Source organism: Mastacembelus armatus, chromosome 5, assembly GCF_900324485.2.
Source record: "Mastacembelus armatus chromosome 5, fMasArm1.2, whole genome shotgun sequence".
Classification (NCBI taxonomy): domain Eukaryota; kingdom Metazoa; phylum Chordata; class Actinopteri; order Synbranchiformes; family Mastacembelidae; genus Mastacembelus; species Mastacembelus armatus.
The window spans coordinates 27,009,956-27,134,046 of NC_046637.1; the positions used below are offsets into that span (position 1 = coordinate 27,009,956).

Genomic DNA, 124,091 nt, shown 5'->3' on the forward strand with positions numbered 1-124,091 from the left:
ATTTAAAAAAAATCCTGTATTTGGGTAACCCCTTTTCTTTGTCAGGCATCCACACTCACAAAAATCACATTACAACAATGTCCAATTTGAGAGTTAATTAATTTACAACTGCTGTAAATGTAAAATCGGAGAGAGAGAGGAAGGAAAGACCAGGAGCAGGCGGAGGAAGAGGGGGGTTGTCAACAGCAATACATCTTTCATCCCTAATGAGGTCTGAAAGCTACAGAAACACAGACGCAGACAACAAACCCTGCAAACACCACTGTTCTCCTTTCACTTCATCCTTTTCACTTCACCATCCTGCTGATGTGTGTCAGTCACATCTGTAGCTCACACTTCAGCCCCTTCACACCTGCTGCTCTACCTGTGTCTTACTCAAAGCTTAAACCTGCATGGGGGGAGGGGGGTGGGTGGTGATCCCAGTATCACTAGATCTGACAGGTGTCATGCCAAATCAGGACGAACTATGAATATTATCACAGGAAGTTTTTGGGCTTTGATTTGTGCAAATAATAATCTTTGGTGATTGATCGAAAAACGACACACTGATTAAACTATTAAACAGATGTGGTCACTTGATTTAGTGAAAAGGTCACATGCAGGATGGGATGGATCCGTTTGTGTGTGTGTGAGTGTGTGTGTGTGTGTGAGGGTGTGAGTGTGTGTGTGTGTGTGTGTGTGTTGCGGAGGGAGGGCGGGGGAGCTGTAGTAGGCAGATGCTGAGCAGACAGGAGCAGGACGGAAAATACAACAAGTGAACGAACTGTTGCTCTGCTCGGTGAAAACTCTGTGAAAGTAACTGGTCAGAATATGTCATTTGGTTTTCAGGAGCGCTCCCACATCTGAGTCGTCTTATTGTTTGCTGAACATTTTGCCCTCCGTGCCAGCTCGGGCTGCTTGGAGCATTTCGGACAGTGCTGCGCGGCCACCATGCAGGAGTCCTGGATGAGATGAGAGATTTAGTGCGACTTTGAGTTTGCACCGCAGCGCAACTTCACCCGATGCGACAGTGGGAGCGCTCGGCCAGTCTTTGGAGGATTTCATTCGGGTCCTGAACCACTTTCCCTGCGGCGTTTCCATCTGAACCCGCAGGATGAAAAGACACTGAACACCGGGTGCAAAAGACAGAGAGAAGAAAAAAAGGGGACGAATCGTGGTAAGCATATCTGTTTTGTGCAGGAGTGGCTCAAAAGTTTGCTTGTGAAATGATGATATTTTATTGTTTTGATGAAACCCAGTGTTTGACATGTAAGTTCTAATTTTATTGCTCGGGATACCGTTTTATTTTTGTTTTTGAAAACTGGCTTCAGAACATAGGCCTATGACAATAAGAGCATAGTTAGTTTGATTATTTTTATTATTATTTTAAACATTAAAATTATTTAAATAAACCTAAGACAAAGTCCCTGCTGTGTCTTTCCCCCTGTATTTTAAACTACAGAATACAAATTATATCGTTAATTAATAAGAAATTTAAGTGCTTTGGTAAATGTCTTATACATTTTCATTTAAACATTTTTGGTTTTATAGTTCATGACTGTTTATTTTATTGTATGTGTTTCCTCCTAGACTGCAAGATATTCAGTGATTTTTTTGTGGAAAAAAAAATGTTTTCTGCTTCAGCCAAGTTGCATTTAAAGCAAGAGTTTCCATATCCAGTGCAATTTGGCCTGCTCTTTCTACTGAATTTGCCTTTTTATGACCTGTAACAAATCTGTGCTTTAAATGGAGGAGTAGATTGCTGAGATAAATCTAAGCCAGTCTCCTAAAACAATATATAAAGAGAGAGAGAGGTGTGAGCCCATCAAGGAAAACAGAAGAAAAGAGCAGATATTTATCGTCTCTTCTCTTCTCGTTCTTGGACAGACAAGTAAAGCGTCCTTCCCCATATGTGGTGGGTGAGATGAACTCCAGTGGGAATACTGTAGACCCCACCTGACATCTCTCTGCCTGAGCAACAGAAAGCTTTTCACTGGAGCTTCCACATCCTCAGAGCTGCGTTAAAAAAAATAAAACAAATGTCCAGCATCTCAACGGTGACGCTCGTGTTTGACAAAAACATTTAAATTCTTTGTTATTTTGGTTTGCAAAGTGATGTGCTATCTTTAGGGAGGTTAACAGCCCCCAGACGCCCCAGTGAACCACAGAAAACTGAAAAATAATAGGATACCAAACCCATGCTGAAAGACTGTTTTTATTCTAACTCCCTCTTTTGATTTTCTCCATATTTGCCTGCCCGCTGCTTAGAATTGCCACCAAGTATTTTTTCTCTGTCCCGAGCAATCACACATTTTCTTCCTCCACCTTCTCCATCCAATAGTTACTGTCTACCCAGACTTCAGCCTGGCTGGCACAACCATTCCAGCGAAGGGGGAGGAGGACTTCCTCACGCTGGCCGCCTCCCGGCTCAGCCGCAAGAAACGTGTCATCGGGGCTGGAGTTGGCGTGGCCATGGTACTGGTCCTGCTGGTGGCCATTCCCCTATTGGTCCACACTACCAAAGGGGGAGGGTCCGGAGGAGGGGGCACGCATTACGAGATGCTTGGGAGCTGCAAGATGGTATGTGACACATTTACCCCCCCACAGGGAGAGCTGACAGCCGTCTCCCCACAGCCCCCAGACTTCCCAAACCGCAGGGGCAAACAGGGGTTTAGAGGGAGCCCCGGACTTCCTGGTCCTCCAGGCCCTAAAGGGCCTCCTGGGCCACCTGGAGAACCCGGAAAGCCAGGCCCACCTGGTCCACCGGGGCCTGGGCCTGGTGGCTATGGCTCATCCTTCTACAGTCCTAAAATCGCCTTCTACGCCGGCCTCAGAAAACAACACGAAGGGAGTGAAATACTGAAGTTTGATGATGTGGTGACCAACGTAGGGAACTACTACGAACCGACCACGGGCAAATTCACCTGCCCTCTGCCTGGTATCTACTACTTCACCTACCATGTCCTGATGAGAGGAGGTGATGGGACCAGCATGTGGGCTGACCTAAAGAAGAACGGACAGGTGAGTGTGGGTGTAGATGGGTGTGTTTGTGCGTCTGAAGTGTCTCTTCGAACTTATGAACTGAGTGTTTGGCCTTTTCACATAAACCCCCAGTCTGCAACTACCAACACAACAACGTACGTTTTCTGTGCTTCCACTGTCGCTTTTAAAATAAAACCAAAATAAACCATTTGTCATGTAACGCCACTGTGGTTTAGGTTTGCTTGGGAAGGATTTAGGTAAAAATAACTACTTCGTTCAGCTCAAGGCACCTCTCTGTTGTAACTACAGTTCAGTTTTATTCACGAGGGTCTCCATCGTCCCTGGTTAAAATAATCCACGATAGGTTAAAGTTAAGGAATGACTGGCTAAAAGAAACTAACGCTGACAGTTTGGTGCAGGGAGCAAACACTGGCCTCCTGTGTTCAAAACATTACGATGTTTTTTCCCATATTCTTTTTATCTCTGCAACGTCACACACTTTCCTCCTTTACTCTTGTCGACCCCCCACAGCCGCTAGAGGGCTTTGCCATGTTTGGGTTTTTGCTTACATTACTGATGCTGCGGTTTTTTATAGAAAGGTCAGTGTCACATTAAATTCATTAAAACATGTAGATGTAACATCTCTATGACATAGGGTCAACAAAAGCGAATAATTTAAAGATCCATAAAGACCGGATTTATTTCAGGGCTATTGAAGTTTTATTTTTATTTCACTGCACAGGTGCAACAGTCTAACCACATAATGGATAATAGCATATTGAAAAGACAAAAATATACCAAAAAGAGTCCAAATGTTTTTTACTTTGAGGATTAAATGAAATTAAAATGACTCATGCTGTAGCTCAACTCTTGTATGCAGGAGAAGAACCATCAACCCTCTGTTCAATGCAGTGTAATCAGAAAATATGAGGACAAAGAAGAGGAAATGAAGGCAGGATGAATACAGAGGCAGAGGTGGGACTAAGAACTGCTTTACATGGAAAACCAAAACTGTAATTAATTGTACAACTCGCAAACAAAGGGAGGGCGAGCGAGCAAGAGAGAGAGAGGGAGAGAGAGAGGGAGAGAGAGTGACAGCCAAGCGATCAAGAGGATAACAATCCCCCATGTCTCAGTGGAGCAAAGACAAAATTCAACATCTGGCTACTGTCCTCTGAGGTACACTGACTTTAACACTAACAAATAAACAAGTACAAATGCCTGGAAAAAGCCTTTAACGCTTCCATCTGGAGATCCGTGACAAGCTTGAAGTACTAAGCGCTTACTCTGTGGAAAAGCTCTGATTCTGACATGCGTGCTGCACAACAGAAGAGTGACGTCCTGGGGATTAACGGAGATGAAGAAAAGAAAACATGCTTTGCAATTGTTACAAACCAAGCCACACTAGGCTGAGTGTTTTATGGTGAAGCAGTGGCTTCTCGACACAGATTTCACACGGTACATGAACCGACAGCAGCGTGCTCCTGAGCAGACCATCACCCTGCTGGGGTGCTGCTTTACTGAATCTCCATCCTGCTACACTTTAAATCCTACAAGTGGACCCATAAGAATACAGCAAGGGACCAGTTTGCATCACAGTCTTTTTCTAACTAATCCTCTGCTCCTTATGGAAAAATGCTAAATTATACTTCTAAAGGGGAATTTTTGTTTTTCTATGTCGGCAGTTCGGCACAGTCTCTGTCCCCTGACCTTGCTGACCTCACTGCTGCACCGTAGAGGCCTTTATAGGAAACATATACAACCACCAAGAATATGCAGCTGGCCTAACAGACCTCTTTTACCATTCACAGTAATACAGCAATGTACCACTACCTGTACACACATCACTGGGCTACTAGGACTCAAACCTTGGGACATTACAGTGGCTGAGTGGACCAGGACCCCTGCACCACCTATGCACACTGACTCCACGTGGTTGTTAGTTAGCGAGATATATCCAAAACAGATTCCAGTGAAATTTGGTGAAAAGTCAGCATCCTCTTTTTTTAAGTGTGTTCAGGCTGTTTTTGCAAAAACATTGCAAACCATTTTTTCCCGAACTTTCAACTGCTGACCCTCCTTGTATATATGAAACAATGTGGCTATGATTTGGATTTACAGAGCTGGCTCCAGGTACAACTAATGAATATTTTCATTATTGATTAATTTGCAGGTTATTTTCTTGATTTATCGATATATTTTTTATTCTGTGACAAACTGAAAACAGTTGAAAAATATTCATATAACTCAAGGTGACATCTTCTAATTGCTGTCTTGTCTTGACCAACACTTCACTTGACCAACACTTCAGGATACAAAGAAAAGGAATAAAAAGCTGCCTCAGAATACACAGATTTGACAGATTTTTACACAGAAAAAAGTGCAATAGTTCACAATGAAACTATTAAAATGATCATATCTTGATATGTTTTATGATCTTTAAAAAAAAACGCACCAAAAACATCTGTTTGATCATCTGTTTTTTTTTTTTTTCTGGCTTACAGTCTCAGTTTGTGTCACATTTCACAGGAATCTGTTTTAGTGATTTTGACGTAGACCGCTGTGCTCCAAATACACATCACTGCACAGCAGATCTTTCATGTGACTGATCGAGTCCATAAAAATAGCAATTCCTCATTTTATTGATTTGATGGGATGTGCATAAATGCCAGATATAATTGGGGCACTTGGTTTGGTTGCGTGTCTTCACAGATATTGTCATTCCTGTCTTCTCCTGCTGTTAAATCTTTCATAGCCTTTAGATGAGATCTTCTCTCCTCCACCTGTGCCCCTTCTGCATACACACACACACACACACACACACACACCCTTTACACTGGCTATTGACTCCATCTCCATTAATTATCTTTTCCATCAACTAAATTATTTAACCCAATTCAGTGCTGATATTGCCCTCACTGTTTCATTGCACCTGTTTTTTTCCCCCAGTGAGCAGACAAGTGCTCTGTAACAGTGAACCAGCTAAGTCGATGAGAAAAACCTTGACGATACTGAAAAAGTTTGTCAGTTTAGTGTAAAGTCATTCAGCAGCACGTTACTCCTCTACCAGTACGACGACTGTAACAGTCCTTCTGACTGGGTAACCTGTAAAGCATGACAAGACAAAATTTGTCTCCAGCTAATTAACAGAGATTCATTACATCTTATACACTGCAATTAAACTATTCAACAGCAGGTATAATTATGAGCTACTTGTTGATTACCTTTGTTGCCTAACAGGCTCTTTTAGAAACAACGCCAAAACATTTTTGACATGTTTAAGAGCAGCCAGCTCCTGACTGAAAAAATGACGAGGTTACTGTAAGATGTTTAGTACGGCACTGGTCAAAGCTGCAAATTAACATGTTACACTTGATGTGTTTAAAAAGCGTAAAGACAACAGTTCACTGTTTTGTGTTGGACTCTTATGCTAAGCTAATCTGGTGGCTCGGCCTACGAATTTATCATAAGAGAGGCATCACATATGAACTTTTCCCTAAAATGTCGACCTGTCCTTCTAAAGTCTGGCACGCCTGTCTCTAGTGTGTTTCGCAACATGTGTGGAAGTGTGTGTGTGTGTGTGTGTGTGTGTGTGTGTGTGTGTGTATAGGCTACAAGCATTGTCAGACTGATGCATGGTGTTGATCAATGTCTTGTCAAAGGGAGCTGAGAACAAGACACATCCTGGAGAGAGATCACTGCAGAAACAGGCAGGATGCAGACAAGTGGGCTGATAGTGAGAGAGATGGATGGATGTATATTCACAGGAGGATGAGATAAAGAAAGGAAAAATGTATCATCCTCTGTCCTTGTTGAAGGGAGATGTTGAGGACAAGAGATGCAAGCTAGTTAATCAGGCACATACCTGACATATGTCTATGGAAAAAACAGACGCTTTGCCGGATGATTGTCCCAACTGTTGGCTAATGAAACGTGTAGCTGATGTGCAAGTTTACACCGAGTTGGCTGAGCTGAATCACTCAATGAAAGGAATTCTCTTCAATTCTTATGTCCCATAACTCATCAAAAGATTGGTGTTGAGGTAGATGACCTTTTCATGGATATATAATTCACCACCAATATGTACTTTGCCCTTTACAGTGATGAGCATGGAGTGGGAGTATGAATATTTATAGCCAGTCCAACATGTATGAATCTGAGTTGGTCAGTCTGTAGTTGGTCACACACACACACACACACACACACACACACACACACACACACACACGCGCGCACACGCACACACACGCACACACACACACACACGCACACACAGACTTATGTTGCAGTCTAGTGGTGAGGACACTCGTAGACATAATGCATTCCCTAGACCCTAACTCTAAAACCAAGTCTCAAAAAACCATTTACCAGCCAAAAATGTCCTAACAAGTCCAAAATTTCCACACAAGAATGGTATCAGAGTAAAATGTGTCCACACGACCATAGAAAGTTGTAGTGTATTATTAAAGGTGTGTTATAAATAAAGGTTTGATTTCAGTAGAAAACATCTTTTAGGCTCGGCCTCAAACATAAAACAGCATAGACAGTGTTGTGCAAACTAAACACTTTCTTTGTGCAAATCATTGTGTTTTTACCGAGCTCTAACTGAAACACCAAGTTTATGCATTAACATCAAAAATAACTAAGCTAATTAGATAATTAAATACGCCAGTTAAAAATTGTGGTGATGACAAGCTTGAACTGGAGTATAAGAAATAAACCGCTCATCTCCAGTAGGTAGGTGTGATGTAGCTTCTGTGAGAGGTGTAAGGTGCTAATTACAGTATCTCAGACAAGGTGTCAATATGGGCCTCATGGGGCACTTCATTAAACAGTTCATACTTTATTTTATTTGCATGTGTTGCCAGAATAATTCATAAGCAAGAATAATTTTCTGTGTGTTGCATTGATTTGATATCAGACACAATTGACTAACATTATAATGGGGAGCATTTTGTGATGAAGGATGAAAAGCCTTCACTTCAGACAACGTTTCTTGTAGCACAAACAGAAAGAATCCTCCAGCTTAGCCTTGTTTTCTTTGCTTGTCTTTTTCTTAGAGGACACACACACACACACACACACACACACATCTTTGTGCATGGTTGTACACACAGTCATTATTTGACTATGTTCCTGTTATAATGGCTAAGGCCATTATATTCTGCCCACTGAAACAACTCAGCGCACCGTGTTTTACATTGCCTTTGTTGTGCTTTTCTTTTGCCTCCCTGTTATATCATTGTTTAAGTAAAATTGTGTCTTTTATCATCAGCAGGGCTTTACACTGCTATTTTAAGAACTTACATGAACAATGCCAAAATATACACGGGATAATTAATTTTTTTTAAGCGCTGGTATGTTCAGATTAGATGGTTAACTTCTGACCTGTGACACAGTTTTTATATGATGCATGAGTGTTAGATGATTAGTCACTTTGCTGTTTGTGTCCCTGCAGACTGTGCATCCACTGCAGGTCTACAGTGTGAGGCGTTCGACTATTTGTTATAAAGCAATAGTATAATTTAACTTGTTCTGCAGATAGACCATCCAGTGAACCCATTTATACCCAATTAAGGCATTTCCTCTACCCTCAAAGGTTTCAGTCTAGAGCCAATTAGAGACTTTCTAATCAACATCTTGACACCTTGGGCCTTGAGTGTCATGGCAAAATATTAGCATTTAGTATGCCAATTAGTGTGTTAGTCTGCAGCACGGGAGGAGGGTTACATGTCGACCTGCATAACAGGAACAGGATACCTCAGGCTGGTACACATGGATGGAAGCAGAGACAACACAGCAGGTTTTACAAAAAGGGCCATTTCAATTGCCCTTCTTCTCGCTCCCAGTTCACCTTTAGAGGTCCCTCAGGCAAGTTTAAGAGACCCCAGTCTCAATCGCCTCGCTCCGCTCTGAGAGGTCTGTACATCACACTGAATGAATCCTGTCAGTTTTATTACCAGAGGATCAAGGCACCACTGTGAAACAAAACAAAACTAAAAAAAAAAATAACACGCTACATACACAGCCCACATCCCCAACCTCATTTATACCCCTCCCTCATCTGAAACAGGCATGCCTGATCAGATTGTTATCCAACAGGCTCCCTCACCATCACTCAAAGTCCACCTCAACTTTAAAATCCCTTACTCGAATCCAGTGTTTAGATTGTTAAAGTGCCTGTGGCTGAAAGCCCATCTGTGTGTCCTTAGCCAAGTTTCTGCTTTCATACCCTTCTTTCCATGACATATTCTTCTTTTCTCCTTACCCCAAGCCTCTTTCCTGCTTTTCTTCTGTGAGACAAAGCTTACACAGACAGACATAAACATTATGAACACTCAGTTTAATATTGGATCGCTATAGATAAAAATGACAAAGATCTTTGCCTAAATAAATATGAAACAGAGAATGTCAGCTCTTAAATATGTCACACAAATCAGTGGTACACAGCTGAAAATGTAGATTTTATTGAGCATTTAACGCAGTCGGTGAATTATTTCTGTGCTGTCAATTTCCTCACTCTCTCTTTCTCGCTCGTCTTCCCTGTCTCTCTCCTCATTTAATGTTACCCCCCTAATGAAAAGCGGAGGCAGTGTAATCTTCCCTATTGTCCCAGGGGTCTTGCTTCTCCCCAACAGCAGCAGATCAAGTCGGAACCACATTGGACCAACAGACAGAAATTCACTCCCTTGTCGCTATCAATCTCCGCCGTTGTTGACAATAATCCTGATTTGCCTTCCCCTCTTGTTTTCCCTCCCAAAGTCCCTGCACCTCCTGCCCACTTTAGGAAAACAAGCTTTCACTGTGATTGTTACTGACAGCTGAACCTGCAGATTCATCTGTGCTGGTTTCAGTGTCAAAACACTGCAATGTTAACAGCTCGGCTTGGACCAAGAAATTACACGATTTTCTTCAGTGGTATGAAAAGAACCTTGAAATTAAGCAACTATATATATCTACTGTATATATATACAAAAATGGGTGTGACTATTTTCCATTATTAGGTGATTAATGCTGATGCATGAATTCATAAGAAGCTTTTGACTTTCTGATTGAGGTGGAGTTTATTATATTTCAACCTTTTTACTGTAAAATCTGAACCTGAAATGTTACTTTTAATGCGAAAATACAGTATTTCCTTTGAGTAGATACATAATATAGTACAAACTCAATTGCATAGAAGGCAAATACCTGAAATCTGTACTACAGTAGTTGAGTACATATAATTTTTTGCATAAATAGACTTTGATGTGAAGAAATATGTAATATCAACAAATAGGTGATTTATTCACTGCAGGTTATGTTCAGATCTTGCATTAATATTGATGATAACAATGATAATATTTTAAATGTCACCCTCTTAAAAATACATGCATAAACTATATAAAATAGTGGATCTTTCCACTGGGTTACTGTATATGTAGAGAGGAAATACAACTGAATTAATCATAAACATAACAAATTAAATGTCAGCACCTCCAGTGTCTGAGCTAAGGCTAAGTAAACCTACGCATCTCATAAGGAAGTCAACCATAAAGAGTCATAAATAACACTGTGTCCTTTGGGCTGGCAAATATAATTAGCTGATGTTCATGTTTAAAAGGCCATTTCAGTGAGTTGGTGTGAATATCACCGCTGCAACTTTTGTTATGACCCTTAAATACGGGCAATTCAGAAAGGCAGAAACCAGCGGTAGCTGTAATCACACTTTACAATGAAGGCTTGTAGTACTGTGGTCCACGCACATACAGAATGATAAACCAGTTTTAATTGCAGTTTTATGCTGTACTTGTAAGCGAGTTACAGCAGCCTGTGGGCTCTAACTCAGCTGAATATGCTGTCAGGTGAATCCTGCCGTTCAGCCGTGCAGACAGATGTTGGATGTACAAGATGTCAGAATCTCTCGGATGTTAGATTTTTTCTAAAACCTATTAGGTCTCCTCAGGGGAGCTGTTCAGTCCCTTCAGAGCAAAGCAGTCTAATAGTGTAAAATAACAAAATGTCTCACATGCTGTGTGGGTTTTCCTGGGTGTTCACTTGAGATTCATAAAAACAAAGAGGAAGAGGAGTTGCTCTTATCAAGATGTAGTGAGAGACAGGCTGTGTGTGTGTGTGTGTGTGTGTGGGTGTGTGTGTGTGTAGGATCTTATCCTGACCTCCTGTTAGTATTTCATGGGCCCATTTGACCACTCTAGCCTATCCTGTGCCCCCATTTATTGCAATTGTATTGAGGTATTGAGGAGTTGGACCTATTAGGCGGTGAGCTGCCATGGCTGTCCAACTACCAATTACCGTAGCCTGCAGCCCTGTATAGCCTGCCCTGACGCATCTGGGGTAGGGAGGGGTGAGGAATGCTGTGAGGAGGGGAGGGAGAGGAGGCAAGGGGGGTGAGAGTCCTCTGGAGACCTGCCAGAGCAGCATGCCGTTAATCAATCCGATTTAGACCGGACAGGGACACACTTAGTCGCTGCTCCCGCCAACACTGCCACGGTGGGGGAAAGAAAACGCGTGCGTGACCTGCATCTCACTGGAGTGTGAGGACACACAAAGATGGATAGATGAGTCCAGAATGAAGAGATGGAGATGGGGTGGCAAATGGGAGAAGAATGATGGAAGGGGCGTGAGGTGTGGAGGGAGAGACAACAATTAATGGAGTGATGTGAGATGCATAAAAACAAAGAAAATGTATTGATTCATTTCTGTGTTAAAGAGGGGAATAGAAATGTTCACCTCTACATGGAAGAAATACAGAGAAATATACTGAGTTAAATGGATGATATATGCAAAAAAAAAAAAAAAAAACCTCTACATTGGATGGAGAATGATGGGAATGGGTCGTCTTGATTTGTTTTAGTGATCACAAGGGAGTCAGGGAAGCTCGGTCATTGGTGGAGATGACAGAACATGTCCTTAGTCAGACCCAGACCCAGAGCGGGAGACAAGGATGGAGTGAGGGTATCATATTTGCATTCATTAATATGTATGCTCTTGTGTACTTTATTTTCCACGATTAAATTGATTGTCTGCTTAGTTGGTTACTCACCCAATGATAGTGCAATTTATTATAAGCAGATTTGCTCACTGGGCGCAAAAATAACTTTGAGGACTTTGAACTAAGCGTGGGAGCAGATGAAGTAGCCAAAACATTTAACAGCATAATGAATAAAGTTATGCTGCTCTCCATCCAATCAGCTGCTTTTCCACGTTGAAATGTGTTCGACTAAACCCTGGGATACTGGGCTGCTCATCTAGAAAAAAAAAGCCTCCAATTATAGGGGAGGAACATGACATTACACTTGGCTGCTGCAGGTTTCATTCTGCTCCTGATGACACCTCTTCTTAATTGCATGTATTCACACATACAAGCGCTTCACCATGCTGAAATATAGGGGCAGTGCTGGATCAGTGTTCAGGGGTATTGTATATTTTAGCAGGTATGTTAATATGTGCAGAAATCTCAAGTGGCTTTTCATACCATTAGAGGCCCAGTGTCATGTGGATAACATCTTTGTGATTTACTCATAAAAACTAACTACATTTTTTTTAAAAATGCTGATGAACCATATTAGTTAATAAACTTGTGCAAGGCTCCATGTTCTTCACTTCTGGTAGTGTGTCGACTGAGGATACATGTGACTGCTGCATAGCGGCCGTTAATCCCAGTTTTATGAAGCTCACAATGTCAGGGCCGTGTTTTAACTGTGGGTAGAACTGAGCTTCTGTAGTTTGATGAACATGTGGTGTTGTTCATCTGTGTCTTGTATAGTTTTCTGTGTATATTTTTTCTATTTTTCATCTATCACAGTTGGTTAAACTGATGCTCTGTTTCTTGTGAAGTGACGTGTGACTTTCAGCTGCAACACTGAGCTGCTCCCAGCCCAATAAAGAAGGTCTAAAATCCCACTGTACACGTTTCAAACAGCAGAAAAGGCTGAGAGTGTCTAGTGAACAACCCTGGGAGTTAGTTAAGACCAAAAGCAGAACAAAAGGAGAGTGAATATTGCACTTACACAAACATGACTCAGTGAAAGCAAATGTTACTCTGTCTGCTGCTGTTTGAAAGTGTAAAAACAACTGTATGATAACAATCTGTCACATTAGCTTAAAAGGTCTCTTTACATTTAATGCATATATACAATGGATGGATATTTATTTAAAGATGCAACATGTAAAATATTTAAGAGTTAGCGATATCTGGTGGTGAGAGTGCAGAATACAACCTTCTGTCCCGTCCCCTGTTTCCAGCCTTGATGGGGGGTAAGGTGGCCATCACAGTTAAAGCTAAATGTGATTCTCTGTCTGGAGCCAATGTTTGGTTTAATCATTCTGGGCTTAGTCAGACCCAGAGCGGGAGACAAGGATGGAGTGAGGGTATCATGGCGGCACAACATGGCAACCTCCGTAAAAGGAGACCCGCTCCCTATGTAGATTTAAAGGGCTCATTCTGAGGTTAAGAAAATACAACGGTTGGTATTTTCCAGTGATTACACACTAATGACAACATGGACTATAAGCACTATATTCGATTTCTGCTAATAGACGGCTCTAAATATTACACATTGTACCTAACATATAACTCCAACATACAAACAGCCAAAAATTACCTAAAAAAACAAAGAATAACCAAATATTGCCAGATATTGTGAGTACCTAATGAAGTGAAAGTATTAACAGTTAAGTTGCAACAATCAGTGTGTCTGTCGTTGTCCTTCGGTTTGCTGTAATTGCGTGACAAATGAACCGATGTCTTTCCTGATACCGTCTGTGCAGTTCCTATCAGACTCTGCAACAGGTGGATCAGGTCTGAGAGCAATAACCCTCTGGAAAAATTGATAGCGGCTAAGAAAGGTTGTGCTCTCAGATGGAGGTTTGAGGCCAAAGATCACTGCACATCTCATCTAGCTACCCAGTGGACAGGAAAGCATCCGTACTGATGACACCGAGATCACAGAAAGATACCAGTTACATCCAAATAAAATGAAGCAGCAGAGGTTGTGGGTACAGGACAATGACTTTAACAGATCTGGCCTGTTTTTATTAGGATTGTTCTGATTAATTGATCTTGAATGTTTATGTCAGTTTGTGTGTTGCATTAAACATCCCTGGTTTTCATAAGGCTTGCTTGCTGCATCACAAATTCATATTCGTGGCAGGTCAGTTGACTTGACTCTGATTACGACTGTTACCACTGGCAGAAGAGACACATTTTGCCCATACATGCCTGATTCTAGGACAGAATTAGCAAATCCTTGTCTAATATGGTACAAAGGTTCAACAAATATCAACACAACATATGGGGTGTCTCTGTGACTTGAAGGTTAAGCTGACGACCATGAGCCAAATCGCTCCTGAATCTTCAACAGGGGTTACAAAAACCTGAAAACCTTTTTCCCTGTGGCCTTTGCTACATAAATGTTTTTTTATTACTGCAGATTATGAACAAATCTCTTGTCTTTATCTCAGGTGAGGGCCAGTGCAATCGCTCAAGATGCAGATCAGAACTACGACTACGCCTCCAACAGTGTCATCCTGCACCTGGACGTAGGGGATGAAGTGTGTGTACAGTTGGACGGCGGCAAAGTTCACGGTGGAAACACTAACAAATACAGCACCTTCTCTGGCTTCCTGATCTACCCCGACTGACAGTATCCTCACCTTTCTCTCTGTAATCAAGCCAACGTTTTCCTTTCCTTTCTGCATCTAACATATCACGCTTCCACAGTGTAATTTATCATCTCACTGCTGTTCAGCACACCAGACATGTAATAACATGATCACAGTTAACAAATAGAGTTTAAAGAGAATCTGTGTAAAAATTAAAAGAGTATTTGTATATATTACCAGTTGACGTTTATTTGGGATACACACAGTTGTGTAATCATTATTCTGTGCCATGTACAGTACACTGTATGTAAGCATGGCTGCAAGAGTAACACGTGTTTCACCTGCACATTCGCTTGTACATGCGCACAGGCGTGCAGACATGAACTGAGCTTCTATCAGTTGTCGAAATAAGACAAGATGACCATTTCAGCCAGCAGTCTGAAATCGACTGAAATGATCTCTGAATGTAGACCGTAAATCGAAGTGTGTGTGTGTGTGTGTGTTTGGCCGCAGCCTCTCACTTTCACTGTGAGACGGATTTTCAATATAAGAAACGAGAAAAGTTCTGAATATATCGATGACAGCTGATAGATAATGCAGCCGACACCATGAACATAATTGAGTGTGTTGTGTGTTTGTGTTCATGCCCGTGTGTAAGCATATGTGTGTTTACTCTTCAGTTTGTGTTGAGGTGTAAAAGCATCATTTTGCTGTTAGTTTGATTTGCACAGTCTCTGACTTCTGTTAAGGGAGGGAGTGTCAAGTTGTCGGTAACAGTCCCTTAACACACACAGTATATCGATACTGAGGTTTAGCTTTGAGAGTTTCCTTGAGCCAGAGCTTATGACAGAGTCTCATCATGTCCTGCTAATGAGCTCAGGCTTCGTCTACAGCAGCTGTTCGGTCACACTCAGCCCAACATCCGTAGTTTGCTGTACGAATATGACTTTAAAAATTAGTTTGACAATTTAGGAGGCATGCTTGTACTGCGTACATGCCAAGAGTCAGGCAGGTAGATAGAGAAGAATCATACCCCTCTCACTGTTCAGTAAATATGAAGCTAAGACCAGCAGCATGTTTTAGTCTGCGATAAGGATAGAAGTAGTTTTTTAAGGCTGTGCTGTCCAATCACGTTAAGACACAGTGCTCACAGTTGGAAGGGGGAAGTGTTGCACTCAATGGTTCACTTCATTGGAAATGTAACTTCGCGAACTGTGAAACTTACCAGCAGTGAGCATTTAAACGTTAGTGCTGTAATTCTGTACGGTATTATTCATCAGTATTATTGCTAAAACAATACAGGCTATAAAATGATATTAAGGCAGCCATTTGCAATAAGAACAAAGTATAAAATATTAAACCTTTTTCAATAATTATCAAGAGCTAGTTCATTTTGAAGAGTGACTGAATCCAAAAACAGTTTAGTGAAACTTTTTTCATTCTAAATATTCTGTTACACCTGTGATGGACTGGGGACCTGTCCAGGGTGGACCCCTGCCTTTCACCCAAAGAGAGCTGGGATAGGCTCCAGCAAGTCCCTGGGACCCTGGTTAGGACTGAGGGGGTATAGATGATGAATGGATGAATATTGTGTTACAAATATGCATAGGAACTGCCCTCTACTGAAACCCAGCTACTGCAATTGAATTTTGCTATTGGCTGAGCTGGTGGCAGGTGACGTATATCGTTTTCGTCACCAACCGCCTCCTACAAAACTGCATCTCTCGCTGATAGACTGTTGCGAGACAGGAATAAGTCGAGTGATAAAGTAGTTAGGCTGTTAGCATAGGTTATTTTAGTATGAATTTATAGTGTTTAGTAGGTTTGTTAGGGATGTCATATAGTTAATAGGTTGGTAGATGTTTCCAGCCTTAGTAGTTGCAGTTTAGCATTAGGTCTTAGTTTAAATTTTCAGCTAATGCTAAGTCAGTTAAGAGACGTTAAGTCCATTGGTGTTAATCAGCTCCAGCTTCGGGCATTACTGGACTCTGGAGCCAACGTCTCGAATTGATGCAGTTTCAGACCACTGTCCTCCACCACACAGCCTTATTCCCCCAAGTCAAAAAAGTCTCTGTAGCATATGTGCTCCGTGACTGTGTCACTGTCAGCTCCTTCCTCACACGTCCACAGTCTCAGCCAGGGCTGGACTGGGACAAAAAAATCAGCCCTGGCATTTTGGCCCAGACCGGCCCACTACATAGGATCAAAATACTACCCATCTTTGCACGCCCTTGAAAACGTATACCAACTCCTATTCCATAAAAGCACTAAAGCCATATAATAATAGGGAGGGAAAGTGAGTTATTTCACAGCACTTTGCAGCGTCTGCTTGAAGAGCCTGTCTCTTTTTTCTCGCAATTTCTCTGCGCCTCCTTTCTGTTTCTTCTCCATCTCTCTGACTCTCTCTTGACTATTTTGACAGATACACACTGACGCTGCTCACACAGAGCCCAGAAGGGGAGTTGTTTAATGATATGATTGGGTCAAGCCCAGTGTCAATTTAGAGAAGAACCAATGGGCTGCTGATTAAATGTCTCATGGGCCGGTCTGTCTGGAAAAAAAAAAGACAAATACATTACACAGCCACAAAGACCACAGCGCCATCAACTAATTAGGCAGAAAAAACTATAGGCTGCTAAGAGTTTATGGGTCGCTCTGACAAATATCGTCTGAGAAGATTTATCAGCCCGGCCCAAAAAGTACATTGGCCCAGCAGGAAAATACCCGGTCTGCCAGATGGCCAGTCCGCCCCTGCTCTCAGCCCCAGGTCCTCTGCAGTAAGAAGTGAGGCTTTGCCCCTGGCAACATGGCGGTTGCGGCATGACGAGGTTAACACATACCTGTGAGCTTGCAGGTGTATTGTCTCCCCATACTATACCATCATTTGTAGGTCAACAAACACAAGTCACTGATTTATCAAGCTCATGTATGTTGTATTCAGTGTAGGTGATTAACATAGTTTCCACGTTTTGTCTATGGTATGCAGTCATAACAAACACATCGCAGCACGAATTAAAGGGATTGAGGAATTAACTGACCAATAATGCCCAGTGTTGCAGACACTGGTTCACACCCAGAGGCAAAGCAAACCAATCAGTAGCTTTTTACAACTTAAAATGACAAATCTATGGATGTGTCAAATAAAATGATCTATTACAGACATATTATTGGACAACAGTAGCTGTCAATATGTCAATAAAACCATGTTTGTGGTAGAAGTTTGGGGCTGTTTTGTTGAGATTTTGGATTATGCCATAGCCACACTGGAGTCACTCCTTCGTAATTTGGAGCTATGATGCCATGATTTGATGCAAACATTAAAGACATGCTGAAGGGCTGACAGGCATGAATTTCACTCTTAAATCTCAAGAAAAACAAGACAAACAAAAAACATAATAAAGTTTTTTCTGTGTTTAAAACTTCCTCAACTTGACTGTGGTAGAACAAGGAAAGAAAAAAAACAATGCAAAGTAAAACTCCAGTCTTTTCAATAAGACGATGAGCATGCATGATCTCCAAAGCATTTAGGAATAATGAACAGGTTACACTTTAAACATAACAAATACAGGTGGAAATGCAAAAAAAAAAAAAGTTAAGGGCTTGAGGTTGAAGAACTAGCTTTATCATTAAGTATTATTATCTTTCAAGCTGCTATTCTCACATTGATATGAATCTAAATCTACCTCTAACTTCAAAAATGAAGGATCTAAACTATGGAATGAACACACACACTGGTGGTCTCTCTGAATTCTGAGAAACATAAATGAATAATATGACACTGGCTTTGTTGAAATTAACAAAATTCATCTATCTGAACCTTTAAAGTGCAAAAAATAATGTTATTCCTTGTGTGTAATACAAACATACACCAACCACAAAGAAAACATGAAAAATCAAGAATTTATGGATTTGCTGGTGGGCATATTTCGTTACCTACGGCTGCTTCCCCCTATTGATTTCTTTATGCTAATCGAAGCTAACTGGCTGATGGTTTCAGCTTCATATTTACTATACAGACATGGAAGTGATACCAATCTTCTTAGTTAACTCTTCAAGACGCCTATTTCCAAAAATATCGAGTCATTTGTTACATTTTTATTGTGAATATTTCTATGTGGAAAATGCTTTTGAAATGTAGGTGAATGTTGTTGCTGTTTTACGACCATATGTGATATGTGTGTGTTATCTGTGCCTTACGTTATCTTTCTTTTTATTTATTTGATTTTTGTGGATGACACAGTTTCCCTGGTTTAATCTGAGCGAGCTACGTGAACATGTTGATCTGCGATACAAACAGCAATCTGATGAAAACCTCTCCAACACAGGAATCCATGCAAATCGTATTACTCACTTTCTGAAATGCAGACGGTCACTGAGGACAGCGACTATGAAGCTTTGTATGTAACCCGCTGTAACTCCTTGCTGTAAATAAAAGCCCCCAAAAATGGAGAATGAGGTTCATTCTGTTTGGAGAGAAACAGACAACAAAAGCATTTTAACGTGTTTGCATCTAGAAAAATTATAAACATGTTGCTGTAAACAAATTATCATATTTAACAAGTCTAATTTTTCATGCTTAGATGAGTAACATGTAAAACACATCTAGAAGAGAGGTTCATAATGCCCTAATGATACACCTAAAATAAAATGTGTTAAAATGCATAGCAGAGACTGTATTATCCAAACAACTGGCACAGACCGAACGTCGAAGCCTAATAGCATGACTGTAACCTGGATTTGGATGTCAGTTTTCTAATCAATTCGTCATTCTTGTGCTGTGATTTAAAAAAACACCCCGATGTCGCATATTAGACACAGACATCCCCCCTGTGCCATGCTGCATCTTACTGTGTGTGGTTTCTGGCGCTGTTACCTTTTGTTGATGAGCAGTGTGGAGTCATTGTTGTCACTGTACTTTGCAAGCTGAGTTCTGTGTATTTGTTGTGTATGAAATCAGCATAGATTTTTCTCTGCCCTTGAAGACCTCGAAACACAATAAAACAAAAGAAAAGTCAGGACCAGTTTCCTGTTCCTGATTCAGATTAAAACTCGAGCTTTCTGTTTTCTATTTGTTTTTTGGGGGGGGTTTTTTGTAATTCTCTCCTTTTACATTATAGGAAAATAATGTACTTCCTCACATCTGCTCAGTATTTTCATTACTATTATCATCAGGATTTTAGCAGCATTTACGTCTGATTCAATTTATCTTAGATCCAGTTTCAAGTATTTATTAAAATGCAGCTGGAAAAAAAAAAAAGCTGCATTGAGGAGCACGAATATGTCCAGATGTTACAAGAGACAAATTAACCTACGTCCTATAGCTCCACTGAATAATTAGCTATGTCAGTCTGAATTCCTTTCAAAACAGCTCTTACGCCAGTGCAGTGTTCAGTTTATATACATATAAACATTATGCTAGTGCAATCAAAAAATTAACATGAAGGGGATTTACAATAAACCGTCTGTCCCCAGATCTGGAAAATACTTCAGAAAATGAGTTAACGGTGGTTATACTATACTGAATATTCTGCTGTGTTAATTACTGCAAAACAGAAGACAAACATTAATTATTTTGCATGTATTTGACTGTAAACTACACATTAAAGGTTGAATGTACATATCTACGCCAAAAAGTCATGGAAATCTGTTCACAGCAATGGTCCAAATGACACCTGACCCCTACAGCGCCTGGACAGGCTGACACTGAACCACAAATCTTTTGGTGTTGTGAGAATTTGTAAAATGCATCAGATGCATTAAAAATATCAGTGTGAGTAAGATCTCTGACATAATTTCAGATTTCTTCTTTCTTTTCTCAGCACATCTTTTAGAGAAGTAGAACCTGTGTGTAAATTTAAATTGCATCAACCAATACCATGTTACTTTGTGGACATAGTCTCTTCAGACTTATTATAGGTTTTGTGAAATCCTCTGATTCCATAATTAAAGTTTTGGATGTCTGAAATCACCTCCAGGGGAGAGTTGAACACAGAGACTAAATGGACAAATGCACTTGATATAATAACTATTGAAATATCTGATTATAGCAACCTGTTTGAACGCAGCTATCCCCTTCAGAAGATGTGCTTCTGAACCTGCTCCTTCCACCCTCAGCGAAGGTGCCCTGTTAAAAATGAAACACTGGCTGAAGTTCTCATCTCACCAGAATAAAAACAAGGACATGGAGCTTTAATTAAAGGTGAGATGTAATACTATTCTCTGGATAAGGAGGTTCTTGCTGGATGTGGTGCAGACGGGAGGTTTGGGAGATGTTGGACTGAAGCGAGTTGGTGGGGTTGTATCTTAGCAGTGTGCCCCCCCCCCCCCCCCCCCCCCCCCCTCCTGAGTCCCAGTGCTCCCTCCTAGCAGATTCCAGCGTTAAGTTAATTGGACAGGGAGAGAGAGAGCTGAGGAGGGAGGCATTCGGCCCCATTAGCAATCCCCCTGTGGAAGGCTGAGCCGAGAGGATCACAGAATCACAAATAGCAGGATTAAAATAATCAATAGGCTTCACTCTCTCTCCTTCAGCACAGACGGGTGCACCACACACACTGTTACACACACACACACATTCATGAGCAAGCACAAAAAACACAGACAGTGAGGAATACTAGCTCAATGAGCGCTACTCTCTTCAGTGTTGTCTGTGGACTTTTACAAATTAGCCTGGGTCATGTAAGATTCACACACACACACACACACACACACACACACACACACACACACACTTCTTCTCTGTTAATGAAGGTTAATTTGAGCCTCTGACTAAATGGGGACCAGGAAAAAGGTCAGAGACGTGAAAACAGTCTGACATGTCTATATTTTGCTAAGTTATTTTTCTACTTTAATATCTGCTGCATTTACAGTTTTTATGACTTATGCAAAAGTCTGTGGTTACTTAAATTCTTATAGGGGCAAAATGCTGTATTTTTGTGATATTATAATTTATGGGATATAATTCCTAGAGACCGCCGACTGTTTGCTATTAGATCATGATTATCTTTCTGTAGAAGCCTATACTATTTTATTTATTTTTCTTTCTTGTGACATGTGGCACATATGACCTGTCCAGGGTGGGATAGGCTCCAGCAGATCTCTGGGACCCGGGTTAGGAATAAGGGGGTACAGATGATGGATGGATGGATGGATGGATGGATGGATGTTGCACATATCAATAAACTGTGTACCATTTTTAGAATTGATTTGATTAATTAATGACTAGTTGATCACAGAATAATAATAAACGAGGCTGATAATTAATTGCAATTTCATAATTTTCAAGGAAAAAAATGTGATAATGCCAAACATTCTCAGGTTTTCAGATGTGAAGTTTTACTCATATTTTTGTCAAAAATTATTGCAAACTGAATATTTGGGCTTTGGATTGTTGCTAGAAGACACCAAGAACGTTGAAAACATCTCACTTTACCCTGGAAGTTCTAATGGGTATTTTTGTTTTGTTTTGTTTACTTCTGTTTGACAATCCACAGACATCAACAATGAAATAAATAGATAAATAAACATATGACAATAACAAATAGTGAATAACATTTAAGACCAGTGGTTAAATAGGGATTAGTAAGGCCATCATTCTCTCACTGCTTCTCTGCTTTCACACCCTGACTCTTCTAAGTGAATCAAAGTACATATAATATATTAAGTGATACATAGTGGGTGTTCTGAGCAGTACTGTGAAATCTGTGAAATCTGTGAAATCAGTTTCCTGTAATTTGCCCTCATAGGTCAGGTTTTATGCAGTCAAGATAATTGATATTCGGCCCCATGAACAACTGATTCATCCATTATATCACTTGCCTTGTAGAGGGTTGTAAAGGGGCTGGGGCCAATCGCAGCTGATGCTGGGTGAAAGTTGGGGTATGGATCAGATCTAACCTGGATGTGTTTGGACTCTGGGAGCGAGCCGGAGTACCTGAAGAAAACCCTCCTACTTTGAAGGGACAGAGCCGAACACTGCACCACTGTGCTGCCCACAAATGATTGGTGAATAATTGGTTATCACATTCAGCCCCCCAGTGACCCTGGACAGCAGGATAAGCTGTAGATAATGGATGGATGGTTGGCAAATACATGTTTGTTTGTTGTTAAACCACTTTTTAGTAACTGCAATGTGTCACTGATTCTCAAAATGGATTTCTTTGAGCGTGTAAAGACATAGACAGATATTGACCACACCAAATGAAACAGACCTAATAATGCCCTGAAGACACAGATGAAGTGTGCAGAAAATCTTGCAGATGTCTTTGTAAACTAGTTACAAACAAGAAGTATTTTTAATGTTTAGCTCTTCACTGTAGACCACAAGCCCTGAATACTGCTGTGCACCCCTTTCAAAAAAAAAAAATTCACTGTGTTACAAAAAAATCTGTTTGCAAGAACACATGGGACAGTGGTAAATACTGATTCAATAACAAAAACTGTGGACAACTAAAACAAGTTTTAAAAAATAGTTAATATTTACTATTATTTACTTTTTACACCATTAAGTTTATCTGACTGCTTTAGTTAGTTGTTTTTATTTTCAAACAAGAATTATAATTTTATAAAATATGATACTTTGCCATAGATAAGACTCACAAACATTGTGACATGTCCAGGGTGTACCCCTGTCTTTCACCCAAAGAGAGCTCCAGCAGATCCCATCCATCCATCATCTATACCCACTTATCCCTAACCACAGGGATCTGCTGGAGCCTATCCCAGCTCTCTTTGGGTGAAAGGCAGGGGTCCACCCTGGACAGGTCCCCAGTCCATCACAGGGCCACATAGAGACAAACAACCTCACACACTCACACTCACTCCTATGGGCAATTTAGAGTCACCATTCAACCTGACATACATGTTTTTGGACTGTGGGAGGAAACCAGAGTACCTGGAGAAAACCCACGCTTATCCCCATGACCCTAGTTAGGAGTAAGCAGGTATAGATAATGGATGGGTGGATGGATGGAAGACTCACAAACAAGTGTAAAGTAGTTAAATTGGCCCCATCGCTGTCAGTTACAACATTAAAATGATATGTTCATGCGTACATTATAATAACAATCCTAAATATTTTCAATACTTTTTGATAAACATACTTTAGTATGCAAAGTTTTGATTTGAAATACATTATTTTGCTCTGTATTAACATCCCAGTACTTTTATCTTTTTATTAGACCTACCACTAAACAAAAGCTCTTGTGGACTTTTACTTTAAATACCCTAAACTCAAAATGTTTGTACAGGTACATCATCTGAATACTTCTTCCACCTTTGTTGTGAAATCTCTTTTATGATGTCAAAAACTTTCCCTGCACCACTCTGCCCCCTGCTGTCCAACCCGAGGCAGCGCAGCGGCTGCAGTACCAGGCTGCGGCCGCTGGGGGGCAGGCGACGTCGACTAGTTGTCTGCAGGCAAAGATGGCGGTGCGGAAGAAAGACGGCGGCCCGAATGTAAAATATTTCGAAGCGTCTGACACCGTTTCTCAGTTTGATAATGTCCGCGTCTGGCTGGGAAAGAATTACAAAAAGGTACCGTCCGCATGTTTCGTAGCCACACGCACGCAGCGTCCATTTTTCACCCTGAACTGTGGGCACTTACCCCTGGGCAGAGGCAGTGACAAAGAGCGGAGGGAGGGTGCTGATGAACGTCCAGCTGTTTGGTTCACCCGAGCCGGGATACAAAAGGATGCTGAGCCAACAGCTGCGCCAGATGCTGCCGCGAATGGGTTTATCCCGGCGCGGTATCGTAGCTAACCTGGTCCAAAACCACCACACGGCCTGACCCCGTGTGTTAGTACCGTTATTCTGCCAAAGGCTTGACTTAGCTTAGCTAGTTAGCTAATGGGCTAATGCAGCCGAGATCCAGATGTTGGCGCGACGATCTGACTGAAGCCATGCCCAGTCTGGAGTAACCCCGAGCCGTGCTGCCGTTTTAGACACGTTTATACACCAGAATCCATTAAGGATTTATGTTTATTTACGTTCCTATCCATTATAATGACGATTACATGTGTCACATTTATACATTCGTTCCCTCATCACATATTAGTTTATGCTTTTGTATCAGAGCCTCAATGATAAAACTGCAATTTCCATGACTGACACACAGCAGCTGGTGTATTATGATGTGTCTTGTCTCCTGAATATGTGTTGTTGTCCTCCCCAGTACATCCAGGCTGAGCCCCCCACCAACAAGTCTCTGTCCAGCCTGGTGGTCCAGCTGCTCCAGTTCCAGGAGGAGGTTTTTGGTCGACATGTCAGCAACCCTCCTCTCACCAAACTGCCAGTAGGTCTCACTTTATCTTCCTCAGTCACATCACTGATCTTCAGTGAGAAGCCCTGCAACACTTGTGTTTTGTGTCCGCAGATGAAATGTTTCTTGGACTTCAAGTCAGGCGGGGCCCTCTGCCACATTCTGGCTGCTGCCTACAAGTTCAAGAGCGACCAAGGATGGTAAGACTGTCTTTCTAGCTGGGTCCGTTGCTCGATAGACAAGAGAAACTGAAAATAAATGATTTCATCTAAATTTACAGGCTTCAGTTGGATTTTGGCTATGTTGCCGTTTCGTGTGTAACTCCAGTCTAATTTCCTGGTAGGCGCAGGTTTGACTTCCAGAATCCATCGAGGATGGACCGAAATGTGGAGATGTTCATGACGATTGAGAAGTCCTTAGTGCAGGTGAGTTTACCTCAGTGCTTCTATTTATACACCATTAATTCACATGTTAATCATGTCACTGCAGGTGCTGTTGTCACTTAGTGTAATTTCAGAGAAGCGATAACTGCTCATATTCATTTTCACTTGAGTGACATTGTCTCAGTCTGTAAACTGAAAACAATATTCATGCAGTTTCCAATATATAATCATTTTTAGGCAATAACAACGAGCTCCATCAGAGATCTTTTTTTTTTTGTTCTGCTGTTGGAGAGGGTTTCGTTTCCCCTCTGGTTTGGTGTCTGAGTCTTACAGATAGAAACAATGAAGGGCGCCCAGTCATGTGACTTGACTGGTAATCCTACTTAATCAGTCCCACAGTTACGCTGCAAGATCCTCTCACTCTCTTCACTTGAAGAGCCGAGCAGCACTGACGCAGTTGGTATTTTGAAACAGAATGTGTGTGTTTCTAAATATTTTCTTGTATAATTGAGTTTGCACTTGCGAAGGTCTTTGTTAAATGAGCTGAATTGTTTTTCAGAACAACTGCCTGACTAGACCCGTCATCTACCTGAGCCCGGACATAGAACCCAAACTGCTCGGCAAACTGAAAGACATCATCAAAAGGCATCAGGTGTGCTTTTTCTTTTACGTTGTTCAGAGTGATTGTCAGTATTATATTCAGATGTTTGAATCCTAACACACAATTTGCTTGTGTTGGAGACTCTTGTTTAAACTTAAAGGAGTGTTTTTACACTTTGTGCGAAGCTTTAATTGTCAGAACACACATCACTGAAATGGACTTTGTTTGGACTTGGTTGCAGGGCTCAGTGACTGAGGACAAGGCCTCCAGCTCCCATGTTGTTGTGCCTATTCCTGCCAGTTTGGAGGAAGGTGAGGCCACGACTTTGTATTTGTTGTCACTTCTGCTGGTCTGGCAACATCTGTGTTAATACGCTCTTTTTATTTTCGCCCCAGAGGAGTGGGTGCGTCCTGTGATGAAGAGAGATAAGCAAGTGCTGCTCCACTGGGGGTATTTCCCTGACAGGTCTGTCCTGAGTTGACGAGTTGTAGAAACACATCGACACCACTCGACATTTCACACTTAACTGAAAACTGTTACCTCGTTTTACTGTGGAAACGTAACACAATTCCCACCCAGAGTGTTTATGCTGTTTTTGTCTCCTTGTGGACGCTTCCTTGACTTCTTCAATGGGTTGACCTTTGACCTTCTCTCTCTCCCTGCATAGTTATGACACCTGGATCGCAGCCAGTGAGATTGAGGCTGCTGTGGAGGATCCTCCCAGCCCAGAGAAGCCCCGAAAGGTCTCTCATTTATTTTGCCTGTTATGTTCACTATGACGGTACAGTCCAGAACTTTTTTGTTGTTGCTTGTTGCTCCTGTGTCTTTTAGTCTCTTAATTCTAAGAACGAAAACATTTTTTTTTTAATATTCTGCTTGCAACATTTTCTGGGTGCGTGATACACTGTCATATCAGATGGAGCATTATAGATGCATCTCATCTGCAGGGCCCAAAGGTCTGTAACAACAGAAGTTAATTTTCTGCATCAGGGGACTGTGTAGACTGAGCTGATGGCTTCAGAGTTGAGAGCAGTTACTCACTTCATATTTTTCTCTCAGTGCAAAACATCCAAGAATGAAGTGCTGTAGTAAACTGGCACCAGGGAATCAGAGCCCGCTATAAATTCAAAGCACAGTCACAAGCTGTTCATGTGTATTCGGAGCGTCACCCAGTCAAGACATTCAACACTCACCAGGGAATGAGTGTAAGAGCAATAAAGCATTCAAATGTTTAGCACGTATTCACACGATAGTGAACATACTGAGTGTTTACAGTATGAATGTTTCTCCCTCAGACCCGAAACAAAAACTATTGTCTCGGCTCAGGAAAACACTCCCAATAATTTGCTTAGCAACATTATGTCAGCTGCGAGTCCATTTACAGAAGTAATGTGTTAAGTTCATGCTTACTGAATATCTTCCAATGTTCAGTATAAAATATGTGGTCTTCATTCACAGGTCCATGCCAAGTGGATTTTAGACCTGGACCAGTATAACGAGTGGATGAATGAGGAGGACTATGAAGTGGGAGAGAGCTGCCCGAAGAGAAAGAGGATCTCAGCCAAGACCCTGACAGATGAAGTGACCACGCCTGACGAGCGGAGGGACAAGAAGCCCGGCAGTGCCAAGAAGAGGAAGCGCTCGCCCTCGCCCTCCCCCACACCTCCACCTCAGGAGAGCAAGAAGAAGAACACCAAGAAAGGGTCTGTGACCAGTTTGATGCACCTGTCAATCTATCGTATTCATGAGCTGTTGAGGAATTGTTGCTTTAAGTGCTTAAAGACAGTTAAAATAGCGCCTATTGTGTGTGTGTGTGTGTGTGTGGACAGGCCAACAACCCCATACACCAAATCTAAACGCGGTCAGAGGGAGGAGGAACAGGAGGATCTTAGTAAGGACTTGGATGAAGCGTCACCACTTCCAGCATCTGAAGAGGGAACTCCTGCAAAGACAAGTACACAAGTCCATAAATAAGAAAATATCCCCAACAACCAGCTCCAATGTTGGATGCAAATTAAAATGAACCACAGTTGTGATGCTTTTAAGCTCCTTGTTGTCTGTCAGTGGCTGACATCTTTCCATCTTTTGCAGATAACACTAAGAAGGACTCTGATTCAACTCCAGTCAAGGGAGGAACAGATATGGGTGCGTAGAACGTTTTTGTGTCTCCTTCTACTTTCTCATGGACTTGGGATCTTTCCACAGAAGATCACATTGCATCTTGTTTTTCACATTGCTCTTGTTCCTGCCAACATGGAGATAAAGTATGAATTCAAAACTGTGAATAAGTCCTCTGGTGTGTCAGAGGAGTCATCTATTTTGTGGATTTTCCTACCTAAAACAAATTTCTGACTGTGTGTCTCTCTGCTCATCTGTTCTTTGTTCACTTACCGTTGTTGTGGGATTTTAACAGACGAGCAAGAAGATGAGTCTATGGAAACAACAGGAAAGGTAAGGTATCTTTTAAAAGTGCAAGAAAATAGAACAGCGAGGAAGTAAATCCATACATCATCTCGAGTTAATGAGTGTGTGTTTAAACAGGAAGAGGAGGAAGGCTCTCCGAGTGTGAAGGGTGAACCCGTGAAAGGCTCCGACCTCCACGAAGACAATGTGACCGAGCAAACCCACCACATCATAATACCGAGCTATGCTGCCTGGTTTGACTACAACAGGTAAGATAATGCACTGTTGGCGTTTTTATTTCCCAGTGCCCCAAAGTGAATTCAGTTGTTGGCCTTTTTTGACTGGAAAGAAAAAGCAACTGGAAATTTTTGAGGTGACTCAAAAAGTCCAAAATGAGTCATCCAGATGTTGTAGATCTGTGAGTCCTCACACTGTAATAACTGTTTTCTCTCCAGTGTTCATGCCATTGAACGCAGAGCCCTGCCAGAGTTTTTCAACGGGAAGAACAAATCCAAAACCCCTGAGATGTAAGTGATTGATCGATAGCGAACCAGTATCTGATGCTTTTGTTAGAGGTGTTCATGTGGAATATTGATCAGGCACAATTCACAAATGCACTCACCTCAGTCTGAGTTAAATATGCACCTGCTTCTTTCAGTTACCTGGCATACAGGAACTTCATGATTGACACCTACCGACTGAACCCCCAGGAGTATCTGACCTCCACCGCCTGCCGCAGGAACCTTGCAGGAGACGTGTGTGCAATCATGAGGTGGGTGGAGGCTGAATGTGAGCATCATAATGAGTCAACTGTCTGGACCTGTCTCCTCACTCGTTTTAGTAAGTGCTGTCACTGATGGACATGTTTTTCTTCTCCTGCAGAGTCCACGCCTTCCTGGAGCAGTGGGGTCTGATCAACTACCAGGTGGACTCTGAGAGCCGGCCCACACCCATGGGTCCCCCACCCACCTCTCACTTCCATGTCCTGGCAGACACTCCATCCAGTCTGGTGCCCCTGCAGCCCAAGACCTCTCAGGTCCATCTATACTCACACATACTGGTTACTGGAATGGGAACCTCCAGGTTACAGCTTGTTAAGTTCCTGTGGTGGAAAGACACCAAGCCCGTAGGGTATTTTACTTTTGTCCCTTTGTCACTGTTTACCCGTAGACCCCTGCTACCCAGCAGATGATCTCATTCCCAGATAAGGTGAAGGACAAACCTGCAGATCTGCAAAACTTTGGGCTGCGGACTGACATGTACAGCAAGAAGACTGGCTCTGTGAAGGTACGTCTAAGAGGACTGAATTAGTGTTACGACGACTTCTTATACTAAAGCTGTGGGGATGTTTTGGTTTGCAGAGCAAGAGTTCAGCAAGTTCCATGAGGGAGTGGACAGAGCAAGAAACACTACTACTGCTTGAGGTGCGAGTCCTTAAAATCACCACTGTGACAATAAAACAGCATGAACACAAAATCTTGTCAAAGAAATGCCTCAGTAAAAATAAAACAACATGGACCTCACTCTGCTCAGGGCCTGGAGATGTACAAGGACGACTGGAACAAGGTGTCAGAACATGTGGGCAGCCGTACACAGGATGAGTGTATCCTGCACTTCCTGCGGCTGCCCATTGAAGACCCATACTTGGAGGACAGCTCCTCGTCCTTGGGACCACTGGCCTACCAGCCGATACCTTTCAGCCAAGCAGGAAACCCCGTCATGAGCACGGTGGCCTTCCTTGCCTCTGTAGTTGACCCACGTGTGGCTTCAGCTGCAGCCAAATCTGCTCTGGGTGAGAAGTGACTTATTTTTAAATTTCCTTGCTGCACAGACAGAAATCTGTCTTATTATAATATCAATTACTGTACAGCCTCCTGAATAGCTGCCCCCGCAAAGGCACTGTAAGGAAATTAGCTCATAGTCAGTACTTTGTTTCAGAGAAACAGGCCCCAAGTTTAGGCAGTTTATTCTTTGCGATTGTTGGCAAATGAATCAATAATGGGCCAAAGCTCATGAAAATACAAAGGATACTGTTGATTCTACAGATCATTAGAGGACACAAACTGATTAGGGCAGGTTAAACTAACCATTGTTGCCACTCTGCTGCAACGAAAACAAGATATCGATGAAACTGATTTGTGCAAAGCTGCTCAGCTCTTCAGCATCTGAACTCCTGGAGTATCAATCGTTTTATCATTAACGCCCCAAAGATCTATTTGGCTTCTCTTTCCTGACTTCAATCCGTCTCTCCTTCTCAGAGGAGTTTTCTCGTATGAAAGAGGAGGTTCCTGCAGCTCTTGTTGAGGCTCATGTGCGGCGGGTGGAGGAGGCAGCGAGGGTCAGCGGGCGCCAGGACCCCCTGTATGGCCTGGAGGGGAGCGGCATTGCAGGCACTGGCCTGGAGGAGGGAGAAAGGCCTGGTAAGATGGACATCCACACATTCAGTCTCCATACAACATGGGAAATAAGAGGAAGACATTTAACAGCTGTAAAGGACAGAGAAAGAACTAATCTGACCTTCTTCCTGTCTAGATGAAAGTAGTGATGAAAGCAAGAGTGACAGCCAGTCAAGTGAAGAGAAGAGGGAGGCCAAGGTATGATGCATGTTCATTATAATGCCCGGTTTATTCGTCACAGTTTGGTGATGAGATGAGAAGCTCAGAGTGATGTCACTTCCCACACAGGACAACAAAGATGGAGCGACTGAGGAAGAGGAGAAGCAGGCAGAGAATGGGAAGAAGGAAGAAGAGAGAGGAAGAGAACCTGAAGGAGAGAGGGAAGCAGACAAAACCGAGTCAGAGATTGGTACGAAAGTATGAATGTGCCTACAAAACAGATCATAGAAAGGGGTTCCTCTCAGTAAACGCTCACATTTGTGTCTTCTGCTTTTGTAAGGTGACGGGGAGAAGGAGAAGGAGGGAAAAGAAGGAACGGAGGAAGGACAAAGAGAAGCAGAGAGTGAGGGAGAGAGGAAGGCTAAGATGGAGCGTGACGTTGGAGAGGGGAACCTGGCCACTGCTGCTGCATCGGCTCTCGCTGCTGCTGCTGTTAAAGCCAAGGTACAGATAATTATCACAACTGGCTGTCACCACCTGCATCTTTTTTTTTTTTTTTTTACATGAACTCTAACTTTGGCTTCTCCTTGCTGTGTTTCACAGCACCTGGCTGCAGTGGAAGAGAGGAAGATCAAATCTTTGGTGGCTTTGCTGGTGGAAACCCAAATGAAGAAGCTGGAAATTAAACTGCGACACTTTGAGGAACTGGAAACCATCATGGACAGAGAGAGGGAGGCTGTAAGTGATGGACTGCAGCTTAAGAGTTTATGTGTTGGGGTTTGTGTGTGGCTCCCCCAAAGCCTTTAACATTCCTCTTTGTGTGCATGTGTGTGTAGTTGGAGTACCAGCGGCAGCAGCTGCTGGCTGACCGTCAGTCTTTTCACATGGAGCAGCTGAAATACGCCGAGATGAGGGCTCGCCAGCAGCACTTCCAACAGATTCAACACCAGCAGCACAGCCAGGCCGGGGGCCCTCATTCCAACCAGGCCGCCTCAGGTCCGCAATCCCAGGGCGTGGTTGCAAGTCAGCAAGCTCCTAGCACACCAGCACCACAGCCGGCCCCCAGCCCAGCACCTCCAGCCTCTTATACTCCAGCTCCTGAGTCCCAGCCACCTCAGGGCACTCACACCTCACCCCCCTGCCCTCCAAGCCAGGCCCCGGCTGGCCACTCAAGCTCCAGCACTACACCCGTACTCCATGGTGAGTTAAAAAAAAAAGCTTGAAAATGATTGACTTAAGGATTTTCAGAATTTTTGATACATTTTCTGTTAATCAGCTGATCACTTAGCTAATAACTTTTAAATTGTTTTAAATTGTCATACATAAATCATTATTTGTCAGCTTTGACATCGACATAGGTACTATCAAATACTTAGATAAAAATAATTTGGGTGGGTGCAAATGTCCCAACAATAGTTTGGCAACTATTACTCTTTACTCCTGTGGAAGTTGATATTACCTTTAACAGTAATTGTACCCGAGCACATTGAGGATATTTTAGCGCATAAAGCCAAACAGCTTTTTCTTAACATTATTCACCTCTTGCCTGTTTCCGCCTCCTCACAGAGCCCAGCGCCCCTCTCCCCGGGGAAACACTCCACCCCTCAGCTCCAGTTCCTCCTCCACAGTGAGAGATCAGTCGTTGTCCAGGAACCCGAATTGACTCTGACCACTTTGATTCCTGTCCGTATCACCTGAAATGAAGAAGTCATAAACCGAAGGACGAGAACACGTTTTACATTTTCAATTTTTAGTTTTAGTTTTTGTTTTTCAACAGGACAAGTGATTGAGAAAGAAAAATGGTAAAATCCTAAATGAAACCACCTCAACCTGGACTATTTTGAAAAAAAAGTCCCTTTCAAATCAATTAGGCCAATGAAGAAAAGTGCTTTCTCATAGAGAAGCTGTTCATCCTGTTTGGTCGATTGGACTGTACCTGGTAAATTAAAGAGGGTCTAACCAATGTGCTGGCACTCAAGGAGAAGAAGACTCATCTTGTGTTTTCAGTGTTTTGGAAATTGTTGCATTTATTTTCCTGCAACACTTTATCACAGCTTGTGAAGTTTCATGCTTCATAATCTCTCCAGAGCCCCCCCCCCCCCACCTCCCCTTGTACTATTAGGTACTAATTAACATATATGTGAGAAAAAAAATGCACTTTTAATGTTTCCCTAGGTCTCAATGAAAGACTTGAAGCATCCATGAAATTGAACTTTAGCACTTACTATTGTCCTTTTGTTGTCTTAAACTTTTACACGCTGAAGGTTTTGGAAACTTGATTGGGAATATTACTTTTTCCTCTCTGTTTTCTTTGTCTTACATTGAAACGGTCACTCTACAGGGTCTGGCCTGGAGGTCACGTTTTAAAACTAACGTCTCTCCAGAAAAAAAAAAAAGTCTGTAACGAATGATCAAATCAGAAGCCACTTTGAAACGAAGTTGGCTTGGATGCAGTTGAAGAAATGTACTGTAAACTGGATTTTATGTTACAAAGATACTGACAGTGTGAAATCCTGAGATTTCATTTTAGATATTTTAATAACGTCCCGTTTCCTTATTAATCTGTCAGTGAGGAACAACCAAGTTGTAGTTTTGTGAGGAATGTAGTTTTGTTCAGAAAAAAAATGACTGAAAAAAAAAAAGTGCTGATCATTCTGTCAGCGACCACAGATGTTTTTATTCATAATTTGACTTTGGGTTACTAGCTAAACCAAAATGTTTTGTATAATCATGTTTATCTTACACTTATTCCATGAGATTTATTGTGGTTACTTGGGAAATGAAGAGGATTTTTAGCAGCTTGTTTTTTTTCCACTGGTGCATTTGAAGTTAGAGACACTGTCACAAAAAAAGGGAGCTTGCACCTTAAACAGCTGACAATGGAGAATTGTGTCCTTAATATCTGCAACAATATCCTCACTTTTTATCGTATCAATTTTTACATTTTTTACTGTCTGTTTTCCATCTTTTTTCTTTGATATGTCGACATTGTAACTGTATATTATTATCTTTGTAGCCTGTATTTACCCTCTCCACTGTTGCGTATGATTCAGGCAGGTCTGTTGGATCTGTCTGAGATGTGACTGTGAACATGTGTGTATGTGAATGCATGCCATTGAGATCTGTACATCATATTACCATTCAGTTTTACTTTCAGTGCCATTCGTTGTGTGTCATGAGGTTTGAAGAACTTAAAAAGAACTACACACAGCACATCATTTCAGTGTCATGAAATATAAACCAGTCAAATGGTGAAACTTTACAGTTAATGTCCGTCAAGCCAGTATTGCAGTCCTCACCACAGCTGTGAGCATAAATGGACTTATTTTATCTGTGTTATTACTACATTGTGTGGATTTTGTGATATGAAATAAGTGTCTGTTCGGTTTCTGTACGTTTTTCACTATGCTGAAGGTAGCAGCAATTGCATCGATTATTATGAAGTAGAAATAATTTTTTCCTCAGTAAATCATCACATTAGTGCTGACAGTTATTCTGGCGGTTTGTATTAAAAATGGTAAAACAAAAAAAAACAAACAAAAAAAAAGGATTCAGGTTTTAATTACAAAATGTTGGGGGAGGGGGGAAATAAAGACTTGAAGAGGAGTCGCTGTGTAAAGTGCTCTATTCTTTTATCAGCTGCCTCAAACACTGATGAAACAAACACAAATCATAACTCTATAAATGAAGTTTATCAGGATGCAGATAAACAGATATTGAAAGATGCATCCATGATGTGTTGATGTGACATTTGGATTGTCAGAGAAAGCACAGGTGTTGCTAACACTGTTCTGTTCTCACTGTTCCATTAAAAAAAGGTGCTATTGTTAATGACAATGGTTCCACCTGTGCTGTTCCAATAAGGCAAAAATGTCTGCTGTGAAAAAGACATGTCTGTTGCTAAAACACAAACTGGTGTGTGAATACAAACATAAAACTGCTGAACTCCATCCACCTATACCCCCTTAGTCCTAACCAGGGTCCCAGGGATCTGCTGGAGCCTATCCCAGCTCTCTCTGGGTGAAAGGCAGGGGTCCACCCTGGACAGGTCACCAGTCCATCACAGGGCCACATAGAGACAAACAACCTCACACACTCACACTCACTCCTATGGGCAATTTAGAGTCACCAATCAACCTGACATACATGTTTTTGGACTGTGGGAGGAAACCAGAGTACCTGGAGAAAACCCACACAAGCACAGGGAGAACATGCAGACTCCACACAGAAAGGCCCCTGATGGGTTTCAGACCAGGAACCTTCTTGATGTGAGGCAGCAGTGCTAACCACTAACCCACTGTGCTGCCAACTGTTAAAAAAACCATAGTAAACAATCTGAACTGAAGGTCTGCTTGTTTGATCATGTTCAGCAGGATCATGGAAAGTTTGATATCTACACCTCTGTAGCAAGTGAGCAAACCCAACCTGATGATAACCAATAGATACCGAGTTCAGATTCTTTTGCACGTTTCTTTCCCCCCATATACATATAATATTCTCTTATGCTTAAATTTCATAGTTATTCCTAATGTGAATTAATAGGTGTATACAACATACTGGGAAATATTTGAAGCACCCACTCGCAGTCTAAAGACACTGTAAACCAGAAATTTTATTCAGATGCATCATGTTACATTATCACAACCATCCAAAAGAAAAAAAACAAAAAAAACAACTTAAAAGACAAATCATGGGAATATTAGTGCTGATTGTACCTGTGAGGATGAATGAGGGATGAAAGGGAATCTTCACAGTAGACAGAAAAGGCACTTCTGAAATAAAACAAACATCTATGACAAAACTTCTCAGAGGTAGGATGACATGTATGGAAGGGCAAGACAAATGACACAAAAACATTTAGGAATAAAATTAAAGCTGGAACTCTTCAACTGCTCATCACCATCCGGACAAGTTCTGTCAGGAGACAGAAACACATTTATCAGAATAAACGCTGAAGCACGTCAGATAAAAGCAAGAACAAACTCAACTTACAACATCTGTCAGCAGCAGTATGAGTTCCCTTATCAGCCATGGTAGCAAAGACAACCAGCAATGAGTTAAGATCAGCAGATCCACTCATTATTTGGCCTAAAAACTGGATAAGACTTTCTACCTCTCCCTTCAGGTCATGAGAACAGAGAGGGGGACTTTCAGGTGGTTGCTCATACCCTCTGCTTTCCCAAACATGTGACCATAAGATCATGCCGCATGGCATGTTGCACAGTAAAATACTTAATACCATCTGATGATGTTGTTTTGTTTTTTAGACACCTGAGTACACCGTGCCTCACATGCAGTTTTACCTTCATAGTTGATGTAGCCATTGGCGTCTTCGTGTCCTGCTAAAAGTGTCTCCACCTCCTCCTCTGTCATCTTTTCACCTGGAACACAAGCACTTAGCTCCAAAGTGTTTTGAGGTGTAATGAAGAAAAGAAGGGTTCTATAAATGGGAGACAGCAGGTTTGTTTACAAGTTTCTGTGATGAGATGAGGGTCTGAAGGGATTTTATATGACAAGTACTGCTGGAGAAAGACTAACACCATATTTGCAGATGGTTAAGGCCTTACCTAGTGTTGTGAGGACATGACGTAGTTCTGCTCCCATCACTGTACCATTTCCCTCCTTGTCAAAGACACGCAGGCCCTCAACAATATCCTCAAAGGAGCCCTGGTCCTTGTTTTTAGCAATGGCCTGAAGCATGGGTAGGAACTGTTCAAAATCCAGCATCTTGTGGTTCATCTCTGCAGGTAAAAACAAAAGAATCATAAAGTCACAGATATTAGTGTTTTAAAACACCTCCGGACTTGTAAGGAAGTGGGTCAGATTTGTAGGTATGCCAGAAAGCTGGCACAGGATGAGGCAAAAAAAAGAAGGAAGTTCAAATGCATTTCTCTAAATATCAAGAGGCTTAAGGCTGAACAGGCAGTTATCAACCAAATGGTTGAGAGTGGAAAAATACAACTGGGATTAATATTTTACCCGGAATTATCCAGCCCTAGTTCTAAAATCATTGTTTTGGTTCAGGGGTGAGCCCACTCTGCTTTAGTCCTCCTACCAAACATATACAAAAACAGCAACGGTGCATGTGGCACACCGTGCACATACACCAATTACTTCAACATTAAAGTCAGATTCCAGAGGTCCCCTGAGTTCTCTACAGAGTTTACTACAGAGGAGGGCTGATATGGACAGTAGTCCTGCAGAGCTTTGAACAGTTTATAAAGATCATATCTCTAACCCTTTAACTCCTAATGTAAAAAAACACAAACTGACAATTGAGCACATGTACAGATTCTTTGAGATCAGACTGACAAATTTTAATTGGACACAAATCACCCATGTAGTAACCAGAACAATGATAATGCAGGTTGAACTGATGCAGACAAATCATTTAATAGTGTTTCAGCGAGGCTTACCTTCCAACTTAGGGTTTCCCAGGACCTTAAGCACCTCAGCATTGACAGGGTTCTGTCCAAGGGCCCGCATAACATCACCACACTGGCTGTAGGTGATCTTCCCCTCCCCTGTCCGGTCAAACAAAAGGAAGGCCTCCTTGAACTCTAATAGGAAAAAAAGAGAAATGGAGCTCAGATACAGTGGGACGGCACATATATACATCTAATATAAAACCATACACAACACCAACACCAACAAAAACCTACAGATGCATGTGATATTTTATCAAACTTCTTTGTGCAGTAGAACAGCTTATCTCTTATCCCCGTGCACACAAGCAATTAAATTTATGCATTTTCAAAGTGCATGGCAATTTCATAGATGCGGTGCAGGTAGGTATCCTACAGCTCAAACTTTTAGGATTGTAATGTATATTATTAGAATCTAAAATTAGCTTTGCGTAACCCTACTGGGTATCGTGCCTGCAGGATGACCACTTAGTTCATAGGTATGGCAGAATTTTGGCTTTGACAATGACAGCAATCTATAAGTTGTGCAAGACAGTAATGCCCTACACAACAGCTAACAGAGCCAACATGAGTAGTCATCTCCACCGTTTACCATGAAGACGTAGCAAAGGAAAAGGACACACTGAAAAAACTGCTACAGGACAATACAACGCTGCTTAGATCATTTTCTAGACCTTTCCCACAAACTAGTGTGTGTGCTGCAGAAATAACTAAAGCAATAGTCAACTTCACTGCAACCAAACTACAGCCATTCTCCGTAGTCAAAAGCAGTGGCTTTAGAAAGTTGCTGGCAGCGTTGAAGCCAAAATATCAGGTTCCATCAAGAAAACACTTAGTATAGTCAAACTAATTCTCACACAAGACAGGAGGTTATGGAAAGCTGGAAAGCAGCTTAGTGCATCTCACTGACAACAGACAGCTGGACCTCCTGTGCTACTCAGACCTACGTCACGACAACAGCACACATCATGAGAGAGAACTGGGCAATGGCTAGCTGTGTCTTGCAAACTCAACCCCTGAGCCGAACACAGGAGCTAAGCTTACAGAAGCTATTACTGGCTGTAATGCTACAACAAAAGCACCATTCATGCCCTGAACATAGAGCACTTCAGCCATATGCTGAGTCCACTTGGTCTGTTTTCACTGCAGTGAAGACAACCTAGGCTGACAGTTTGTATTTGAGGTGAATTGGGTGTTCAGGTGTTCAGTAGTTTCGCTGGTTCTGCACTATATGAATACAATATTAACTCAAAGCTGTATATTGAAGATTAGTAATTACATAATTAATTCAATTAGTGATTACATTTTTTTTCTTTTGATATTTAATTCTAATTTACACTTATTTAATGTTTCATCACCTGTCATGTTTTTGAGAAATATTATTTTAACTTTGAATGTTTTTTGTTTACAAACCAGTGCTAGAAAAGGGAAATAAAGTAGAATAAAGCACAAGTTTTCTGCAGTCACATATTGTCTGTGAACTTTTCATTGTATGTGACAGAAAAAGAAAAAAAAAAACACGTCCCATCCCTCATGATCATTGCAGGTTAGTTGTTTCTCTGTCACAGTATTTGTTTAGGTCGTCACAGACATTGAACACATGGAGTTAGAAAATGTGCAGCTCAGTCCGAGTTACCTGCAGAGATCCGGCTACCAGAGACGACAGTGCAACTACAGGGTCAGAATCCAAAAAGCTATTTCAAATGTGAATATTACCACGATGAAATGATTATGACTGGACAAATGTGAAAGACAATAAGCGATAACGAAAAATAAAAATAAAAGAGAAATAGCCCGTTTGCTAATCACGTTAACTCACCCATGATCTGGTCCTCTGTGAAGTCAGACTGGTTGAAGCAGGGTTAAAAGGCAAAGCGGGGAGGTAACAGTTAGCAGGCGGTAACCAGGGGCTGACATTAGACAGTAGTTAGTTTATAAGAGCTTCGTGTTTAATCCTATAATGGTAACTCTATGGCTCAGATACGAAAAGGACTCAGCAGGCCAGAGCAGACACACAGCTAGCGTTAGCTTAACGTTAAAGTAGCTAAGCTAAGTGTTGACAGAAAAACACGGATTCAGAATAAGACGTTGCTACTTGTTGTAAACGTATCTAGAGTAGCTGTTTCCACAAAACAGCCGAGACCCCATTTGGACCTACCATGGCTGTTGTTTCGGTGCTGAGATGACAGACCAGACGGGACGGGACCGGGTCTCGTATCTTCGCCGATCTAAGAGCGCAGCAGCTAGCTGCGGCGTCACTGCGTCACTATGACGTAACAGAGCCTGCGTAAAGACAGCCAATCAGATGCCTCCATCTCACAGCCGCGTTTCTCCCATTTTTTTCCAGAGGAGCAGATCCAGTGCCCCTAAAAATAACATGCTCTCATCTGTTTGTCTGATTACACAATTACAGGAATGGCGCTAATAAAAAAATCAACAATTGTTAATGATAGCTGATTTTTGACATGCAAAATAAACGTCCTTTCTTTAAATGTTAATGCATGATTTAATTTGACTTTCTGCAGTTGGCACAGCAATATATGTTCATTTGAAACCAACACATATCTGCACCTAACACATTTAATCCCCAAGACAGAGTGTAGACATCACACTTGGAGAAGAAATGGCAACTCTAAGATCGATCACTCCTCAAAGCAGAAGTAAGAGCGTTGGTCCATCCATCATGGCTGAGTGGAATGACATCCAGGCCCATAAAATTAGGGAATTTGATTCACTCATATCTCCTCAGGGCTTTAATGACTCCAACTCTGACACATCCTTGGTGAAAATGATTGACTTGGTTGCTCCAGTTCTTCCAGACTTAGGCTGTCTCTGTCTCTTGATGTAATCCCTGACTGACTCTATGATGCTGGGATCAGGGGTCTATGGGGGTTGTGCCATCTGTTGTCACACTGTTGTTTCTCTTGTAGTTCTCTAAGAATGACTGTTTGAACTCGCCGTGCTCAGAATGAATATGGGATCTGTGAGCTGCCTCACTGATGGTGAGGTGAATCTAAATATCTGAAGTGGCTAAACATTTTCTACAACTTTTACTGTAACACCTGAGCAATCTATACTTTACAAGTTTCCAAATGTACAGCGACAACACAGTGTTCAACAGGTAACAGGACATCAAAGTACAGGTAAGTCACTAATATATAAAGCACCGAATGAACCAGGCCCTTACATTATAAATCACAGGCTGGACAAAAGAATGATCTAGTTTGAAGTGAGATTTCTAGAAAGAACATTTTATTGTTTGATTTAGTTCATCAGATAGAGCTATATATTCTGCTTTCTAATTCATATTGTCAATATGTGACTGAGTGTTAAGACATAAACGGAGGCTTGAAATTCATCTTCATATGAAATAAAGATATATGGTGAATCCCTTTTGATACAGGATTTACGTCTGTTCATTCTGCCTCTTCACCGGTTGTCTCTCCACACTGGAATCGGACAAAGTCCAGCACACGGGCTTGCTGACCCCTGAGAAACTGTGCCACGGTTCTACTGGGGTCTCCCAGGAAGGTCTGAGGCAGCAGACGTGTCTCACTCTCTCCACAGGGCAGGTCATCCATGTTGCCCAGGGACAGAGGGGCTTCTCCCACTATGTGCTGTCCCAGCTTACGACCTAAAGTTTTTTGCTCTCCCTCATTTCCGCCGTGGAATACGACCAAGGCGCCATACCGTCCCATTGCCACGTCAGTCTGGCCGCTCACATCCCCGTGCACATATGAGCCGATGTGCCATTCAGCAGGGACACCAACTGCCACTGCCCGCTTCACTGACATATTCTCACCAAGTCGACCTGAGAAGAGGGAAACGTTTCATTGGTGAATAAACTGACTTTGGCTAAATTAGATCTGAGATGGTGAAAAACTTTAAGGTTTGACTGTGAGCATTTGGTGACATTATGTTTAATTTCCTTTTAATATATGTATTGTATTGACAGTGTTTTTAACAATTATCTATTTTCAGTCATGCAATACCAGATTTTGGCCACTTACAGGGCAGCACAGACAAGATATTAACATGCTAACTTTTAAGTTACCATGGTGAAGCTCTTAGCAAATCGACTGCTTAATTGCACATGCAGCAACTTTAGACCTTTTTGACTTTAAACAGCTGCCTGCTGCCGCTGGAAACAACACTATGAGAGTCTAACAGGCAGCTAAACAATGAGATAAAACTAACTATGAAGTTTCATAGCCACAGTTTCACACGTTAACTCTCTGTATGTTCATCAGTAGGAGTGAAATACGTATCCACTGATGCAAGAATACAAATGCAGTGGCCTCAACTTCGATTTAGAAATACAATGCAAGAGCAGGAAGCTGTACATGTTTCAAGTCAAAACAGCTTTGAAATTAAAAAGTGTCATGTTGGAGGAAAAAAAAAAAAAGTCATACTGACCTATTGCAAGAGCCACCTGGTCTGCAAGTGAAGATCCTTCACCTACTTTGAGTTTGCTCAACTCATCACCTGCCAGGACGTTCTGAAAACAAATAAGGTTTGTTAACAAAGTCAAAGTACAGGAAAAGAAGCAGGTTTTATAAAAGACTGTCAGTTGGTGACAGCTACATAAATTATAGGTCATTTATTAAATGTTTATATGCTGCTGATAAATGAGGGTAAAACACTTGATATTATAATATTTAAAAATTCTAAGCGACATCTCAGTGATATAGTAATAGTTTTTACAGATGTAACTAATAACCAGTTTTACTACTGTCACAGAGCCTGCTTTATTATATTACATTACAGCATCTAACATCTGTATTAAGTTGGTTGTGCTAAAGAAGTGTTGTCAAAACAAGAGAATATTAGCCACACTGCTACAGCCTTACACCCGATGTATCTATTCACTCTTTAAAAACATGAATTAAAGGCTTTTACTTTGACATATCCTGCCTGGCTTTGGGTTTTATTCTGGTGATGAGCCAAGGTGGCCAATGCCACATCCTTAACCAGATGCTGGAACTTCTCGTTGCGGGCGACAAAGTCTGTCTCACAGTTAACCTGCATCAAGACAAGAGGTACATCTGAATAGCAGCAATGTTGAGAGGCACCGCTAAGCTGAAATGATGATGCTGGTGATTATTGCTGTGCCACTGGCCTTACCTCCACCATAACTGCAGCTTTATCTCCTACAAACAGACCGATCAGACCCTCCTTGGCTTTGCGACCCTCCAGCTTGTTCGCTTTGTTCCAGCCCTCCTTCTGGGCCTGCTCATGCAGCCAGGTCTCAGCCTGAAAGTTAGACAGGTGACATCAACAACAGACCATGCAGTTAGTTGTTGTGTCAGTGCTGGTAGATCACAGCTGACACTGAAGCTCTGGCTCGGGGAGAGCTCCATGAAGTTGGTTACCTGTGCTATGTCATTATCGAACCTCTCCAGTGCTTTCTTGCAGTTCATGAAAGTGTAGCCGGTGCTTTTGCGCAGTTTCATCAGGAGAGCCTTCTCTGCGGCCATGAGCTGAGCGCCTGTGTGCAGCGACTGTCCGTGCTGGAGAAGGCTGACCTGAGGACGACAGGGTGTAACAGCTTCTTTAGAGTCACCAATCAACCTGACATACATGTTGTTGGACTGTGGGAGGAAACCAGAGTACCTGGAGAAAACCCACACAAGCACAGGGAGAACATGCAGACTCCACACAGAAAGGCCCCTGATGGGTTTCAAACCAGGAACCTTCTTACTGTGAGGCAACAGTGCTAACCACTAAACCACCGAGCTGCACGAGCTAATCAACACACTCAATCTTTATTAAAGACACAAAGTACAAATGGTCCATAGGTCAGAAAGAAAAATAATGAAATATTAACGTCATATAATTATATACACACTCTATGAATGAATGAGCAATGAACAGCCCATTACAGCTGGGCCTGTTATTTATAGTTTACACTGTTTGTTAAATCAGACGCTCGTCAACCATTTGACGAAGTGTAAGATCAAATCTACTCACCTTTGCGGCATCTCGTGTGACTGCTCTGAATATAAACGACAGAAACATCTTTACTGCCTGGACAAGTGAACGAGAAACACTTACAATGTCATTGAGCCACGCTGTGTACGGAAGCCGCGTAGGTCCAAAATTATAAGTGCTGTTAGTTAACACTGCACGGCGCCCTCTATAGTTCTGGAGGACCGCTGCATTTTAACGACTTTGACGAATAATTTCCAGGGTGTCCAGGGTGTCCCCCTGCCCATCACCCAGAGAGAGCTGGGATAGGCTCCAGCAGATCCCTGGGACCCTGAATAAGTAGGTATAGATGATGGACTAATATTTCTGCAATAATATAAAAGCAGCAACTTTTCAGCAACAATGTTTTCTTCAAGTATTTTTCTTGACTACTTGCTCATAAAATTTGCAAACTGTGTAAATAAAGCAAAGAAAGAAATGAGAAACCCTCCTTGGGTGAACTGATGGTTACTGGTTGAACCTGTTGCAAACTGCATTCCTTTGTTTTAAGGGGTCACCAGCCAAAAATGTTGGGAACCATTGTTCTATAACACTTTTTTCTTCTACCTGTTATTTACACTCACATCACAATTAACCGTGGTCCTCTCTTACAGCAGTGAGAGTGTAGTTTAGGTTGGCTAGTTATGGATGTTTTTAGGGGCTGTCATTCTCACTGTTTCATTTATGGTTAGACAATGACTTAAACTGCACTGGCAGTGAACAGAAAACCATAAATTACTTCAACAGGTCTACAGCCCTCTGCATATATTGTGTCTTTGTTGTTGGCCACCATTTGAATAATTTTGCATCTTGTTTCTCAACAAGACCAGGAAGCAGGTGAGCTATTCTAGATAATGTCACATGACCCCTGTGAATTACAGCACCTGGCGACTCACTAAAGTAAAAATGCACGCTGAAAGTTTAAGTGCGCTTTCAATAATTGTAATTTAGTGGAAAAAAAAACTTTATTTGTCAAAATAAGCATAAAAAGTCTGAAACTGTGGTCGTTATCAGCACTGACACCCTGATATGGTCTTATTTTTAGATATTAAAGCACCGTCTGTGTGATAAGCAGATGTGCAGTTTCACAGAGAGGAGATAGACGCAAAGTTTATTTACATTAAAGAAATACATCGGCTGAAACTCAACTCAAAAGTCAAATTACCAGTAATACATGTCCAATTCACCAGTCAAAATTAACCTTAATGAATTTTCCATCTATGATGAACAAAAATCACACAATGCATGAAAATGAGCATCAGCAATAAACCAGGATTCAACTATATGTGCTGAGGAATTAGCATTTTATTAAGCAAAATATGAAACAAAAAACATGGATATAAGACCAAATATAAAAACAGACTCAAATAGAGAAAATACTGCAAAGATAATAAAAGCAGACTCAGACTAAGAGGCAGCCCCTGATTAACACGATCACATTTTTCATAATCTTTTTGGGAACTTGTGTTTCCTATGACTCTGCACCCTGACATTTAACAAATTAAGACCTATGAGTCCCCCACCACACTGACCCTGGTCTTCGTGCCTTCATTTCAGAACTCGTGTCTAAATATGGTCTTTGTGGTCATGGAATGAGTGACATTTCAATTAACACATGTATATATGTGAATCATGCAGACGCACAGAATTGCATTCAGTTCATGGAGAGGTCACAGTCTATGTCTTATCACCAATTCAGCCTGGCTACCCAGTAATCCAGTCTATGCCGCCCTCCTCCTCTTCCTAAGACAGAGAATTTATGGTTTCCTATTCTTCACCATCGGCAGAACGAGGGTTCCTAGCCGTCTGCCCTGCCCCCTGTCTCATGGACTCCACTCGCTGCAGCTGAGGGGAAAGTGGAGGCTGACGCTGCCTCGTGTTTTGCAGTTTTGCAGTGTGATTCATGACGAGGTCAGGGGGTGCAGACAAAGGTCATGCTAGTGTTCAGATTCTAAGAAAATTTTGCATAAGCTCGGGTAAGGCCGCAGCACATTATGACACATTTCAGAGTGTTGGACATGATCACAGTGAAGTGACTGACATCCTGACTTATGGGCTGGGGCTTGAGTGCTGCGCTTGGATTGGTCAGGTAAAACATGCTATAAAAGGGAGACCACCGTAACAGTCACTGCACCTTGTTTTCAGGTTGCTGCTGAGCCAAGATGAAGGTCATTCTTGTCGCTCTACTTTGCGTGACCCTTTTCTGCCAGGGATACAGCAGTAAGAGATTTTTTTTTTTTTTTTTTTTTTTGCTCTTATTTTGACCATAATCGATTATTGAAGTGTATCAGTAACATGTAACGTACAGCTACAGAAAGGATATAAATGTACTGCCGTCATTAAAACTGTAAAATTCTTGTCGAGTCAGCAGTACAGCTATCACATATCTGTTTTTGCCTTCCAGCTGGAGCCACATCTTGCAAAGGCAGATGTGATGAGAAATACAACTCTCAGAATCAGTGCCACTGCAACTCCAAGTGCACCCAGTACAAAAACTGCTGCAGCGACTACACAGACCTTTGCAAGAGTAAGAACAATCTGTGCCACCTACAGCTGACGTCTGTCTGTTAGTTGGCTAGCTTCTATCTGTTCGTGTTCCCTCTTACTGAACAGCTACAGCACATGGTGACTTTCACATGGTGGGCAGTCAAACAGTCAACAATAAGCCCTGGGGGGTACGTCACTGGCAAAGCTCAATTTCTTAATGTGTAGTTTGTGTAAATAACTTCATTTTCTTGTTCTAACCTTTTGTCATTCAGTGTATGTGGTTGGGTTATGGTCCCATTAAGGGCTACGAATACGTTTTGTCTTGGTTTAGTCGTGGAGAGCACATATTGTACCACTCTACAGTTTTGGTACTTTTAGAAATAATAAGTGTAAATCACCAGAACGTACAATACTCTGCCAGGGTGCATCGCATTGTTAAATATTAAACCAGAGGTTTTAAAACATTTTGGCTCACTGGTGGAGTTCTTACATTTCAGATGTGAGCTTTTAGTGGCTCCCCTGAAAAAAAATCATTATTAAAAACTGTGTGAGACGGAAATCATTCAATATTTAATAGACCAAAGGCTGGATAGAATATAGAAAGGGGCCCAATCTGTAGGTTGAGAATTGGTATTGGTAGTTTTACTTAAGTAGTTAAAGGTTCTCAATACATTTTCCACTCTAGTTACCAGTGGATGTCACTGTTGTGCTACAGAACACAACAAAAAAAGATCAGTTGGGTCATTTCTCTGTTTTTAATGTCAGTTGGTGGAAGAAGCAGTCACATCCTTTACTAAAGTAAAATATTTTGCCCTGCAGTTTAAATTAACTCCATCACAAATAAACGTCAACAAAATTTACTTAAAATATAAAAGTAAAAGTACTCATTGTATTATTATTAGTGATAGCACTGTAGCCATGGCTATATGCTGTAATCATACTATACATATATATGTTCCATAATATAAAGTATTTTTACATCTATAGTCTTGTTGATTTGCAGTGGTGTAAAATGGAAGCTAAAGTGTAAATCTAGTACTTGAGTATGTAAACTTGGTTACTTTTCACTGCTGCTAATACAACATTTACTCCAACATCTACATAAATGTGTGTTTCTGTTCGTTTTCTACAGGTGAAGGAAGTGGTATCGTGATCAGCGATGCAGAGATAAAGGCCGTCTCTGAGATACTTTATGCTCTGGACTCAAACAAGGCTTCAGCCTCAGAGTTGATTATTGACCCTCAGGCTCTGGTGCCCGACTCTCAGACCAGCTTGCAGATAGATCTCTCCTCTGGGCCGTGAGCAGACAGAGGCTTCTCCTCTTCTTGATATTGATGCATTTATCTCTTTTTCTGTGTCACTTGCTTTTGTTTGTGCTTTCAGCTTGTACCGCTACGTGGATGAGGAGGCTCTGTTCTCCCGGCCCACCTACGCCGCCCTGCTGGCTGTGCTGGACAACTACCACAGGATGACTGGACAGGCGGAGGACTTCAGCCCTCAGCAGCTGGCTGAGCAGGACACTTTCCTTAAGGAGACTATGTCTAACACTAAGCTGGGCAGAGAGCTGTTTGCTTTCCTCTACACCAAGGGTACCCTGTCTATGTGTAATAGTACATCCTGACACTGATGATGCCTTTGCTCTAGTGCAGAGGTTCTTAAAGGTGATGCTTTGACAGAAGTAAAGTTTCATGTTTTCAGGAGGTGGAATCACTTTTATACTGAAGAAATGTTTGAACAGTAAAAATCCTCAGGCTACTTCTGCTCTAGTGTTTAAAATGTATGTTATTCTGCATTTTAAGGCATCTATTCATCAGAAGAAGAGTTCATCCAGGACCTGAAGATGATGTGGTTTGGTCTTTACTCCCGTAACAACAAAAAAATGGACTCCAGCGGGTTTGAACACGTCTTTGCAGGTCTGACCACAGCAGGTGTCTTCGTAACACTATGGATGTTGTTAAAATTATTTGTATGCATTATTAAGAACTAAACTATGTGCTAGGGGAGGTCAAAGGGGGAAAGGTGTCTGGTTTCCACAACTGGATCCAGTTTTATCTTCTTGAGAAAAGGGGAGTGCTGAACTACTACAGCCACAGCTTCGATGGGCCTGTAAGTATCCACAATAAAGATCTCAACATGTTGGTCCATAATGTGATGTGACGCTTCATTTTCTTCATTTCTGTTACTCTCAGTGGGCTACCTACCCTGATGCCATGGGGATGCAGTTTATGTGGGATGGTTATTTCAAGCAGATCGGCTCCGCAGTTATCGGCAGCAGTCCTGAGTTTGACTTAGCCATTTACAGCCTCTGCTATATCACTCGCCCTGGAAAACAGTGAGTAATCCAACACGTCCTAAGACGTCCACTGACTTGGGAATATTTTCTGATTTCGATTTTTTATTCCGTCATCCTCAGGTGTCATTTGAGCCTGGGGGGAAATGAGCTCACTGTCCAGACTTACACCTGGGAAAACTCTTTCTACGGCAATGGAAAGAAGTTCATCGCATCTGCCTTTCCTGTTACTCCCAGGATGAAAACATCAGCTGAGCATCACGAAATTTACAGGGCAGTGTGGCTGTATTTCCTTAAACTCATGCCATAAATGCATTGAAATAATACGCAGAATAACAGACTCATTTATCTTGGTAAGAGCAACACTTTCAGTTTAAAGGTTTAAAAGTCGTGTGGTGATATAAATGTATTACAGCAGCTTATTTTCAGTCCCAACTTGTTGCAATAAAGCTACAGTATATGGAACAATCTGTATAACAGATCTGTCTTCAAATATGGGTTCTTTTGTTTGATTTACCTACCCTGACACATGCATATCCACTTGCATAAATTAAACAGTAAACCAGACAGTCCAGACAGCACTAATCTGCAGTGAAACATTTCCGAGCAGTCCTACAGAGCATGAGAATGTGGTGCTCTCCCAGGGGCATGATCAAACTGTGCCTAATGGGGCACAAAATGGGCGTTTACACACCCTGAGTGGGCACAATACTGACACCAACCCTTCAGTAGTAACAGCATGTGCACATTAGACAATTGCTTATTGTCTTTTAGAAGAGCAAAACAAAAAAGAAAACAAAATGCCGTCTCTTGCAGTATTAACTATAGAAATAAAAAGACATTAACAGATTCTGTTCTGCTTGACCTGCTCTGAACAGTATCCACCAGCTAAACCTGTTCTTATCAGCTGTCCATAAAGCTGTGTGTGTAACTCCCCAGTGTGGGGTTAAGTGTGTGTGTGTGTGTGTGTGTGTGTGTGTGAATGAGTGTATCCTTGTGTGTGAGCGTGTCCAGCTGGGATGGGGGTTGATTTTACTCTTTCACTCATCTAGGGTGACTAACAGGATAAATTCTGGTCTGCAGACTGAACAGGGGGACACACTTGCAGCCCTGTTTAAAGAAAGTATTACAGGAGATGGATCTGCCACTGATCCCATTGTCCACCAGCCTGGGTGCATTCATACAAAACAAGAGCACAAGACCATTCAGTCTGCAGGAAAACTCTGGCTTTCAACAATTCATCTGAAAGTCATAGTGTTGCAGCAACATGACAATAAACTAAGCCCAGGGAAGAATTTCTCTCGCTGTTTTGTCAGAGAATATTACATTTTCTGAGCTGGTGACTCTAGAAATTAGAAGAGTAAATCTTCTCTCTTTTCACACTGCCCTCTTTTTAAAGCCCCAATGGAATCAAATTAAATCACAGTGGGGCAAGTAAAAGAAAAAAAAAAAAAAAGATTCAATTGTTTCTTTTGTCACTCGCACAACTTCATAATCGAATTATAGATGGCCACCCGCCAGCGTGTCCTTGCAAAATGGGCTTCTCCTGGCAGATCTCGTGAGCCACCTGACTTTTGTTTTGTAATTATATTATCCTGCTCTCCCTTTAGTGTGTAGCAGCTAATGGCTGCGCAGGCCAGCCCAGCTGCACATGCAGAAACAAAGCTGCTTATGGGGCCAAACAATGGACCCGTGGAAAAGGGACGCCTGAAGGCGGTCAGCCAATGAGCATGCACAACAGGGGGCCAACAGAGGGTTTAGGGAAGGGTTAAGGGGGTTTAGGGGTTCAGGCAGAGGGGCTGTCTATTTTACCCAGTAGTGGGGTCCATCAATGAGATGGTTAGTAGAAGGACACGCGGTCAATATCACCTCGGTCTCCCAAGGGTCGGTGCTGGCCTGGAGGGAGGTTCAAGTTTGGCTTAGATGCTGGCCATTTCTAAAGTTGATGTGGGACCATGAAATAGAGCACAACGTTCATTCTCTTGAGTTTTTTATGCTTCCTGCACAATGTGATAACCTTGTCATTGCTGTTACGAGTGGTCGAAATGTTTCCAAGTCAAAACATGTAAATGTGACATATGCAGAGTGAGTTATAATATTGGTACAGTGATGTGACCCTGTCAGTAAAAAGCTGCTGATACTGCAAGAAATGAATTTTGATTGCTGCACATTTGATGCATCCACACAAACACACACACACACTCGTCATGCTGTGGTGTTGGCATCTCTCTGAGGACATCCAGTATGACAGATGGACCAAGCCCATTTTTCCCCACTGTCACACACACTGGGGAATCACAGGGAGGTCATGTTTGTGTGTGTTCTGCAGTGAAGTTTTAGCTGTCCATTTTTTACCATAATACGCTCAATTCCCATCTCACAAACACACCTCGAAAAGTTGAGGGATGGACTGGCCTCTGAGCAATAGGAACATACTGAGTGAACTGAGCAGCCAGTGGAGAATAGATGAGCATCTGAGCCACAGACTGTTAAACTGAGAGACATGTTTAGGAGAAGACCATCTGCAGCAGGACTTCATCATGTGGGGCCAGCACTGAGGGACCTGGGGACATTATGGCATATATACAGCTTTACACTTTACACCACTTGTGGAACAGGAAGAATGGATGACATACAGTAAGTGGGTCAAACCAGAAATAAAAATGATAAACAGGGGGAAAAAAATTTTTTTGGAAGATATGTTAATGTATTGATAGTGGATGTAGCTCACATTCCCTAAAACAACATACAATATAAACTCCAGTTTATTGTGTATCATAAACTGTGTTTTGAGTGTATGCAATTGGGGCATAAGACCTCAGCTATCACAGTCCCCTGCTAGTTTGACTCTGGGGACGCAAAAGGCACGACTCTGCTATTCCCATTTCAGGCTGCAGGTGTGGAATAGGACAGTCTGGCCCAGAGGGAAGAGCAGTGGGGAAGGTGGTCAGTCTGGGAACGACAGAGGAGTGAGAAGCGCACACTCTGGGTGTGCAGATTTCCTTGTAACCTACGTCAAGTCTCCCTGTTAGAGCACGTGGTGCCATGTTCCTACAGAAAATCACACATATTCTCTATCTTTCTCCTGATCATTTTGCTGTATCAAATATTGAGCCTTAAAATCTTTTATAATTAGCAACAATTCATTAACTAAAACTTAATTACTGCAAAAATGTACCTATATACAAGCTGAATGAAGTTTCTCATTTCAAGACACATCTCATCATGTCATTTGATCAAACTACAAAGGATGAATTAATTTACTAAAAATCATGGCTGATGCCTGTAATCAAAATATATGAAATATGTCTTTTAAATTACATTTACCATTTTTCTTGAAGAAAAAAAACTTTTATTTCTGCTTTAAGAATAAAAGTAGAGCTATTGGAAAAAAAAAAGACAAATGAAAGAGTTTAGCTGCAAATATTCAATATGTGTCATGGTGCTTTAAGCTTCAAAATACAAAAGCTTTGCACCAATATATATCCTGGGGGGGGGGGTGAAAAGAGTCCCAAAGTCAATGCAACTTGACATCTCATGTGACCAAAGTTGCCCCTTCTGGTCAGACCTGCCTCATGGGTGAGATGAACTTGTTCAACAGTCCATCTCAGCAGTGTGGAGGGATGGATGGCTGTAAGAGGGGATAGAGCAAACACCTGCTCACACGCGACTTCAAGCTGTCACATACAGTTAAACTCAGCCCAGCGAGCGCGTCTCCCCTCTGCTCTGAGCAAACGGGCTGTGGATTTAGCGGTGGCCTTCACAAAGTAACAAAGGCCTGGGCCTCTCCTGTTTGTCTGGAGCATTTCACTGAGCTTATGCACATCTCCCTGACCCTAAACACACACGCAGGCGACGAGCTGCAGGGGCTCGCGCCACGGGCTGGCCACGCGCATCAGCAGGAATTGGATGCGAGTGGGAGGAGGAGGAGGAGCTTTAACGTGGGGGTTAAAACCCAGAGCCCCTGCAGAGTGACCCACACTGAGACACACTGTGGGACAGCTCTGCACAGGGAAACAGCCAGAAACGAAAGAAAAGACATCATCTGACAAACGTCTCGAGGAGTTCTCAGGGCAAATCAGCACAGGTATGTTGGAAAAAAGAATTTCGTGTAGTATTTGGGTCATTTATTTAGTCTGGAACTTATGGAACTTATTTTTCTCTGTGCTAATCAGGACAACAGCTCGTATGTTTTGACACAAAAGGTAGCCTGCTTCTGACAATCAAAAGAAAATCTGCAGCTATTGTCTCCAACTAAAGCAGAGACTTGACTGGCAATGATTATCTAATGTAAAATGCATCTTAAAGACTTATCAATGTGATTCAGTTGACACTGAGCAAATACCTGTGCGAGGATGCAATATGAGGCTAGACAGTATCTCTGCATTTGAGAACGTCTACTTCAATTCAATCTAGCATAAGTCCCCTGTCACTGATCTGGGGGATGTCGATCTTTCATTTAATCCCGCAGCCGTCGCTTCATCCATGGAGCAAATCCTGTGATGCCCCAGATTGAAGTCCTGTTAGTGACTTTATCTTGCAGGGGCATTACCAGTTCACAAGTTGACGAGGATTACCCCGAGAGAGGGGGGCGACAGGGGGAGAAGAAAGGACTAAAAATGGATAATGCATGCATGAAAAACAAAGAGCCATCGCACAGTCAACAATAAAGTTGTTAAAGTCAAATCCCACCTTTGTGGTACTGTGATACAAGCACCTGTGGCTGAGGAGCGTGTGACACAGGGAACTATCCAGTGCTGAAACCGCCGGGCCGGTTGGAAGACTGCTGACAGTGTCTGTTTATAAAATGCTGGTTATTGATCATTTATTGATGAGAGTTTACGCTCACTGTCTCCTCAGTGCAGCAGCCATAGGGGATATTTGTCCTGTATTAATTCCCTACTAAATGAAGTCTTCTTTAATGGTGGAGAAACACTGAACCATTCTTTTTTTTTCTAGTCTAAAAAAAGTCAGATTTAAACAGATTACTAAGTACTGAATAGTACTTAACTACCACCATGTCTTAGTGCAAAAAAAGAACTACATTTCCCTGTCATAAGCAGTAGAGTAAGATGGAAATACTCATTACCTCAACATTGCACTTATGTAATAGTCTGTCCATCCTTTGGCTGCACCTGCTTCTGTGGCGTCAGTCTCAGCTGACAGTGGCAGGTATTAATGTTATAATACAAATACATGAAAAAGTACTTTAATTCTTTCTACCACAGCTGTTTGTCCAACACACAGATGATGTCAGATAGATTGTCTCTCTTAACAGAGGCCTCAAATGACAACACAAGCACCACAGCATGTGTGTCTGACACTGATGTTTTCTGTTTTATAGGGTACTATGATGATTAAGCCATATGTCAGACAAGGGGAGGGAGATGAGGTTGTCAGCCCTCTTCAGTGGATGGATGGAGAAATGAGCTCCCCTGATGGAGAAACATCTGTCTCATCGCATCGCTACAGAGCAGGCAGAACAAACCAGCAGACCAGGGAGGTGGGAAGCGAGGACATGGAGGAAGATGAGGAGTACCAAGAGGAAGAACAAGAGGATGAAAATGAATCCAAACGACGGGGGCCTAAGAAAAAGCGTATGACCAAAGCCCGGCAGGAACGATTCCGTGCGAGGCGTATTAAGGCTAACGCCAGGGAGCGCTCACGTATGCACGGTCTGAACGATGCCCTGGAGAACCTGCGCAGCATCATGCCCTGCCACTCCAAAACTCAGAAACTGTCCAAGATCGAGACATTAAGGCTGGCACGCAACTACATCTGCGCCCTGTCCGAGGCTCTGGAGGGGGGACTTTCCACAGAGAGCAGGGCTTTCATGGAGACGCTGTGCAAGGGTCTCTCACAGCCCACCACCAACCTGGTGGCTGGCTGCCTGCAGTTGGGATCAGGTTCCGGTGCTGCGATAAGGTCTGAGGACAGACATGTTGTTCGGGCACCACCTACTCCTCTCAGTGGGGTGGTGAGCTACAGCTCTCCTGGTCTGCCAAGTCCCCCTTACGGCACTTTTGACTCTGCTCATCTGCTTCACCTGAGGGCGATGAAAGGAGGACTGTATGAGAATCACTCTCCAAATGAGTATAACACGAGCGGTGTGGGGACCCCTCCATACGACGGCCCCCCTACACCACCTCTGAGCATCAGCAGCAACCTGGTGCCCAAACAGGAGCCCTCACCTCACTACCCACCCCCACACCACTACTCCCCCTCCGCCATGGAGCAAGGCCTGTATCAGACTCAGACCAGCTATGACATACACCTACATGGACCATATGACTCCTACCACCCACAGCACATGACCCCGCGACAGGTAACCTCCGTCTACAGAGACTAAAGAGGACAAGGAGAGTCCATGTTGATTCAGTCATCACTACAACCTGACTGGTCCGCTCTAAGACTGAAGGTCGGTCGTTCCCAGTAGACTGTTAGTTGAGGAATGGTAGAATAAAAATGGCTTGTTTACAAGTGTAAAGCACCTGCACAGTAGACTAGCACTGCTGAACATAGTGAACTGTAGAAAAGACCTGACCTAAACCAACACGATTTCTTAAAAATAAATGACCAAATGATGTAAGAACCTTCAGGGTCCTACCAAGAACATGAGCTTCAGCCATTATGGCCAGATGCCCTGTTACTGTAATATAAGCACTTCTTATTTAGCTCTGGCAACATCAGATATTCTACATAAATTATTTTTATTTATTCTCTAATTTAATGCAGATGGATGTCTGCCTTTCTTTTTGTATGTATTTTTTGATCGAGGCTTCTCTTTGTTTAGACAGATCTCTTTGTCCCTCATAGCGTCTTTCTTCTGTGTTCTTTGTTTGTGTGTTATTTTATGGTTTGCACTCGAAAAACACTCAGAAGCAGATTCCCTTACACCGTTTAGTTGATCTTTGCTGGGTGTTGTCTGCAAACTGGGAGAACAGAAATGGGGAGTTTAGGTCATGGTAAAGTGGTGAAGAAGGAAAAATATTATTCTCAGGTTAACAATGTGAAACTCTTCCTTCCAACATATTTTTGCATCGGATATAATGTCATCTAGACTTTTTGTTTCTTTTGGAGAGTTTGATGTAATTAAAAACATTAAAAAATCAACCAGTCCATGGATTTGACTTACTTTTTGAAACAGTGACAGATTGATGGACAGACAGATAAGACAGACAGACAGATATGTCCACCTCTTCATCAGTTCTTCACCACCATCAGCAGTGAAAGATCCTGATTACTTGCGACTTCGTTTCTCATTTTTCTCCCCAGATCTCTGGTTTAGCTGCACTAATCCTGGCTGTCCTCTAATGAAAGGCTGGATGCATGAGGCAGGATTGTGAGATAAAGATTTATGATTAACATGACTGCCTGGCTGTGCAGAGTTTTTTCTTCACCGACACCGGGATGGCCTAATCCTTTCCTGACGTCCACTCAGGCCACAACATAATACTCGTACACCGTATACAATAAGCACATCCCTACATTTATACCCTTAACCTTGCTGATACACACAGAAACATTCAGGAGCATACACATCTGGATCAAGATGTAAAAGGTTTGATGGAGGCAGGATTAAAAAGTAATAGAGTGAGATTAAACGACAACAAGTGGAGAAAAGCATAATAACAAGAAGTAATCAGAAAAGCATCAGCATGCAAAGCGTACTGTCAAAGAATTCTGGTGATTCATGGTCTATATGTTGGTCAGTGTGAAGGCCACCCACTGAGAGGTCATTGCAAAGGGGTCAGAGGTCACACTGGGTCATGGCCCACTGGTGGGAATGGTCAGAAAGAATCATGGCGGCCATTTGCTTCCTTCATCAGTGTGAGGGTCAGTTTATCTTTGGTTGCATTCCTGCACAGTCTTCTCATCTGAAACAGTGGGTGCTGGGTAAGTACGGTGTTAGAGGCTGTATTATGGATGAAACGCTTATAATCCTGATAAACACACTGATGAACAACCCATGCTTGACCTGACGCTGAGAGAAATATATCGCTTTGTTTTCACAAGGATTAGTATAAGCCTGTGTGTGTTTGCACAACCAACCAGTGAGAGCGGGGACTAACTCTGACAGGCAGAATAAATAACAAGAACAGGACATCACACACTCGGCTCTCCTCAGTCAGGACATGTAGGATGTTCCTTATTTATCGACGTCATAGATACAGACATAGATGACAGACCAATGTCTTTGGGGGAAAAATAAAAAGGTTGGACATTTGAAAAGGACAATTTCACAACAAAGACAGAAAGGGCTTCTTTTGCCCTCATCCTGTTTGACCCTTGACCCCCCCCCCCCCATGAAACCTTGTCTAAGAGCAGTTTCATATTACCTAAAAATGATGTACAAGTAAACAGTCTGGCATGTAAAGTGTGTGTGTCTGTTTAAAGAGTCTATAGGTTTCTATGTCTGTTAAAGTGCATGGTTGTATTATTTGGGATAAAACAGTATTAAGCAGTTGATCAGGGCTCAGTGTCTCAATGGTTGCATTAAGTCACTAATCCTGAGAGGAGAGGGGCAGTTGGGGCAGCAGCTCTTCACCTCCTCTGATAAACAACAACATGCAATTATTGTGCACTTACAACTACACAAAGCATCAGGCAGTGCTGAATACGCACTCAGGCCCCAATAAAAGTTCTGGATTTGAAATGAAGTTCAGACGACAGCTGTATCCTGCACTATATAAGCCCATGAGGAGTGTTTTGGATCTGATAAGATGCATTTGTCAGAAGCAAATCAATGAATGAAGAGAGCAGAACGACACTGCCACCAAGTGATGAAGCTTCAGTTTTGTAGTAAAATCATCAGGGACTGTGAGCTGGAGGAGAGCAGAGTTTTTAGCCACTAGATGGCACCGGTGGACAATTTCTATGAGCGTGCTATTTGACGGCAGCTTCGTGAATGTGCTGTTAGTAGAAATAGATTGATGGGATCCTTCTCTGCCCGACTTTCCTGCAGGTGACAAGTGACTGAGATTCGCTCATCAAACATGTTGTGCTGGATGAACCTCACAGCCTTTGAAATGCAGAAACTACAGTATGTGTTGGTGAGGCTGCACAGAGTGAATAACACATTCGGTGAGAGCCAGCACAGTGGGTGAAGACTGGGAATAGGATTAACCTATTTACATGTAAACGGGTTGATGTAGTGTGTTTGGATCTGAATAATCAAGCTAATGAAGCTACCTGGGGACTCTGCTCTGTGAGAAATCTGCATGCTGTCCTTTCTATCCACCAAGAGATTGTATCAAACTGTAATTATTTAGCGTGAAAGGATATGAAAAAGGATTAATCAAGGAAATCTGACTGATTAAATCTTCAAAGGCGAGCAGTGAAGTGCAAGGGCTAATAGGGAAGAGGGATGTGGTCGTTGCTGTTATCCTTGAGGTGGAAAAGTGAGGGATAAAAACAGACAGGGTTCTGTGGGGACAACTTTTTGAGTGCCACAGTGGGGTGAGGAGGAGCCAGAAACACAATATGAAAGCAACACCGCTGGCACCATTTGATGCAAACCTCTTATCTGGGTCGAACGTTATTGCTTGATAAATTTCGCTTTGATTTTCTGCTGCTATACCTTTTTTTCATAGGAAATGAGACTAATGACGCATTGAATGAATCTGAAGTAAGTGGCTGTTTATGCAACATCTGGAATCAACCACAAAATGTTACGTCACTTAACAGTGTTTGTCCTGCGCTGTCAACACCACAGTGACTGAAAATGAAAACTCCATCAGGAACGAAATAAGAAATAAGTTTAATAGCAAAGCAACAAACTGCAACAAGTAAAACCACACATGAGACATCAATAACTGATAATTAATATTTCCAAAGTGAGAAGCTATTTGCCACAAGATACAGAAGAAAGACTCATTTAAAGGATCATTTTAAAGTCCAAAAATCTGACACCTACTAACAGATGTTAACAACTACTGGATTTATTGCCAGGAAATTTGGCACAAACACTCATGGCGCCGAGGGGATGGATCTATGACCTATGAGTTTTCATCTGAGGCCAATGACAAGCTAATATTTTAATTATTCCCCAAAATTTTCTGCATGTAACAAAACTCCCAGGAACAGCTTTGGTGTTACTGCAGAGTTTTACATCCTCGGGCTTCTCCTTTTCTCTACGAACCGTGCAAGTAGGTGAGATTGTGCCAAGACTCCCCGGTCTGGTCCTTTAAATGTTTGTGCTGACACTCATGTCGTCCCCAGAGGAAGAAGCTAAATAGTTTTTGTGGGTCTTGAACCTTTGCTCTCACACCATCAACATGGCCAGTCCTTTGTGTATTTCACTCCTCATGGACAATAACAAAAACAATAGTTTCCTCATAATAAAACTGGAAGTAAATCAGGGTTCACTGTTAAAACCAAACTAGATTAGGGCTCAGGGTAGAAAAGGGTAAATCACACATGACCTGCACAACTTCTACTAGCATCAAAACATTTTCAGGTATTTATTTATTTAGTTATTTAAGTACAAATGTGGTGTCTATCTGTTGGCCTTCACAGACTATTATTAATCAGAGACAAACAGAGAGTGGTAATAAAGGAAGTGTGGCCAGCGGTAGTTGAACTTGCTGGTTGAACTTGCTGTTACTGTTGTTACTGTCAGTCCAAGCTGCCCCACATGTGGAGGAAGGTAACGGAGAGTGTGTGTGTGTGTGTGTGTGTGTGTGTGTAACTGTATCCCCCTGATGAAATATGCTTACTGCTCCAGTTTGATGTCCTGTCCCTCTGTCCCTTAACCAAACTCCTACATAACATATTGGCAGAAGGCCCTAGTGTGTCTGTTTGGATTTATTATGCAAATAATTATATGAGTGAAGATGTCTGGGGTTTGAGTTTATATGATCATGAGACCCTGCCAAGTCAGATGAGACGGTGCCATCGCTGCTTTTACTGCTCACATTAAACACTTGATTTTTTTTTTTTTTTTTTAAACAGCTTGTCTCATTAACACAAGAGCACTTCACACCTTGGATGTCATTAGGCTGTTCATACAGCTTTAATAGACTGTACTCAACCACACATTTACTCTCCATACTCTGTCGGGGAGTTGTAGCGCAGCAGGCGGAGTACGGCTGAGGCCTTTCAGCATATTAGAACCGGACTGACATTTACTCGACATTGCGCCATGCGTCAATCTCACCTCAGCCCTCACCTCCTCTTCCTCCACCTAATACTCTCCAGCCTCTCCGGAACGACACTTGCAAGCAGATTTCTGATATCCGATCTGATTTCACACTTTATAGCTGGCAGCAGGTAGGAAACGCTGTTCTAGCACACAGGAGTATCGTGTTTGTCATTTTTGAGCGACTGTTCATCTCACAGCCAATTTAACATTAAATTTCACCATCCCAGCTATGCCAGCGCTTCACTCTGGATGTTTGGATGGCAAACTGAACAGTGTAATGAGCGACTGAGAGGCTGAGAGTGTTTTGATCTTACAGTGCATCAGCAGTTCGTAGAAGCCGCCGACTGTAAAAGTTACCCCCTGGTGTTTGATGCTTTGCATGGTGGGATGTGACTGGAAAAGAGAAGTAGTGCCAAAGATGTTGTCATACTCAGACAGCTGCTAAATTAGAGATAAAACACTTTGGAATCGCATCTTTAACAGCATCACCGCATTTCCATTCACACTATAGTTCATCCATTATCCATATCGCTGATGCTATCAGGGGTTTAGCTGGAGGACTGGAGCCAAATCAGGTAGGAGGCAGAGGGCAACCTGGACAGATCCTCATCTATTACAGGCCTGACACATAGAGATATTTAGTTCTTTCATTCAGATGAAGCATTGATAGATTTACCTACAGGACACTCGGCAGGTTTAGGATCAGAGGACTGATAAATATTTAAGTAATCATACTAATTAATAGAGGAAACATAGAGGCATTTCTTCAGATATACTGTAGTGTGTCACATTTCCAGTGGCTTACAATGTATCAGTGCCTCAGACTGTTTAACATATCAAACAAAAACCTGTTGAGTAGAATCATTTATGGGGGAAACTCTTCCTAACTAAAAAAAGAGACAAACATATCTGCCTGTCCGCCGTCTGTTTCGTCCACCAATCATATTTTCCTTTGCCTGACTGTGTCAAAGTCTGGTCCCTCTCCTTCATGTCTCTCATGTTTCAACAACTTGCCACCCTCACACACACACACACACACACAGAGTCCAATCTTGTTTCCTCTGATCTGCCATCCGTCGCTGGCCCCCCCGTCCTGCCCCTCCCTCTCTTACAGTCTCTCGCTGCCTGTATCTCCCTCTTTCCACAGTTGCCCTCATATACAGTATTAGGTTCCTCCGTCCCAGAAGCAGAATTAGCCTCTGAAATCCTGTGCACTTGCTTCACCTTCGTCCCCAGGAAATGAGGTGACGGCATGAAGGGAAAAGACAGAGAAAATACAAAGAAAAACAGCGAGGGACAAAAAGAGAATCTGATAAGAGCGGGATAAAGAGAGAGGAAGACCTCGGGGAAGATGAAGAAGCTGAACATCAACACACCTGCTGTTTGATGCAGCTACACTGTGGGCATGTGGCTGCCTGTGCCGAGCATTTCCCTCCCTACTCTCCAGCTGACTGGTGCGAGGTCTGTGCTCATGCTGCTCAGTGCCGCTTTGTTCTTTTCTCCTCAGTAACGTGAGCATCCTTCCATTTGTGCTCAAAGAGGACCGCTGTCAGTGTTGCTCTATGCTGGCTGACACACTGACCTCTGGACTGTCCACTGCACGAAGGATCCAGATCACCTCAAGCCTTGTGAAGAACAGAGACAACAGATGTGGAGCTCAGGTAAGACGAACATGAACCACGCATTCCTCTTTTGAGCGCCTTTAAATGAATTCAGAAGCCGGATAAGCCAGGATCACCTCGTTACTGCGACGTTTCCGAGCAGAAATAGAGACTGACAGTCTCACGTGAGGCTTCCAGGGTTTTCCCTCTGTGATGAAAGTTGTGGCGGTCACCTCCGAACATCGGCACCAAGTGTCAGACAAGACTTTGCACTTAGACCTGGTATGATCCCTGACCTTTGACACACATCATCCATGCAGGGGAGGAATGATGGAAGAAAAGAGGGGGAATGGAGGACGCGAGTAGAAGAGTTAGTTGAGGCTTAAATACAGAAGCCACTGTCTGTGCATTTCCTGGCCACGTTGTTCCTTCATAAAGGTCGCAGCAGGATGAAAGTGTTTAGCAGGAGAAGAAGAAATAATGAACAACGTGTGATAAAGTACAACAAAGAGCACATTCATAAAATATCTGTGCTGTTAGCCTGGAGAGGGAGGGGGGTGTTTAGGTTGGTTTAACACATTTACAATCATAGATGTTTACAAATATTAAGTAACATAATTAGTTAAAAAATGATTTAATACTTCAACCAGCATGTTTTTATATACAGTACATGTGGCAGTAAACTACCTCCTAGCTCTTCGCTGTACAGAGACACGTTTATTTCAGTGTCTGTGTGTGTGTATTTATATAGAGAGCGAGCTGATCATTCCCAGCCTCCATTCTAGTGACACCTATTTTAACCTCTGAGGTGCCGTAAATAGGCAACCTGCTCTGTGCCTGGCCTGCCCTCGCTCTGCCACCAGCACAGAAACACAGCTGGCTGCTTCTGGATCTGCTTCAGCTCTGAACACCTGAAGTCCATGACCACAAAACCCAGCAGAACCAGTAAAACCAGTAGAGAATGTTTTCAGTCAGCAGTGATAATATCAGTCGTGGCTGATAGAACACTTTCTTTGGGCCCCTTCATTAAATAAAGACGTGGCCAGGTCTCTTCAGTACTCACTTCTAAAACTAGACTTTAACAAGCCTGTCAACACAGCTATCAGCTCCTGGGGCTGCATGAGAGGATGATAGGATGGTTTGGTGTCACATGCACATATTCTCTCTCTTACACACACACACACACACACACACACATATTTACATTTGTCTTTAACCCTCATGGGAACATTAAACTGACTTACATTCACTAACCTTAACTATAACCACTAGTCTAACCCAAACCTTTACAATGCCTTAAACCTTAATGCCTTAAATTCTAAAACTCATCGATTTAAATAGTAGTTATTTTTGTAAATAAAGAACAATACCATTTAAAGCAGGTGTTAAAAACCCCTGGGACAAATGTGTTTTAATGGGAGGCATGTGTGTTCATTGCACTCAGTAAAACTATGTTGGCAGCCCACTGAGAAAAATTTGCCCATGGTCTCCAGCAATTAAGTCTTAGACTAGACTTTAACTCATTCTTTCAAGGCCATAATTAAGATTAGTGTATTCATCCAACGCATCAATCACTCTGTCAACCCAGTTTTTATGCCTGATTTAATAAGTGAACAACTTCAGGATTAATTCTACAGCCCAAGAGACAAACACTCACACAAACACACACACAGGCAAACAGACGCACATGCAGGATGGTGTGTCACCTGACTCCAGCGGTCCGGTTTCAGTTTCCCATGGTGACATCCATTAAAGTCATGCTGTGTCTGACCCTCCACACTCAAGACAGCCACATTAGCACCTGGGCCATTGGCCACAACAATACGCCCGCCTGCATTATTCAGTCCGACTCCACTAATGAGGAAACCTTATCTCTCTCTCTCTCTCACACACACATACACATGCACACACACACACACACACACACGCACACACACACACTCTCTTTATCATGGGTTCACACAAGCATAAACACACATTATTTGATTTAGTGTACGTATTTACTTTTGTGATAATGACGACGCGACACTGGCCCCAAATCTGTTTGACTAGGTTCGAATATACATTAGCGCAGTGTTGCACCGTGTGAATAGATGATTCAGGTAAATGTGAGTGCAGGCGTGCGTGTACTGAGCTCATTCAGCAGTCTTTGCTCCTGTCTGTCAAACAGCTGTCAGCATCCTTCATCCTCCTGTTTCACCACATCTTCCACATTACACACCTTATACTTTCATCCCCTAGTCAGTCTGTGTTAACCTCAATCTCTCCTCCCCTCCCTCCAATGCTCCATCCAGTCTCTCAAGCTGTCAGTCTTTGTTAAAGCTCTTTTGATTTTTTTTTTTTTTTTTTGTTCTGTTCACACAGTTGTCTGAAATGACAGCGACGTGAACCTGGTCAGCGTTTTCCAAAATATATCCTTGCGCTCTCTGTATAAACGGCAAACAGACAGGTAGAAAGGGAGCCCAGAGCACATAACCAGCCTCATACTGGGGGATGATGCTGTGAGGACTGACATCAACACACCCAAGACATGTTTCCGATGCCATCGATGTGACATACGAGGCGGAGAAAGATGTGAGAGAAAAACGAATTTTTAGCAGACAGCAAATAAAGGAGGGCAGAATAAACAGCAGCATTTTCACTCTGCCTCCTGATTCAAATACCCCAAGAAAATGCTCAGCACCAACTGCATTCATTGGCCAAGCCTCCATCCAATCACGGCGCAGGAATGCAAGGTGCCTTTAGGTTATACCCAGCCCCAAAATATATGAGCAAGAGAACGGAGAGAGAGAGGAGAGAGAGAGCCATGCTGTGGTGCAGAGGTTCCCCTTGTGAGGCAAGCCTCTATCTCAGCTGTATTCTCTGGTGATACTCCTGCTGGAGGGAGTGTATAAGAGTGACTAAATTACAGGCTTCCTTGCAGTGCACTGAGCGCATGTTGTGTTGCAGTCAGAGCTGCTGCCGCTGCTGTGCTTATCCTCTGGCAACAGCTGGCTGATCAAGAGCCGTGTGTCGAGATTGGAAAGACAGGAAGCTTCTCGTGGGGACGAGGGGGGAAGAGACACGACGTAGGGATGCAAAGTGAAGCTTGTGATGTTGGATGTGTTCTCCATATTTGTGCTGAGTGTTAAGAGGCAGAAAGGTGGGCACTTAAGGTTTGAGTCACCTCAGTAGCTGATCGAGGAAGAGAGCGTTGAGCAGGAAGAGAACGTGGGGAAGAGAAGTTGACAGTGGAAGGATACAGGATGATCTTGGGTAAGACAGAGCTAAAAAGCTTTCTCTCTCTGCTCTTATTGATCTGATTGATTGGTTTTTTTACAGTTACATTGCTCTTCTGTCAAAGTGATCATTCATGTGGCACAAACTTTTGATGGCATGTCCTGCTGTCTCCAACCTAGATGCACCTTAGACATACATGATCAGGGTTGCCCTTTTTGGAAAATCTGTTTTGAGCAACAATGAGAACTTCATTTATTTGTTTATTCAAGGATCCAGCATTCATCTAAATTATTCATACTAGAGCCTTTTAATCAGTTCAATGCAAGGAACAAGGATATATAAGAACGACAGAGAAGAAAGAAGTATCCACAGAGTAAAAATGGAGAACAAAAAGATAGAAAATAGCCACAGAAACGCACTTTGCTGCTGAAAGATTCATACAATTTTGGAAAGATGCCATTGTTTTTAAAAAAGACAGAGACTGAGGTCATATTTCATTGTAAGTACCCTAACCTGACCACTCAAGGCATTTCTTGACTGTAGTTAACTTTATATGAAAGTCCTATTCTTATACACTGCACTCTGCTAAAAGGCTTTAATAGGTTTAAAGGCTCCATACAAAGCCTGTTAGTTAAATAACAATAAACTTAATCATGCAGCAAAATAAATTTTGATCTTAGATGAGAGCACTAAGAGATGATCATGTCTAAATATGTACATCCGGATGGCGTTGTAAAGAATAGCTTATCACCGCAGGGTGTTATTGTAGTAGCTGCTCAGTGTGTTAAAAGAAATAAATTAGGGGATATTGTTCCAGAGTTCCCCAAATAAGATTCACGTCCAGTGCTGAATTTTTATTAAAATACTACAAGTCTATTCAGATAAATTAATTTTTGTAGGACCTTTAATTTAGGATTTTATTTATTTTTTTTATTTTGTCAGTTTACAGATTATAATTTCTAGCCTTAAATGCTCTATGTTTAACTGCTCTAAGTGTCTGTAAGGACAGTGACAGTGTTGAGAAGCAATGAAGATGCCCATCACCAACAAAATCCCTTCACTCTACTTCTCCAATCACCACTATGTCTTTCAACAAAAGGAAATTTTCAAACATGCCGACACAATCAGCAAAGAAATATGAAAAAATAGGCCAAAGCTGGCACATCTCCCTCGAAACAGAGCAGCACAGAGCACAGTTTAGATACTCTTGTGTGATTTCTGTGATGAATATTTCAGAGCCAGAAGTCTGAGGCCTTTATTTATTTAAAAACGGGCCAAGGTTTCTTCCAGTCAGACGCAAAGAATTTCCCCAGCACTATAACAGAGTCCGTGTCTTGCATCATTGCTCTTTCAACCAGCTCAGAGTGATCTAGAAATATATGCACGTGTGTCACAAACACTCATCGACGTCCTCCACAAGAATCACAGGTGCATGTTGTCCCTTGTAAACAACATGACCTTTAAATCGAGGCAATGCAGTGATGGATGAAAAGTATTGACATTTAAACCAGAGAAATGTGCTTTCGACTCTGTATGTTTGACAAACCCACATGTATTTCATACATTTGTGAGGCCTGAAAAAATCCAATAACTCTGAAGGTTTATAGTTACAGAATATATAAATATAAATATATATATATATATAAATATATATATATATATAAATATAAATATATATATATATATATATATATATAAATATATATATATAAATATAAATATATATATATATATATATATATATATATATATATATATATATATGTTAATTAAAGGTTTGTCTGTTAAGGACCAGGTGTATTATGACTAATGTGTCAAGAGTAACAGAACATTCAGTGACTTTGTTATAAGAAAACCCCAAACCTCTTAAATAAGAGGCAGCAACACAGTCAACATTAACTATGACTGCATTTTCTCCTTAATATTAACCAGGCACTATTACAGTGAAAAGTCTATGAACCCTTTGGAAGTAACTGCTTTTCTGCATTAATTTGCCATAAAATATGATCTGATTTTTATCTGAGTCACAACAATAGACAAGCTGATATCACACAAACAGTTTTAATTTCTTACGTCTGTATTTAACACAGCTATTAAACACCCACAGTGCTGGAGACAAAAGAAAGTGAACCCTTGGAAAAGACCTCTGTGACTTTCAGGAGGAATTACTGACCTGCTCATTACAGAACTGCTTCAGGTCAGACACATTTGTAGGACGTCAGGTGTGAACGGCTCTCTAGAGGTCATTACACAGCATCTCTATGGGGTTAAGGTCTGGGCTCCACCGCACTTCACTTCACTGCTGAGATGATGTTTTGACGCTAAACGATTCAGCTGGTAACACCTTCTGCATGTTGTCCTGCCACAGACACCAGGCCTGGTCAAAGACTTGTGTCTAAAGACATGTTTGCCAGTTTCTGTTATGTCTTCAAGCCTTTAGCTGTAACTTGTGGGTTCTTCACCTCATTGAGGATTCTGCATTGTGCCTTTGGAGTCGCCTTGACCGGGCACGCACTTCTAGGTAGAGGAGCCCCAGTACTGTCTCCATTTATAGACAATCTGTCTTCAGAGACCTTCTTTTTTGTGAGGTCTGGTTCACATCAGCCAATGATTATTATTAAAGTGTCTTTTATTAATCAAAGTAGCTCTAAACCACACGTCTGAACTAATTTCATTAACTGGATTCCAGGTGCGCAAACTACTGATGCCAACTAGGTTTCACTGATTGTCACTTCATGACAAATTAATGCAGAAAACCTGTTAATTTAAAGGGGTTACTATATGTTTTCTGGCCAGTGTATATAGTGTATCTAACACCCACTACACCAGGACAACAAAAGACTATGGTCTTTTGATAATGTGATGCTGGGACAGACCACATGTTATCACCCCAATGGTAGAAAACAACTAACTGAGTATCTGGGATGTGCTATGATGTCAAAACAAATAGAGTGTGAGCAGAAGAGCTTTGCTCACCTGGTACTGGGAAGTCTGGTTCATGACTAGTTCTTAGGTGCTTATAGTACGCTCATCAAGCAGGCTGTGACAAATGGCAAGCAATGATTGGTCAAGGCTGGACCCGTGACCTGTCCAGGGTGGACCCCTGCCTTTCACCCAAAGAGATCTGGGATAGGCTCCAGCTGATCCCTGGGTCCCTGGTTAGGAGTGAGCAGGTATAGATTTGTCAAGGTTATAACATGTAGAGCACTGTGACTTGTTTATTTAAAAGCCTAATCTAACAAAGCAAAGAATCAGATGAATCATTTCTCTAACTCTCCTGTAACAGTCCTGCGAGAGTTAAATGGTTTTGGAAACCAGAGCATGTCGTCCTACTGAAATAGGCGTTAGCTCAGGAAATCTCATATGTTGTTGGACAAAAACATATTTCTCATTTATTTGGAGGACCTGACTGTAATTATAAAGGTGAAAGGACTCCAAACATTCAGCACCACAACACTTGAGGTCTGTTGTTTACACGTTTCAAAGACTGTGAGAGCCACGCTATAGCATATAACCACACGTCCCTTCCAAAAATACAGCCTGTAATTTCTGTCTGTGGAAAAGACAACAATATGTCGTATGTAGTTCAGCTGTATACATCATCCCTTTGTTCTAGTTTGATTGTATTGTTTATTGATTGATTTCCTTTGTGTGTTCTCAGTTGTATAAAATGATTAGGAGGCACACCTGGCTTCTGCATGTCAGACGCCATTGTTATATATGTGTGTTCAGTCTTTTGTGCGCTTCCTTGTGTACTTTACATTCTCAGGTTTCTGTAGGTCTATATCTGCAGTGGTGTGCCCTTCCAGCTCCCACCAGGTGTGCAAATGGTCTGGCAAACAGAATAATAATGTGGGGCATGGCTGGCGGTCATGTTGACATGGGAGATCTCTTGATCGTCCTCAATTTGCTCTGCACGGTTTCATGCTGTAAAGCTTTCTGTTCGCCTTAAAGTGTGCTACATCATCATGACCACAGCATAATGAAAGAGGAAGTTTACAGCTGCATTCAGGACATTCCAACATGACCCTAAAGGAGCTAAAGTATAGACTGCCTCTTTATGAAAAACGGCCTTAAGGCTCCAGCATGTTAACCCTCACAATACAGCACAATAGGCACTATATCATAACTATATATCTAGGTTTCATAAACATACAGTTAAAATCAAATCTTTTTTCTATGGTTTAAAGGGAAACTACTCAGAAAATTATTTCTCGTTCTGGCCTAATTTTTTTGCACGTGACAGTATTTTCTCATTAATTTCACACTAGTTATGGAAAATATACAAATACAGGAAGCAAAATGTTAATAGAAAACAAAAGCATCTCTGTAAAGCCTAACTGAGCCGAAGATGTAACAACTGAAGAAAGCACAGAAACACACAGAATCGCTGTGCGGGTTGCTAAGCTAGCCACAACTAATGAGCACACAGATCTATGTTTTTGTATTCTACCTGGGCTAGGAATACAAAAACCTGTTCAAGGCTAAAACCTGCTTGTCTCTGGTCTTAACACACCTTGAGTCCAACCAAACTCTAACACAGAAAGCTGTGGGTGCTAAACTGTAAAATCTTAAATGAAGAAATCCAACAAACCAACCAGTACTACATAGTCCTGCATACACACATCAGAAATGTGATGACCCCATATCATAGACTTCCTGCTCCAGTATTTTTGCACATGCTAAAAACAAGGTATGATGTGAAGACGTTAACGATGCACGAGGAAAGCAGAAATAACTTTGTTCTGTTCACTGCTGATTTTAGACCCAGTCCACCTAAAACACCTAAATGTCATCCCAGCAACCCCCCCAAAAAATATAACAACAATTAATCATTAGGCCAAGAAACCCAATATTCCATTAGAATAATGTTAGAAATCTTATTAGATTACAGATTCTGTGATTGGATGTTAAACTTGTTATTTGGTTGACGGTACAAAGAAAAAGAAAGGAGGACAGTGATGACAAAGGGGAAGGGTTTAGTCACCAGCAAGACCCCTGGCAGAGAGCACAAGGCCCTGTATAAAAGTCTGATACTACAATCGCACCTGTTTGTGTTCATGTGATATTTGTGTATTTGGTATATGGACTGTTTTCACAATGTTAAGACAAGGTTTTTAACAGTGTCGTATACTGCAGTTTGACTGATTCCTTCAGTTGGCACGTGGTACTTCTCCTGTACATTAACCTGCAGGTTAACAGCGCTCTTTATCTCTTCTGGTCACCTTGGACTCACCTCAAAACATGCGGCTCCCTCCCCCTCCTTCAGTGTTTTCCTTCTCTTTCCACCTCATCTCCCCTCCTCGTCCAGACCTCTTTTCCGTGCTCTATCGACTCACACCACTCAGCCCCCGCTGCCATTATTTCTTACCAAGCTTCTCTTTTTTTCACCCTCTTCTGTTCCAATCATGGGGCTTTTTACCTCATTGAACTGTTTCATAATCAGACATTATGGAAAGACAGTCAATGTTTTTCACGGGAAACTGCGAAAAGTCCAAACAAAGCAATGTACTACCACTGTTAGATAATGAGTTTAATTTTAATGACAGCAGAGGAAAATCTGCAGGGGAAAACAAAACTCTTGACTAATTACAAATACTAAATGAAAGCAAAGAGTGAAGCTGCAGAAGGACTAGCTGATCTCAAGAGCCCTGCATGAAAACAGACACGCTTCCAATGAAAGAGGACTTCTGAGAGTTCTCTTGAAGCAGCATTTAAGTCTGGCCACTGGGGCGCAGAGCATCTATCATTAAAACAAAGTGCAGACTGAAATCAACTGTGTTCTCCTTGACTAGCACTCAGCTCTCCTCTTCACCACCATGCCCCGTCTTCACTGTCCAAATCTCACACACAGACCAACACCACATTAATCATCTGTAAGCCTATAACATCCTCCTCTTTAGAGCGTGATTCATTCAAACTACAAAGGTTTGTGTGTGACCGTGTGTGTGAGAGCGTGTATTATCATCTGTTCCTCGCTTAGGTTGAAAAAACTGCGTTTGACTTGAGGGTAAGCTGAGCTGCAGTAAATTGGATTTCATGCTCAGGCCTTCACAGGAGCTGTATGCGACACTAAGACTGAGCCATCTTCCCCCTGCAATCACCACAAAGTTAGCACTGTGGCTCTTCAAAGGTCAGACCCTCAAACACAGCTGCACCACATTTTAGCTTTTTGCTTTACACTGATGCTGTAATAACGCACCAGCCAACAGTTAAGCCACAGAACAACAAACAGGGTGTGTTAATCAACAGTGGTATCATTCCCAAATGATAACAGACATAGTAATAGTGTTATCTGCCAACAAATCCTGGTGTCGACGTGAAACTGCGTCTTTTTCACATTGCGTTGGAGAAGACAAACAAGAACACAGTGGATCCAGTGGTTTTATGGTTAATAGACCAGCTGCCACCCCAGAGTTGTCCCTCTCGACTGCAGTGACAGCAACATTTTTGTCAGGGGAGGCTGGCTAATCCACCACAGAAGCTCATTTCAGAGTCATCTGTGCACAGCAGCCCATTTACATGCAGATGTGAGGCGGTTGGCATCATGCGTCAAGTGTGGAGCTGAAGGGCCTGGAACTGACAGTGGCTGCATTTCTTTCTCTTCTTTTTAACCCACTTCTGTTTTTTGGTAGGACCCTGCAGTGTTTCTTCCTCTCATCAGGGTTCATTCTGATAGGCAGCATGTCACCCAGTCCCCCTTCCTCATGGTCCTGACACGGAGCACAAAGATGGAGGCAGGCAGGGAATAGTAAGAGGCTGCAGTGACGTCACTGACATTGACATTACCTCTGTGATCATTTAGCCTAAATTGGCTAAATGAATTGCCAATTTGAGAGGTCTTACTCACAGCATATTGGTGTGTGCATGCGGGGGTCTGTGAAATCTACTGTGACGGTAAGATTCTGTCTCTGGTTGTCTGTTTTTCTTTTTCTTTCCGCCTTCTGCGTCTCTTAATTTCTGTCCAACTACCTCTCCCTCACCATCTACACAAAAATTCAATAAGCTATTACACAGGCATTGATCTTTTTCTCATCCAAACATTTGCATTAGAAAAAAAAGCAGTAAGATAGGTGAGACGCTGTTGTCTGTTCATTTTAGTGGAGCGAAGGAGCAATAGATGGAGAGGCCTGGATTTATAGAGTTTGGCAGCACTTTAACACTTTAACGCTCCTCAGAACGTGTCCAATCAATGCTCTCCCACCCTGCGTGGCCACTGTTGAAAACTCATGATGTTCACTTATCTGATGTCATTGTAAATCGCTCAGGAGGACGGTAGGTCAGGGGATGCTGCTGCTGCACTCACGCCGCATCAAGCTGCCAGGGGATGGTGCAGAATATGACACTGAAAACAATGTGTGCCAACTCTGAATCCATTATTTATTATTTATTTATTTATCACTCTCTTGTGTTTGTCTGCACTGTAAATGCAGATTTCTAAAAAGCAGCAGACATGCTTTGACCTTTAAATCGTAATGTGGTGGAAAATGAGCTGCAGATTTACCAGAAGCGTGTCAGGAAGACATGTATGCTTCACTGATCCAAGAGGATACAATGATGATACAGCTCACCCAGTCTATAGACAACACCGCCCCACTATTTGCACTGTTAACCGCACGTTTAATTGCATTTGAGACACTAGTTTTGACCAAATAACTATATAATATTATTGTTTGACTGTAAAGAAAATTAAAGGATAATTCTGCTGCAAAACTAACAACAAACTGATCATTTTATCACTGTATGTAGCTTGTTCCTCTGACCTCCATTGTCTAGAAAACTAACAATATGAGCCACACATTTGCCTCACTTGACTAAAAGGGGACCATAGGTTATTTCATGTCAAACCCACAGGAACGGTCTTTAACCTGTAAGATACGGTGGTCAAAAAAAGGCAAACGCACCTCAACGGCCGAAAGCTGCAAATATAGAAATGATGCAAAAACACACAAACACATTAAACACATGCAATAGAAAAAACGCTGCAACTAGGCCTGGGGCACTTCAGTCCTGTGAATATGCAGCATTTCTCTCTTGCATCATGTGTTTTTGGTATTTGCAGTGTTTCTGTATTTGTGGCGTGTTTGGCAGCATTTTTCTTTTGCATTTGTTCTTTTATGTGATTCCAGCGTTTTTCTGTTGCATTTGTTTTATGTCTGTGTGTTTTTGGTTTTGCATCATTTCTGTATCTGTAAGCTTTCGTCCGTTGCGGCATGTTTGCCCTTGTCGGCCACCGTAGTATGAACATGGTAGTGCATAATAATTTGCAACAGAAAATAGGCCCCAACAAAATGTACTTATTTATTTATTTATTTATTTGTGTGTGAGTAGTGTTTGATATAAACTACCAGGACCAGATGTTTTAAGAAATTATATAGGAAATGAAGTGAAGTATATAAAACAGACTGACACATTTTTAGTTCTTGTCCAGAGAATTATTGTCTTCAGTCAAAACCACACATTCCTATCATTTAAGATTTTAACCCAAGAATAAAAAACACATCACATTTTCTATGATCATTTGAGAATATGCTTATATTTACCTTTTCTAGAATGAACTATATTTTTGTCATTGCACTGCTTATGTTTGCATTCCTTGATGGCATCTGTTGAGCGTTCAGTCATTCCTTCACGTTGGGATGTCGGTGTGAACTAAGGTGTATTATTACTGCTTTTTTTACTCACTGCAGCTCTTGCTGTGGTTGGTTTTAGTGAGGTGATAATGGTGACCACGTGATCCGTGGGATTCACAGCATGTCTGAAGGACATTTAAACCGTGACCCCTTTTATTCCGTATTTCTCGTTTTACCTCCTACACTCGTTCCTTCTCAAGCAGCACATGTGAAATCAGACACAACAATGACAATAGCTACAGCTGAGCTTCAGCTGCTGCAGCCTCTCAAGGACTGAAATCATCTGAAGAGGAATGCCAGAAGGAGAGACGTTGCTCTCCATCTATTTCTGATCCTGACAGCACATTCTTTACGTCTCCCCTGTTGTCTGTGAAAAGAGCCTCCTCTGTTGTTACTAAAATAGCCCTTTCTTCCGCCTGTTTTGATAAACTGACCAGATTTTCTTTTCAAATTTAACAAAGCAAAGGTAATAAAGGATGACCTGCATACATTCACATTTTCTCTGCATAATGAGCACCCCAATGGTTTTATGCTAAGGAGAGAAATGACTTGGAAAGAATCAGAAAGAGGCTGAGGATGAGGAGGAGGGGGAGAAAAAACAGCTGGAAGGACTGGTGCTGGCTGAGGGGAAGTACAGATGAGGTACACAGAGACAGGCAGACAGAAAAGGGGACCATGAAATGAGGATAGAAGACAGGGAGAGAGAGAGAGACGGAGGGGAGAAACGGAGAAAAGGCGGATATCTGCAGCACCCCAGCTGCGAGGCTTAAGGAGCTTAGCCCTCCTGCCCGTCACTGAAGACTCCTCAAGTGCAGGCATTCACTGCTGCTGAGCTACTACTGAGAAGAAAGTCTGCAAGACAAACAGAGAGAGGAGATGTGTGGGTGGTAGTCGGGCTCAACGGGAAAATGACGCAGAAGATGAGGGTTTAGATTTGGGGTAAAAAGGGATTTTTCAAAGGTGGCCCACTTGATCAACCAACTTTACATCTTATTGATTAACATTCATTATCTTGTTTTTTGGTACATATCAACTGAGAAGTTGAAAAACCACAAGGTGGGATTTTATGAGGGATTATGTGCAGTCATATAAGAAATAGTCTAGCACATAACTCCTCATAAAACCTCAAACTGCTGTTCCTACTCTTTCTACAGGCTAAGCCAACAAGATATGATGTGTTAATCTGGCAGCTTTAGAAATGCTGGTAGGTGGATTTTGTTGTGTTGGACAGAGCCAGATCGGCTGTTTTGACATGTTTCCGGTCTCTGTGATAGACTAAGTTAACCAGCTTAACATTTAATACTGAACCTATGGACATGAGGGTGGTACCTATCGTCTCATCAAACCTGTGACAACAAAGCAAATAACTATTGCTTTAAGAGCGTATTTTAATAGTCTTGGTGGCTGCTATCTTTTTACTAACACATCTTCTGCAATGATCTCAGGTATTGATCAAGAAAGAGGAGCCTTTATTTTTTAGTACTTGATCACGTATATTCTTTATTAGGCCTGAGGATTTTTTTCCCTGTTTGTGCATCTGTCACAGGAAGTGTGAGCCGACCGGGGCCGGTCCCTGCCTTCCTCAGGAGCCCACCTGTCATCCCACCCCCGCTGGACATGAAGCCCTTCCTCCAGTTCCCCCTGGAGTCACCTCACCCAGCCAGCATCGGCCTCTTCCACAACTTTAACACAGTAAGCTCACACCAGCACCTGCACACCATGAATACACGTATGTGCACACTCGAGTGAAGACGAGTGACAAAGTGTGAAGATTTATACTATCCAATCCCAAACGGTAGGACGACAGCTGTTTAGTTTTTATTCAGCAGAGTGTGTTTCTGTGTAATTGAGAAAATGCCCAGGCAAGTGTTTTACTGCAATAAAATGAGTTGCAGCTAATCAATTGTATAAGAGGCACAGACTGTGTTCACTACAGTCAGCATTTTCTGTCTCCTTCTCATTTCCAGATTGGGTTTCATGTGAAGGTCAGCGTGGCGACAAACAGGGATAGGGATGCATGTGAACCACACACACACACACACACACACACGCACACGCACGCGCACCCGCACACACACACACACACACACACACACACACACACACACACACACTATCGTTCAGCTCATCTGCATGCGGTCGGACAAAATGACCCTTGCACAAGTTTATGATTTATCCTGCTTTGTTGAGGACGTTGAGCGTGGCCAGTAATGCAGGGGCACCTCCACTCAAATCACTCTGTGCAGTAAAACTGAAACCAGTCTACAACGCTGCTGTCAGCCGGTGATGGAAGGCTGCAGCTCCGTGCGAGTCGTTATTTAAAGAGGGACGACCGTGTTCACTGTGCTCGTCTTTAAAGGCTGCGGGCACTGAAAGGACGTGGAGAAGGGCAGACCAACAAAAACAGCAGATGATTGTGATTATTGTTTCAAACACAGTTATGTTCCAAGAGAGAAAGTGTTCTGTGACAGGTGGAGGTCTATGAGTGATCTATAGTGCTCGTATCAGGGCCTGCCTCAGCAGGTTTACAGGTATTGTGATTGCCAGACACTTCACATTCTCCAGAGTATACAGTAGATATCACATTCTTGTATTTAGACATAAGCTGCATAGTGAAATATTGTGTGAGCAGAGGGAAAGAATGAGCCTCTGTCAGTTTATTGATTTGTAACACTCCAGAGGGATATAATTTTTCTGTAAGGCTGAAGTTTAATGCACGTTATTAGTCTCTGTGCCAGTTACTCCGTTTGGCAGAGAAATATCACTTTAAAGTTGGAATTTTTCAGACGTCCATTACATCAAACCTCATTTTGGATACAGTTCATGGCTGGTGTTTTCTTAAGGAGCAGCAATTCAGTGTCGTTTTCTGACTCCACTTAGAACCTTGTCACTGGACTGGGATTTGATGGATTCAGCTTGATTGTCTTCCTGATAAATTGTCATTTCTTTTCACTTAATGTTTTAGCCTGACACTAAATTCATCAACTGTTTTCTAGGGCGGATGGTTCTGTACACCATCCAGCTGGTAGAGAATAACATACAGTAGAGCGTACTCGCCACTGACTTCAGTTTTAGTCAACAATAAATCTGTGGTAGCTGATTTTTTTAACGTCGACTCAAAATAAGAAACAGATTGAAGATTTATTTCTTTATGATCTTACAACAACCAGCTCAGGTCAACTGACCTTTTTGTCATTTTTGGGTTAAAACTTTCCGTCACCATTGTTTGTCCCCACAAACAAAAAGCATGTAGTGCATGTGCTGTTTGACACACTAGTGCAACAAAAGGTGCCCTGTTAGAGGGAACACACGGGACAAACAGTCGCCTCTTAGGTTCTTGAGGTTACAGCAGCAGGAACAGGGGCATAGAAGGAAATCCTGAAGAGAACAGGAGACAAAGTGGGAACAACAAGGGGTTCTTGTTCTTATCGACCTTGTTGGCGTGCACACACACACACACACACACACACACACACACACACAGACAATAATGCACTGAAATACACACAAATATTTACAACACACAGCTGTGATTCCCACACAGAAAAAAATGTAGAGATGTAAACGAACAAATGTGGAGATGTTTCAGGTTTCCACATGAAAAACTCAAAACAAGAGGTGAATCTGTGACACACATTAGAAACAGAAGACAAAAAAAACTAAACTAACTCAAGTCTATAAATATTTCTAACAATGGATTCAAACAGGGTTTAAGTTTTCAGACCAATTATATCATTTCCCCTGGTGCCTGAGAATGTAAACAGTCTCTCATTTGGCAGCATGCGTTCACAGTCTGTGAGATGAGAGGCTGAGTAAAGCCACGGTTTACTTCTGGCCGCTTAATGAGAGCAACACCCGGCGCCGTGGCCGTCGAACCGAGCCAACTGGTCAGAGAGCTCACACGAGTCCATTTGAGGCATCTAAGAATGAGGTTGTAAACATTTCATAAGAGAATCATGTGGCATAAATCTGTGCTTGGTTTGAGAATGACAAGCCTGGTTGGTATTTTAAGCACAAGCTGTAGGCTAATGTGTTTAGTCTGTAATGGATAATGGCTTTGATATATCCTGTATCTTTTACCCCCCAAATATTTTATTCATCCTCCTTTCTCCCTTAAAATGATTGTCGTGTTAATGATTGATATTATACATGTAATAAATTATATGATTCTCCTAATGGGATAAATGTTGTGCTGCATAACGACAGTAATTATACTTTTGTAATGACAAAATTACACCTCTGGTAATTCAGGACTTCAACCCAATGTTTACTGAGTATAAATTCAAACTGAAGTCTTATATATCAATGTTTTTCTGAAATGATCAATAATATATTATTATATACATCCAGAATTGTCTGTAATTTCTACTTGGCTACTTTAAATGTTTTACAATTTCAATATGAACGTCTTTATTTTCTTTCCTTATCAGTGTATTGATTATTTCAAACGCCAAATTCAATCCCAATTGATTGCTATTCCTGCTCGAGGGATCTAATGTCCCTACAGTCATCGTAAGGCTGAATGTAAATCACATCTTATCTCTGCTACAAAGAAAAGCTCTTAATACTTTGTGTTATTCTTTAGTATGTTTCAACACACAAACATAACATTTTGAAGACAGGGAGTCTGTAATTAGGCCTGTCTAACCCCTGCATGAATTAAAGTGTTTGAACCGCACCCAAGAACTCAGGCACAGCCAGCCGAACCAGCTGCTGCTGAGAAAACACACGGCCTCCTGTCCACATCAATCACTGCTGCAGCTTCAATTCACTCCTCTCTACGTTTTTTTTTTTTTTAAGCTCCCAGCTTTTTCCTACTTACCTGAACTTCTTTTCTCTGTCATTCGTTGAACCTCTTGGTGCACTGCAGTTAGCAGAAACACTCCCCTCTGGGCTCAATCACGGATGTGACCTCTGGGTTGTCTCTTCTCAGATGGACCCTGTCCAGAAGGCCGTGTTAACGCACACCTTCGGGCCACCTATGGTGAAGACAAAGCGTCCAATCATCTCCTGCAACGTCTGTCAAATACGTTTCAACTCTGAGGTATGAACACATTAATGCTACATCCCTCCTCTAAACAACAGTAGTTCAAGCAAAGCTTAGCAACCACAACTAGACAGATAGATACAACTAGATATATGATAACAGCAGCATTTTCAGGATTAATAATTCTAACATTAAGCCTAATAGCTTGAGGATTAGCTAAACTAAACAATGCAAAGCCTCCTTTTGCCTGCCTGTGTCTGCAGTCAGCCACTGAAAGCTTAGCCGGCGAAAATCAACATTCAAACACATAAAAACAAATCAGAAGGCCTGTTAGGAAACTGATGTAACTTCAGAACTTCAGATAATATTTCCTAGATGGACTGAGTCCTCCACATGCACTCCACACACATTAAATCAGAACCTTAAACGTTAGCCGGCTGGACTCAAAGCTGTGATTGACTGTGCAGCTGGAACAGGTGAAAACATGGTTCACAGTTTCTCGGCTCCATTTTTAGTGCTTCTAGGGAGTGGAGAGGGAGGGGCCAAAACTCTGCTGGCTTAATTTACACTTCATAGTGTAATCTTTACATTCTTGTATCAAAATCCACGAGGGAATGTGAGCGTCAGAAAAGTCCCCCTAAGGACAGACAAAGCCAATCGAAAGCTCTAATTTCAGCTTTGCTGTGTATCTGGATAGGAAAACATATGGTATTTCATGTGCTGATGACAAGGGAGCGTTTATGTCCCCCTTGTTGAGCTTTTAATGGATGGTTGTGAGACATGTGAGTGTGCAGAAGCAGGACGAACTGCACTAACACAAGCTCGTCCTTAAAGCTACCTTAAAGCTGATGGAGCACATTTTCTGCATTTCACTCTCCAGAGATGGCTCTTTGCCAACACGAGGCAGAGGGGCTGAAATTAAAGAGGCCAAAAGTCCTGAAACTCTAGACCACTGAAATGAGCGTCCCCATTAAAGGGCTCTAACAGAAATGCAAAAACAACTTGTACAGTGGCCACACAAGACACCAGTGAGCCTTGCACTGGGCCTTTTACAGTGTGAATGTGTTTATGAGAACATGTGTAAGGTGGAATTATTTTCATGGTCATGCACCGTGTGTTTTTACATGGAGAAATACATATTTAAATGGCACATTTCTACAAGATGGTCCATAATATTTATGTTCAAGCTGCTGCTGTTCATCTATCTACAGAAAAATACTGTGACCTCTGCTGAATTATCCCTCAGGAACAGTCAAAAACACACACACACACACACACACACACACACACATCCAGAGCTGGTAATTTGGTGTGTAGTGTAACTAAATGTCTAGGTTAAATGTTGGTGATGTGTATTCATCAATATTAAAAGGGCTGAATGGATGGAAAAATCCCAGCCGTGCATGACGTAGCACTGTGACCTCTAACCTAAACATGAGTAGAAATCAAACAAAAGCCTGCTCTTGTACAACCCTGGCTAAAAATATCAAAGCATTGCAGCGATGAAGTGCTAAATACTTGTACTCCAAATGCAGTGGTGTGTAAAGGACATAGGTAGGGAGGAGGTCATCTGAAACGTGTGTTACACCGCACTGTTCTCTCCGCGAGGGGCCGCTTAATTATATCTCCCCGGCTCAGATCTGCTTGTTCTCACACGTCTACGTGAGTGTGGACCGTTTTACTGCGGCGCGGTCGCATTCACGTACCATGTGTGAGCTCACTGAATGTTCATGTATGAAAGTGCCATGGACAAGTGTCTCTGGCCCATGTGACCCATGTGTTACGTGGAGAGATGAGCCACCTGTTTGTCCTGCTTGCTGTGTTCTGCACCTACTGCAGCTCCTCAGCACTTTCCACAGTAACCTGAGAGACTGTGGTGGACATTCTTTAATAACGAAGGAATACCCTGCTTACAGTACAGTCAGTCAGCACAGGCTCAGTCCCGCTGCCTGTTCAAAGGGAGCCAAACACTCATTATTTTTCATCAAGCCTTCCTCGGGTCAGGAGCCATATATTAAGAACATCAACACTTTCTTTCATGTTCAACACCAGGGAGCCTGGTGTTAAATGGGAAATCTGGAGCAGTTTCACAAAGTTAAAGAGGCAGACTGAGCGGTAGTGTCCGTTCAGACGCAGGTGCTCGTCTGCTACTACACCACAGCCCCACATGTTGTTACAATTACAACACTGCAATTCATTCCAGGCCACAGAGGACAGATTAGCCTGCCAGTGTTCAGCTCTGCTCTGCTGCAAGGCTGACGTCACACCATGCTGCATTAGCCACCGTCACCACTGCAGTACCATACTGGACACCTCTCTCTCGCTCTTTCTGTTCAACCCCACTCACCCTTTTCTTCACAGGCCCACACCAAACCGTCTTTCATTCACAGCTGTTGTGTCTGCCCTGCAACTTAGTTTGCTCCCCCCTTTTCCTTGGGAATTTTTATGATCGTGTTTTGTTTCCATGCGAGGTATGCTGCATCATCTGCGTCTTCTCCTTTACTCCACCTCACCGGCTTCTTTCCACCCCCTCTTTCTGTCGCTGCCTGCACCCCATACAGGAGATTTGGCTGCTAGACCAGCTCTGCCTGCTTTCTGTGCCTTTGTCACTTTATAGATAAAACATCAAAGCACATCCTGCTTAGAGAGAAAAAGGATTTCAGGGACATTCACTTGCTCTCGTTTTCTCTCTCTTAAATCCCATCCATGGTCCTTCATTCAGCTTAATCCCACTTTCCATAGCTTTTCTCTTACTCCATTTCATCTACTGCCCAACGTCATTTACATGTATATTTTACCATTAATCACTTTTCCTCTTAACGACAGCGATCGGATGACTTAATCTTAGTCTCTGCTGCATCCCACCACTATCCTTTGAGCCTGTCAACATTTTTAAGCTTGAACTGACAGACGACCTTAATCGATTTCTTAAGACCTAAGACTGAAGGTCACAGGGGGAGTGAGAGTATCAAAGCTTGCACAGAAAGAAAACAGTTTTGAGTTGCAAAAGAAGAAAGGAAAATAAGGAGGGCAATGTAAAGTGTGAAACGTATCAATGGGAACGCGATCTGCCTGTTGAGATCGGAGCTGTCATTTGCTTGCGGACGTTCGGGCCTTCATCTCCTTGTCTAATTGCAAGGCTCAGGGGAGCAGAAGCCGGAGGAGTTGGGTTACACAGGCAGAGCTATATCTGCCATTCTGTCATCACCAATCAGGATGAGGACTATATGGGTAACTTTCATTGGCAGCTAATACCTAAGGCTCACAGAGGCATCCTGGACATGTCCCAGTGGTCTCTTTGCCTTTGTGGAGCATCCCATCCTGCAGACCCCAGTATATACCTGTCACATGTCTTATCCAGGTCCTTCAGCCTGACATAATGAAACCTATTGAATCCCATCAGGTCTCTGCTTGTGCATGCACATGCACGTATGTCACACAGAGTTATGTATTACTGTTTTAGTGACGCACTTACAGAAACTGCATCTGTGCCTCCCTGTTTCCTTTCATCATATCTGACGCTGACATGAATGACATGTATATCTAGGTAACAAATATTTCTATATTTGCAATAGGGTCCAATATTTTTGAAGGTTGGAGTAATATATAGAGTGTAGTATTAATAATAATAATACACTGAATGTATATAGTGTCCTTCAAAGTACTCAGACACTTCACAGAAAAAGTCCAAAGGACAAAAAAGGAAATCCTTAAAACCCACATCCTTAGAAGCAGAAGGAGACGTGACAATTTAAAAGCCATTTGAAAATGTTGGGTGTTGATTCATTTCTTGAACACAGACAGTTTAGTGTTGTCTTGGATGTGTTTGGGGAGGAGGGGGCTGGTTATAGAAGGTTTTTTTAAGTGATGAGAACCACTTTAAAGCCAGAGGTGATGTGATCACAGGAGGGGAGTGAGCGGACGAGAGCTCTGGATGTACAAAACATTTCTAGATCGTAAGCGCAACAGAATTACTAAAATCTCTAAACATGAGAGGACACGTTCAAATAATGGTTAAAAGCTTCACTGAGGAAAAAGGGAGAAGTGGAGTAAGGATCCATGGCAGTGTACTGAAAGAGAGACAGTATGCTGGAGAAAGAGGCTGGGCAAAGCGAAGAAATGAAACCATCCCGCATGACATGGGTCCCCACATAATCAACCATGGCTCTGAAAATCTACTGTAGTCGAGAACGCTGTGGCAACGTTCTTGTTTTCCCATTTTACAGTGTTTCTCATAGTGCAGTTTTAAATATCTGACATACAAGACAACGACGTTGTGTCCACAAATTAACGGCAACAGTAAATGCTCCTCTGTTCCTCTGACTAACAGGCAAACACATCGAGAACCTTCACTTGCAGTGCTACTAGAACGTTTCATTTTGACTGGGTTTTTTATTCATTGGCACTAAGACTTACTTTTGAAACCTGAGCTGAAGGACTGGGGTGAGGTTTATTCTTTCGTTGATAAACTACTGTTGTGTAGAAGAGCAACATATGTATAAACTCTTTAGGCTAATGCATATTAATGTTCAAGAGGGATTTAGAGATATGGGCTGAATAAATCATCCGACAAACAGACCTCCTTGCTATATCCAGAGAAGAAATAAGTCACAGCAGGGCCTCTCTGTTCTCCTTATGGACGTAATGTTGAGGAACAGTGAAAGCTAATTTTGTTAATGTGGCAACTGTCTGATTTAGCTACGTATCTGAGGTGCATGTTAATTACAAACCATCTTCTACAGTCAGGAACAGAAGCTGTTGCATAAGACAGCAGAAAGCGTTTCATAAGTTAATACGCATTTATCACAACAGTTTATACGCAGAGCACAAATGGAAAAAGGAAATACTTCATCTAAAACCTTGAAGTCTCAAAATGAAGTTCTTAATAAGTGAACCCTGTCAAAACGAAACGTTCCAGTAGCATCGTTTGTTCTTTTCAGTAGCACAAACAAACACTTACATTTACAGTAATGTATGGAGACAATATTCTCCCATAATACATAAATACAAAACAGTATAGCTGAGTAAGACTGGAAAACAGCTGGAAAACAGCTGGAAAACAGCTGGCATAGTAATGTATATTAATGTTTCCACAAAATATATGATATATTTTGACATTATTTTGCATTAAATTACTGTGAACAATGAAATAATTCTTCAGTGAAATATAAGACTTTAAATACGAAACAACTAAATTAATTTCATTTTATTGATTTCTAACAAAGCCAAATGAAGGAAAGTCTGTGTTTTAATCGCCGAATCCCAACCATATGTTTATTTGACTAAGCCACCATCTTTCTCTGACCTTATCGAGTCTCATCATTACTTCAATATTTGGACAAATGTATGCTGGTGACATCTGCTTATGAGGCAATGGGAGACAACTTTCACAAACTGCACCATAATCTCTATACTAACGCTGAGAACTGACACGTCCACACCTCTTCATAGTTTGAACTGATCCTCTCATGTGCGATCATATGAAGACAAGCAGGCAAACACACACCCGTGACACAAACCCATCTTGATTTGGTGTCTTTTTTTCTCTTGGTAGCTGACTGTCAACTGTCACCCACAGGCCTCCTGGCCGTTTTAGATAATCCCTCCACTCAATAATCATCAGAGGCTCAGCAGGCCAGTTCAGTGATTACACCAGTGGTGAAGGAAGACGGGAATATTCTGGAGCGTAATCTTCACTGACAGCATCACCAGCACATCAGCTCTGCAAAGCATCAATCCACCACCAACAGTCATTTACTCTAGTGCTGCAGAAATGCAGGGTGCCAGAGTATATTTCCGAATTTGAACAAAATTATAGGGAGCTGTTGAGGTTAACACCTACAGGAGAACAAAATGAAATGTTCTGTGCATCCATGATGATTGAGTATCATATCAACATCTTATTTCTTCTGCCAGAGCCAAGCTGAGGCCCACTATAAGGGGAACCGTCACGCCCGAAGGGTGAAAGGAATTGAAACATCCAAGACAACTCGTCTCCAAGATGGCGATAAGCAGCACCCTGCGCCCACTTCTTCACCCTCCCCACCTGTCCCCTTGCCATCCATCCCTGAGCCTGATCCTAATAAGCAAGGTGAGCATCACCTCTGACATATAAAGTTACACAGGAATCTGTAACAAGACGACACAGATGGAGGCCAGCCACTGACAAAAACTAACCAAAGTGGAATTATAGGTCGTGGTGCTTATTAGAGGATTTCTGTGCTGTCAAAGTTAAGGTTAATATGAATTATTAGAAACTGTAGCTTGGGTCTGCATTAACAAAAAGACTTTCATTGTATCGGTCTCATCAGTACAGACTGCAGAGTCAAAATACGATCACAGTTTAACACTGACTTGAAACACTAGAAATGCACCATGCGAAATGAATCTCATCCAGCACAACACTGCAAATCTCAGACTGTATATGTGAGAGCTCCCCAGGAGTGAACTCCTCCTGTGGCTTGTTGCAGTACAGTTTATAGATCCTGCCCACTCGATGTTGGTGGATTGGACTTGAGCAAAAAAATTCAAAGCACAAATCAAATACATTTTTCTGAAGGATAATCTCTGTCACTGTAAGTAGATATTGTCACGCTGATTTGTGTACAAGTGCCTTGGTGGTGGTGTGATGATGGACAGCTCTGATTAGCAGCCTCCAGTAGTAGCTCTGGTCACTCCTGCAGAATGTGGTTTCAATCTGCACCACAAATCCAAGATGGAAACGTTATTTTAGCTTCAGTTTTGCATAGTGGCAGGAAGTGGTTTGGTCCATCCTTGTATACAGTCTAAGCTGCACCCACAGAGAGAGACGGATTCCAGCCGGCATGACTGCTGGATGATCACCATTATTATTTTCAGATTTTTATATTATTATACCAAAGTCAAATGGGTTGTTGTATGACTGACTGTGCACTAACCTAAACAATTCTGTCTACAGATGACACCCAATCCTGTCCCACCTCTAATGAGTCACCTTTGGCCCCTAGCTGTCTCCCAACACCCACGCTGAGCTCAGCAGAAGCCCAGTGCTCCCTCTTGCCTTCTGTCAGCTCATCCTTGCCATCATGTCCCTCCCCCTCTGCTGCCCTCTGCACCCCCCCTGATCCAGCAGCAGCTGGTCCTTTGGACACCCCATCCCCGGCACCTAGCCCATCTTCAGGAGAGTCAGAGGAAGAAAAAGCCAAGAAGCTTCTCTACTGCTCCCTGTGCAAAGTGGCTGTTAATTCCCTTTCACAACTGGAGGCACATAACAAAGGTAACTCCAGAACAGCTTTGTCGGCATTTTCATAAGTACGTCAGAAAAAAGTCTTGAGAGAGAACATTATGCATGGTTCTGAAACTCTGCACCTTAGCGTCAACATGTTGAAAAACTAAAGCAGGAGCACTGCTGCCACTTAGTGGTGGGAACGGCAAGTCAAAGAATCTCACCTCCTACCATTTAAACTACAGTAAATATCGTCTCATCCAGTTAATGCAGTTAGAGGAAAATCCTCCCATCAGAGCCTGATGTTTGAAAATCCATCTCTTTAAGCGCTAGTGCACTTGTAATCAACCATGTACTAACTGAGCAAACAATCTCACCCTACGGTCCATTTAATAGCTGTTCTGCAGATTTATGCTGATATGACATGATCCTCATGGGGTTAGCCCAGTTATAAAACTGGAGATCGTCTTTAGCACAATGACTCCTCATGATGGCTTAAATATGAAGATTTAAAAGTTCATTCTTGACCTTGGAGACAGCAAAAATATTCTCAACACATCTGCAGTGTAACATTTACTGCATTATTGCCTCAATCATCACCACAGATCCAACTTTTCCTTATATTGTTCCCAGGTACCAAGCACAAAACCATTCTGGAAGCTCGAAGTGGACTGGGACCTATTAAAGCATATCCACGCTTAGGTCCTAAACCCAGCCCAGAGCAGGGAGGGGAGCTGCTGTCTGACCCCAACACTCAGGAACGCACCTTCCACTGTGAGATCTGCAACGTCAGAGTCAACTCTGAGCTGCAGCTTAAACAGGTGACAAACCAACTCAAAAGACCAAAGACCATGACTGAGTTATTTCCCCAGCAATCCCAAAAACCAATGTCTGTCCTTTCTCTTTTTTTTTTTTCCCATATAGCATATATCTAGCCGGAGGCATCGTGATGGAGTTGCAGGGAAACCTAATCCTCTTCTCAGTCGGCACAAGAAGCGCACAGACTTCATGGTAGATTCAGTCAAAATATATTAATTTCCATTAATTAAAACACCATTTTGATTAAAAAAAAAAAACTCCATGACTTATAGTTAAAATTCTGTCACTGACTTGTAATTTCCCATGACTTTCTCTAAGGAACTTCCAAAATCTCTGGGGGCTGGACTTTTACCAAACCCTCTGGCTGTTGCTGCAGCGATGGCAGCCGCAGCCTCCTCAAATCAGCTGGCACTCCGTCCTCCTGGTCCAACCTCCCACCCTCACCCTCATCACCACCTCCTACAGGGAACACCCCTTAGCCTGCTGAGGCCCGCTCCAGGGCCCATCCGCACCACTCACGGGCCAATCCTCTTCACTCCTTACTGATGGTGAGAGGATGAGGACGAATAAGGAAGAAGCACATCATGAAGTGGAGGCATGCAACCATGTGCCATCAAGAGCTAAACTGGCTGGTGTGGCTCCAGCTGGTGTTCCATCATTATAAAAACAATGAACACGAATTGGACTCTTCACGGTGCACACTGTCGTTGCAGACCACTGCTGCTACATTAACAGGGGAGAACCAGAGATAGCTGACAGTTGTGACAAGTCAAAGTGACTATTTGTTTCCATCCTTCCCAGTTCCACTAAACTATCTGCCAGAGTCTAAAGAGGAACTTACAAGTTTCTATCAAGCATGGACTTCTTTGAGCATTTGCCATACTGCAACTGACAAATGTCACCTACCATACAATGCACTGCATCTGACTCAAAACCCTACCTCTCTTATATTTTTAATCTTCATCTCTGCGAGGATTCATTACATATCCAAAGCATTAATGTTATCAAAAACCTGTCTGCTGGGTTAGATGTAGTAGTTGCCTCTGATGTTAGCTGTAACATTGTAAAGCTGTTTTTGTGGCCTATTAACAGAAAAAAATACCACCAACTTCTCTATCAGTTTTGCAATTACTGGAACACATCTCTCTGTACTGTACGTTGACCTACATGGTCTACATTTACCTCTGTGGGACAGAAAGGGGAAGTCAAATAGGAACAGGAAAAGTGTAGAAGAAACAGAACATTGTGTCTTCTGATCTGCATTGTCAGTTGCACAATACAGGTATTAGTGTTTATCCTCATGGTCTGAGCGAAGTGGTTTGAGTAAGGCTGGAGCAAATAAAACCAGATCCAGAGAGGAAACCCAGTGTAGCCATCTCCAGTTAAACGGTTTCTCTGCTAATTGACCCTGAATGGCATGTGAATCAAAGTGTCACAAAGCACAAAAGACAAAGTGTTTCTCATAAATGCTTAGGTAAACGTTCAATCTCCGCCACACCACAAAACACTAAAAGGTTTCGTTGTCTTAATGAACTAGTTTCAGCACTGTGAGCACAGCAGAAAAATGGCTGATATATGACTTTAGTAGCAGGTATTTGCATTACGTGCACATTTAATTACACAGACCACATTTTCAACGCAATCCCAATCCAGGTGTGTGGAAACACTGGGATGAAAGACACCAGCATTACGTTAGAAAGATAAAGGACCACATACACAGATGAGTAGTTGGATGCAAACAAAAGAAATGAATAAAACATAGCTCATCATTTTTAATAGTAGTATAGGCCAGTAGTGGGATAACAATGTTCCATTTGTCTGCTCTGCCTTGTGTACTCCAACCCTACATGACCCTGAATTACTCCAATCAGTCATAATTACTTGTGAAACAGTAGAGGGAAGCTTTAGGAAATGGAAACTGTAGCAATACTTTAAGCACTCCTGCTAACTTTTCTTGTTAAATGCAATAAAGAGAAAATGTCTACAAATGTATTGTTATATAGAAGAAGTGTATTGAACCATTACTGTAAATGTAGATTATTAAAAAATGAGAAAAAAAAAATACATGTTGGGTCCTCCTAACTGTCAAATGAAAACCGAATTATATATAAAACTATTAAACTGAGTTTATGGTTGTACATAATGATGATTGGTGCATTCCTTACCCTTTTCTCAATTTTTAAATTGTAAAGATATAATAGGGGTATATAATATAACAAACACATCCGATTCTACAGGTCGTGCTGTGATAATGTGAGTACTGTGCAGTGTGTGATGCTGTTAATGAGTCACTTCCCTGGCAAACAGCACAATAATCGTGTGTAACCAATATACTAAAACATTTGGGCTTATAAACTGGTTTTTGTTAGTTTGAACAACAGGAAAATTAACCTTAAAAGAGGGAGGTTATAAAATGGAGGCCTACAACATTTCTGCAGAGAATGACACATAAATGTATGAAAAGACTGACATAGGTCATCCACTTTAAGGTGGGAAAGGTTTTTGTGCGGCCCATCTACATCCACACAGAGTTTCTGTCCACCAGCACACGTTTCTATAGATATTGCTGTGCTGTTCACCCAGCTTTAGAAATCCAAACAATTGCCAAATCACAATTGTTGTGTGACCTCACTTTCTCTTTCAATTTCCTCTTCTTGCATCTTATGGTCCTAGTTTCCAAAATGCATGTGTTTTTTCCTTCCAACAAATATCAGGCCCATACTGTAAACCAGTAAAGTGATTGCAAAGATGAGGCTTGACCCAAATACATATTTTTATTCCACTACATTTATTACATAACTTTAGTTACTAGTTCATCTTTAGAATCTGACATATAATACAAAATACAGTATAATCTTTAAACTTTACTGATCCTTATATGGAAATTCACCGGCTACCCAGCAGAATGTAAAATAACTCAAATTAAAAGCATGTATGTTAGAAAACGTGACGAACACAGTAATGAAACAATAAATATGATGCAATAAAAGCTACACTAATCTGAAATGTGCCATTGAACCCTTTTACTTCAGGTACTTTTGGCTGCTAATACTTTTGTACTTAAGTAAATACAGACTCAAACTTGCAACAGAGTATTATTACACTATTGGTATTTGAAGGTCCTCATTAATTCATTCACCACTGGCTGCGACCTAATTCTCAGCTGACACAAGCACACACCAAAGCTTTGTACCATAGTTGCAAACCACTTTCTCGGAAGCTGTTTCTGCAACTCAGAGCATAATAACCAAAAGCAGCACCACCAGAATTTCCATTCTGTCTTTTTCGAACAGCTAGAGAGAGGAACGAGCCGTTCTGAGAAGTTCCTGTTTCATAAACCAAAAGCTTTTCTGATAGACAGTCTGGTGGGAGACCATATACTGCAGTGCCCTAGATTAACCAAACATTTTTTCAATTAATGTGAAAACGAACATAAAACCAATGTAAATACTTGAACCTCTGCATAATATGTTGTCTCCTACTGGTCTTACTCAGCATGTATGCACCATTATTCTTAATTTAATATGTAAACCACAGAGGTCTATTATTATTATTTTCCTGTGTTACTTGGACAGAAATAATTTTACATCACACCATAATGCTAATGGTCTAGATTCACCTCTTCCTGTTACAGTATGTCCATATGCAAATGCAAAGGTTTAAAATTACTTCCTCTTAAAAGCATTTACTCTCACATCAACGTCTAGTAAGCATGAAAAAACATTTATTTAACAAGGGAAACCAAACTCAATTTAAGTTGATTTCTTCAGTGAAACCTCAGTTAAAGTGAAAGCACCACTGAGAACCTAAAGATAGTCACAATTAACTATGAACAGAAGGAAAAGTATTGTATCTTTGTCTTTATGCAAATTACAAATATTTACAATGGTAAGCAATGTTTTCTCATTTACCCCACACTGCAAATTTCAGCATTCTAACAGTTTCAAGACTACAGCAGCACTGATCTACCGAGGCCAAGTCCAGCTCTGTTTGGATTAGAAGCTGATTAATCAACTGATTAATTTTTGCCATTTTTAAAATAATCGGCAGCTGCCGATGGCTGAGCATATTTAGCCAATTAACAGGCAGGCTCATGTGTAGGCAGCCAACATTGTTGAGACTGCCCCGTGTCAGTCAAAGTGCCTTCCTACCAGACCTCAGTCTGTTGTCAAGTGGAGGCTAACTAACGTTTGGAAAAGTGAAAAGTACGATGTGGGAGAAAACTCACCTCTTTTTTATGTACAAACCAGAATAGAGAACCGACTAATGGGGCAGCTGTGGCTCAGGAGGTCGAGCAGGTCGACCGTGAATCTGGGGTTGGTGGTTTGATGCCCAGTGCTTGTTCCACTGGTGCATGGGTGAATGGACAAATAGTGTAAAAAGCACTTTGAGTACATTTGAATGTAGAAAAGTACTTTACAAGTATAAGACTATTTACCATTTAATTGGATTCGCCAGTTGGAACAAGAAGTCTCTGTAAACAATAGTTTTATGAATATTTTTCAAGGATGCTACATTTGTTCTACTTGTTTATTATTATTTAAAGCAGTAGATATTTAATGATTTGGATATGAAATGTTACCTTTAGACAAAAAATGTGAATAACCTCAGGCTACTTGGTGGGGAGCCTTCAACCAGCTATAGCTCGGGTAGGGACTTTATCAAAACCTGATAAAGTCAGACCAACATATTATCCAAAATAAAATAAAATAAAACCCCAACAATTTCAACTAGTATGGACATACCCTCCCTAGTGATAAGTAACTTTTAAGATGTGTGAAAACATCTCTAGTAGTAACTAGTAAAACACATTTTGCTAACGATACATTTTTAAAAAAATATTCAGCTATTCTATTTTCAATATTTGTTCAAAAGCTCTGGATGAAATGCACAACTTCTCTCTTCCCGAGTTTAGACATGAAATGGAAACTCTGTCCCTGCGTAACAGAAGGTGCTTAAGCAACCCGGAGGTTGAAAATAAAATGCAACACAAGCAGGAAGTTAAGACATTCAGCGTGCCACACCACCTGAGAGCCACATCAACAATTACGACCACTGGCTAGAAATCTTCAGCTGTAAGTTGAGAAAAATTTAAAGTTAATTATAAATAATGTGTTTATATATTTGAGGGTTTTGTGATTTGTTCCGTATTAAATTCCATCTTTGTTTGCACTTTTTCACTAATTGAATCAAAATCAAAAATCTATAGACAAAATTCATCTCAGTGATGTCAACATATTTTAAAAAAGATATAAAGACACATCTGAACTTTTGAGTCAATGTTACAGGAAAGGCTATTCTTTTGAGTCCAACCTGTACATAAAACCTGTTTGATTCATTCTTTATTTACATTTAATGGCTAATGATGGAGGTATAATTCATGCTTGCTGGATAATGAATCAGGCATCAGAGCTACAACATCTGTAAACGAAAAAAGAATAACACGATAAAGCTCACAAAAATACTTTATAACTATAAATAACAAAGGCTATAAATGTTTGAGTCAGTGACAGGATGTGGTGAAGTAGACCACGTCTGAACCACTTGCTCTAATTTTACTTTCTGTGAACACATCAGAGAGAAGTTAACCTTTTTCCTGTTGCTTCAGGCTGATGAACCTCACAAACCAAACAGAGGATGACCTCTTCTCCTGCTACAGTCCTTCAGTTGTAGGCTACCGGTACTTTGCTGTGCTGTGGGGATGTGCTGTGACCATCGTTGGTACGATGGGAAACCTGATGACCATATTAGCCTTTGCCTTAGACCCACGGCTGAGGACCCGCTTCAATGTGCTCATCATCAACCTGGCTGTAGCTGATCTGCTGTACTGCACTATACTGCAGCCCATCTCAGTTGACTCCTATCTACACCTCAGATGGCGCAGTGGTCAGGTCTGGTGCAGCATTTTTGGCCTGCTCCTCTTCCTCTCCAACTCTGTCTCCATCATCACCCTCTGCCTGGTAGCAGTGAGCAGATATCTTCTGGTTGCAAAACGGGCTGTGTTTGAACGAGTCTTCTCTAACCTTGGTCTTACTTTACTCGTGATCTCATCATGGGGACTGGGCCTGGCCAGCTTCGGACCACTCTGGCGTGTTTACGTGTTCGTGCCACAGGTGTGCACTTGCAGTTTCCACCGTACGAGGGGTCGACCCTACACGACCATCCTGCTCTTCTCCTACTTTTTTGTCGGCCTGGGCTGTGTTGGCGCATTCTATCTGCTCATTTACAAACGTGTCCAGATTGCCTCTCAGGCTCTGCTTCGCTACAGGCTCAGCCGCCGGTCATCCAAGAAAAATCCAGCTCCTTCAGTTCAAGAGACAGATGACAGTGGTGTAGAGAGTGGCGCAGCCAACACATGTAGCTGTGAGATGAGCAGCCAGGCGGATTTATCCCAACATAAAGATGAACCTTCACAGAGCTCAGCCAAGGCCCTAAATCCACCAACAGCCAACAAATCAAAAGCTCCCACCAACGCAGCACCCTCCTCCCAATCAGCAACTTCAGGAGATGATGGCGAATTTAAGCGTGTGACACGCATGTGCTTCACTGTTTTTCTGTGCTTCGTGTTCTGCTTTGTCCCCTTCATGTTGCTCAACATAGCTGACAAAGAGAACCGCGCCCCACAGGTGCTGCACATGCTGTGCGCAAACCTCACCTGGCTCAACAGCTGTATCAACCCCGTTCTCTATGCCGTCATGAACAGACAGTTTCGACAAGCTTATCACGTGCTGCTCACCAAAGCTGCCACACCCTTCGCATGCATCTGGACCCGGTGGCAGAAAGTCTTCACTACCTAAAATGTAAAAGTGCCTTACATTAGACCAGCAGGACATTATTGTTGTGAATCATTTACATTCAGACTCAGTGACCCTTAATGATGGAGTTAAGCAGGGTCTTACCTCTCATATAGTGATTTAAATTCATGTTTTAATCTACTGTTGTTTGATTTTACAATATGTGCAATGTATGCATGTACAAGATATATGCCTTTATCTTATGTATGTAATAAATTTTGTAACAGATATTCCACAGTTGCATTCAGGATTTTAAGCAACAACTAATCTTCACACCATCGTCACTTCTACTTTCCTACTTCTCTGTTACATCATTTAAAAAACCACCAGTTACAAAATCAGAGCAGGATATTCCTATCCAACAAAACGTGACTTATTTCCATAGGTGCTGATCACTCATACCCATCTCAACTCTGTATTGTTTATTACTGTGCATCCACACAGAACATGACTAATGATAAAAATATGTGTTACGTAAGGAATATCCACACACACCCACAATTTATCAGCTGCTGCAAGTTCAGATTAATGAAACAGCAAGCCAAACTAGCTGCCCTTTGAGATCATAACCAGGGTTTCATTTCACAACAGCCACCCCTGCAGTTGGACATATACAGTGGGTACGGAAAGTATTCAGACCCCTTTAAATTTTTCACTCTTTGTGTCATTGCAGCCATTTGCCAAAATCAAAAAAGTTCATTTTATTTCTCATTAATGTACACTCAGCACCCCATCTTGACAGAAAAAAAACAGAAACGTAGAAATTTTTGCAAATTTATTAAAAAAGAAAAACTGAAATATCACATGGTCATAAGTATTCAGACCCTGTGCTCAGTATTGAGTAGAAGCACCCTTTTGAGCTAGTACAGCCATGAGTCTTCTTGGGAATGATGCAACAAGTTTTTCACACCTGGATTTGGGGATCCTCTGCCATTCTTCCTTGCAGATCCTCTCCAGTTCTGTCAGGTTGGATGGTGAACGTTGGTGGACAGCCATTTTCAGGTCTCTCCAGAGATGCTCAATTGGGTTTAGGTCAGGGCTCTGGCTGGACCAGTCAAGAACGGTCACAGAGTTGTTCCGAAGCCACTCCTTTGTTATTTTAGCTGTGTGCTTAGGGTCATTGTCCTGTTGAAAGGTGAACCTTCGGCCCAGTCTGAGGTCCTGAGCACTCTGGAAGAGGTTTTCTTCCAGGATATCTCTGTACTTGGCCGCATTCATCTTTCCTTCAATTACAACCAGTTGTCCTGTCCCTGCAGCTGAAAAACACCCCCACAACATGATGCTCCCACCACCATGTTTCACTGTAGGGATTGTATTGGGCAGGTGATGAGCAGTGCCTGGTTTTCTCCACACATACCGCTTAGAATTAACGCCAAAAAGTTCAATCTTGGTCTCATCAGACCAGAGAATCTTATTTCTCATGGTCTGGGAGTCCTTCATGTGTTTTTTGGCAAACTCTATGTGAGCTTTCATGTGTCTTGCACTGAGGAGAGGCTTCCGTCGGGCCACTCTGCCATAAAGCCCCGACTGGTGGAGGGCTGCAGTGATAGTTGACTTTGTGGAACTTTCTCCCTTCTCCCTACTGCATCTCTGGAGCTCAGCCACAGTGATCTTTGGGTTCTTCTTTACCTCTCTCACCAAGGCTCTTCTCCCACGATTGCTCAGTTTGGCTGGACGGCCAGGTCTAGGAAGAGTTCTGGTCGTCCCAAACTTTTTCCATTTGAGGATTATGGAGGCCACTGTGCTCTTAGGAACCTTGAGTGCTGCAGAAATTCTTTTGTAACCTTGGCCAGATCTGTGCCTTGCCACAATTCTGTCTCTGAGCTCCTTGGGCAGTTCCTTCGACCTCATGATTCTCATTTGCTCTGACATGCACTGTGAGCTGTAAGGTCTTATATAGACAGGTGTGTGCCTTTCCTAATCAAGTCCAATCAGTTTAATTAAACACAGCTGGACTCCAATGAAGGAGCAGAACCATCTCAAGGAGGATCAGAAGAAATGGACAGCATGTGAGTTAAATATGAGTGTCACTGCAAAGGGTCTGAATACTTATGACCATGTGATATTTCAGTTTTTCTTTTTTAATAAATTTGCAAAAATTTCTACATTTCTGGTTTTTTCTGTCAAGATGGGGTGCTGAGTGTACATTAATGAGAAATAAAATGAACTTTTTTGATTTTGGACAATGGCTGCAATGACACAAAGAGTGAAAAATTTAAAGGGGTCTGAATACTTTCCGTACCCACTGTACGTAGGACCTAAACAGCCCAGTATGCCCTGATCAGATCTGTTGGAGCTCCCATCTCTCATCAGCATCTAGTCATTTCCTGATTCAATGAAAGATGAGTGATTCTCAAAGACCAGGAGCTGGAGCACATCCAGAGCCGCTCTCTCAAAACAAAGAACTATTTTCCACACAACGAGAAATAAAATATAAAACAAATAGCAGTTCATTTCTATGCATCTTAGTGAGAACTTTTGGTTGAGAGAGGTAATTATAAAAAGTAAACTATAGATCATCTATAATCTATTCTGCAATCTCACCACTAGAGGCTGCTAAATCTTTCACATTTCAAACATTGCACCTTTAAAGGAGAATTAAATTGACCTTTTTTATTGTGGAGGACCAACAACGTGTTGGACACACGGGTCTCTTTGGGCCCTATTGAAGCTGCAGCTGCAATACTTGATCAATTCATCCATAACAGGCAATTAACTGGGAACTAAAACTCAAAAACATCTCTTTTAAGATGCGAGGGGAATTATAAATGATTCATTTGGATTGTTAAACTCCTAATAATTAACGTTCATTACCTAAAACTGTATTAATCTGCAGTAAAATAATATTAGTGGTACCGTTAGCCTACACTGCTAACAGCTAAAACATTAGCCTGCTACCAATCCAAATTATTGATAGTCTAAAATAAAAGCTGCTCTGTTCGACTATTTGACAGTAAATCTAAACACGTTAAAACCAACAATACCAGACGTAACTAGCTACATAAAATTTACCGTCAAATAAATAGTTAAATAACATGACAGCTAGCGCTAGCTGTTAGCTAAACATGCAGCTGAATGCGGAGCAGGGTTAATATTTTGGGTCTGGTCACCTGGCGAAAAAACAGAACAAAAACAGTTTCACTTACTTTTTAACTCCTGTTTTGTGTCCGATCACTCCTGAGAAAAAGTCCTGGGCCTTCAGCCTGTTATCAGGTCTGGTCCTAGCTAGCTAGCTCGCTAGCTAAGTTAGCAGGCACCAGCTAGCTCACCTCACGTGTATTAACTTACTACTTTACTCGGACTAAAGTTATCTGCCATCTGTTGACTAAAGACTGATTCAAACTTTAAACCTATAATAATAGTTTATTGTAACGTTTGATGTGAATGTGCAGATGAACATAAAAGCAAACTTATACTGGGCTAAACGTCAATGTATCACATGTTTATATGCTGCAGCTTGGACCAACCAGAGAAACAATAATTTATGTGCAGTTTACACCACAATACCTCATATACTGTAAACATCTTCCCTACCGCTTACATGGTCAGTCTTATGACATTTCATTTTCATCTGTTCTTAAAATAACAAGGCTCAAAATATACACAGGCATTATTAATGTAAGACAGTTGAGGGGTCCATTGGTGTCTGCGACCCTAATGAAATCCAAATCCAACTCACTGCATAAATTAAATTAAATCCTTATTTGTGTCTCGTTTTTAACCAAACTGAACATGGGAAAAGTGACATTATAAAGGCCATATTCGAATGATTTAAAGGTTGACACAAGCACTGAATGCTGGATTAAAAACCAGTCTTTAAGACTCAATATCACGATTTTCAAATGGGCTTTCAAGTATTTCATATGAAAACAGCACTATAAAAGTAAAATATAACAATGGATATGCAAAGTACACTACAGTTGTGAGGATGCTGTGCTATCAGTAGCTAGGATTAAAGCTGACTAGTGGTTTGGTTAAATGTACACAAGAGATGCTTATGGGAAAACGCCTCCACAGGATTGCTGTGGCAGGCAATTAAATTCTTGAAGACTGAAATCAGGAAGCCCCTGTTCATCCTCCAACAAGTCAAACTCCAAGAGGTTGGGGTTGTTGAGATACATCAGTAAATCCTGTGGAGCTGCAGCAGGTTCAGACAACATGGGATCACAGTCATTGAATTCCAGAGGTGGACCCAGTAGATGAGGATCCTCGTCTTGTTCTGAAAGGAATAAAAGAAAGGCTCTCACTTTTATTTCAAGTACTGCTCGACTTTTATTTCAAGCACTGCTCGACTAACAGTTGAGCTCAATATAACTGAAAAAGAACAAAATTATTTCCCAGAACATTTCCATGGGCCTTACCAAGCCATGCAAATGTATAATCAATGGACAGGAATTTAATCACTGTAAGAAGAAATGTTTACTGCTCCCGCTGTTACCCCTGTTGATAATTCTAATTATGACATTATGAATTCCAATATTGGCTAATTATCTTTGATTTCCATCGATGATAATCAGTTGCAGTTTGATTATAACAGTATTTTTTAATTTAGAGTCTTCTAATTGACTTTGGTAGTTACATTGAGCAAACTGTTCAAGTGTTTCAAGCATCAGAATGTAGGTCAGTGAAGCTTTAGAATTTAAAGTGTTAGTAGCAGTTTTGCTCAACCCAATCATCTCCACCACGTGTTAGAATTCATGTTCAGTAGTATGCGTGCAGTAGCAGCAGCCGACAGCCCCACTGGACATAAGCGAGAAGTTCAACAATTATTTCAGTAGCTGTATCTACTTTATCTAGAAGCATGTTCCCCTTTGATTTTTTGCACAAGTCGATGGCAACCCAGAGTTATGCGACGAAAGTGAGCTATACGTCTGACATGGTTTTTAACTAGATGGGACAGCAAGGAGAGCCATGACTCACCAGCTGCCTCTCCATACAGGGCTTTCACTGGCTCCAGGCTTTCACCCTGTGCCATGACAGAGGGCATGGGTGACCTAGCCTCCAGTGTGTTCCTACATGACCAATGACAAACAGTCATTACAACCAGTAGCTCATGACATAAAAAAGGTCATGGGTACACTACTTCTAAGATGAAGTACGTGCATTGGTAGTTGTTTCTGTTTAAATAACACATTTAGAATATAAGGGTTGCTTCTGTTTCAGTTCAAAGAAAAAGACTATTTAATCAGCCCAGAAACCCGTAATAATATACTTACTCCTTTGAAACAAACACCAGCTTGGTTTTGATGTACTTCATGTAAGGACTGTCAACTGAAAGAGAATTTGTTTAGACGTGATTTGTCACATTCATTCACATCAGTACAATTAGAATGTCATTTTACCTATGACTACTGCAGGACAAAATATGTAAATTGGGATTTTGGGTGGGTTTCTTTTCCAAAAATATTCACATATTTTTCACGCACTGTCACCTCACACAAGTTCTGAGTTTCCTGTGTCCCGTTGTAGGATAAGCAGTATACACAATGAATGGCTGAATCTTTGTGGCAAGTCAAAAGCATTTGCAAAAAGTATTTGGTGCCTTTACCTCCAGTCTTCTCAGAGTAGTATTTTCCAAAAGCTTCGTCTCTCGGGATGTCAGGATACAAGTAAAGCAGAGGATTTTCTGGGATATTTTCAGTTTCTAAGATCTGGAAATTCCTGATGATTTCATGTAAGGGAATCTGGGTAAGGTCAACTTTGGTGAAGGGCTGGACTGTATTTACATGAGGTTCACCTAAAGTAAGACAGAAGATCATACACAGAAAAAAAGTTAGTTTGACTATTATTTTTATTTATTTTGCCGTTATTTTATCAGGAAGCCCCATTGATATTGGAGGTCTCTTTTGCAAGGGAGGCCTGGCCCAGATAGCAGCCACACAAAGTCTGACAAAGACAACAATAATAAAACAACAGCTATTCATACACAATTGCTTCTCAAGAAAAGCAGCAACATTTCTCCCTTACTGCACCTATATGATACTGATATGATATAATAGTGTGTTTTTTTTGGAGATTATTACATTACCATGGTGTGTATTATGAAAGGAAGCTTGTTTGTATTTCTTTCTACCATGGAACATTGAGAAAAAAAAGATTGGATAATTATGCAATAAAAAATGTGTTACCAGTCATGGTATATTCCACCCAGGAGAAGGTGATTCCTCCAATGACACTTTCACTGAAGCGCAGCAAAAATGTGCCTCTTCGTTTCTTCTTCAGCAGGGACTTCTCTTTCCCTTTGGTCACAAAACCCACGATGAGGCTACAGCACAGATAAAGAAAAAAAACTTATTCAAACAAGAAATGTCTCCCATTTGCCATGAGTTATAGACATGAATAAAACTGCTCTGTATCAAACCTAGATTTAATTGTGTTCAGCAAACATACCCTTCCCTCCATTGGTCTTCAAGGTATGTTTTCACCATTGTCAAGATCCCATCAAACCACACCCAGAAAGTCTCAGGGGCATTTTCCTATGAAAAAAAAAAAAAAGTCAAGAATAAACAGACAACATTAGGGTTTTATTGACATTGCTAACAGTTATATGAGGCTTTGAATGTAAGGCTCATAAAAAATAAAGCCAAAGATGGATAAAGGTTGAGGTGCACAGTTTGCTCCTTATCAGTTAGTGAATTAAACATGAAGATGTTTGTTATTAATATGGATGTTATATACATATTATATCAATCATTTTGTTAACATGCTGATGTACTTCACTTAGTTTACTATGCTTTATACTTTAGATATACTGACAGGTGGCAGATGTGCATATTAGCACTAAACACAGAGTAGACAATGAGAATGTCTTTAGTTTTGCAGGAACTTGGTCACAAATCTAAATATTTGGCAAACTGACAAAGCAGAGGAATGGCAAACTCTAGACATTTGCAGGTTCATCTCTCAAGTCATGTTGAAAAATATTTTCTAGGATTCATTTTTCTTACCTTGCTAAATTTTGACCAAGCTACTTTGCAGGAATCATAGTTCTGCTGCTTTCCTGGTGGGATAATGAATAAATCATGCATTATTCACTCCCTGATATCAATATAAATAAAACATGCTTACAACCCATGAAGAATTTTGAATTATTGTACAATCCTTGTCATAATATGACAAAACACTGAACTGTACACAAAACCAGCTGTAATTCCAGTTCAATATATGATAAAATGTGCCAGGAAATTGATGAGCCTCAATAATGAATTAGGCCCAAGACACGGAGAAATCTCTACTGCATGATCCAGAGTCGCAGAACCCCAAATTCACATTGAATTTTAGCATCTTGTGTCAAATTCAGTCCAGGGTATTCTGCTGGTGTAATATTTGGCTCACAGAAAAATGACACCAGCCCAAAACAACAAAAAGAAAATACAACTGAAGCAGAAACAGGATTTACCAAAGAGTTTGTGTGCGATCATTTCCAGCTGAGCATCGTTCAGACCACGTTTGGTGGCAGAGAGAAACTGCCAGCTCAACATTTCTCCAAATTTTGGCCACGGGGCAGCAGGAGTGTTGGCAAAGAACATGACATCCTAGAGGAACAGACGTATTTAAACAATATATAGAAAATTCATTTATACTGGCTTTTAAATGAATAATAGCACAGGCAAACTGCAAGATGCTGAATGGTGTGTGTGTTTGTGACGGCCATCTCTCACCTTGGTGTCCTGACTCAGCATACTGAACCAGAGAACAGATGCCCAGGCGCTCTGCTGCTGGCTGGAATTAGAGATGATGACCACTGGGAGGGAGGAGGCCTAGGTTGAGTGCCAGGGAAAAATAACTTTGATTTAGATCATAATTCCATAATAAAAGCAATTAATATAATGTAATCCCTAAAGTTTATACACAACAGGTTAGTGTAGTTTTTACAAAACCAGCCGTACAGCGCCTCCTGTCCCCAAAACAAAAATATGGAAGCAGTACGTGCCGTGACTGTTTTGTCTTGTGTGAAACTATTGTGGGCTTATCCATGTTTACTTACACACACACACACACACACACACACACACACACACACACACACACACACACACACACACACACAAGAAAAAACAAAAGACAAAAACTCCACCTGCAGCTCAACTGACAAGCCCTTCAGCTCAAACACAGTGTCAAAGTTGATGGTGTGCAGCTCCTCTGTAACACTGAGAGAAATCTATTGACACCAAAACACACAGAGATCATTATTTTGTTCTCATATTTCTGAACTATGAATTACTCAGTTACACAGTACAAAGATAGTGTTTTCAGGAAAGTTAAAGTCAACTCACATCACTGCCTCCTTTGCTGCCTCCTCCTGACTTCTGCTCCTTCAGACTCTGCAGATAATTATTATTACACAGAATCAGTCTAACACAACACAACCTTATTTTAAAGTCTTTTCATTTATTTATTCCATCAGTTTTCAGGAAATATTAACCTTTTGAAGTCGTTATCACTCACCAGATGTCTGAAATCTGCAACCATGCCTCCGTTTTGGCTCTCTGCCATGTTCAAGGCCTTGGTTTTGGTCCCAAAAACATTAAAGCGCCTATATCTGTGAAGATACCATGTTTAATAAGAACACAAAAATTTCAGTTGTGATAATTTGATACAGTTCTTCTGGAAACACCGCTTGATATGGAGGCTTATATTAGACAAACACCAAAAAAAAAAAAAAAAAACTCACCCTTTGATCTGAGGAGCCTCCCTAGAAAAATTGAATGGGAAGAAAATAGAGCAGTTACCACAGGCTGCAGGTTTGTTCTGTGTGTAGCAAAAGCAACGCAAACCAAAGGAGGACTCTCACCTGTGCATGGACACGTTGACTTTCATGGAGTGGTTCAGTTCAGGAAACTTAACAAGAAGTCTAAAAATATTAAGGCAGGAGTCAGATTTTTGAACTACAAAATGTTAAGCCAATGAACAGAAAACATGAAAGATAGTAGCAACACTCTAAGGTTGCAGGATAATAAAAGGCATGGAGAAAAACACAAAATTATTCATGCCACTACAGACCAAGTAAACTAATTTTAGATAGCTCCACACTTCAATTCTCTGTTTGAGTTTGTATTGGCTAACGTGAGCAGTGATTTAAAATATCTTGACTATCACAAAATGAATGCAATATTCAATCATGAAAACTGATACACATTAACACATCACAATCGATGCGAAAGTAAAAAAAATGACCACTCAACACTTTCTGGAGTATATATAGATTATGTTACAAACATGTACTGAAGGTTAACATAAGGGTTGCTTGGAGTGTCATACTGACCTTGTCTTGACAGAGAACTGGACGTTGGTGCGGAGAACCAGGGGTCCTTTCCCTTGAGGCATCGATGGCTGAGTCTCAACCACAAAGGACCTTCAAGAAACAAGCACAATAATGTCAGTAAATTTCATGAAAAGTCATAAAAAAGCAACAGGGTGGAACAAAGTAATGTCCTGTAGGAGACACCTCTTGAGTAAGTCTTTCAGAAGAGTTTCTGCTTTCCTCTGCAGTATGGGATTCTGGCCCTTTATAGGGTCATTGTCATAGGACACCTTTCCTACCAGCTCCTCCAGCTTACTAAGGAACTCTCGCACTTGAATAAGACACAATGCCGCACAGGTGAACCTACAAAACAAGAGCAAAAAAAATACAAGCAATTACATTCACACTGGTCTATTGTTAAAACACCTACAAAAACACCATAGTAGTGATAATAGTATGGATGGGGATGGAGCAGGCTCAAGTTTCAGCCATATGACATTTTCTCAATTCTGTCCTGCTTTAGTTGTTTTGAGAAATTCTAAAAAAAAATGTTTTTTAAATAGTAAAACTAATGTGGAGATGAACATACCACTTCTCTAGCTGATCCAGGCAAACACTGTCTGGTGCACCAATGCAGGCTTTCTGCTGCCTCCTCTGCCAATCGACCAGCTCCTTCTCCACCAATATGTTTATCAAGTCATCGATTCTGTCCAGGAGCTTATTTAGGTCTGACAGTGTGCTCTGAGAAGGTAATTTTGGTGAAAATTGTAAAGAAAAAACAAAAAAACACAACATAAAGCATTACAAAAAGGACTAGCCTGAAAAGATGACGGTGTTATTTAAGAATATAACAACACTATACCTTTCTACACTCATTCAGTTTGTTGACAAGTAACTGAAGAATTTTGATTTGGTCTTTCTTCATGGCCTCATCTACTACAACTGTGTAACGGTTTCCACAGCAGGATCAGATTTTCCATGTAAGACAGAGCAAAACAAAAGAAAGGATGTAGCTGTGATTCACGTGTCACTTTATTACTCATCCCCAGAGGACATTATAACAGCATGTAAACACAATGAGAAAATTTTGGTCTCCCTACCTTCCATCTTGTGGGTTTGGTATTTAAAATCAAACTCATCTTGCTGCTCCTCCAGGCATATAATTGCATGCTCCATACACTACACCCCCCCCCAAAAAACACAGAGAACAAAAATAATAGCTGAACTGTAATATCCTTCAACTGTAAAGCACAACATAATGACATAAAACAATTTAATCTGCACCTGCACTTCATTCTTGAGCCCAGCCATTCTACGTTCAAGGTCCTGCTGGCTGCTTATCTCCATGGTTTCCTGCTCTACTCGCAAAAACTGGACCTGAGATAAGGGACATGGGGGAGGAGATACAGAAATTATGAGTCTTTCAAATGTCATACTGGGTATTCATTCTTACAAAGAACAAATTTGAATGAATGTGCCAGTTAAAGCATAACAGCTTGGTGGAAAATCTTAGCTTTTTCACCTACACCCACACTGACTCCTGCATTTTACGTTCAGTGCATGAGGGTCTTTCTAAATGAATGCAAATAAGTTTTTCAGAACAACTAAAAGCAGACAGAAAAGACTAAACTATTGGGTTTTAAAAATATAAACTTACATATGAAGTTATAGTACTGCATATCTTACACACAGTACACTCACTGCTTGGGGCTGACCACACAATCATCTATACAAAAAATGACCTAAACATTTTCCTGTAAAGTACCAGGGGCTATATTTGCAAAGCTTCCTAGTCCAAATCATTATGTTGTCCCACACCTGCTTCTTATCTTGTGCTGCAATGCTGGGGGCAAATTGGGGGCAAAAATCTTAAAAGTGTTTTATGCTTGTCAACTAATTTAGTTCTTCTGTCCAGCTGGGTTTTCTAGTTCCTTTACCTGATTCCATTGCTGTTTCCTTGTTCTCTATAATGCCAGACATGCCAATAGATGCCACTATTTAAATAAACTCATTAACTGATAACAGGTGAATAAAAATTTGAAAATATTAGCATGGTAAAAAAAACAACAACATAAGAACAAAAACAACTGTATAGACTGCATGTCAGCCTGTTTCCAAACATTAGCCTACTTTATACTGTATAGAATAGTATGTATAATAACACCATGTCTTAATAGAGACTACACTGTGTCCATAATATTCTCATTACCACTGTAAGTGCCTTTTTATAGCCCATAGCCTGTGATCCACCAATCATAGCCTTTAAAGCAGCTTCATCTCCTCACTGAGGTATAGATTGGTCTTCCTTTCTTGCTTGAGTTGCTCTGAGAGTGTTCCTAAATCAGTCCTAACCTATGAGTCCTTACTAGAAATATTTAAGGTAAGTCAGGTGCCCTTATATGGTCCCAGTTGTCATGTGCTCCAGTGTGTACCAGCTGTTGTGCCATTTGCTAAGCATGTACTTGTTTTGGTGTTTTGACAGGGTGTGCCCCATCTACAACGTGTGCCAATCATTTTTATCTCGTGCTTTCACAACCTGCTCAGCCAGATCAAAACTCTGCAGAATTTCCTTTTCCTTTTCAAGAAACCACAGAATTGTGCTTGCCAAGGCACATGGGTCATCCAGGTACCTCTGTCAGGGAACAGAAATCATGCAGAATTAGTGTTATTGACATTAATTCATTAAAATGATAACTGCAGCCATGAAAATAGTTTGAACTGATTTAACATGTCTTCTGTTTCACAGTAGATATTTCCAAAACGTCAAAACAAAGATGTAACTAGATTTTGCTTGGCATCATAAAAGAGAATTCAAACAAACCTGAAAGTTTTGTTTATAGCGTCTGATGTTGTGCTGCATTAAGAACGACTCCTCCTGGATAAATCGACTGTGTTGTATATCGAGGTTCTCCAGCAGAACCTGGAACAGTACCATAGCCAGATCATGATCTCGAGCTGCTCGCTGCCTGAAGAACAAACAAAAAGAAAGACACAACCACTTACAAGGTATTACAGATTGTATTTGATTGCTTAATAACTCTTTACTAATGCTGTTGTCTTACCACTCCTGCTTCTCTATCCAGGCTGACAGGTAGTGGCGAACATCCATGGGTAGAGCATCCCTGTCATAGAGCTCATGGAGCTGCTGTGTGTACCCAGCAGGCAGCTGCCTCAGTCGGTCCCACTGAGCCATCTAAGCCACACCAACATGCACAGAAACAGCAGACAACATTGTTTGTGTGTGTGTGTGTGTGTGTGTGTGGTCTGAGAGCCTGTACTAGTGTGTATCCCATTAATGTCACCACACAACTAACAGACATAACGTGGAAATGTAAATGTGTCTGGTTCACAGAGTCAACAGTTAAGTCTTAAACAAACAGATGAGCTGTGAGCTAATTAGCTAGTTAACGTTACTTACTGCACGACACGTTAATGGGTGCAAACTGTGTTTAACACAGATTCAGGACTGAGTGTACTTATTATTTTAGCTAAAGCGAATTTACGTCGACACCACTAACTGAGCTTGATCCGTGGGTTTAACACGTTTAGTTACTCACCTTGAGGTTAGTTTATGCTGTCAGTCTTCGTAGCTAACGTGCAATTTAAGGAAGCTGCATAGCTAGACGCTTGTTTCTATTCCTGGTTGTAGCCGCTGATAGACGGTGCTAAAACAAAACAAATACTAACAGTGTGCCCGTCTATTTCCTTCGTCTTTCTGCTTCGTTCTCACTTTCATTGGATATACAATTATCCCTCCCACCTAGTCTTTGACGGCTGAAGCTTGGGCGCCATTTTGGCTCTGATCTCTTCTATGTTAAAGGAGCCAAAGAGCCGAAATGTCGGCATGCGCACACACAGTTTCCTCGTTGTCTCGGAGCTAACAGCTGATTGGTTCGTCCGGACACAAACGGACCAACGCTATTGGCGCAGTCAGGTGTCAATCCACGCCGAGGGGCGTGGTCAGCAAAATAGAAACTTACGGCGTGTCGGAAATTTTTCCAAGAAATGACGTTGTGAAAGTGGCAAAACAAGCAAGTGGTGCGTGTATTCAAATACTTCAAAACCATTAACCCACAGGACTGGAGACTATTGATCCCCAGAAAGAATGCCATGAGCAGTCAATGGAAATGCACATTAGTGACTCATTCATTACAATCCAGAGATATTTGATATGTTGTTCTGCATTATGAGATGTTTTGATGCTAATAACAAATGCAGGACTTTCCCTCGGAGTATTTCTGTACACAGGGATCTTACCACTTCCACCAATAGATGTTTTAGTAACAAATGTCCTCCTTGTTACTAATTTAATGTTTTATAATTTATGATATTGTCACCCTCTTAAAATAATGGCCTAAGTCATATTTTCAAGTTTTTCAAAAAACCGAAAAAACTGAATCAGATATCCAGTATATTATATTTATTAATCATTTCACACAAAAAGGTTCTGACAACACATGGCTATTGACATGCAAATAATGCTGTCATTCAGTTATGTAACATAAGAGGATTAGATGATTTAGGCTAATTTATGAACCTGCCTTTGCAACTTAATTGTGAACCTGACTTTGGCCAAATTACTTCTGGAATAAATGACTTTGGTAAAACAGTGCACTTCTTTTTTTCCCACTACTGTGACAGACCATGGGGAAGTGTAAGCCATTTCTTCTTCTTCTTTTCCTTTCAGCTACTCCCTTCAGGGGTCACATGCACTACTCTTTCCCATAACTTCATTGTGTGACTCATCAGTTTTATTCCTCTGGAGTTTCCACAACTCTGCACGTCTCCCTTGTTCTTAAAGATGGGCACCAGAACACTTCTCCTCCATTCCTCAGGCATCCTCTCACTCTCCAAGATCTTGTTAAGTAGCCCAGTCAAAAACTCTACTGCCACCTCTCCTAAACACTTCCATACCTCCACAGGTATGTCATCAGGACCAACTGCCTTTCCACTCTTCGTCCTCTTCAACGTCTTCCTCACTTCATCCTTACTGATCTTTGCTACTTCCTGCTCCACAACAGTCACCTCTTCTACTCTGTGCTCTCTAACATTTTCCTCATTCAGCAGCTCTTCAAAGTATTCCTTCCATCTTTCCATCACACTTGTGGCACCTTGTCAACACATTTCCATCCCTGTCCTCAACCTGCTGCACATCCTTCCCATCTCTGTTTCTCTGCCTCGCCAACCTGTACAAATCCACCTCTCCCTCCTCAGTGTCCAACCTATCATACAAATCCTCATATGCCCTTTGTTTGGCCTTTGCCACCTCTACCTTCACCTTACGCTGCATCTCCCTGTACTCCTGTCTGTTCTCTTCTGTCCTCTCAGTGTCCCACTTCTTCTTAGCTAACCTTTTCCTCTTAACACACTTCTGAACTTCCTCATTCCACCACCAAGTCTCCGTAATCTGCTTTCCTCTTTCCTCTTCTCTCTTTGCCTATGAACACGCCTCCCTCCTCTCCTTCTTCGACCAACAGTAGTCCAATTTCCACTGGCACCCTGTAGGTCAACAGCACCAGTGGCCGATCTGGTATGGAAGTCATATTTGTGATTTGCATGTTTGATTTGGCTGAAATGTTACGTCGGATGCCCTTCCTGACACAACCCTCTGCATTTACCTGGACTTGGGACTGGCACATGAAGACACTGGATTGTGCCCCCCTGTGGTTGCATTAAGAAGGTGACGATACATAACTTTATTTACAATTTATGTTTAAATTGATATTAATCAATTGAATATAAAATGAGGGTATACAAAGTAACTATTAGGTAGTGGAGCAGAAGAAACCCTCTGAAGGAAAAGGTAGAGCACAAGTGCCAAAAAAATAACATGAGCAAAATATAATTTGTTAAACACTATTATTTGTGATTTTACAATAGTTATCTACAAGTTTCAAATAAACAATTTCTTCTGTCTACTGAAAGAGCATGGATTTACCGTGAAATAATAAACTATTATTTATTCCATCAGCAGGCACAACCTGCCTCATTTCATTAATACTAAAATGAGATTTCAGGGATGCTGATTTTATTCTGTTTTTCACTTCAGGATCTCACCACTAGAGGTCACACATGACACATTTTTATAAAAACGAGCAATGAGTTTGGATTTTGATTAAAGGAAAATAAAACGAAAATATGCCAAGCAGAAATGTGTCATCTGAGCTGCAGAGTGGATTGTGTAAACCCAGAGACCCTGATATCAAATTTCTGCTCTACAATGTAACATGACAAACATAAGGATCATTGTTTGTCCAAATGTTATGTTTATTGTATTTATTATTATTATGTTTTATTAGGGAGAGTGTCCTGACGTTCTGGCTACAGTTCAGTCTGAGTGCAGTGTCAGCTACAGAGCCCAGAATAAAAACAAAACCTATATCCAGTCTACAGTTTCACCATGCTGGAGTTGAAGCCCTATCACTGCTTAAACACACAAAGGTGTTGACATTTCTTTACTTGCACCCACTGTACCTGGAGGCTCTGCAGGCCTGGTCAGTCAGGTCGGAAAAACTTGCCCCTGCCTGCCTTTAATATGATAAACTGATATATAGATGTGAAAACCAGAGAAAGAGGTTTAAAACAGGTTATTCTCTTCCAAAATAATGAGACAGGTCATCCAAAGTGTTGTAACTTCTGGGAACTATTGCTTTTTACTGCAGTACTAGGAAGCTGTGTGTTCTGTGCTGGGATTATCTGATTAAACAAAAACCAGTTTGTTCCCTAACCCTTCCCATTACATTTAGAGATCAACTACTGTCACGAACGTGTGGGTGGTGTGGTGAGAAGGAGGAGAGGTGAGGACCCAAATGCAGGACAACTGAGGCGTTTATTCTTTCCCGGGATTTCCAGGACGAACACAAACCACAAAACCAAAAACCGAATGGAACGGTAACTCGAAAGACCGAGTGAAACGGTCACTACACAAACACTACAAGGGGCATCCACAGTATCCAACTAAATGCAACTAATGCTTCAGCGACTAAACAAAGGGACAAGGGAGGTATAAATAGGGAGAACACAAAAGGTGATAGAACACAGGTGAACATAACGGGGACAGGTGAAGCTCATAAACACAAATTACCAACATAAAGCTGCCAGAGACCAGAACAGGGGGAAACAGGAAAGCCACACAAAATAAGAGTCCTCTGGCAGGAAGTCCCCAGAGGGACTCATGACAGGACCCCCCCCTCAAGGCCGGATTCCAGACGGCCCACGAGTTCCACCCAAAGTCCAGGGTGGGAGGGTGGGAACACAGTTTATGACCCCTGACAGGGGCACACAAAGTCTGAGGCCGTTCCGGCGGACGGCCTTTTTGGCAGGCGAAGATTCGGAGCCGTTCGGGAGGACGGCTCCGCAGTCAAGCATGGGTCCGAGGCCGTTCGGGAGGACGGCCTCTGAGACGGGCGAAGGTCCGGGGCCGTTCGGGAGGACGACCTCGCAGGCAAGCGTGGGTCCGAAGCCGTTCGGGAGGACGGCCTCGCAGGCAAGCGTGGGTCCGAAGCCGTTCGGGAGGACGGCCTCTGAGACAGGCGAGGGTCCGGGGCCGTTCGGGAGGACGGCCTCTGAGACAGGCGAGGGTCCGGGGCCGTTCGGGAGGACGGCCTCTGAGACAGGCGAGGGTCCGGGGCCGTTCGGGAGGACGGCCTCTGAGACAGGCGAGGGTCCGGGGCCGTTCGGGAGGACGGCCTCTGAGACAGGCGAGGGTCCGGGGCCGTTCGGGAGACTTAGGTAGCCACTGCATTGGCGGCAACGGCTCCGGGGACTCTGGAGATGGCGGCCGAGGAGATGCAGGGGATGCTGAGACGGCCGAGGAGATGCAGGGGATGCTGAGACGGCCGGGGAGGCTGCTGCTGAGACGGCCGGGGAGGCTGCTGCTGAGACGGCCGGGGAGGCTGCTGCTGAGACGGCCGGGGAGGCTGCTGCTGAGACGGCCGGGGAGGCTGCTGCTGAGACGGCCGGGGAGGCTGCTGCTGAGACGGCCGGGGAGGCTGCTGCTGAGACGGCCGGGGAGGCTGCTGCTGAGACGGCCGGGGAGGCTGCTGCTGAGACGGCCGGGGAGGCTGCTGCTGAGACGGCCGGGGAGGCTGCTGCTGAGACGGCCGGGGAGGCTGCTGTGGCTCGTGCTGCTGAGACGGCCGGGGAAGCTGCTGTGGCTCGTGCTGCTGAGACGGCCGGGGAAGCTGCTGTGGCTCGGGAGACTGGGGCAGCGGCTGCTGCTGCACTGGAGACGGAGGCAGCGGCTGCTGCGGCTCAGGATCATCTGCTGGGAGCGGAGGCGGGTCCGGGAACTCTAACCCATCCGGAGGTCCTGGCCACTCCAACGACTCTGGAGGTTCGGGCCAATCCGCCGGCCACAGAGGTTCGGGCCACGGTAGCAGTTCTGGCCACGGTGGTGCTAGTGGCTGGGACTCGACGTGGGCGCCCCGCACACGACACCGAGGCGCGGGGATTGGCCTGAGAGGAGCGGGCTGAGCCTCGGCGCGTGTGGCTTGGCTGCGGCGCCGAGGCACTGGGAACGAGGGCAGCGGCTGCTGCGGCACCGGGGACGAAGGCAGCGGCTGCTGCGGCTCTGGATCCTCCGGAGACGGCTGCTGCTGCTGCGGCGGCTGCGGCTCGGGATCCCCCGGCGACGGCTGCTGCTGCTGCGGCGGCTGTGGCTCGGGATCCTCCGGAGTCGGCTGCTCGGGAGTCGGCTGCTCGGGAGTCGGCTGCTCGGGAGTCGGCAGCTCGGGAGTCGGCAGCTCGGGAGTCGGCAGCTCGGGAGTCGGCAGCTCGGGAGTCGGCATCGGAGTCGGCGGCTCGGGAGTCGGCAGCTCGGGAGTCGGCAGCTCGGGAGTCGGCAGCTCGGGAGTCGGCAGCTCGGGAGTCGGCAGCTCGGGAGTCGGCAGCTCGGGAGTCGGCAGCTCGGGAAACGGCAGCTCGGGAAACGGCAGCTCGGGAAACGGCAGCTCGGGAAACGGCAGCTCGGGAAACGGCAGCTCGGGAAACGGCAGCTGTTGCGGAGGCTCTGGCTCAGGTGGTGGTCCGGACGATCCAGGGGATTCCGGTGGCGCTGGTAGCTGGGCCTCAACGCGGACGCCAACAACGTGACGCTGCGGGGCTGGAGCTGGCAGGGCTGGAACTGGAAGGGCTGGAACTGGAAGGGCTGGAACTGGAAGGGCTGGAACTGGAAGGGCTGGAACTGGAAGGGCTGGAACTGGAAGGGCTGGAACTGGAAGGGCTGGAACTGGAAGGGCTGGAACTGGAAGGGCTGGAGCTGAAGCTTGAGCCTCGGCGTGGACGATATCACCACACTGAGGGACGAGAACAGGCTGGGCCGGGACCTCCGTGGGGACGTTGTCGTCGGCGCGCGGAGGCTCGGGGATCCGGATCGGGACCTCAGCGGGGACGAAGACGTCGCCGGCACGCTGAGGGCTCGGAGGGGGTGACTTGAGTGACTTGGGTGACTTGGCTGAGCAGGGCTCCAGCGTTAACGGCCGAGTCGGCACGCTGGAGGTCTGGCAGGCAGGGTTGGGCTCCGGCGGGGACGGCCACGTCGGCACACCGGAGCTCGCGGAACTAGGCCGGGAAGGTGCCTCAGCGGGGACGCCGTCGTCGGCGAGCTGAGGTTCCTGCGGCGGGGTAAGTGCCTCAGCGGGGACATGAACGTCGGCGCACTGAGGCAGCGGGATTCTGGGGAAATCCTCAGCGGGGACGCTGGCGTCGGCGCACTGAGGGTGCAGGATCCTGGTCGGAACCCCCGCGGGGACGCTCTCGTCGGCACACGAGGGTTCGGGCTGCTGCGGCAGCGGCGAGGTGGTAGCGTGGAGCTCCGACTGCCGAGCTGAAGATTCCGCCACTCTGCTCCGACGCCGTCGCTGTCGGTAATCCCGTCGAGCGAAGCGGGGGGACTCGGGCTGGGCAGCAGCGAGGAGGGACCCGGGCTGGGCAGCAGCGGGTGTGCCGCCGGCGGAGGCGGGGACCAGATCCCAGGGAGCCAGGGACTCGGCCTTCACCTCCTGCCAGATGGCGCGTGCCTCTGCTGGGGACAGCCGCTGAGGCTCAGGAGCTGGTGGCGGGAGAACCGGTGTCTGAGGCTGGGACTCTGGCGACTGGGACGCCGGGGCGAGGGAAGGAGCCGAGGTGGTGGGAGGCCGGAACTCCGGTGGAGGCGACTGGAGAACCGCGAGGCACCTGCTCTTGACGCCTTGGAAAGGAGCCTGCTTATCTCTGCCTTCCTCCAGAAAAGCGTGGAGGGAGGAGAAGAGCTGGAACGCCGTTCTCACACTCTTCTTGGAGGTCTCGGGCGGCGTATGCTGCAGTCCCCGCAGCTGTTGGCCACACACCATCAGTCCCAGCGTGTAATCCGGGGCGAAACCCAGACACATCCGGAGCGCGGTGACACTGTCCTTCAGACACCGCTCCGGGAACAAACTCTCGGCCGGTCCTGCTGGGTCCATTTCTGGCAGAAGCATTCTGTCACGAACGTGTGGGTGGTGTGGTGAGAAGGAGGAGAGGTGAGGACCCAAATGCAGGACAACTGAGGCGTTTATTCTTTCCCGGGATTTCCAGGACGAACACAAACCACAAAACCAAAAACCGAATGGAACGGTAACTCGAAAGACCGAGTGAAACGGTCACTACACAAACACAAATACTACAAGGGGCATCCACAGTATCCAACTAAATGCAACTAATGCTTCAGCGACTAAACAAAGGGACAAGGGAGGTATAAATAGGGAGAACACAAAAGGTGATAGAACACAGGTGAACATAACGGGGACAGGTGAAGCTCATAAACACAAATTACCAACATAAAGCTGCCAGAGACCAGAACAGGGGGAAACAGGAAAGCCACACAAAATAAGAGTCCTCTGGCAGGAAGTCCCCAGAGGGACTCATGACAACTACACGTGATACTGGAATATTATTTAAGGGAAGGCAACACCTAGACTGATTTTTGTTTGCGCATATGCTTGTCTAATGAAACAGATTCTGATTCTGATATTTAACCGACCAGGTTACTTTAGAGAGAAAGTTCTCAAAGTTCACAGGACAGCTCTCAGAATCAGAAGAGATCTAATCATATCTAACTTCATGATGATCATTTTTGACAAACATTTTTCTTATGTGAAACAATAACGAGTAGACGTTTTGTTTCAAGGACCATTAAGTTGATCTGTATGGTTTTTTTGGATGATCTCTTCTCTTATTGTGCATAGACTCTAAACAGCCCATTGTTATTTTAGCATAACACAGCCTTACCCTGCAACAACCTATGAACTAAGCTCACACACTGACAGCCACTGTGTGCACACATATTTAATGCACAATGTATTAACATTTAAAGAATAAAAACATGAAAACAACAAAATTTAGTTCTCAGTCTATTATCCCTGTAATTACACGAGGTGGGAACATGACTGAGCTAAAAAAGGTTTTGATGGCAAAAAAAAAAAACAAAACTGCAACAGTGATGAAAAGTAAACAGAGGGAAAGACACTGGACAGAAGCAAAATTAAAGTCTTGAGGGTTAATTTCCTGAGACCAGTTTTTAAAAGTTGGCATGATGAATTGTATTATTTTCCTATTATATGCAAAAAGCATGTTTTTCTATAAGCAAATGTTTAAAAGCTTACTTGGTGAGGGTTTGTTTACAGTTACTGTAATCTAACTTTGCTACTGTAGTTTCATTTTATTTTGTAGGTTAGATGGTCTTCCATTACAAAAAACAACAAACATGCATAAATTTACAGACTAACTGAAAGCAACTGAGATTAAACTCAATCAAAATAATTATTTCATCAAATTATGTAAAATTATGTCTGTGTATGGACACACACACACACACACACACACACACACACACACACACACACACACACACACACACACACACACACACACACAAAGCTTTTTCCCCTTTCAAGACACAATTCTGATAATCCACTGAGTAATATGATAATGTGTAATCTGATTTTCCGAGTAATATAATTCAACAGAGTTTGGTAAACCAATTTGTTACTCTTCAGTTACGCCTGTTATTTATGCTATCTCCTTGTTTTAAAAATGTATGAACTAACAACATTTATTGCTAAAGCTTCTCAGGTTGATTTATTAACTCTTCCGTCTACTGGATGGTGATGATGCCCTCCTCCCAGCTGAACTGGTTCACCAGCACGTCGTCTTCCTGCTTCATGGAGTTGAGCAGATACCTAACTCCAGCTTTCACACCGGTCTTCACCCCTGCTCCCAGGGCGTAACCTGCCACTCCAACAGTCCCTCCTGTGGCGACCATGAGAGCATCTGTGCCCAGGTCAACGGCACTGAGGATGGCTCTCTCCTTGGCTGTTTCGGAGCAGTTGACCGATGCGTAATACACAGCTGTGCCGAGGTTGTAGAGTGTGCTGACTGCAGGGATCCACTCCACCACGTTGTACACGCGCTCCTCGCTTTTGTTGATACAGCTCCTCTGGGGGCTGCGCTTCATCCGTCGACCTGAAGCAGCGGGGATGGAAACATCCTCCTCCACAATGCACTGACGGAGCCAACATTCAGACCCTGAGGATTCAGATGGCAGAACACGACTGCCTTTCTTCAATACTGCATGGTACCGGCCTGGTGTGGATGGCCCACTGCTGGTCACACCAGCACACAGGACTCCCAGTCTCTCACAGCTGCTCACAGCCTCCTCCAGTCCACCTGTGGTTCCTTCCATGACTGTCCCAACCAGCACGGTTCCATTCACCCTGGCCCAACCCTTGCAATGTCCTTCCAGTTTAGAGGTGCCTTCTCCAGCCATCGCCAGCTGCTGGATGTTAAACATCACAGCCTCCATGTGGTGTCCTGCATGATCCCTCTCTGAAGGTGATGCTGCTGATGCGGGTGCTGATGTAGATGCTGGCCTGCTCATCCTCCTTTCTATCAGACTTTCCACCTCTAGCAGGAGCTCCTCAGTATCAGCCACTCCCAACAGGTCATACAGCTTTAACATCAGGGTCTGCGCCTCCTTTGGGCAATCTGCCACCACCAAGACAGGCACTAAAGAGAGACCTAGTAGCTCCTGGGGCAGCATGAGGGACAACGGGTCATCCACAGTGCTGGCAGACAGCAACTCCAGACAGGTGACATTCCCTTGAATGTCAAGATGATCTTGAATCTGCCCCTGAAGTCTTGCCCTGAGGACTGATATCATACGTTTGGCAGAGCGCACTCTCTCTTTTTCTGCAGCCACTGATCCAGAACCAGCAGCTGACAGACCAAGCTGGATTTCGGATCCGAGGAGAGACTGATGGTCCTGTTTGGTCATCTCCTCTGTCGCCTGAGGAAAGTCGGCTCCTGGAGGCAGAGCGTTCCTCGGGATCAGAGGAGGTGGGAACCTGCACAGAGCCTGTTCATTCAGCAGGAGCTGGATCACAATCAGCCACTTCAACTCGGAGGACATCATTCCGCTCTTTTCCAACGCCACTACACCTGAACCAAACCAAAAATATTAATTGGCTGTATCTCTGCACACTAATTGAATGATTCATAAAGAACGTGTTTGGTGTAACAATTAGTTATTTTACTAATCTGTAGAACTAAATCTGAAAAAGTGTTGGTTATTGTGAAGAAAACTAAATTCTTCCCTAAACTTTACTCATGAGTTAAAAACTATTCCAGTGTCACATTTTTCACGTAAGCAGAAACAGCGAAGTATAATGAAGATATAGATTAGTCCAGTCTGAAAGAATCCAAAAGTATATTTTGTAATGCAAAAGAGAGACGTGCATCCTAAGCAGGAATCTTAACACAACAGAGCATGAAACATTTATGCTGCACGGACTAAAAATAGAAATCTGCTCTACCACCCACAACTAAATTATTTCATTTTCATTTCTTTTTATGCCATGACAGCTATTACCTCTGCACCTACCTTATTAATAATCAGATCTAGACAACTGGAGTCCAGAGCATAGCAGTGTGACAAAGATGGCTTCAGGATGTAGGATGCTTTTAGTTTTCTTTTTCTTCCCCTTTTTCTCCAAAAATGCATAGTGATCTTCTTTCTCTTTGCCTCCAATGAGAGTGTCCTTCTTTACACATGACATCCCACAGCCCTCCCTCTGTCTCATCTGTTTTTCAGCTCCCTCTTCTCTTTGGCCTCATTGCTCAACAGGGAGATCAGGGCTTGAATATTGATTCACGTGGGGAAAGTCCATGTGTTCTAAAGCAGTTTTGTTTGTCTGCCCTGGTATCCTCTCATCCCCCCTTCATCCCTTTGCTCGATCTCGCAGCCGCTAGGTTTTGTTTTTGACCCAAATACTTGAAAGAAATCTCCCCTCATGCCGTGAGCCATTTTTTCACTTATACGCTAAAGAATTGAAGTGAATAAAAACAGGGGGCTATCTGAGGTAAAGGCTTCACTCAGTCACATAAAGACATAAAAAACACACAAAGCCCTGTATAGTAGTTGGTGTAGTTCTGTTACAGAGGACCGGTTTCCCTCAGTTGTCTCTGTTCTCTTATTTATATATCATTTATACATATATATTTATATGTCTTAACTCCATTTACTCCGTCCAGAGTTGATCCCAGCTTCCTTCTCCACCCACTCATGCACCTGTTACATATTTCCCTATTAGTCCCCTCATGTACATGAGCCTGTTAAACCGCTCTATGTGTTGTGCTGTTCTTGTTGTGGACTCTGGTTCTGTTCTCGATTCTGTGTTTCCCTGCCTGTGCTCTGTTCACCACGTGACTGCATCTTCTATGCAATCACAGCACCGACAGCGGCCATACCTAAAAAATAAAAAGCAGATATGCCACTTTCTATATCCTACTTCCAAGCAGTATGTCTGTTTCTAGCTGTAGTTGGGCTGTGAATATTTACTACAAAAGCCCACTCTCATTTTATTCATTCAAATGTAGCCTGATACTCCCCACACCTCCACTATACGTCCTTTCTTTGCACCTCTTTTTACGTCTTTTGTCTCTTTGAGTTACTCCTTTACACACTCACACACAAAAACGGCTTTATCCCCTGAGAGTACTCCAGAACCTTTTCTCTCTTTTTAAACCATTAGAGGACCGGGCTCATTCAAGAACAAATGGTTCAATGCAGCCAAACACAGCTTAAAAAAACATTATCATAGTGGAACACTAACCATGTGCTAGACTTCCTTTTGTCAGTATACAGAGAATGAAAACTAAGTCCCTTAAGCACAGACCAGGCTTTCAAACTGTCATAACACCCACTGTTTATCTTCTCCACTAGGATTTCAAATTCCAAGTACATGTGCTTATCTACAAAGAAATGTTTGAGCAAATAAGAATAAACTAACAAATCAGCAAAGGTAATCCAGTAACTGAAAGTTAGTTAGACCTTGACCTGATTTGAAGCTGTGATGGAGCAGTTTATAAACTGACTGCTGCTTCTCCAGGGTTAGGTTTGACTCAGGGGGGAGTAAGAAGACCGTATCAGATCATAACAAGCAGGTGTTTGATTTATTGTGGCCCAAAATCATGAACATCTTGTAATAGAAAAATGAGTTTCACTGATTGATTATTGTTGCTGATTAGGATTTTTATTGTTTCTTACAGTTTTCTTGGTTTTTCAGGTTTCAAGGCTCATGTGTTTTTCATAATCATGTCTGATGTTCATGTTCGTCTTGACCTAGTCTAAAAGAAACCTATTGTGAAAAGACAATCTGTCTGCACTCTCTTTATTGCTCATCCAACAGGTTTTGCCTCACCAGTCTTTATGAACAACAGTGTCCTGCAGCAGTCCACAGTTACGCCACTAAAAATGATCATCCAACTCTGTGGTTCCACCCAGCTGTGTGGAGCAATAGTGATATTCCATCTCAACATGTAAAGTTTTGTGGACAGCACCAATATGTTCTGAATGATTGTTTTGGTGTGGTAGTTTCTTGAAATTATATGATTAGTCAATCACAGTTAAAGTGATGTTTCTAATAACTCATAAAAGCGATTGTGCCTTTTCATGACAGGCTGTCTATTCACGGGGGTGATACATTTTTAGTTCCTGGCATCAGTTTATATAATCTGGTCTTGCTGGATTTGTTCTTCACATATAAGGCCCTCCCTGTACCTTAGTGGAAGAGGCTGGTGGATGATGCATCATGAATGCTATGTGTTTCCTGTATCCATCAATAAACACATTTGTTTAACACAACCAAGACTGTGCAGTGTGTTTTTCTTTATCATTTGCAGTGGTAAACAATTCTCCTGTTTCTTCTGTCTCCTGGCCCCTTTTCTGTTCTCCAGTTCCTCTGAAATGGCTAAGAAAGGAAAGAGAAAATGAGAATGGGCAGAGACAATGGGCAGATTTCCACTGATTTCACTGAGAGCAGGGGAGGTGCTGCTCCTTCACTGTCCTCTACTGGAGACGGGCGGGTTCACCTAATGTGGGCAGGAGTTTTGATCAACAAACAGCACAGGCTGTGAACAGTGAGGAGCCAGGAAAACCACCAGCACAAGTCTGATTATTACATTTCAATCAGCCTGGATAGAGGAAATGTGAAAAAAATAAAACAAAACAGGGTGTGATTCATGAAGCAGGGTGATTAATTGGGATGGGCCTTACACAGTCATTTCTACAGGGAATGAGGTGAGAATGAATTCCTCAATATAAACAATAACGCACACACACACACACACACACACACACACACCCACACAACCCTGCCAAATAAATACTGCATCCAAATAATTACTTTATTACTCTATTAATTACTTTATGAATTACTATTAATCAATATAATTTAAATAATCTCATAATAATTTAATAACTGCTGTAACAACTGATTAATAAAGTACTTCTTCTTCTTCTTCGTCTTAATATCACCTGTGTCTCAGTGGGTCCCTGCCTTCAGTATATAACCATCACACTTGACAGAGACTTTCTGAATATACCCTGGGCTTTCTTGCTACTAGAACACTTTTCTTAATCGTTATCCTGGAATCTGTGTCTGCCAGTGTCAGATCCAGCCTCACCTTCATTCCCTGCATCCGCTCTTTATTTCCTGCTGTCTACTGTCACCAACTCTGCTCCATTAGAACAGGAACCTGGAACTCGGCTTATCCCTGTGCACCCTCTGTTCCAGTCCGCCTACTGCCCTCTCTGTGTCTTCATCATTACTGTCCCTGCCTACTAAGCCCCACAATAAAGATCCTTGTACTCTCATTCTGACTGACTGTCGAGTATTTGGGTCCAGAACATTAACAAACCTGGAAAAAACGGGGATTTCTTGGCCTCTGCTTTCTATAAGTGTTTTGCATGAGTGTGTATGTGAATTAATGCAGCCATGGTTGTGTGGTTTATTATGCACTGATATAAAAGTGTGTTCTTGAGAATACAGACACTATTTGAAACTGATGCAGTTTTCGTGTCTTTGTTGTTGATGTAATTGTTTGATGATATTATATTTGATGATATTATAATGGAGGACGTCTCTGATTAAATATTTGAGCTGACGTGGGATCTATACAGTCTTGTAGCCTCCGCAGAGGGTTGGGTATGTGTGACCCAGGAGAAAATGAGGGCACAATAGTCCTGGTGCCCCCAATTTACTTGGAAGCAGGAAACGCCCTGCAAGCGGATATTGCTGTCATGTCTGTGCTCTGATTGGCTGATGTGTCAGAGCAAACAGCCAAATAACTCCCACGCTGTCCTTTCATCGGACTAACATGGAATTTATAAGGTCATATTTGAATAACAAATAAGTTCTATTAGGAAACTACATTAGGAAACAACTTTGACTAACAGAAACACCCTAGAAAATTCTGTGTAGAGACAAGATTTAAAATTTGTGGTCAGCATTTTCCCTTTGTGAGACATTATGTTTTTAGTTCACTACTATTTGAAGTTCATCCTTGTATTTAAAATAGGCATTTGATAGTTTGTATGTCAGGTTGATTGGTGACTCTAAATTGCCCATAGGAGTGAGTGTGAGTGTGTGAGGTTGTTTGTCTCTATGTGGCCCTGTGATGGACTGGGGACCTGTCCAGGGTGGACCCCTGCCTTTCACCCAAAGTGAAACTAGTCTCACATATGAAGCATGAAACTACAGTCAGCAGCTGGACAGTTGAGCTTAGCACAAAGACAGAAAACATGTTCTGAAAGTAGATGAAGAAATGTAGTTTGTGTTTTTGTTATATTATATATATAAGTAGGAAATTTAAAATGAGTTCCCATTTGTCTCAAATGGACCAGACCTTTACAGACAGAAACATCTCCTTTCAAAATACATGCTGATATTTTTATAGGGAAGTATAAAAGGCCTATCTGGAAGTACCAATACCTCCAAAATAAAAGTTTTTAAAAGCCAAGCACCTTACATAAATGCTGGCAAAACTACCCAAAGCTGTACCTTTGTGCTTGTATTAATCATACTAACTGTATTAGTTTTGTTCCTTTTAAGAACAAAAGCTTATCATAAATCATGAAACTTCAGGGTGAAGAACTGCTTTAAAGTTAAGGTATAAGTGAGAGTTGCCTTTACTGATCATGGTTAGTCTCCAGCAAATTAATGTAAGGCAAGGTCATCTGATGTGATTATAACTTGACAGTTGTGTGTGTGTGTAGGGGTAGGATGGGGATTTCACTGGTGGGCGGAGGTCTAATTTAATTACAAATGAGCTCCAGGACGATAATAATTGAGAGCTGCTGAGTATAAAGGCTGTATTTCAGCTGACATAAAGCACTTTCAATACAGAGTATCCTGTTGGAGAGCTCACTGACTTATACTGTTGGATCAAATAAAAACAAATCACTGTTAACAGGTAAGACGTTCATGTTATTTTCACTAATTTACAACTGGTTATTTTGATAAAGGAGCTTAATGACACTCGGGTAAGTTAGTCTGAAATACACGGTACAGACAAAATGCTTTTTTGTCTTGTTATGACGGTTTATTGGATGAATTAACCAACTGCTTCACTGGCAGGGTTATTAATATTCAAAATATATATTAAATCATTCGTATGTGCGTCTGCATTAACCAGTGAAAGTTGCATTTATCATATTTTATGTGAGACTTAACAGGATGAGGTTGCTGTGATTTATACCAGGCTACTTTATTTTTTAATGATCACCTATATTCTGTAAACAAATGATCGATATGATTTGGTACTAATTATAAACAAAAGATACTGTTAAGTTTTAAGTAAGCAGTTGATGTACAGGTATATTCCCATGATGCAACTGCATTTAAACCCAAGGACTATTCACATTGACATTTAGCTGCATATTAGTGTAAATTATATTTGTTTACATGTATATATTCCTGCATGTTGTTGTATAAGAAAAAGTCTTTACATTGGTTTATCATTTCACTTAAATTGGTGAATTATAACAAGTTCTTACCTGGAAACTCTACTTTAAAATACATGTAATAAAATATAAATAAATAAAATACATGCCTAACTAATATTGAAATAATGCCTGATACATGATGATTTAATACATGAATTAATCCAGGATGTGTCATGTATTCCTACTGTGCGAAGAAGAAGAAATTAAAGAAATTAAGAAATTTGTTTATGTGATTAGTTATGCCCAGTGGTTCATCAGCCAATGATTGCTGATTCACTTCCACATGTTAATGTATAGTTACATGCCACACACACTGAGAATACGGCAGCGGGAAAACTAACTCTCCACCTGGACATTTAACTCTGATGCACTGATTACTATTTCAGAGTGATGGAGAAAACACCAAACAGCTGCACTCTGGCTTCACTGGTCGCTTTGGTTGTCGTCCTCGTCTTATTTCCTGTGTCGTCTTGGTGTAAAGAAGAAACCTACAAATCAAAAGAGGTATAACAGACATATTACAAAACCTGCCCCCACATTTCCAAACCTGATCCTTCAGGACACTTTCAAAACATGTGTAGAGTCAGAGATGGAAACGAAATGTGTGGTGAAGCATTGTAAGTACGGTATTTGCTTTGCCTGTCAGACTAATCCAGGTCGCTGTCTTAGTGAAGACATAGAGTCGAAGAGGTCCAGTGACATCAGTTATGACAGTTTTGTGGGTCTGATGGGAAGGAGAAGTGCTGCTCAACAAAACAGTGAGTTATGTTTGCTAAACCTGTGTAACACCTACAGTACGTTGACAGAGACTGTAACTGTTGCTGTCCAGTATCTTTTGTAATTACCTGGCAAATAGCTTCATGGCATAGAAATAAACTCTCTGTTCCTGTTTATGCAGGACTCCTGGATCACATCGTTGCTAATTTGCTGGGGTGGAAGACAAGTGAGTGACTGAAAGCAGCTCACGCAGCAAATTCCACCTTCACACACCAGTTGTTTCCAGTTTTTACTATATGAATCATTTCTAAACGTCTCCTCAGACAGAGCAACATGCATTCATGTGATTTCTTTTACAAGCTTTTTTGTCATAATAACCAATTTCAGGCTGACTAACTTTTATATGAACAGTCATCACTTTCTACAATCAGAAAATTTCAAACAAGCAAGCGGTTCACATTAATTAATTGTGCCCACATAGGTCAACACCTCTTTTAATGATTGCACTGCACAGCAAAACAAACATCAGTCAAACTGTGTAAACAACATGGGCTGGATATTTCAGTGCTGTGGTTACTGCAATAAACAAATCCTGCCTGATGCATGTTGGAAAACATTCAAGTCCTGAAAACCCGAGTGTGAAAAAGTTACAGTCAAGCTAGAGGCACCCAAATGTGTCTCCAATGCTGTTAGCAGATGTATTTACTCATTGGATGACAAAGTAAATAACAGCAGTACCTTCTAGGTGACAGAGGTTATTGCACCAGGCTTCTGTTGTACTTATGTAACAGTAGACTGCTTAATGATAGGAGCGCAGATAAAGTTACAACCAGTTTTTTCTTTGTATGCAACAGGAACAGCTTGTCCGTGTTCACAGGAATATTTACAGAAAAGGAGAGGCTGATTCATCAGTCACTAGAAAAGGTAGAAAATCATCATGCACAAGGATCCTACATGGCTTGACCTTTGTTAAATTAACCAGACCTTGTTCTCTCTCCTCTCAGGTTCCTGTGCTTTCAGCAACAGAGACGTCACAGCAGCAAGGCAGACCAACTCCCTCAGTCTCTAACAGGACAAGTATGAAAGTCAGGTGAACAAATCATTTTAATGTGTCACAGAAAAATGTTCTGACAGTGTAACACCATAAATAAATTGCAAACAAGACGTACAATAAAATATGCATTTATTTATAGTGATTAAAGTACCATTCAGTGAAAGCCGTCCTGAACACTGATAACATGTGCCCCCACACACGCACACACACACGCACAATTACACAAGTATATTGACTCAATTTGGACGTCAATACCAACATGAACACATCTCAAATATAAATACAGTACTATACATCCTTCCCTATAATAAAATGTGAATGCTGGAGGAGATTGTCAAGGACTTGATGTGTTGTGTCGATACCACCAGAGGCCAGAGGTGGGAGGGACGGTGTTTGGGCCACAAGAAATTTTCAGTGATAAAGTGATTATAATAGTCAGGTCCATTGCTACTGAAATATTTAGAAACTTTTCATTCACTTGAAAACAAACGTGCATTAGCGTCATATGAAAACATTATGTCAAACATGCTGATTTGGTTAAAATTGCACCTTTTCATTTTTAATACAAAACTGAAGGAAACGGAGTGTAAACCTTTACACAAAGGCATTTTGACTGGTGTTAGTTACATCTCTACAATTTTAACTTTATAAAGTACATTCGATTTTCACATGAATTACAGATTTGCTCAGTTTAAATGATCACTAATCCTGCCTGATTCCTGAAATCATTTTATGTATTTGGTAATTACAATATCTCACATGAAATATGTTGTTTGTTTGGTTACGAAGTGGAAACGAAACTGTTACAAATACTTTTAAATATACACAACGCATTAAAACAAAAATTAATTAAAAAAAAATACAGAACATGATTGAAACTAAACCATATAAAAGGAAACCATTACTTAAAAAAAAAAAAAAAAAAAAAAAAAAAAAAAAAGAAAAAGAGCTGCCAGTCAGCTGCTGGCTTGCCCAAAGGCCATAATCAATATATTGAAAGGAATAAAAAAAATAAAAATAAAAATAAACCCTATTCTCCCATCATGGTAATGTCACAGTGCAAATTTATGTGTGCAGCTGATGGCTCATACAATCAAAATTTACAAGGCACAAGCTAATGAGTCCACTGGGGGAAGAAGCAGGAAGCTGTGACGTGTGTGTGTGTCCAGGGTCAGTTTAAGGATGTACACACAGACAAACACACACAGAATGGTTTGAAGGAAGTTTCATTCAAAGGAAAAACTTCCCTGTTTCACTAAAGGTGTGTTAGTCATCATTAAGAATTCCAGGTTGACTGAACAAACCAACAACTGTCTTTCTTCTATTTGTTCTTATCCAATGAAATCTCTCTGGATCGTATTCATTTAGTCATATGCACTTTCCATTTAAAAAATGGTTCAGTGTCAGGGTACGTGTATATGAAAACAGGAAAACTGGTCATTTAT

At 42.2% G+C, this 124,091-nt stretch overlaps 10 protein-coding genes across 16 annotated transcripts; 6 read left to right on the forward strand and 4 right to left on the reverse strand.

The window, feature by feature from the left end:
- The first annotated feature begins 969 nt into the window (after positions 1 to 969).
- Positions 970 to 15,033, forward strand: c1ql4b (complement component 1, q subcomponent-like 4b). The gene is made up of 3 exons (XM_026307140.2): positions 970 to 1,156; positions 2,321 to 3,000; positions 14,425 to 15,033. Exons 2-3 carry the CDS (start codon positions 2,452 to 2,454, stop codon positions 14,602 to 14,604), a joined length of 729 nt encoding a protein of 242 aa, XP_026162925.1. The 5' UTR covers positions 970 to 1,156; positions 2,321 to 2,451; the 3' UTR covers positions 14,605 to 15,033.
- An 8,847-nt stretch (positions 15,034 to 23,880) lies between these two features.
- On the forward strand, positions 23,881 to 33,138 carry smarcc2 (SWI/SNF related BAF chromatin remodeling complex subunit C2). 2 transcript variants are annotated; one of them, XM_026306035.1, is made up of 26 exons: positions 23,881 to 24,096; positions 24,734 to 24,853; positions 24,935 to 25,020; positions 25,164 to 25,245; positions 25,763 to 25,855; positions 26,046 to 26,115; positions 26,200 to 26,269; positions 26,472 to 26,547; positions 27,263 to 27,507; positions 27,634 to 27,758; positions 27,896 to 27,949; positions 28,218 to 28,255; positions 28,346 to 28,476; positions 28,663 to 28,734; positions 28,866 to 28,979; positions 29,090 to 29,243; positions 29,378 to 29,494; positions 29,569 to 29,631; positions 29,741 to 29,999; positions 30,466 to 30,627; positions 30,740 to 30,801; positions 30,892 to 31,012; positions 31,103 to 31,266; positions 31,366 to 31,500; positions 31,599 to 31,962; positions 32,329 to 33,138. In XM_026306035.1, exons 1-26 carry the CDS (start codon positions 23,986 to 23,988, stop codon positions 32,391 to 32,393), a joined length of 3,153 nt encoding a protein of 1,050 aa, XP_026161820.1. In that variant the 5' UTR covers positions 23,881 to 23,985; the 3' UTR covers positions 32,394 to 33,138. The 2 variants fall into 2 exon arrangements, with proteins under 2 accessions (XP_026161820.1, XP_026161822.1); XM_026306037.1 differs by having other exon boundaries at positions 25,170 to 25,245.
- myl6 (myosin, light chain 6, alkali, smooth muscle and non-muscle) lies at positions 32,322 to 39,450 on the reverse strand. Of its 4 annotated transcripts, XM_026306039.2 has the most exons (7): positions 39,346 to 39,404; positions 39,007 to 39,034; positions 37,179 to 37,322; positions 36,330 to 36,503; positions 36,066 to 36,143; positions 35,478 to 35,534; positions 32,322 to 32,456 (listed from the first exon to the last, which is right to left on the reverse strand). In XM_026306039.2, exons 1-7 carry the CDS (start codon positions 39,346 to 39,348, stop codon positions 32,398 to 32,400), a joined length of 543 nt encoding a protein of 180 aa, XP_026161824.1. In that variant the 5' UTR covers positions 39,349 to 39,404; the 3' UTR covers positions 32,322 to 32,397. The 4 variants fall into 4 exon arrangements, with proteins under 4 accessions (XP_026161824.1, XP_026161823.1, XP_026161826.1 ...); XM_026306038.2 differs by lacking the exon at positions 32,322 to 32,456 and having other exon boundaries at positions 35,355 to 35,534; XM_026306040.2 differs by lacking the exon at positions 32,322 to 32,456 and having other exon boundaries at positions 35,398 to 35,676.
- Positions 39,451 to 40,417: 967 nt separating this feature from the next.
- tsfm (Ts translation elongation factor, mitochondrial) lies at positions 40,418 to 43,280 on the reverse strand. The gene is made up of 6 exons (XM_026307207.1): positions 43,158 to 43,280; positions 42,560 to 42,712; positions 42,312 to 42,440; positions 42,087 to 42,209; positions 41,604 to 41,685; positions 40,418 to 40,998 (listed from the first exon to the last, which is right to left on the reverse strand). The coding sequence occupies exons 1-6, from the start codon at positions 43,203 to 43,205 to the stop codon at positions 40,604 to 40,606; spliced, it is 930 nt and encodes a 309-aa protein (XP_026162992.1). The 5' UTR covers positions 43,206 to 43,280; the 3' UTR covers positions 40,418 to 40,603.
- A 1,942-nt stretch (positions 43,281 to 45,222) lies between these two features.
- endou (endonuclease, polyU-specific) lies at positions 45,223 to 48,412 on the forward strand. The gene is made up of 8 exons (XM_026307258.1): positions 45,223 to 45,374; positions 45,559 to 45,681; positions 46,774 to 46,939; positions 47,025 to 47,230; positions 47,441 to 47,554; positions 47,641 to 47,747; positions 47,831 to 47,973; positions 48,055 to 48,412. Exons 1-8 carry the CDS (start codon positions 45,317 to 45,319, stop codon positions 48,239 to 48,241), a joined length of 1,104 nt encoding a protein of 367 aa, XP_026163043.1. The 5' UTR covers positions 45,223 to 45,316; the 3' UTR covers positions 48,242 to 48,412.
- Positions 48,413 to 53,281: 4,869 nt separating this feature from the next.
- LOC113130437 (neurogenic differentiation factor 4-like) lies at positions 53,282 to 54,280 on the forward strand. The gene has a single exon (XM_026307081.1). The coding sequence runs from the start codon at positions 53,282 to 53,284 to the stop codon at positions 54,278 to 54,280; it is 999 nt and encodes a 332-aa protein (XP_026162866.1).
- Positions 54,281 to 60,271: 5,991 nt separating this feature from the next.
- On the forward strand, positions 60,272 to 87,403 carry LOC113130436 (zinc finger protein 385A-like). Of its 2 annotated transcripts, none has more exons than XM_026307079.1 (8): positions 60,272 to 60,735; positions 74,074 to 74,219; positions 77,461 to 77,571; positions 83,431 to 83,605; positions 84,452 to 84,769; positions 85,352 to 85,539; positions 85,643 to 85,729; positions 85,856 to 87,403. In XM_026307079.1, the coding sequence occupies exons 1-8, from the start codon at positions 60,723 to 60,725 to the stop codon at positions 86,081 to 86,083; spliced, it is 1,266 nt and encodes a 421-aa protein (XP_026162864.1). In that variant the 5' UTR covers positions 60,272 to 60,722; the 3' UTR covers positions 86,084 to 87,403. The 2 variants fall into 2 exon arrangements, with proteins under 2 accessions (XP_026162864.1, XP_026162865.1); XM_026307080.1 differs by lacking the exon at positions 60,272 to 60,735 and adding an exon at positions 63,509 to 63,930.
- Positions 87,404 to 90,465: 3,062 nt separating this feature from the next.
- Positions 90,466 to 92,574, forward strand: gpr84 (G protein-coupled receptor 84). Its single transcript, XM_026308009.1, has 2 exons — positions 90,466 to 90,612; positions 91,146 to 92,574. Exon 2 carries the CDS (start codon positions 91,150 to 91,152, stop codon positions 92,332 to 92,334), a length of 1,185 nt encoding a protein of 394 aa, XP_026163794.1. The 5' UTR covers positions 90,466 to 90,612; positions 91,146 to 91,149; the 3' UTR covers positions 92,335 to 92,574.
- A 3,100-nt stretch (positions 92,575 to 95,674) lies between these two features.
- On the reverse strand, positions 95,675 to 105,307 carry stat2 (signal transducer and activator of transcription 2). 2 transcript variants are annotated; one of them, XM_026306715.2, is made up of 24 exons: positions 105,133 to 105,306; positions 104,638 to 104,768; positions 104,397 to 104,541; positions 104,112 to 104,207; positions 102,860 to 102,952; positions 102,676 to 102,754; positions 102,438 to 102,517; positions 102,165 to 102,316; positions 101,780 to 101,938; positions 101,597 to 101,686; positions 101,126 to 101,185; positions 101,006 to 101,026; positions 100,780 to 100,873; positions 100,608 to 100,655; positions 100,409 to 100,492; positions 99,993 to 100,091; positions 99,731 to 99,866; positions 99,279 to 99,331; positions 98,722 to 98,807; positions 98,460 to 98,596; positions 97,880 to 98,068; positions 97,548 to 97,602; positions 97,252 to 97,343; positions 95,675 to 96,550 (listed from the first exon to the last, which is right to left on the reverse strand). In XM_026306715.2, exons 2-24 carry the CDS (start codon positions 104,766 to 104,768, stop codon positions 96,327 to 96,329), a joined length of 2,403 nt encoding a protein of 800 aa, XP_026162500.1. In that variant the 5' UTR covers positions 105,133 to 105,306; the 3' UTR covers positions 95,675 to 96,326. The 2 variants fall into 2 exon arrangements, with proteins under 2 accessions (XP_026162500.1, XP_026162501.1); XM_026306716.2 differs by lacking the exon at positions 97,252 to 97,343 and having other exon boundaries at positions 96,367 to 96,550; positions 105,133 to 105,307.
- An 8,100-nt stretch (positions 105,308 to 113,407) lies between these two features.
- Positions 113,408 to 115,578, reverse strand: apof (apolipoprotein F). Its single transcript, XM_026306919.2, has 2 exons — positions 115,473 to 115,578; positions 113,408 to 115,030 (listed from the first exon to the last, which is right to left on the reverse strand). Exon 2 carries the CDS (start codon positions 115,002 to 115,004, stop codon positions 113,688 to 113,690), a length of 1,317 nt encoding a protein of 438 aa, XP_026162704.1. The 5' UTR covers positions 115,005 to 115,030; positions 115,473 to 115,578; the 3' UTR covers positions 113,408 to 113,687.
- Between the last annotated feature and the right edge of the window lie 8,513 nt (positions 115,579 to 124,091).

What these genes read in the sequence shown, in the direction of transcription:
- stat2 (XM_026306715.2), bottom strand. Translation starts at nt 104,768, where the DNA reads ATGGCTCAGTGGGACCGACTGAGGCAGCTGCCTGCTGGGTACACACAG. An exon ending in GGCTCAAGAATGAAGTGCAG is followed by an intron (nt 102,755 to 102,859) that starts GTGCAGATTAAA and finishes GGGGGGGTGTAG; the next exon opens with TGTATGGAGCATGCAATTAT. An exon ending in GCTTGTCAGTTGAGCTGCAG is followed by an intron (nt 100,092 to 100,408) that starts GTGGAGTTTTTG and finishes CACTCAACCTAG; the next exon opens with GCCTCCTCCCTCCCAGTGGT.
- tsfm (XM_026307207.1), bottom strand. Translation starts at nt 43,205, where the DNA reads ATGTTTCTGTCGTTTATATTCAGAGCAGTCACACGAGATGCCGCAAAG. An exon ending in TCACACGAGATGCCGCAAAG is followed by an intron (nt 42,713 to 43,157) that starts GTGAGTAGATTT and finishes TGTCGTCCTCAG; the next exon opens with GTCAGCCTTCTCCAGCACGG. An exon ending in AAGCTGCAGTTATGGTGGAG is followed by an intron (nt 42,210 to 42,311) that starts GTAAGGCCAGTG and finishes GTCTTGATGCAG; the next exon opens with GTTAACTGTGAGACAGACTT.
- endou (XM_026307258.1), top strand. Translation starts at nt 45,317, where the DNA reads ATGAAGGTCATTCTTGTCGCTCTACTTTGCGTGACCCTTTTCTGCCAG. An exon ending in TTTCTGCCAGGGATACAGCA is followed by an intron (nt 45,375 to 45,558) that starts GTAAGAGATTTT and finishes TTTGCCTTCCAG; the next exon opens with CTGGAGCCACATCTTGCAAA. An exon ending in CTACACAGACCTTTGCAAGA is followed by an intron (nt 45,682 to 46,773) that starts GTAAGAACAATC and finishes CGTTTTCTACAG; the next exon opens with GTGAAGGAAGTGGTATCGTG.
- LOC113130436 (XM_026307079.1), top strand. An exon ending in AAATACGTTTCAACTCTGAG is followed by an intron (nt 77,572 to 83,430) that starts GTATGAACACAT and finishes TTCTTCTGCCAG; the next exon opens with AGCCAAGCTGAGGCCCACTA. An exon ending in GCCTGATCCTAATAAGCAAG is followed by an intron (nt 83,606 to 84,451) that starts GTGAGCATCACC and finishes TTCTGTCTACAG; the next exon opens with ATGACACCCAATCCTGTCCC.
- apof (XM_026306919.2), bottom strand. Translation starts at nt 115,004, where the DNA reads ATGATGTCCTCCGAGTTGAAGTGGCTGATTGTGATCCAGCTCCTGCTG.
- smarcc2 (XM_026306035.1), top strand. Translation starts at nt 23,986, where the DNA reads ATGGCGGTGCGGAAGAAAGACGGCGGCCCGAATGTAAAATATTTCGAA. An exon ending in TGGGAAAGAATTACAAAAAG is followed by an intron (nt 24,097 to 24,733) that starts GTACCGTCCGCA and finishes TGTCCTCCCCAG; the next exon opens with TACATCCAGGCTGAGCCCCC. An exon ending in CTGCTGCTGTTAAAGCCAAG is followed by an intron (nt 31,267 to 31,365) that starts GTACAGATAATT and finishes TGTGTTTCACAG; the next exon opens with CACCTGGCTGCAGTGGAAGA.
- LOC113130437 (XM_026307081.1), top strand. Translation starts at nt 53,282, where the DNA reads ATGATGATTAAGCCATATGTCAGACAAGGGGAGGGAGATGAGGTTGTC.
- c1ql4b (XM_026307140.2), top strand. Translation starts at nt 2,452, where the DNA reads ATGGTACTGGTCCTGCTGGTGGCCATTCCCCTATTGGTCCACACTACC. An exon ending in ACCTAAAGAAGAACGGACAG is followed by an intron (nt 3,001 to 14,424) that starts GTGAGTGTGGGT and finishes TCTTTATCTCAG; the next exon opens with GTGAGGGCCAGTGCAATCGC.
- myl6 (XM_026306038.2), bottom strand. An exon ending in CACAGAGGACCAGATCATGG is followed by an intron (nt 37,323 to 39,006) that starts GTGAGTTAACGT and finishes TTTTCCTATTAG; the next exon opens with AGTTCAAGGAGGCCTTCCTT. An exon ending in TCATGTCCTCACAACACTAG is followed by an intron (nt 36,144 to 36,329) that starts GTAAGGCCTTAA and finishes CTTGTGTTCCAG; the next exon opens with GTGAAAAGATGACAGAGGAG.
- gpr84 (XM_026308009.1), top strand. Translation starts at nt 91,150, where the DNA reads ATGAACCTCACAAACCAAACAGAGGATGACCTCTTCTCCTGCTACAGT.